The 144,179-nt window shown below is 32.0% G+C and overlaps 6 protein-coding genes and 1 long non-coding RNA gene across 11 annotated transcripts; 1 reads left to right on the top strand and 6 right to left on the bottom strand.

Annotated features, from left to right (window-relative positions):
- Positions 1-1,493: 1,493 nt before the first annotated feature.
- Positions 1,494-3,264, bottom strand: LOC143081130 (uncharacterized). The gene is made up of 3 exons (XM_076257339.1): positions 3,187-3,264; positions 2,403-2,519; positions 1,494-1,674 (listed from the first exon to the last, which is right to left on the bottom strand). The coding sequence occupies exons 1-3, from the start codon at positions 3,212-3,214 to the stop codon at positions 1,601-1,603; spliced, it is 219 nt and encodes a 72-aa protein (XP_076113454.1). The 5' UTR covers positions 3,215-3,264; the 3' UTR covers positions 1,494-1,600.
- Positions 3,265-6,715: 3,451 nt separating this feature from the next.
- Positions 6,716-9,652, bottom strand: LOC143081146 (uncharacterized). The gene is made up of 3 exons (XM_076257340.1): positions 9,381-9,652; positions 8,624-8,740; positions 6,716-6,961 (listed from the first exon to the last, which is right to left on the bottom strand). The coding sequence occupies exons 1-3, from the start codon at positions 9,406-9,408 to the stop codon at positions 6,888-6,890; spliced, it is 219 nt and encodes a 72-aa protein (XP_076113455.1). The 5' UTR covers positions 9,409-9,652; the 3' UTR covers positions 6,716-6,887.
- Positions 9,653-20,434: 10,782 nt separating this feature from the next.
- LOC143081113 (metallothionein 10-IV) lies at positions 20,435-21,846 on the bottom strand. The gene is made up of 3 exons (XM_076257338.1): positions 21,688-21,846; positions 20,857-20,976; positions 20,435-20,585 (listed from the first exon to the last, which is right to left on the bottom strand). The coding sequence occupies exons 1-3, from the start codon at positions 21,713-21,715 to the stop codon at positions 20,512-20,514; spliced, it is 222 nt and encodes a 73-aa protein (XP_076113453.1). The 5' UTR covers positions 21,716-21,846; the 3' UTR covers positions 20,435-20,511.
- Positions 21,847-27,786: 5,940 nt separating this feature from the next.
- Positions 27,787-40,655, bottom strand: LOC143081093 (uncharacterized). Of its 2 annotated transcripts, none has more exons than XM_076257337.1 (6): positions 40,519-40,655; positions 38,716-39,190; positions 36,060-37,029; positions 35,449-35,602; positions 34,339-34,426; positions 27,787-28,267 (listed from the first exon to the last, which is right to left on the bottom strand). In XM_076257337.1, the coding sequence occupies exons 2-6, from the start codon at positions 39,173-39,175 to the stop codon at positions 27,921-27,923; spliced, it is 2,019 nt and encodes a 672-aa protein (XP_076113452.1). In that variant the 5' UTR covers positions 39,176-39,190; positions 40,519-40,655; the 3' UTR covers positions 27,787-27,920. The 2 variants fall into 2 exon arrangements, with proteins under 2 accessions (XP_076113452.1, XP_076113446.1); XM_076257331.1 differs by lacking the exon at positions 40,519-40,655 and adding an exon at positions 40,295-40,395.
- An 828-nt stretch (positions 40,656-41,483) lies between these two features.
- LOC143081069 (uncharacterized) lies at positions 41,484-51,565 on the bottom strand. 3 transcript variants are annotated; one of them, XM_076257313.1, is made up of 7 exons: positions 51,451-51,565; positions 49,968-50,448; positions 46,981-47,950; positions 46,413-46,541; positions 45,881-45,947; positions 44,036-44,540; positions 41,484-43,758 (listed from the first exon to the last, which is right to left on the bottom strand). In XM_076257313.1, the coding sequence occupies exons 2-4, from the start codon at positions 50,431-50,433 to the stop codon at positions 46,475-46,477; spliced, it is 1,503 nt and encodes a 500-aa protein (XP_076113428.1). In that variant the 5' UTR covers positions 50,434-50,448; positions 51,451-51,565; the 3' UTR covers positions 41,484-43,758; positions 44,036-44,540; positions 45,881-45,947; positions 46,413-46,474. The 3 variants fall into 3 exon arrangements, with proteins under 3 accessions (XP_076113428.1, XP_076113436.1, XP_076113422.1); XM_076257307.1 differs by having other exon boundaries at positions 41,490-44,540; XM_076257321.1 differs by lacking the exon at positions 45,881-45,947 and having other exon boundaries at positions 41,489-44,540.
- Positions 51,566-86,059: 34,494 nt separating this feature from the next.
- On the bottom strand, positions 86,060-93,531 carry LOC143081061 (uncharacterized). The gene is made up of 3 exons (XR_012979839.1): positions 92,929-93,531; positions 91,404-91,492; positions 86,060-86,195 (listed from the first exon to the last, which is right to left on the bottom strand). It is a non-coding gene; the product is annotated as an uncharacterized LOC143081061 (long non-coding RNA).
- Positions 86,159-141,984, top strand: LOC143081044 (potassium voltage-gated channel protein Shaw-like). 2 transcript variants are annotated; one of them, XM_076257283.1, is made up of 4 exons: positions 86,159-86,711; positions 127,866-127,886; positions 129,144-129,409; positions 134,451-141,984. In XM_076257283.1, the coding sequence occupies exons 1-4, from the start codon at positions 86,435-86,437 to the stop codon at positions 135,597-135,599; spliced, it is 1,713 nt and encodes a 570-aa protein (XP_076113398.1). In that variant the 5' UTR covers positions 86,159-86,434; the 3' UTR covers positions 135,600-141,984. The 2 variants fall into 2 exon arrangements, with proteins under 2 accessions (XP_076113398.1, XP_076113406.1); XM_076257291.1 differs by lacking the exon at positions 127,866-127,886.
- The last annotated feature ends 2,195 nt before the right edge of the window (positions 141,985-144,179 follow it).

Below are 144,179 nucleotides of genomic sequence, written 5' to 3'. Positions count from 1 at the left end.
TCAAGATATTAGCCATTGAAATGTTTGCGGGTAAATGTTCTCTCTTGATTTTTCATAGCTTTATCATTGACAAGTTTATGTTCTCAAAAACTATTAACAAATAACAAAGATTTTATAAGACTTTTACAGATTGCTTATTATATACATGTAAAACATTTATAAAAAAGAAAAATGGGGGTCAATGGACAAATTATTTTAAGGTATTCGAATGGATAAAGCCAGAGGATTCATAAAACCTGACAAAAATCCCAAAACATGGCAAGCGAACATCCTTAACATCTTTAGACTTTATAGTTTTGTACCTTTTTCAACAAGACCAACTCCTCATTTTAACTTCAAATGCACGAGTCAAATTGCAATCAAAACCCAAGTTCGCTTTACAAGTGATGAAAAAAATGTAATAATTAATCCTCTTTACATGTACCACTTCAATGTAATTTCCGCCACTTACTACTATGTGTTAGCAGAAATGGGGTTACTTTTATAAATTGTTATTTGGAGTTGTCTCATTGGCACTCACACCATATCTTCCTATATCTATGTAATTGAGAAGTTTAGAATGAGACATCAAAGTGTCCACAAGTTTCAGAACATGTAATATCACGCATTAAATTATTCATTGGCAACACGTTCGAAGCTTCCATTGAGACCTAAAAAAGCAACAATACATCTGTTTTCCCAAGGTGCAACATTTACAAAATTAAAAACAACAAACACAAAGACGGGAAAACTAGAGTTAAAGGAATAATTATTCTTTTATGAAGAGGCAACATTCTTTGTGGGGAGACATGCCTGGTCTAGTCCTGAAAGTAATAAGAACTAATTGCACACACACAAATTACAATAACTGAATCCAAAGGTCTACTTCGGCTGAGGAATCAAAATCAAAATACCTTCCTGTGAGTGGTGTATTATTGATTGATTGCTATCTTCTGAACGTCAAAGGCTAATAATGCATAAAATTCAGTATATTTTGCCTGAATGGTGCGTTTTTAGCACAAAATACCAATTTTCAAGTCTTTTGTTTAAACTAGGGATCAGAACAATGCTTGAACTAATCTGGGATTGACACAAGGACCACATGCATTCACGAAGAGCTCACTACTAGAAACAATCGAAGCAGTTTGATTATTTGAGGACAATAAAATTAAAAAAACACAGATTCAGTGTCTACGCGTTGTTGTTCTAAGTGTGGATATACACCCTGTACTTCAATCAGAAAGGTTTGATGAACGAGTTTAAATGTAATGTTAAGATTTAATAAGTATAGCAAGTATACGAAATTTGTGGGTTTTTTTACAGTCTGGATGACATTCCTGGATTGTTTACCTCAATTATGTGATTTCTACAAATATTTGTACATATTTGGGATAACCAGATTATCCTGTACTGAGAAATGATAGCTTTAAAAACGACAATCATTTATTAAAATTGACATTTATGGACGTAAAACATTTTAAATACAAAATAAATATTTTTCAACAAAAACAAAATAAAAGTTTGAGTTTTTCATATTAATTAATAACAACAATTAATTATGAATGATATAAGTTACAAGTATGAATAGATTATGCACGTTAATGTTGTGGCTGTCTTTGTTTCACTTGCAGGAGCACCCAGATTCACATTTGCAGTTTGCCGGACCAGTACAATCACATCCACACACACAAGTACCTGAAAAATGATTAATACTTTTTGGTTTACCCCCTTGAATCACGCTGTTTATTGTATTGTACATAAATCATGCCGTAAGTTTTTTGGTTTGAATTCTTTTTTATTTGTCATTTATACATGTTTACATGAACACAGCAAATTTTTGTTGTTTAACTTCTCTTTTGAAACTAAATTTTTAAGTTCAGGAAATTAATAACAACTCCCCTCCCCTACCTTTTTAATCAAAGCCTTAGAAAAAGAACTAAAACATATTTTATATCAGAACGATTCCGAAACAATATCATAGGTAAAAAAAACCAAGCAAACAAATAAAATTGTAATACGGTCAAATATTTCATCCTATAATACATTTATGTTTTACCTCCTAATTATGCAATTTAAGGCAGTTACTGAAAAGGGAAAAAACTGAAACTTCTATTTTTTATTTTTTTTTTTGCAAAATTGCAAAATGATAAATCATGAGTTGCTATATATGTACAATTAATTATAAGTAGATAATCGTACATCATATCGATACTCTTTGCTTATATGATGGCATTGAACAAGGTCATGCCTCTTCCAAATTGTTTATTACGTCTTGAACTCTAAATCAGTTGAACGTGTACTCATTTATACTTTAGTCTAGAAGAACAAGTCATACTAAATATTCCTATTATATTTTTGTTAAAATTCAAATTATGTAAATAAAATGGATATCTACAAAAACAAAGCTGTAAATATGAACAAACCTGAACATCTGCAAACAACAGTACATCCGGAACATCCACAGCCACTCGCACATTTGCAGGCATCTCCACATTGGCAACATTTCCCGCTGCATCCTGTACCACAGATACACACGTTTGCTACACATAAAGTAAAACAACAATATTAGTGATTTCAGGGACTCACAATCATTCTTTAAACTTTCACTTGAATTACATAAATAGCAAACATTCGATTATCTTTAGCAGTACCTTAACATTCAAGATTATGATAATTGCATGCAAATAATCAACAAAATCCAGGTAAGTTGAACGATCATTTGATTTTCGGAAGGAGCCAGGAGCATTTTGAAAATGAATATTCTACCCTTCGACGACAAAGGGAAACACTTAATGTGGATAGCAACATATGAAATGGATATTCAGTCCTTAATGACCCGTCTGCTTTACCCATGGTTAATGAATAGTTGTCCTTTGTGAGGCAGGCATGTAACAGGGGATGGAACGGAGGACAACATAAATAGAAGAGTGTACAACTTATGAATAATACTTATCTCACATTTCATATTGATAACATTTTTTTCTCAATCCTGGATTATAAAACAAAACATCAATCAATATCTATACCCGGCAGTAATTATAGCACCAATTTTGAATAAAATCTTAGATTTTTCAATAATAACCTAAATTAACTGGTTAACATTTTGTTAGACACAAGATACATAGTATCTGTTTGTTTTAATTATCACCAAATAGTATATGTCTCGTAAAATTTCTATTAAATATTTTATATATGGAAACTACTTACTTGCAATGCAGTTACAAGGTCCAGCCATTTTATTCGTGGAAGTTGGTCTGCTTAATATGATATAAAATAGAATGGTTTTATTCTGATAGTATGCCTTTTTTATATAACAATCTGAGAAAACTTCGTGTGCAAAACTATGTCATCTGAGGTTCAACATAGTGAGAAAATTTCGTGTGCAAAACTATGTCATCTGAAGTTCAACATAGTGCATACTACAATGTATGTCGTATGTCATTATCATCATTTTTTGTCTAGCTTAACTTAACAGAAACTAGGCTTAAATTAGTGAAAAACATATGATCGACTAACATCATTCTATATTTTTTTTGTACTTTTTTTTTTCTTCAGGCATATTTACATTTAATAACCACAATATATGTTGAACAACATATAAACCTTTCCCGAGAGCCTCATTTCAATATCCATATGTTACTGCGTCATAACATAGTAATTACATTGATCCAGAATTTTGCACACGATTTATGTCACGTGATGTTTTGCCTCTATGCCGATATCTATATAATCATATGAAAACATTTCGTGTGCAAAAACTGTGTTATCTGAGGGCCGACATAGTCTATACTACGTCATATGTCATACTCAATATTTCTGTATAGTTGATCTTAACAACGACTTGGTTTAAATTAGTATAAAAAATATTGTCGAATTACATCATTTAACATTTTATTTGTACTCAATTTTTAATGTATTTTTACATTTTATAAACACAATGTATGTCGAACAACATATAAACCCTTCTCGAGAGCCTCATGTCAAAATCCATATTCTACTGCGTCATGACATAGTAATTAGATTGAACCGGAATTTTGCACACGGTTTGTGTCAGATGATGTTTTGCAAACAGCAAAATATTTATATTTTTATACTTTCTGGCACGTTGCCATATGAATATTTATGAATTAGCTATGTTACATTATGTCAGAGTGACATTTGATACTAGGAATGATTAAAAGATCGGTCCTACAATGACATATGTACGAGTCGCCATCTGTTCGTTAATGATATAAGTCATGAGAATAATAGTTGAATATAAAATGGTTGAATCAGTTGAAGATCTGATTTTGATACCTAACATTAGATTATTCGGGAGTATTTCTAATTAAGCTTAGTATCAAAAACCTCTATGATATCTATTGCATCCGTTTAAGTGTTTGAATGGAAAAATCCTGCCCATAAATATGACTTTAAAAAAAAAGATTAACTTCATCACTCGCGCGAATAACTCACCCATATACATGTATACCAATAGTTCCAAACCCCAAGGGAATTTAGAGAACGAGTTTTTATTGGTTCTTTGTTTAATTTTCGAGTGATGACTTTGAATAAGGCGCAGTTAATAAGTTTAACTACAAAATAGACACGCTTTTCTCTTTTCTCTTCCATTTTTGTTCTTCTTTTGTGTTTAAATGTCCTCTATGATATCTATCGCATCTGTTTAAGTGTTTGAATGGAAAAGTCCTGCCAATAAATACTATACCTATATTAATTGTAGATTAATACTTTCTGGCAAGTTTCCATATATACTTATGAATGATATATGTAAAACTATGTCACAATGACATTTCATAGTAAGAAAGATTAATTTCAATCTTACACTAATATAACAGACAAACATTAATTTCAAGTACACGTTGTTATCTCTTTTCGGTATTGACATTAGCCTTGTGACTAACTGTTTTAATTCAAATGTTTAAATTAGTCGACAATTTCAATTGTTGACATCAAATTATAAAAGAATATTTCTAATTTCAGTATCAAAGACTTCAATGTGACTGCACATGCGCATGGTCCTCCCTATTTCTATATGTGTGGATTTTTGTTGTGCTGTTATTTTTTTTTTTATAATTGTATAACTTAATTTCATGCATTAAACGTGTTCTTGCTTTTAATAATACTATGTTTCAATAACGGTAGTTTATATGTGCCGGTTTGTGCTAATTGGGCATACATTCTTTTTTAATCTGATTATTAGTCTGGTACGCCACAAACATAACAACCAAGCTACATCGAACCGATGAATATGAGGGGACAAGTTTAAGCATACAGTTGAGAATTGAAGAAAAAATGTTCTTTGTAGTTGCACATTCATCTTCACGATTTTAAACACTCCACAAGCGTCGCCTTAAATGTACATGTCTGGTTATACACTCGTAGTCATCACTACAATACAGTTTGATTGGGGTACTAGTACAAACAAATGTATTTATTAATGTTACTTAAATATGCTATAACAAACTAGGGTATGATAATTTTTGAAGTACCTATAACACATTTTTAATTGATGAATACCTGTATTTGACAGGGGGATGAAAAAGCTAAAATAACAAATCCTCTTTACATGTACCACTTGAATGTAATTTCTGCCACTTACTACTATGTGTCAGCAGAAATGGCGTTCCTCAAACATGTCATTGAGAAGTTCAGAATGAGGACAACTTACAATATTTCATTAAATTATTCAGTTGCAACACGATCGAAGCTTCCATTGAGACCTAAAAAGAAGATCAGTGAGACATCTGTTTTCCCCAGGTGCAACATTTACAAATAAAAAACACAAACAATAATAAGAGACGGAAAAACTAGAGCAAAAGGAATTATTATACTTTAATGAAGAGGCAATATTCTTTGTGGTGATACACGACTGGTCTAGTCCTGACAGTAATCAGAACTAATCGCGCGCACACACACACACACACACACACACACACACACACATATTGCAATTCCTTGATCCAGAGAACTACTTCGATTGAGGAATGAAAATCCCTTCGTGTGAGTGGTGTAATTTTGATTGATTGATATCAGCTGGACGTCAAAGAGCTAATATTGGATGATATTCAGCTGGGCATTGACATAATACTAGTAATTGAATAGGAGTATGTGTACTAATGAATGGTGCGTGCTTGGTGTGACCAACAAATATCAATTTTCAAGTATTTTGTTTGAATTGGGGATCAGAGCAATGCCTGGGGTTGAAACAATGACCACATGCATCTACGAAGAGCTTACTACTACTAAATAACATAAGTGCCACATGTGGATAAGGATCTGATTACCCTTCCGGAGCACATGAGATCTACCCCGGTTGTTGGTGGGGTTCGTGTTGCTTAGTCTTTAATATTCTATGGTGTGTCTTGTGTACTTCTATTTGTCTTTTTGTCTTTTTTATTCGTTAGCCATGGCGTTGTCAGTCTATTTTCAATCTATGAGTTTGGCTGTTTCAATGGTATTTTTCGCCCTTCTTCTACTAGAAACAATCGAAGCAGTTTGACTATTTGACTATCTGATCGTGGACGTACATTCTGTACTTCAATCAAAAATGTAATGTTAAGGTTTAATGTGTATAGCAAGCAGATGAATTTTTTTCTTCTATGTCTGGAGAACATTCCTGCGGTGTTTACCTCAATTATATGATTACTACAAATATGTTGTACATGTTTGTGAATACCAAATAATCCTGTACAGAGAAACGATCGCTGCAAAACGACAAATATTAAATTGACATATATGGACTCAAAACATTTTTAATACAAAATAAATATTTTCAACAAAAAAGATTAATAAAAGTTGTGTTTTTGATATTAGTGAATATAACCAATTAGAATGTACGTATGAATGAAAGGAATGACTAGACTAAGAATTAATGGATTATGCACGTTAACGTTGTGGCTGTCTTTGTTTCAATTGCAGGAGCACCCAGATTCACATTTGCAGTTTGTCGGACCAGTACAGCCACATCCACACGCACAGGTACCTAAAATATAATATGTATCAATATGAATATAGACATTCAAAATGATATCTCCAAAAGTGTATATATATAAAACTAAATATCGCACGAACTTACTTAACGCAATCATCTCATTTGTGTACCACCGCGAATCATGCTGTTTATTGTGCTGTGCATAAATCAGGCCGTTAGTTTTCTAGTCTGAATTTTTTTTTCAATTGTGATTTCAAGGTCTTTTATACCTTGGCTGCTTTACGGTATTGGTTTTGCTCATTGTTGACCTAGCTTCCATGTCATTTATTCGCTGTATGAGTTTTATGTTATTGGTCATACGGCAACACGTTATGTTGATAAGTAGGTCAAAACTGTTAAATTCTAACACGGTACTTCTATGCACAAACTATAGATAGTGGCCTCTCCTGGTACCTCTCATGTTTTACATCACTGTATAGGCAGTGATGCCTGTGGCTATAGGAGAGGGCTGATGCAATCATAAACCTTATCAGCATATTCAGGTATTCTAATCCAGAGTGATAAAGGATGTGTATGATCCAGTAGAAAATTTAGAACAATTAGCATAACTAACTTTTTAATTTTAGACTGTTATTGAAAAATTTAATATCATTATATGTATTATGAATTAATTATATAATTATGTATCACAATATATACTTGGTGTATTTTCAGATGAAATAAAAATAAATTACAAAAAACTATAGAAAGCAAATCTTCTTCGGATCTTTCTGCTGAATGTTTTTTTTATGTGAAATCGGTTTAATTTTTAATTTAGTGTATAAGGACAGTTTAATGTACATAATAAAGTCTTAAGCACCGATAGTTCATATTTTTTGGGGGCTATTGTAATTTTTTTTCTCGAATAAATGAACATATGTTTTGATTTTAATTAAGAAAAAAATAAAGAAGCTAAACAAATTTGAAAAATACATACAGCAAATTATGTCTTTAACTTCCATTCTGAAACAATTTTTTAGTTCAGGAAATTCAGAATATACTTTTTTTCTGTAACACATCAACCCCACCACACGCCCCCATCTCCAACCTTTCCAACACTTTTTCATTAATAAGGACATTTGCAAAAGTAATCAATAAAATTAAGAATGGAAATAGGGAATGTGTCAAAGAGACAACAACCCGACCATAGAACAGACAACTGCAGAAGGTCACCAACATAGTTTTTATCAGGACATTTTCGAAACAATATCATAGGTACAAAAGATGCAAACAAATCAAAATTATAATACGGTCAAATACTTCAACCATTCGGATTTTTTAACAAATATGTATGCAATTTAAAGCAGTTTTTGTAAAGGGAAAAAACTAAAACTACTATAGTTTTTGTAAAATATCACCATGATAAATTATAAGTTGCTATATACATGTATGTACAATTATATATTGTCCCTTTGGTATCTTTCGTCCCTCTTTTATGGGTACATAATCCTACATCATATCTTTACGTTTTGCTTATATGATGGCATTCGACAAGGTCGTGCCTTTTACAAATTGTTTATGGCGTCTTAACACTGAATCAGTTGGGTGTGTATTTATTGATACTTTAATCTATAAGAAAAAGACATACCCAATCTTCTTATTATATTTGTATGTTAAAATTCAAATATGTGAATAAAATGAATATCTACAAAAAAGCTGTAACTATGAACAAACCTGAACATCTGCAAACAACTTTACATCCGGAACATCCGCAGCCACTTTCACATTTGCAGGCATCTCCACATTGGCAACATTTCTCGCTGCATCCTGTACCACAGATACACACGTTTGCTACACATAAAGTAAAAACAGCCATATTAGTGATTTCAGAAACTCGCAATCATTCTTTAAACTTTCACTTGTATTACATAAATGGCAAACATTTAATTATCTTTAGCAGTACCTTCATATCTAAAATTATGATTATTGCATGCAAATAATCATCAAAACCCAGGTAAGTTGAACGATCTATTGTTTTCGGAAGGGGTCAGGAGAATTTTAAAAATGAATATTTTACCCTGCAAAGACAAAGGCAAACACTTTGTGTGGATAGAAACATATCCAATGAATGTTCAGTCCATAATAACCCTTATGCCTCACCGTGAATAATTAATAGTGGGAAACGGAGGACAACATAAATAGAAGAGTGTACAACTCCTTATGCATAATACTTATCTCACATTTCATATTGATAACAAACAAAATTCTTAATCCTGGATTTAAAAAATATATATATATCAATATCCCCTCTACCCGGCAGTAAATATAGCACCAATTTTGAATAAAATCTTTGATTTTTCAATAATAACCTAAATTAACTGGTTAACATTTTGTTAGACACGATATACATAGTATCTGTTTTCAATTATCACAAAATATTATATGTCACGTAAAATTTCTATAAAATATTTTATATATGTAAACTACTTACTTGCAATGCAGTTACAAGGTCCAGCCATTTTATTTGTTGAAGTTGGTCTGCTTAATATGATATCAAAAATAATGGGTTTTTTTCTGGTATAATGCCCATTTTTATATAACAATCTGAGAAAATTTCGTGTGCAAAACTATGTCATCTGAGGTTCGACATAGTGCATACAATGTCGTATGTCATTATCATCATTTTTAGTCTAGCTTAACTTAACAGAGACTAGGCTTAAATTAGCGAAAAACATATGATCGACTAACATCATTCTATATTTTATTTGTACTTTTTTTCTCAAGGTATATTTACATTTTATAATCACAATGTATGTCGAACAACATATAAACCCTTCTCGAGAGCCTCATGTCAATATCCATATTTTACTGCGTCATAACATAGTAATTAGATTGATCCAGAATTTTGCACACGGTTTATGTCACGTGATGTTTTGCCTTGTAGTATGCCGATATATATATAATCATCTGAGAAAATTTCGTGGTCAAAAACCTATGTTATCTGAGGTCCCACATAGTATATACTATGTCATATGTCATAATCAACATTTCTGTCTAGCGTAACTTAACAAAGACTTCAAGTTGGTTTAAATTAGTATACTAGTAAAACATATAACCGAATTACATCTTTCTACATTTTATTTTTACTCAATTCTTAATGTATTTTTACATTTTATAAACACAATTAATGTATGTCGAACAACATTTAAACGAGAAGAGCCTCATGTCAAAATCCATAGTTTACTGCGTCATAACAGTAATTAGATACCGGGATTTTGCACACGGTTTATGTCACGTGATGTTTTGAACACATCAAAATATTTTTATTTTTATACTTTCTGGCACGTTGCTATACATATTTATGAATCAGCTATGTTAGATTATGTCAAAGTGATATTTAATACGATTAAGATATCCATCCTACACTGACATAATAGGCATGTTATAATGTTATATGTACAAGCCGCTATCTGTTTACAGTTATAATATTGACCATGAGAATAAGAGTTAAATATAAAATGGTTGAATCAGTTGCAATCATCTTACATAAATCTATATTAAGAGCATATCTGAGTTAAGTATCAAAAACCTAAATATGACTACAGGCGCTATGGACATCCCTTTTATATATTTTGGGTATTTTTGTGTTTTTTTTTAAATTTTTTTAGTTAATATTTTTTTAATAATCAATTTCACTCATTGTAGCTTTTAGCAATACCATGTTGCAATGTCAGTAGTTTATATATGCCGTGTTGTGCTGGTGTGGCATATAACCCTTACTACAGCTGCATGATAAGTGGTGTGTTAAACCCAACTGCACAAGACATCTATATCGAACCAATGTAGTTTCCTTTGATTTTGACAGTTTTTATTCTTTTTCATTATATAATAGAAGAGGGACGAAAGATACCAAAGGGACATTCCAACTCAAAAATCATAAAAAATGCAACTTCAAGGAAAATTATTTTAATGTCTGCCCTTAATATCAGTGTACACATATTTTCGTAATAAAATATCTCTTTAAGAAGTGTAAAATGTTATTTTCACACGGCACTGGTTTAGTTTTTAAAAAATTACGGTCTTATAATGAAAATTTTTTTTTTTACAAATTTACCCTCTCCGAAAAAAAAATTTGCTCAGAAGTATATTCCACAGTGTGGGAACGGAACTGTACGGTTTTCTACTAATTTGGTCATTCGGGAGACTGTCAAGCGGTGCTCCGACATTTGCAAAACAACAAGTTGCTTGGTGGAAACTTTGACGAACTCTTATGTTCCTATATAACGTTTCTGCTTCAAGTTTTGATAGCTAAAACATTCTTTATATAAATATGAACCAATAAAATAATAAGAAAGGTATATGCATCCAAACGTTTTCCTTAGAATGGTGGAGCTCCGTGTAAAATGATCAAAACTGTCACACAACAGCGATAAAAAATGTCAAATAAAAATCGAAAAATCAATGTTTGCTACCTGAATTTTCACATGTACCTTTTCTGATATATAGTCTTACCTGTCTGAAAGTTTCAAAGCCATTGTCCCAGTAGAAATCTAAATATATTCATTTTCTCCAAGTCGGATATTTTTATTGACTGTACAATCGCTTGCAAGTTTACTGTAATATCACTCGGAGCCTTCCTGTACAATCGCTTGGAGCTTTTCTTTTCATCGTTTGGCCAACTAGACTACTCCGAAAGGAGGGTAACATACTTTCCCTTGTTATGACTTCACGGTCCAGCTAGCAAGCAAGCTAGTCAAAGGTATTACTTTTTCCTACACACTTATTGCATTTTGCTGTAATAGTTTCTAGTGGCATATGACTAATTATAACTCTTAAGTAAATAATGCTTACTACTATTTCTTCTGCCACATTCATGATCAGTTTATGTTTTTCATGATAGTCTTGTCATATAAATATTTATTAAAACTACTGCAATCCAATACAATATATGTCTGGCATGATTTTTCTCTCTTTTTTCTGTTACGATTTAATAACAGTTACTTACTTGGTATTGCCATCATTTTTTTAAACCTAAATTACACACTCAAAAGTGTTAATGATGTTTGAAGCTTTTTTTGAATGGATGCAGTCTGCATTAGCGGATCCGGTATGCGGGTAGAGGAAGTGTTGGTGGTTGAGAACCCATTTTTTCCGATTTTTTTTAATTTTGTGGACGTTTCAGGGTGTTCCGTGGTTTGGATCCCCCTTTTGCAGAACCCCACCTGGTCTGATATCGTCAATGATAGTAAGATGATCCGATCATTCATCTGATTTTTTAGATTTTGGTCTTGTGCTGTGCTAGGTTTGAGGAGAAATGAGCGCACACAGACTTTTTTTTAACCCTGCCAAATTCTTTATGTACCTGTTTCAAGTCAAGAGCTCGTAGTTCAGTGGTTGTCGTTGGTTCATGTCTGTCATATATGTTATTCGTAAAATTATGAATTAGGCCGTCAGTTAAATTCGAAATGCATTGATTCTTATTTTTCATATCGGGACCTTTTATAGCCGACTATAATTGCTTAAATCTATTTATTTTTTGAACTTTGACAATCATATCACATCTCCTTATTTTTATATTGAAGATATAAATGTGGTTTGATAAACATGTTGTTCTCACTAAAAAAAAAAAGAAAAAAAAACAACTGTTTCGTTCGTTTGTCGGATGCTATAGTTGGGAATATTGAAAAGTTCCTGAATCGTGACATTGATATAAAAAAAATCATGTTGACGGATTTTGTGTTTTCTCTGTCTTTCAGATAACAAGTCCTCCTCTCCCATCCTTGATGAAATATAATTTTACTGGAGTTGTTTTCTACTAGTAGCTATAGCTTGTAATAAACAGACATCTCATTTGAAATTATACCATATCTTCTTATTTTAATATCATGTTTATTGACATATACGTGTCTTTTCTTGGATCAGTGGTTGGCTACCACCATTCAACATTCGAATTCCTTGTTATAGTTGCCAAATTAAAAAGTGTTGGGTATGTGTAGATACACCATAGGAGGAGCTAAATTTCCCGAGAAAGCAAAGCTTTCAGGTGAAATTTTGTTTATCCTATGGTGTATCTACACATAGCCAATCACTTTTTTATTAGGTAAATGACATGTGTCAAAGTTAACTACTGATATCACAGGAAAGAAAATGTGTTACTTTGTAGTTTCTGGCTAAAAGTGTGAGGTATCTAACATACCATGACCATTTTCAATCTTCTGGTAAACCAATTAGAGCGTCGACATGGAACTGTGGTGTATGTGTCGATACCCTCACACTTTTTCAATGGAAAATCAAACAAACTATGGTACATATCAAGTTACAATATCCCGATCCTGTGATGAAAAATTCTTTTTTGTATTGTTCAAATATGTATTTATTATTATTTTTTAAATTGCTGGTAAATAATATATTAAGTAAAATTCAAAATATGCTAATTACCCTTCCAGAGAGTCTAGTCACCTTTTCGGTATATATAAATATTTATTTTGTACAAGGATCATTTTCATTTTATGTGTTACATATTTGTTTTTCGTTCATTTTTTGTACATAAATAAGCCGTTAGTTTTCTCATTTTACATTGTTATTTCGGGGCATTTTATAGCTGACTATGCGGTATGGGCTTTGTTCTTTGTTGACGACCGTACGGTGACCTATAGTTGGTAATTTCTGTGTCATTTTGGTCCCTTGTGGAGAGTTGTCTCTTTGGCAATTTACCACACCTTCTTTTTTATATCTATTGTACACATTTTGTTTTTGTCTCTGATATAGTCACCTTAAAAGGGTTCCTTGATAGAATCTTAATTGTCAAAATGACTGGTTTTATGCTTATTTTTACTTCAAATACCGTAGATGAATTTGATAGAACAGCAAGAAACAACCAATGCAATGCATATGCAATGTATTTAATAATTTGGCCAAACGATTCTACAGGAAAGCTCCAAGCGATTGTACAGGAAGGCTCCGAGTGATATTACAGTATACTTGCAAGCGATTGTACAGTCAATAAAAATATCCGACATGGAGAAAATGAATATATTTAGATTTCTACTGGGACAATGGCTTTTACGTTGACCTATAGTTGGTAATTTCTGTGTCATTTTGGTTTCTTGTGGAGAGTTGTCTCTTTGGCAATCATACCACACCTTTTTTTTATATCTATTGTACACATTTTGTTTTTGTCTCTGATATAGTCACCTTAAAAAGGTTCCTTGATATAATCTTAATTGTCAAAATGACTGGTTTTATGCTTATTTTCACTTCAAATACCATAGATGAATTTGATAGGACAGCAAGAAACAACCAATGCAATGCATATGCAATGTATTAAATAAATTTGGCAAAGCAATTCTACAGGAAAGCTCCAAGCGATTGTACAGGAAGGCTCCGAGTGATATTACAGTAAACTTGCAAGCGATTTTATAGTCAATAAAAATATCCGACTTGGAGAAAATGAATATATTTAGATTTCTACTGGGATAATGGCTTTGAAACTTTCAGACAGGTAAGACTATATATCAGAAAAGCTACATGTGAAAATTCGGGTAGCAAACATTGATTTTTCGATTTTTATTTGACATTTTTTATCGCTGTTGTGTGACAGTTTTGATCGTTTCACACGGAGCTCCACCATTCTAAGGAAAACGTTTGGATGCATATACCTTTCTTATTATTTTATTGGTTCATATTTATATAAAGAATGTTTTAGTTATCAAAACTTGAAGCATAAACGTTATATAGGAACATAAGAGTTCGTCAAAGTTTCCACCAAGGAACTTGTTATTTTGCAAATGTCGGAGCACCGCTTGACAGTCTCCCGAATGACCAAATTAGTAGAAAACCGTACAGTTCCGTTCCCACACTGTGTATTCCAATCAATCCAAGCTGCAAAGATGTTTAGGAGCACAGGTCGTAATTTTGATAGGTAAATGAATAACTGACCGTTACTTTATACTAACAATATGATAAATATACTTTTCTGACATATTTATGAACAAGATATGTAAAAATATGTCACTATCTATACTATTAACCGAGAAGACCTCATTTTGGGTGTCGCTTCTCTTCTTTCCACAATAAAGTAATCATCATGCCTCTGTGTCCTATAGGTACAGTGCATAGTCGCATTTGTCATCCATTTTTATGATTATTCAGATTGAGTTATTTTGAGAGAAAAACAAGAAAAAACGCATCCGGATATTGATTCCGTCATTGGGCGAAATTTTAAGTCATATTAGACTTCCGTCTTGCGTTTTTCTGTATTCTTTGAACATACATATACTACGAATAAAGTGTATTTTCTATCTGCTATCTTTTTCAAGTTTACTATCCACGGCGGTCACAGGGTAAACTAAAACTATAATATAGAAATGACCGCCGTGGATCGATTAGTAACCTGAGAATTGAAAGTAAAAAGCAAATACACTTTATTTATAGTAATGAATGTTCATTGTATACAGTTAAGTGCTAAAAGTATGCATGTGTTATTAATGTTAATACAAATAAAAAAAAAATTATATAGCAGGGCTAGGAAAACAATTGTCCTGTCCCAAAGCACCTGACTTTTGATACCTTTTCTGAAATTCTCCATCAATTAAATCTTTTACAAAAATTCATTATAACAAAAAAAAAGAAGGTGTGGTATGATTGCCAATGAGACAACTCTCCACAAGAGACCAAAATGACACAGAAATTTTAAACAACTATAGGTCACCGTACGGCCTTTAACAATGAGCAAAGCCCATACCGCAAAGTCAGCTATAAAAGGCCCCGAAATGCAATGTAAAACAATTCAAACGAGAAAACTAACGGCCTTATTTATGTACAAAAAAAATGAACGAAAAAAAATGTGTAAGGCTTAGACATAAACAAACGACAACCACTGAATCACAGGCTCCTGACTTGAATGTTCTTAATATACTAAATGTATGTGCATATTGAAATTAATAGAAAACAAAAAAATGGGAATTTGGGAAATAAAGGAAGTACCTATGACTTTTGATACTTTTCCTGAAATTCTCCAGTCATTAAATATTTCGCAAAATTTTTCCTACAACACTTTACATACTTTCAACCACGCTCTGATTGCCCGCGATTTCGCGGGTGTGTTCTAGTGACATTTAAAACTAGGACTGTTTATACTAAGTTCATAACGAACATGCTATAGTTTTATGTATCGGGCCGTTATCACTTTTCGGTACAAAGATTGTCGTTCCGACTTATGGTTTATAGTTTAAATGTTTAAATTAGTAAATGATTTTGATATCTAACATAAAAATATAAGGAAGTATTACTTATTGAAGTACCTAGTAAAACTTTTTTTATTTTGTTTTTGTTTCAAAGAAAACATTTCTGAATTTTTTTAACATATTTTCACTCATTAAATGTGTTTTACCTTGCTCTTATTGATACGCTGTTGCAATGACAGTAGTTTATATACATGTATTTTGTTACATGTGCTACATGTATTGGGCACAATACCATCACTACAGCTAAAGTGGTGTGTTACGCCAAAGCAGTACAAAACGGATACATCGATATTCGATAGTAACAGGCAGCATACAGTCGAGTTTGAGAAAAATGATTGTCTTTTAATGGGACATATTCATCAAAAGGAAGATTATCAACGTTCACAAAACGTCACTCTTTTTTTTAAACTGCCTGGCTTTCCGTGATATTACATAACTATTATTGAGAAAAAGACATACACCCCTTCACGTGTGCTGTCCTGCTCTAGGAACAAAGTTCCTCATCGCCTCTTGATTTTTGTGCCACAAAGATACACGTTCGTAGTCAGCACTACAATACAGTTTGTTTATGATAATTGGCACCAAATTGTTAAACAAATATCAAGAAAGTTTTTGTACTTTCTTTAATAAACCTTGCCGGAAAGGCTTTGAGTATGATCCCGTCTATGGGAACGATGCAAAATGCGGAGTACTAGCTCTTTATTCACATGTACAAGTCGGCAGTTCAATACAACAAACATAAACAAATTGGTAAAGTCCAAATTCATTTAATAAAGTCCAAATATAAAATGTGATCAGTGTTGCAAATTAGTTATTTTAAACCAAAAACAATATATATATATGATTGCAATGGAAAATCCGAACGCAATTCAAGTGCTCTCGTTGGCATATCCAAACGAAGTCCCTAACTTTACAATGCTATCCATTTAAATACTGAATAAAGTTGCTATAATAACACAGTTTAATTTGTTGGGGTTATGTTGTAAACAGAAATTATAAAATTAAGTGATATAATATCTTTATTCTCATAACCATCGCAGATACATAGGTACAGAGAGAGTGCAAAATATGTACATGAATGTGCATCTATTCGAAAAAACATACTTAAAATACAGTGGGTTCAAAATAATATACATTTTAGCCAGGAGGACCCACATGTTTATTTATACACTTGATAAGCTTACATAATCTTTTTAACTCTGACTTTTTGTTTAGTTTGCTCATCAGTTTTCCAAATTTTAGTGTATTAACACGAGCCAAATAGTACTTTAATATAAAGGTATAAAAAGTAAAATCACAAAAATACTGAACTCCAAGGAAAATTCAAAAAGGAAAGTCCCAAATGAAATGGCAAAATCAAAAGTTCAAACACATCTAACGAATGGATAACAACTGTCATATTCCTGACTGTCGTTATCGAAGAGAAGTACGATAGGTTTTACTGTGAAAAGATCAATCCATCAATCAACTGAATTTGTGTGTATTTGATATGACCGAATAAAACTTGCATAACGAACTTGTAAAATGTTTACATTAGCTTAGACGTTAAAAGGTTGTTGACCAATATAAATTTATCAGCTTACATGGTTTAGATGTAAACAAATATTTCGGACATTTAAATTCATATATAATTCCGAGATCATTTAATAGTTAATAAATAAAATATGCCTGCTGCATATCAAATGTACACGTTAATAAACTGTAATAGAAATCAACATCAATAGACAGTTTGAAATATAAAACTTAATAATTACATTAGATGTATGTTTCATTATAATACGTTATTCTGATTGGCCAACTGCACATCTCGTGCTATTCCTAAAACAATTGTATTAGACAATAACATTTATCATTCATGATGACACGAGGTCCCACAATAAAGTGCACAGGTAAATTAAATGAAAACTTGATAAAAATCGTGTTTTCATGATTCTAGCTAAAAAAAATGTAATTATAAGTATTGAATGCTTCTTTTTGTAACTTTATAGGGTTGTAAAAGCGTTGACCGTGCGCCGGCGCTTCATACAAAAATGTACTTCGGTCAACGCTTTTACACCCCAATAAATTTACAAAAAGCAGCATTCAATTCTCAAGTACAAAAATAATATATTCCGTCTGGGAAGGGATAAGTATGAAAAGTATATGCACACCTCAACAACTTGAATAAGGACACCCTAAATATTTAGAAACGATTTTTTTTTCAGTAGCGAGACGATCGAAGCTTCCATAGAGATCGAAAAGGAAGATAACCGAGACAATTTTTACCCTCGGGGCAAAATTTACTAAAGCAAAAACAATCAAACAATAAAATGCCTCGCTGAGCGCAGCCTATACGACCACAGAGGTCAAACCCTGAACAGTTGGTACAAATTTAGACACAATATTCTAAGCTTGAAACTGTCTGAATTTTGATTTTTATCAAATTTTGGATATAATATAGGTTTCTGACACCAAAAGAAATTGGTCAAAGATCTCAAAAATTTATTGATATTCGAAAAGTTTTGAAAAAAAAAATTTAAAATCTCTAACAAATAAATTGGGGGAAAATCTCTCCAAAATTGTTGACCCCCTTTTGGAGTAATTACCCCAAAATTCAATACCCTTTTTAGTATGGAACCTTGTGGTACAAAGTTAGAGAGATCCATACAATTACACACAAGTTATTGTCCGGAAACTATAAAAATTCTTGTTTTTGGCCCCCAATTTCCTTAACAGTAATTAACTGTTGATATTTTGCCCCCAAAATAAATCCCGTCCTTTCTTTTGTTGTACAATATATAACACTTCCATGGTTGTACTGAACCTTCTGGTAAAATTTCATAGAGATCCACTCACTTAAACTTAAGTTGTTGTCCGGAAACCAAATGTGTCTTCTGACGACGGCGACGACATCATAGCATCATACGAACCCATACATATCATATTCAGACACAGTATTCTTACTTTTTTAAACTGCATGCCTGCTAATAGCTGCCTATACCAGTTCTACAGCCTTTGGTTTGACCTACCCGGTGATCAAACGTATACACGACATATTCGGGGATAAAACCAAAAACATCATACATTCGGGGAATGTACATTCCAGATACTATATACATGTAGGCAGTTCCTGCTATTTCATGAACAAGTTGGAATGTAATGTAATATGTCTTTTTGCAAGTAGATGAAATTGGGTTTTTTTATTGTTTGATGTGAATTCGTGCATTAAGTGATATCTTGTAGATGTTTAGAACTACATAATAACCTAAATACTATATGTATAGCCTCTAGTAAACTTATAAAATGTATACTGTATTCGAATATCAAAATACCAAACGAAATAAATTGTAGTGAGTATCCAACATTTACCACAAAAAGGAAAGTGCCATTGACGATTAACAAATGCAACAAATGATAGACGGGAGATGACCAACGGGATATACAAATATAAAACAACACGTTTAATAATTTATTGCGTCCGAAGCGCTTTTCTGGATTTACCTTCATCAGGAACGCTCAAAGCCAAACATTTGAAATCCGAAGATGTATAAGTACCGAAAAACGTTGAAGAGCTATATGTTAAAAAATACCTAAAATAAATAGCCAAATTCATCTAAAGCCAACTTTGCCTGAGGGAGTTGAAACCTTAGTTTCATAATAATTTCAAAATTTATAAACGGACAATTTTAGTAAAGTTTGTTTAATCATGTCAGTACCGAAGCACTGACTACTGAGCTGATGATACCCTCGGGGACTGATAGTCCACCAGCAGAGGTATCGACCAATATAGTAAGTCGACAACAAACTGACATGTTTAACCCCGCCACATTCTCTATGCATGTGTCTGTCCCAAGTCAGAGGCCTGTAAATCATTTGTTGTCGTTTGTTTATGCGTTACATATTTGTTTTTAGTTCTTTTTAGTACATAAATTAGGCCGTTATTTTTCTCGTTTGAATTGTTTTGCATTGTCATTATTTCGGGGCCTTTAATATCTGATTATGCGGTATGGTCTTAGCTCATTTTATAAGGCCGTTCGATGACCTATAGTTGTTAATTTCGGTGTCACTTTGGTCTCTTGTGGAGATTTGTCTCATTGGCAAACATACATCTTTTTTTTAATATTGACAACGCCATAACACAACAAAAGACAAATCATCAGCAACTATCTGGTAATCTTTATAGTGCTCTACATCTGACACCAGTCGTTTTGGTCATGTTGGTACAGATTTAATAATAAATATAATTTGGCAGGTCACATTCGAGGAAAAGAGCAGCACAATACTCTAAGCTGGCTTGGAATACTGATCAATAAGCTAGTAATTAGCTGAACATGAAATTTTAATACATAATGGATGATTTGATCCATGGAATTAGTTCGAGTATATTGTCTTTTTGATTCACTTGCAGGAACAGCCAGGTGCACATTTACACGTTGAAGGTCCTGTACATCCTCCTTCACACGCACAGCTACCTGAAAATAAGAAAAACAGTTTTCATTAATATGACAGTTTTTTTTCTATTCTATGATATCATTTTTCTAAACACTTCAACAACAGTGAAATTTATTTTCTTTTCTATCCCTTTATATACAATATCAGTTAATGCAAGATAACCTTTTGCTGTTATAAACACTGTATAATAACAATAATAATAGTTTAAGAGGAAGAGTTTTAATTGTTCGTAATTTTACTATTGTTTGAACAAATTTCTGTAAATTAAACTATATGCGTCTACAAACATACCTGAACACTTGCAAACTACTTTGCAACCGGAACATTTACAGTCGGCACCCGAGCACTTGCAGGCGTCACCACAGCGACAACCTTCACCGCTGCACCCAGTGTCACAGATACACACATTTGCTAAAATAAAAAATAGTTATATAAATACAGTACATTTTGATACCTTTAATAAACATGAAAACAACACTTTCAACCAATTTAGTATTTGTTATAATACACGATAAACGGTATCAGCTGCATAGACCAAGGCATAATTGATCTGTTATTTGGGGTTCCGTCATAATTCACAGTATTTCTTGTTTTCCATTGTCGGTATAAATCAATATTAAAAGTCATTTAACATCCGTTAAATTACGTCATTTTAAAGCATACGTGTCAAAAAGTACATACTCGTTGAGCTATGCATCATAATCTTGCCTCGCTATAGATAAAATTTAGGTAATATAAGTCATGATCAGTATTGTTATGTTCAATGGAGATTTAACTATTATTTAAATCAATTAGTTGTCAAAAAGAACATTATCGTTGAGCTATGTATAGACACTGCCTAGTTATAAATAAATAAATAAAATTTATGGAATAGAAGTAATACTATGTTCAGAAAAGATTTCACAATTATTTAAATCAATAATAGTAATTTAAACATTTAATACACCAGTAAAGTGTAATTTGACATTCTGCTCGAGTTTAAAATACAGTAAAACATTTTTCTCGTATTTATCATGTTAATGTTATCTCACTAGAAAATGAACACTAAGTATAGTAAATCGTTAAATGATACATATATAAACTAATCAGCATAAAATATACAGTATATAAACATGTACTTACTTTCGATACAGTTACAAGGTGCAGGCATGTTTAATTCGTAGTGGTCTCAGTGGTCGCAGTATTCAAATAAGTATAATAATATTATTTGACGCTCGGCTTTCTGATTTATATGTCGATTTACAATAATGTGATCCGTGTGCAAAACATATGTTTGTTGATATGTTCGTGTGAAAATTCGATCGAGTGAAAATCCGATCGTGTGCAAATCTGAGGTTCGCCATAATATGTTGCGCCATAGCATCTCCCTGAAAATGCGATCGTGTGAAAATCCGATCGTGTGCAAATCTGCGCTCCGACATAATATTTTCGTCATAACATCATCTATACGACTATCCCTGTGTTTTCATCTTTTGGTTTAATAATTCGGTCAAGGCATTTAATTGTGTTTATGAAATGTATACATGTATTGATATAAAATATAAACACTGTTTGGTAATTAATGATTTCTCGTTATACCATACAACGTACAGGTACATTGTATGTCGAGTAACATATTGACCCTTTCGAAAACCTCATCATTGGTATCAACATGACTTTTGTTCCCGGGTTTAAACCGGATTATGTCAAATGATACGAAATGTTACGTCGAAAAGTATTTATAATTTCTGACAGGAAATACTGATAAAATTATGTAAGTTTAAAACTATGTCAACAAGAAATAAGTGTGATATCTAGAGTGTGATTTATATTGTACCCATAAACATGAATGATAAACATTTGACCTTAAGACGTAAACAATCCTGTTCAAACGATATGATGGTATGCGTCTATACGATAGGAACTCAGCAAAAACACAAATTTTAAATATAACATTTTTATATATCAAAGCTACAGGTTGACTTTATAACTTATAAAAATCACAGTACTAAAAGATGAAATATATATATGGGTCAAGTGAAATACCTATCTAATGAATCACAAAAACAGAGTAGGTGTGTTCGAATAGCTATTCTTTTACTAAAAGTGCTTGACGACAATCTTTCAAGTTGGATGATGAAAATGCATATATCTTCAAAAAATTATAATTTTTTGTGTGTGATAACTAGGGTTTATAGTCTTCAACCACTAAAAAAATCTAGTCTGCCCTTCCACGAAATATTTTATTTTAATTAGAATTTTTTTAAATGTTTATGAATTTTCGAAAATTCCACCTGACAACCGATCAGACAATAGTTTTAAGTTGAATCAATGCAGACAAGATCATTAACTGATGCTCATTAGCGAGTTGATACATTTCTCTTATAAAATGCAACTGACATATAAGGATCTTACTGGTGCAATGTTGATAAATTTATCGGTTTCCAAGAGCAAAATTGGTAGCGCGTCATCCCTACAATGGCTTCCATTTCTACGATTGTGAAAATGAACTGGCGTAATGTGGAGATAATTTTGACGAAGTAGGATCCTGACTGGGTAGGTATTATATTGTGTCAGATAATAATATTCGACGTAAATTCTGACATGATACATGTAGATGACGTTACAATTATTAATTAAAGGAGAAGGTCCGATAAGGACTCATTTTGGCCTCAAATTTCAGTTTCATCTGACGAAAGATTTTGACCACTTTTTAAACACTTAAGTGTCTATTTCACTTGATCCAATTAGTGTATGTGAAAGATTTTAACTGATTTAGTCATTAAAAACGATCCGATTCCAGCTCAAATATGAAAAATCTACCAAATATGCTGAAAAATGTCACTTTACAGATGGTTTTTGTCAAAAATGAAAGTGGCCGCATCCGTGTTCATCCACAACCTTTATATATGTTATGTATTATCATAAAATACAACTTACATTTCAATATTAAGGATGAACACGAATGCGGCCACTTTCGTTTTACACGGAAACCGTCTAAAATTTAACTAAAATGCTAAAAATTATGAAGATTTCAGTAATTTAGCATGACTGAATGGCGCTACAACCCGATATATATGCATTGTATAGTCAAAAACAGCCCATATGTATGTGGCAGAAGCATTCAACTGTCCAATAAATAACTAAAAGTTTACATTTTAACAATTTTGTAAAACTGTTATATTTTGGGGCCAAAAAGGGGTCTTACCGGACCTACTCCTTTTATATTAGTAAGAAAGGTTATTTAAATGATTTTGTTTATCACTACATGTATCATGTATACCGTGGGTTAATGCAAACAGCTATCCAGTCATTTCAAATGTTATTTATTGTCGCCACTGTCAAAGTGACCTCTCTATTAAATATTTTTGTTGGTATGTTCGTGTGAAAATCTGTGTGCAAATATCAACAAACATTTATAATAGAGAGGTCACTTATACAACATTTTGACCTTATTTCGGACAATAACCATATTTGGTAATTTGACAAAGAAAGCGATATGTGCATACTATCAAATAAATAAATGCATACATATTAATTAAGTAGAAATTCTGCTTTGAGACGTCAATTCGAGTTTTGAAATTAAAGGCAATTCAAGTCATGATTTGAAATTATTAAGATTTAATGTAAAATATTTTTAAACAAGTTAAACTAAAATAAATTAAGATAATTAAAAGTTTCCATAAATGAAGTTTTATCAAAATATTTATTGTTATCTATTTATATGGAAAAAATCAAAAAAAAAATCTTTGTTTTACTGTTGTTTGCTACTTTTTGTATTCTTTTTGTTTTTATTAATTTTATTAAAAGTTGGAATTTTTAAATTATAGTCGTCGCTATCGCTCAGGGTAGGATATTTGTCATAAAGGGACAACCCGTCATAAAATCACGATATATTCAAGCCCCCATGAATTATTTCTTAAATTATTAATTAAATTTTATGTTAATAAGAAAGGTAATGATTTTATTTATGTATGTATACTGTGGGTAAATGCAAACAGTTATCCGGTCATTTAAATTCATTTCTTAACTTTATTGGGATGTAAAGGCGTTGACCGAAGTACATTTTGTATGAAGCGCGGAAGCGCTTCATTCTAAAAATGTGCGCACGGTCAACGCTTTTACAACCCAATAAAGTTAAGAAATGAATTTACAACCCTAAGAAATTACAAAAAGAAGCACTCAATGTGTGTTACTTTTTAGCCAAAATCTGCTATGATGTATTATTAAAAAGAAAAGGTATTTTATATAATTGTAGATAATTATAATGTGTTTTGTAGAAATTTTATAGTCTCTCATAACTCTTTTTAGAGTGGCTCATGTTGTTTTAAATATTACTGTAATTTTATAAATGTATAAATGTATGTCAATTTTGAGGTGAGACTCTAATAAAGTATTTGTCTTGTCTTGTCTTGTCTCAATACTTATAATTATTGGACACTAATTGCTTAATCTGTAGTTACATGTATTTCTTAATTATTCTTTTGTAACGTCACGCACGCTGTTCCTACAACCCCTATGATTTAAAACAGAATCTTCCTAATTTTCTCCGCAAAACAAAATAAAATGTTAACAAAATTTAACACTAACCACTATAAAAACTAATTCAGTATTATGTTTTCCTTTATGTTTTAATAGCTCTTGGTCATATTCTTAGTAATATCTAGTATATTTGAGGATTAAAACAACAAAACTATGTGAAAAAAACGGAAGTCCAACGTTACATTTTTGAACAACTGTTTTATCTTTTATGCATAGTGATCCTATTTCTTATTCTCTGAACTTCCCGAAATTTGGCAGAAGCAACGAAGTGGAACAGTTTTTGGTTAAATTAAAGCCGTTCTTTGTCGAATTTTGTTTGACTCGGTGGCTGCATATTAAGCTGGAATAAGAAAAATGTCCAATGACATTTTTTGTTGATTTAACGTCTGAAAGGTAGTTTTATGAGTAGACATAGCTAAAAATGTCTAAAAAATGTGAGATAGTTATAACATCTACCGAAAGAACAAATATTTGCCTCTTTGTTCGTGAGTTCAAAAATTGTAGATTCTATAAAACCATCTCTAAACATTCGTTTTTCAAGCGGTAGCCATTTCGTCCAAGTGATATTTCATTTGTCCAAGCAATTAATGCGGTTTTTTTTACCTGATATTTCATTAAGTAATTTATAATTTACCAAAACAAAGTTAGATACACGAAAAGAACATAAAGTCTAGATTCTTTTTTTATTAACTGTCTGCATGTTTGGGTCTTACAGGAATAAAATGCTACGAAACATTACAAAACGGTAGCCATTTTGTCCAAACGTCGAAAAACGTCGAAAATCCAAACAAACGCTTTTTTTTCGACGTTACATGTGCAAAATTTGTTCCAATGTATATACCTGATACTTGAAACGAATCGCGTGGTGAAATAATAAAAAAAAAACCTGGTTGTCGAAAAAAAAAAAAACACGGTGCATGTTGTGCATGAAACGGAGGTAAATGAAATTTAAGACTTATCGGAAACAGCGACAAAAACAGTTTCATTAAATTAATGCAACACCGTATTATACGGACGATTCAGGAGAAGATTAGTACATTTTAAAAGCAAGCAATTTCAAATGACTGGGAAAATAATTTTCAAGATCGGGTTATAATAATTTTATTTATAATGGTTGTAGAATCATATTCAAAACAGTGTGGCTGTGGCCATTGATTGACGACCTAAATTATCCCATTGACTGGGGCAGATTATGTGAACGTTTGTCTGTAACGACCACTGTTTACTATGTACTTGTTAAAGACACTTAAACTGTGGGGTCACCAAAGGTTCTCAACACCTAAATAAAGTAATTCGAAAAATTAATCAGGAATAAAACTATGTTTTGATTTACATCAATACTATAAATCAAAACATAAAGGTTATTCCTGATTAGTTTTTCGATTTATTTTATTATTAAAGGCGTTAAGAACCTTTGGTGACCCCACAGTTTAAATTCTATAATAAGTAAGTAGTGAGCAGTGGTCGTTACAGACAAACATTCACATAATCTGTCCCAGTCAATGGGATAATTTAGGTCGTCAATCAATGGCCACAGCCACACTGTTTTGAATATGATTCTATTTATGTGTCAAGCAATTTTTTAATACAATTCAATTCAAATTAATCAAGGGTAAATATGGTTTTATTTACTTGCAGAATGTCGGATATATTTGTATTAGGGTTGAATCAAGATATGAAAAATTTACAATGACAGATGATATGCACCATGTAATTTAAGCAGCCTGCGATTAAAGTTTTGTTATAATTCATTTTATTGAAAACCGTATACTTCTGTCCCATTTTTCCTTGCTTCAAGTTCATTACTTACAACAATACAACATTTTAAGTGAGTTAAGGGTAAACATTATTTAATCGATTTCCACAACTTAAGGTAAATAAATTCATGGTAAATAGAAATCACAAAATTAATAGAGACAGAGGCGGCTTTAGGCCTCAAAACTGAGGAAAACCGTTGTGAGTTTTAACCCAGTTCGGGGAACCCTTGCTGCTTACTGTTCTTTTGGAAACTATGCTGTTATTCAAGTTATTTGAAATATCTTGTAAATAGCTATGGTACCTTATAGTTATACTACTTCGTAATAAAACAATCTCTCGAAGGTTTTTATAAACAAATAATGATTTACAGCCGATTGCATTGAGTGTGTAAGGAAAAGAAGAATCCTTGGTTAGCTTGCTTGTTAGCTTAACCGCGAAGTCATTATTAGGTAAGGTACACTACCCTTCTTTAAGAGTAGACTAGTCCGACAGATAATCAATCTATCTGTCTGTAAGACTAGACTACTTTGAAAGGAGGTTAGTATACCATTACTTAATAATGACTGCTAGTCTATAAAGATGTTGTGTCACACATATTCCGAAGGAAAAATGAATATTCCCAAACTTCTGCCCCTACCAAACGTTACCTTGGATTTTCACTGTGTCCGTTGAGTTTTTTTTTTTGTTGTCTTTTTTTGTCTGATGCGTAAAAACTTTATTAGTATTTTAATTGCAAAAACCATAAACTCGACTATCAAGCGGAATATTATCCGTGAAAAAAAAAATGCGCACATAATTAAAAGCATCTCTTTTTTATTAATCACCATTTTCTTCATTTTTAATTGCCATCATAGCCAGGAAACTGAATATAACTCGCCCATAAGATGATACAATTCTTTAATTTTGTCACATAGTTATTAGTCCCCTGCCGACGAAGTAGGTTTTCACTCCGTCCATCTGTCTGTCTGTCTGTCTTTCCATCCGTCAGTCCGGCAAATCAGCTTTCCACACTTTTTTCATTTTGCCATTCAATACTCTCAGAATGCTTGTTTTTTCTTAATACTGACTGGAAATCGTCACGAATAAAAGTCCCTCTGACGATGGAAATGTTTGAAGTCGGAATCAAAGGCTTTGTGTATTTCCAAATCTTTCACGCTGTAAGAACTTGCTGCTGACAAAATGCCGGTAAAAGTTTTCCTTGACTTTGCACAATGACTCCCTCCAATAAGTTCGGAGCTTTCGAAGTCTTCCTTGTGTTCATTTACGGTAACTGGGATATCGCGCATGCTCATAATGGCTGCTACATACGCTTCCATACTCTCTGGTCCGCCATCATCTGAGCTGTCACTTTTATGTCTGGAATACCGTTTATCTGAATCTGTTCGTTTTCCATTAGAATGACGTTTGTACAATATCGTCTCACCTTAGATAAATAAATGAAATAAAAGTTATGAACCCCTAGGTTTTTGTTTATTTCGTTGAATTGCATTTTTGTTACTTTTTAGCCCACTTTTCGTTTTATTAGCTAGTATATTAATATTGTTAGCAACTCAACAGTAAATGTGTAACGAAAATCGGTAATAGTTTATTTATTTCGATGTGAAATACCAGTTGTCTTTTCCTGTTAATTGTGTTTCTATATGTTTATAAGTTTCTCCATAGTTGGAGCACCGTCTATTTGTTAAAACACCCCTACAATTGGTATAATCTTGATTTTCACCCCTTCAAGTATAATGGACCGTTCCCTATGGTAGTATATAAGCCAGCTCAAGACAGAGAAACTTTGTCAGTTATATGTGGACCGTTGAAGTGATAACATCAGGGATTATTTTCCAACTGGTAAGTAGAGTGAATTAAGTGATTCCAAAGGATATATAAATAGTGTTCGGATTTATATGTGAATATTGCAATAGTGATTGTGATACAATGTATAAAGTGAATATGATATATATAAGTGGTTATTGTATTAATGAGAATACAAGGTGTATACTTGCTGGTGTTGCAAGTTGTACTATGTGGAAGTGTGAATACTTCATAGATTTGTATTAGTGAGAATACAAGGTGTTTACTTGCTGGTGTTGCAAGTTGTTATGTTGTGGAAGTGTATTAGTGAAAGTGCACTGTGTTAAACCTTACCAGTTGGATAATATTCATTGTGTGGGAACTCAAAGGGATAGTTAGTGCGTGAGTTCAGCTGTGTTATATATATATTCTTTGTGAATTGAAACATTGTGCAAGTGTAATTGTGTCACTGTGTTATTGTGGTTTATTGAACATTCAAAAGGTGATACTACATATTGGTGGACGTTGTAAATAGAAGTTGTATATTATGTGATTTTGTGTTCATACATTTTGTGTAACACTTACTTGATGCATGTTGCAAGGTAATCTGTTGGTGACATGGTGTAATAAAGGGCCGTATGCATGTTGCATAATAATGTGTTAGTGACATTGTGAATAAATCGGTCTGATACATGTTGCATAGTGATTGCAAAGTGACATTGTGTGTATATATTCTGTAATAAGGCAGTGTGTTTATGCATTGTGAATGATTTACTTCACCTTGCATTTTGATTCATGTGCATTGTGCTGTGTATATAGTTTTTGTTGTGAATCAATTTAAGGATGTGTTAATTGTTTTGAATAGGACAACTGGTTGTGGGGAAAAATTGAGATGAACACTTGAAATCCTGATTTATTCAGATACGGATCCATTGATCGCCCGGTTACACGTTACAAATGCAAATAAGGAAATACAATTTATTAAGTACATGAAATTATGAAAACTGTTTATTCAGTCGAATACGGTAATATGTATATGGTGATAAATGCCTAAGTTTCGATTAGAGAAAAGTAAAATCACAAAAATACTGAACTCGGAGAAACATTCAAAGCGGAAATTCTTATAATCAATTAGCAAAACCAAAAGCTCAAATATATCAAACAAATGGATTTAACAACTGTCATATTCCTGACTTGGTACAGGCATTTTCTTATGTAGACAATGGTGGACTGATCCTGGTTTTATAGCTAACGGGCGCACTAGTACGTTTGCGCGCATTTGGGGATTAAAATGTGTTACGTTTGCGCGCAGCTTTTGATTACATTTGCGCGCATTCATTTTACAGGTAATCTCAGGTAAAAATATAAATAAAAATTATTTTAAATTATTAATGACTATATTTTTTTTTTTGGATTTTTTATAACGGATATGACTATCAATTATTAATTATTAATTTTGAAAATAGTTTGTTAATTCAAGTTATGTATTGTTCATATTGAATTCTAAAACCAAGTAAAAACTCCGTTATAACTTAAGATCAAGTTACAATAAATTGGCTATGTCAAAAAAAATACTGATTGAATTCTTACTAAATAGGTGCCTTAGGAGACTTAGACTTACGGAAGGGGTACTGATACTTGTAAATAATTGAACAAATTAATAAATGAATAAGTATTATTACCTGTATTTTACCTGAGTTTACCTGTCAAAAAAAAAATGCGCGCTTCATACAAAATGTACTTCGGTCAACGCTTTTACACCCCAATGAAGTTACAAAAAGAAGCATTCAATTCTTAAATATCAATTTTCTCTATCCCTTATAAATTTGGTCTGTTATTCACTATTCTTTATATCTAAGCACCCCCTTATTTTCCGTTCAATATTTTTTGGGGGCACATTTTTCTCTATTCTATACAGTCCGCCAAAAGTTAAGCACCACCGAAATATAACTGGCAATATTTTTTTAACTATTGCAAAAAAAATATTAATGTTTGGTGTTATGAATTACCTTTAACATACACTAATGCCCGCGTCACACTGTCCCGATTTTTACGCGGATGGCAACACGATTATGGAAATTTTCAAAATCGGGACTGATCGTATCCAGATCGGACTATTCGTAGTGCCATCTTTAACCATCGTAGAACCATCGGTCACTTTTCTATCCTTAGGGGACAACTTCGGGAAGGGTTCTAAATTTTTTAACATGTTAAAAAATCCCCGAAGGTGCGTCCGATGTTGAGGGTTCGTATTGAGTTCGTATCACCATCCTCACCATCGTAATGTCACCGGGAATGCATCTTTGAACATCGTATTGCATTCGTGTTTCCATCGTTTCCATCGGGCAGTTTTGCCATTACGATGTCTACACGAATGAATCACGAAGCTACCCGAATGTCTTACGATGGCAACACGACTTCGTGAAGACCTCGTTATTCCGTCGTGTTGCCATCGAATAAAAGTACGAAGGCGACAAGATGTAACTTCGACGGCAATAAATCAAGCTAAATGTAAGTTAATTTTCGCGCTAAAATACATTTAAAGTGCCATGCGCGATATGCACTGGTCAGTCTAATACGACAGTTAAAAAAGACGTTCACAAAACATGGAGCTTATATCATATGATTCTATGAGAACAAGAAAGGCGACAGCGTTGTTTCTATTAATTCAAATGGAACAAAAAGAGCAGCTATTACAGGCTCAGGATTTACTTTTACAAGTAAAATATTATTGTTTGTCAATTTTTCATATCAAGTAACATAATGAAAATCATAAACGCGCCTCGTACACCAACACTGCAGGTACACGTATATAGGGAAACCAACTTTTTTTTCATTATTCTGATTTTTTATGTATCGTCTGAGTTGTTGTCACACGAATGTTTACTACATAACCATTTTGTTTTCTATATGTCATATTTTGCCGCATTTGTTGCTTTCCCCACATTCTTCCTTTTGTCTATAGTATTATGATATTCTCCTGGAAAGAGCTGTTTTTGAATAAAAGGGATCAACGAACCCATTACCTTACCTTTAAGATAGATCAGTAAACATGGGCATAATTATGGGTGATTATTCAGACTAGTGCACACATTTAACAGTTCAAACAAGGCAATGCCGAGCGTGGCATCCCCTCGTATGTAACATATTGGGGACAAATATAGGCACTATATTTGTATATGACACATGCAGAAAATGTTAAATTGAATATGCATATTTGATACATAAACTATTTTTTTAGAAATCAACCAAAACTTTCAGTAACTGGAAATACCTTTAGAACCAGCAGGTAAAAAAATGAGCAACCAATTTCCTGTGTATTATGCTATTTCAAGGAGAAAAAACAAGTCCATCTGCATGACATTGACCTTTGGCCTTGAACGTAAAAAATGTCAGATCATTACAAGGAGGAACAATATACCAAATGTGGTTAAAATCTTTTGAAGCATATTGGTTTTAGAGTGTCCACAAGGGTGATATTGCCTTGTATTTATACAACTGCCACTGTGACCTTGACCTTTGAACTTTAAAGTCAATAACGCTTAAGATATTCTTAACGAGTAACACCATACCAAGTTTTGAGCATTTTGGTTCTAGAGTGTCCATAACAATTTTATCTACACGCAACTTACATGTAGTAGGCGAGGGGATAATAAACTAAGTTTTATAAGAATTAGACAAAAAGATCGATTTCCCGCCATGCATGGCAGACTTGTACAGACTCATACCCCTCCCTCTTCCTCTTCCTCTCCCTGATTTTGGTGGCATTATATGCAGAGAATCAAAGTCAAGTTTTACCCTTCAAGCCCACTGTATTCCGTTTTATGATTAAACCAGAAATTAAATGTACAATATAATATATATTCAACATTGATCAAACAATCAAAAAAGCGTGATGCCTTCGGCATATAATTTAAATGCATCGTAAGCTGTACACGACGTCTTTTAGACATCGTATGGCCATCGCGACATCATCGTAATCCATCGTGTAGCCTTCGTAATCCATCGTGTAGCCTTCGTGATCCATCGTGTAGGCTTCGGCTAAGATATGAAGCTTAAATGCCCGTCTTCGGTTAACCTTCGTATGTCCATCTTTTGCTATCGTATATAATTTCGGCACCATCGTATAGACTTCGTTATTCATCGTACCTGCTTCGGTCACTTTTTGGTATTTTAACGAGATCGGGACCAACTTCGTACGAACTTACAGTTTTCGCATTCGGGTGTCAATCGTATATAAAAATCGGGACAGTGTGACGCGGGCATAAAAAAATTCATTACGACCAAAAAGATTGCACTCCGATAAAGCAGTCAACCAACCTTTTATCAAAGGTCATATGTGCGTTTATAAATACACTGTTTCTCCAGGTGGTCGTGTAAGTGTTCGTACATTGGTCCGTCGACTTTATAGAGGCAAACGAAGAGCACGTCGTGGTGTATAGAGACCTGTACCTTCAAGCAGGCACTCTACCGTCAGGTTTAAATGGGATAATGAACATCTATGCTTGAACATAAGAACCTGACAAAACACTCATTGGTCAGATGGGAGTCAGTTTCCTTTACTGCCAGAAGACGCCATAATACGAATTTCGCAGGGGAAAAAAACGGCCTATGACCAAAAACAACATTTGCACAAGGACTGCATGCATTGCTGGTTGTGTTCCAGTACGGGGTTGCTTCTTATACCGTTATAAGCTGGGTATGCATATTCTGCAGGGTAACATAAACGGACAGACATACAGAGATTTGGTGCCTTAACATATTGTAGTCCGTCATTTTAGTAATCCCCCACTTGCGTCAACATTGTCAAGACACTTGTACCTGAATGACAACGCTATACCACGCAGGGCAAGAATTTTAACCGAGTCCAAAGAGCAACCAGCCATTTACACTAATTTTTGGCCTTCCTTGACTCCATGCATGAACCCTATCAAACATGTCTGAGATGCCATTGTCGGAAATCTCAATCGCAGAGATTCACCTTTACAAAAGTTTGTCGATTTAAAAGTGGCATTTGTTGTTTAATGCAACAGATTTCCTCAACTAAAGTTTTGAAGGCTTGTACCGAGAAAGATAGGTCGTGTTATGAAACTGTACCGGAAATGAGGTTGTTACACATGCTACTGACTCAAATATTGACATTAAATTTGCCAAACATACCAAAGATTATGTGTAGAAAATTTTAATGGTATTGGGTGATTAATTGTTGTAAAAAAATAAAATCACAGTGAAACTTAAATTCCATTTCTTAATTGTGTAATTTACACTATTTCTATGAACGAAAAACCTATATGCATAGAACCTTCATAAGTGACCAAAATTATATTTGTGGTTTGTTTATGGTATACATTAGCAAAATTGCTATATGATTGTTTTCTATTTTTCGAGGAACAATTGATTTTTTAAATTTGAAAAAAAATCGATGCAATAAAAGTAGGTGGTGCTTAACTTTTGGCGGACTGTATATATATGGATGTGCTCTGCACATTTTGTCCATAATCATAATTAATCTATATTCTGTAAACCATATCCAAATGTTGCGTTTTTCTTGGCGAAGCACAAAATGACAATTTTAAAATCTTTAATATGGCAAAACTTTTAATTGAACCGACGAGTTCGTGCACTTATCGATCGTAAAGTAACAAGAGAGGAGACTATCATGTATTTGGTGTTTATTTTCCAACGCACAATCAAAAGCTCAAGAAAACTTACTGTCGATCTGGTTTCTGGTTTCTGAGGTAACATGCGTATTGAAATGTGTAGCTCCTGCAGCGACAATTAAACTGTCAGATCCGCATGTCTGTAAAATAAAAAATAATAAAGGAATGACTGTAATATTTTTTCTGTCTATGAAGAAATAACATAAAAAAATTTGGTGCACACTGAATAACGCGCGTAGCGGGTTATTTAACAGTGTGCACCACATTTTTTATGTTATTTCGAATAGACAGAAAAAAATATTACAGTCAATTCTTATCATGCTTATAATTTAATTCTAAATTCCATTTTAAATCGTAGAAAACCATGAAAAAACGATGATGACGTCACGGTCACATGACTAAATTATGTCTATGTGCGCATAACAAAATAACATCAGCCAATCAGAACACGCGTTACATCCAAAATTAAATTATTTTGTATTGGAAAGTTAGGTTCCAAGTACTGATATGATCGTCTTTATCAGTACATGATGCAAAGTATCTATTATGTTCACCATCATGCACATGAAACAATTCCGAAAGGCATACTCCCGGTAAGACACTTTGGGCTTATAAATCTAGGATTTTTACAAAGTTGATGATAATGTAAATTTTAACAATTTTTTGAAAGTAGATTGCTATTGTAAAATACAATGTAATCCGTATTTGACAACACACTTGTCATGCATATTCAGGTAAAAGTATCATTATGCCATGCAATAATAATGAAATCTTCATAATTTGATCAATTGTGCTAATTTTAGGCGGTTTTTGAAGTTTTTGGAAGTGACCGCAATTATGGTCAGTCTTAATATTGATTTTTGATAGTACATAACATTTTATCTCAACATAACATCACATCAGGTTTTATTTCACGTGACCTTTTTAATGCAGTACGAAAAAAAATTAGTTCAAAGTAAGTTTTTGCTAAAAAAAAATAAAGTATTTTTGCGTTTTTTGCGAAAACAACATATATGGTGAACTGTGAATATAGGATAAAGTAAACTCTTGTCAGTTTTCCCTTGATGATACTACCACTGTACCACACCTAAAATAGTTTGGGGCCTACAACTGATTTACTGCATTTTCACTTTTACTACATTTGTAATAGAAAATGGCTTACTGCAGATGCGTATTGTTGAGAAGTGTGAGCATGTTCCATGCATAACTCTTTGTGGTCTTCTTTTTTGTCATTTCTCACTAATTTATGACACATGTCACAATATGACTGCCAATTCTTCCTTGGACAAGTACGCTCATGAGTTCCCCATGTTGATCTGAAAGACATGTTCGAAAATTATAATAATAAGGCTTTCACAAGATTTGATTGCCTGTGTGCAGATTTGAATGGTTCCTTTTCTATTTTTAGTTTCATAGTCATCCACGAGTTAAAACCTTTTTTGCGCTTCGCACTTCATTCGACGTCAATTTGCTTTGCAATCTTTGACATAGAGCTTGATAAAATAGTATTGTTCTCAATATAAACATTGAACAATAAACAATAAACCAACAATTGACCAGACACAGTTTGCAACAGTTAACCAATAGTCAAACAGTTAATGCTATAAGCTATAAAATTAAAAGTTACAAGATATACCACAGTACTATTAACCCTTCCGAAGCACTAGATATGATATAAAATCGTGTTATTTGTTCTTTAGTTATATGTGTGTATACTTTATATTTCGGCCATTGTCTCGTTTTTTCATATAATTTACATTAAAATATTTTTACCTTGGTACCATCAATCCGCATAAAAGACATTTCTTCATCGTCTGACATCTTTGTATATGGGAATTAAGTTTCTTGAAAGTAAATTTTCTCCCACAAAACTCACACTGTGACATTCGAAATGGACATGATGCTGCATGAATTTGTATATTAATTCGCTTGTCTCTTGTTTTACATCCCCTTCCAGAATTTGCACAACTGATGTTTGCGTGTAAGCATATTGACTTGTGTTGTAAAATTTTGTATCTTGCCATAGTTAATCCACAACCTATGTTGGGACATGCGACGTCCGCCATTAAACAAGCGTCCAAGTGAAAAGGCTCTTCTTCACGAAGCATCGTCTTTTTACAAAGCTTGCATTTTGTTTCAGACTTTACACAAAACTTTTCATGCTCATGTAAGTCTTTTTTCATCATTGCTTTGCCACATTTATTGCAAAGAATTAAAGCAAATGAACAGTTCTCTGAATGTTTGGAAGCGTTCTCTCCTGTAAGTCGTTGGTCACATCCAAAATGGTGGTTTGGGCAAATAATGGAACGATGTTTACATTTTAACAAGTGTTGTTCTATTTGATATCTTATGATTTTCTCTCCACATCCAACTGATGGACAAGTTATCCAGGTGTGAAGACACTCCTCGACATGTTTATCGACACACCATTTCGGGAGGAAGGTCTGGCAAGCTTTGTTTGGACACTTAATTGGTTTATATCTGCATACTTTTGCATGGCTTATAAATCTGGTGAATTCTCTACCACTGCAAGCAAATGAACAATGACCGTACCGGCAGTTCAGAAAGCAATGTTTTAAAACACCAGTTAATCGCCATAGCTGAAATGGATTGATGTTGTGTTTTAACTGATTTGAAGCTTTTTCTTTCAATGCCGATTTCTTTACCTTTTCAACAATATTACGTGTCCACGTAAGTGTTTTTATTCCATTCCACCTTATTCGTCTAAATTTTGGTGGTGGTTCTAAATTAGAATAAAATGATAATTGTAAGAAGCACGAAACGTGATAAAAAAAAGGGTTTAAACTCCTTTACATTCGCAAAACAAAGTTTCCGTTAGTACTTGGTTGCACATTTTAAATAGAAATCTTTTGGTAAGACTTATACCCAAGCTATTACGTAAAACTTTAGAAAAAAACCTACTCATTATGATAAGTCTACCACAGTATTCAATTTTCTTTTGAGAATAATCAAAACTTGAATTCCATATATTGCTTATTGTTCGTAAATTACTAAATGAAGTCTACGAAGGCAAAAGTTGTTTGATTGTTCATACCATTTACTTGGTTTTGATCAGTATTGATAAATGAAACACTGTACTAGTTGTAATAAAAAACGTTGTTATCTTTTCATTGAGTTTTAGTTAGGCGAAGCAACACAGTGTTAAAATACCACACTCAGACTCATGAAATAACTAGCTACAATCTGGTTTTGCATTTGTATTGAACGCAGTCTCTTTCTCAGGTAGTGTTGTTTGTGATAACATGTTGTTTTTAGCCGGGTTGCACTAAGATGGACGAGCTGGTAGAGAAAAATGGGTAACTATTTAGTGGGCCTTCAGTGCAGTTTTACAGTTTTCAATCCAGATCTATGAAACCTCGTCGAAGGGTTGCTTACTTGTTGATGTTCATGACTTGTTGATATAGACTTGTTTGAAGATTTTTTCCCATCCTAAAAGTTTTGAATTCCCTATTTTGTGTAAATAGCTCCCCTTAAAGTTTTCAATCAAGATCCTTAAAACTGCACAGATAGAACAGTGCACCTGCTAATATGTAGTTGTTTGGATGAATTTCCCCAACATTTTACAGGAACATTATAATAAAAAATAAAATATGAATTAAATTTCTTTTTCAACCCATGTCTTTCGAACTTCAAGCATAGATTTACAAACCTATTTCATTTGTCCACCTCTCACTAAGGAGGGTTTTTTCTTAAACCATTTCTTCGTTTTCTATTTCATTTATTTCAAAAAGGTTTTTGTAGGCCATATGAAACTGTGGTTTTTGTTTATTATGTTTCATGTTTACATACATATGTACCCTATAACATTATGTCCTTTTTTGTATGCAATACCTTTTGTAATACTATATGTAGTAATCGATGTGTACAAATATCTCTATGTGAAGTATATACATAAACTGGTTGTGTTTACTTATCATGATACTACAATTACTTCCTTTTCCTTATGTACTTAAATATAATCATCCTTAAAATAAACTGAAGAAAAGAGACAACAACCAACCAAACAAAACAAAAACCAACACCAACACCAACAACATCACCAACATATAAAATAAAATTGAGAATGGAAATGGGGAATGTGCCAAAGAGACAACAACCCGACCATAGAAAAAAAAACACAAAAAAACAACAGCAGAAGGTCACCAACAGGTCTTCAATGTAGAGAGAAATAAGAAATTCCCGCACACGGAGGCGTCCTTCAGCTGGCCCCTAAACAAATATATACTTGTTCAGTGATAATATGTATAGATTCAAGTAAGGTTTTCATTTCAGTGTCACATGTGTTCTAGTTAACAAGTTGATATGATTACAATTTCGATGAAAACTATATGTACCTTATTAAAATTAAAAAAAATAAACATAAATACGAAAATTGTGAATTTCGAACAAAGCTTATCTAAAATATTACCTAGCATTGCTTTCGTTAGTCGAGCAATGGCTTGTTTCTGGTACATCATATTACTTGATCTTGATGTGTATTTCCAGACATGGATACAGTTCAAAACTTTCAGATATCTGGGTATTTTACATGGCTGAAGGATTATTGGTAGCACTCGATGAATTCCTTTTGTTTTCATATACTTCCAAATAGCAAGATTGGCCATAAACATACACAACTCATCAGACAGAAAATTCTTTGTGATAAAAAGCATGGTAATCTTGGACTGTTCCATTCCTTGTTCGATAAGACCGCGCATGATTGGTTGACCTGGTAATCCATCTCGATCAGGGTTGTAGAACAAACAATTGTTATTCTCGAAGGGCTGTAACAAGCCGTTCACTAATTGACTATCATCTTCACTATAACTGGCAAAGACATGGTATTCTTTGTCTTGAAGGTTAAGAAAGCTTTTCCATTTACTTTTCATGGTGGCTGTGTTTATCTAAAATTGTCATATAAAATTCAAACAAACAAGGAAATACAGAAATATAAGTGTACTTTTAAAAGTCAATTCAGGAAGAAATTGTATACTCTTAAAGTTGTTAAAACTTTTTTAAATAAATATACGAGTAAAGTGGGTTTTTGTTTTGTTAAAAAAAATCAGGAATTTTTAAGATGACAATGTTTTAAATTGTTTGTCTAATTTAAAATCTTAAAAATAGATACTTGATTTTGATTTTTGACAACGTTTGATTATTGTGTTGTGATCTTTAAGAAATAACTTACTAGTCGTTCATTATGTTCTGTTTTATAAGTGTTCAAGAAATATCCTGAATTGAGCCCTGTTTATATGTATTTTTAGATTTCTATCAGAAAATCATTATGCATTATTTTTTAGGAAGAGGTATATGCATTATTTGAGGTGATTTACAGAACGCATTGTTTTGAAAATTTCAGATTTAAAAGCTAAGAAAAGGCAGTTTGCATGTTCATTCATCGTTCCAGTAGATATTCGATGCCGAGCAAATTGGTAGTAGTAATCAGATGCATTACAATAATGTTTAAATGTTAAAGTGCACGTTATTTTTTTTTTTTTTTTTTTTTTTTTTACAGTTCCAGTTTAGCCTATACTCAATAATAATGATGGCGTGCCTACAGTAGGAACATTTTGTTTTACAGATAACATATTTCAGACGACAGCCTAAAAAATTATTAATCGAAATTCCAAAACAAAAAGGTGACCATATTTCGTTGCACTCAAATGTATGCTCAATGATCCCCAAAATATCATAAAATAATTAAAAATCGAAAACACATAAAACTATTGGACTCGAAAGTAATTATAAATTTTAATATAACTGTTTTGTTGTGTAAAGGACGCATGATATTAGATCGTTACATTTCATTTTCTGCAGTTTAATCAGATAAACATCAAACGCCTCAGTAAATCAATACACACACAAAAGATAAATATTTCTTACCTGTATATTTATCAACATCCGATATACATGTATTATTTCTAACCGATTTTTTTTTATCCCATACTTATTTTACAAATATTTAACTTAAAAATATTTCTAAAAAGAAAATGTATTAACAAACTTACATCACTAGTTTCATCCGAGGTCGTTTTTGATCAAAATGAAAGATTAAAGTAATGAAAACGTGAATTACCCAACCACCAAATGGGTTATCCTTAACACTTCCTAGTTGTTAAAATAGTATAGAGTTATCCTTCCTGATACACTGAGCAGACGAGAAAGTTATCATTTTGTAGTATTTGATATAAATGTATAAATGAGAGTCATTATACATATATGACATATATACCTTCGTTTTCCCTCAATCCACTTATGTCTTTTAAAAGATCGGTATACTACAGTTGCCTGTTTTGTCTATCTTTTTATGATTTCGTCAATAGTTTATAATTGTGTTTTAACATTCTTTTTCCTTGTTTTCAACTATACGATGTCCTTTGGTTCGCCGTAAACTCAAGTAGTACTGTAAATAGGTGGAGCTAATATGCGTCACAAATAATACATCTCCTATTATGTGATATAAGAACAGCAGAGGTAATGATTTGTCCGTGTTAAAAATCAAATGTTGAGGAAGTGAAATTCTTGAGGAAATTCTCTTTTTTTTTGTTTCTCTATAAACTATTTTTGTTAATAGCATTTCAAATGAAGATTCCACACAATAAAGTTCACATACATTTACTATAACTATTACGTTTAAGTATGACCTTACAAGCCGAGGGTGGCTAGCTTCGGAGAGTCAGGATACAGTTCTACACCCTGATTCTTTAAATCTGTAGTAAATAATTAAGTGATGGTGCAATAACAATCTGATGAAGAGGTCATAGCTAATGGAGATGGGACATGGTATTTGATATCTCTATATTTGTAGCAGGACAAAACCATCTTTATAGTGATGACAATGACATGACACACCCTTTCGGGTAGGAGCCATTATGTGGTGCTGTGAACGCATTTACCGATAATGGTTTACAATTAAAATTGAATATTGCATATGCATAATTATCATCTGACCATATTATAAACTCTGTAAGTGCCTGGCTCATCAAACAGTGTGATTTTTTTATTCAAAGCTACAGATGTTCAACATGTATAATTAAAATTTAAGGTCTTTTTTTGTACATGTTGTACTTTCCCAAGCATTGAACAAACCATGTACTTGTTGATTTGTCACATTTCAATTTAATCCATATATTCAATGTACACATGGTGGAAGACGTCGGAGTGACCAGAAGAAACAACCAACATTCAGCATGAAACCTGGCATTCCAAGTCAAATAATATCGGAGTTCGATCTTGTCATGAACTAGGTTCAAACTAACAACCTCAGTGTTGACAGTCTATAAATAAAGTAGATGAACTGTTTGTATGAATTAATGAATACTTTATTGCAGAAAGCATTATATATGCTATAGCAACGAACACAATTTTTCAATAAGACAAATGATAAACAGCATTAATTGCCGGGGAAATACATACAATACATAAAAAGAAAACAAGCAACATTATGTAACAATATTTTATCTCATTGACTATGCATATTACATGTACATACACAAAAAGTGAAACAGGCGAAAATTCAGAGCAATGTCTTATATACGGAATGATCAGCTGACAATTTAGCCATGTTGACTGAATTGCCGATCTTAGCTTGTTGATGATTTTTGTCGAGCCTGCAACTTTTGTTGCCGAACGCATGACATAGGGATAGTGATCCGGCGGCTACGGCGGCGGCGGCGTTAGCTAACTTCCTTCAAGCTTTATTTTTAAGAAAGTGAAAGACCTGGATGCTTCATACTTTGTATATGGATGCCTCATGTTACGAAGTTTCTGTCAGTCACATGTCCAATGTCCTTGACCTCATTTTCATGGTTCAGTGACTACTTGGAAAAAAAGTTCAGATTTTTTGTAATGTTAAATTCTCTCTAATTATAAGTAATAGGATTACTATATTTGGTATGTGCGTATCTTGCAAGGTCCTCATGCATTTCAGACAGTTTTCACTTGACCTCGACCTCATTTTAATGGATCAGTGAACAAGGTTAAGTTTTGGTGGGCAAGTCCATATCTCATATACTATAAGCAATAGGTTTAGAATATTCGGTGTACATGTCCAACTGGCAGATGTTATCTGACCTTGACCTCATTTTCATGGTTCAGTGGTTATAGTTAAGTTGATGTATTTTGGTCTATTTTTCTTATATTGTATGCAATAGGTCTACTATATTTGGTGTATGGAATGATTGAGATGTGTACATGTCTAACTAGCAGGTGTCATCTGACCTTGACCTCATTTTCATGGTTCAGTTGTCAAAGTTAAGTTTTTGAGTTTTGTTCTTTTTTTCAAATACTAATTGCAATAGGTCAGCTATATTTGGTGTATGGAAATATTTTATGATCTACATATTAGTCGTATTTCTTTTTTTTTTTTTTTTTAATTTTATCGTTTTATTTGACCTTGACCTCATTTTCACGGTTCTTTGCTCAGTGTTAAGTTTTTGTGTTTTGGTCTGTTTTTCTTAAACTATAAGCAATAGGTCAACTATATTTGTATGGAAGAACTGTTAGCTGTACATGTCTGTCTGGCATGATTCATATGACCTTGACCTCATTTTCATGGTTCATTGGTCCATGTTTAGTTTTCTTGGTTAAGTTTTTATGATAGTTGTAATAAAGCTTTATATTTAGGACTATTAACATAATATCAATGATTAATTAAGAAGGCGAGACATTTCAGTGTGTGCACTCTTGTTTCTATATTTACCAATCAATTAAGAATTTTACTCCAAAATTGACGAAAATCGACATTCAAGAGCTTTAACTCCTGTATGAAGTATTATTTGCCTTGAAAGTATTTTTTGCTGATTGCTTAATCTATTACAGATCACATGATCGGAACAAACAAGACAGCAAAACATTGGTAAAAAGGTCTTTAATTAACAATAACTCGTAGATTAGTTCAGTTTAACCATCTTTCATTTGCTTAAATATGCAAAAGGGATGAGACATAAGTTAATCAAATTTATACAGAACTTTAATAACACGTACACTGAAATCCTTAGTCATTATAAGAATTAGAAGATGTGGCATCAATACCAATGAGTCAACCTTTCACCAGAGACTTAATGACATAGACATTAACATATCCGTACGGCATTCAATAATTTGTAAAACTTATACAGCATAGTCAACTATAAAAGGTATGGAAATGACAAATGTAAAACAATTCAAACGAGAAAAATAACGCCCTTATTTTATGTTCAAAAATGAATAAAAAACAAATATGATATAGAACAAACGACAATTACTGAGTTAGAGGCTCATGACTTGGGCAGAATCAGAATGTTGCGAAGTTAAATTAGTTCTTATGAGCGTCAACATTTCTCCTATCCTGGGACAGTGATGTAACAGTACAAATGAGAACACACTTTAAATAGTTGAAAGGTATTAAACGCAATTAGATCGATACAAAACAGATATACATTTTAAAAAACAGAGTGTACTTGGCAGGGTACATTTACATATTTATCCTGCGCTTAAGGTGGTACCCAACACTTTCACTAAAATTAATTTGGCTCGTTTAATATTCATTAAATTTTGACAAAGTATTTACTTTGACCCTTTAACAAAAATATAAAAAATTCAAAAAAATTGAACCAAGCGTTTTATCAGAAAAATTACACTGGTTATATAGCAGTTTGACAAACACTAATTTTGATCATTGAGAAGCTTTATATTGCCTTCACAACGCAACGTAATTAAAACGTTTAGCTGATATTTCAGAGTTATCTCCCTGTAGTGTTAGGTACCACCTTAACTGGCCAATATTTTGGTAGTTTTCTTTGTTTATGGGTTTCGAAACTTTATAATTATGCATATGATTACAAATATTGCTCCCAAACGTTCACGATGTATGTTTCACAAGACATTATTGACTTGTGTACGATATACGGTTAAATTTGAATCACTATTTTTTCAGTTCAGTTCACTTAACATTACAAAAGATAAACTCAAGGACAGTTAATACAAATTGTTTCATTGCGTTGGCATGATGAATTCTTGCGTCTACGACCTGTCTTAAAAACTTCACAAAGAAGAGTGTTCTTGTAGATGTAAATGTTTAATGTTGGAATCCAACTTTTCGTTTCTTTTCGACGAACGAATTCAAATTAATATTCGTGCGGAGAATTTCTTTTAGAAAATCTTCCAAGGTCTGAGGTCCACCAATTTCTGAACAGCCACGACTTGTTCTTGTTCGCCATGGAATTGAAACTGTACTTTTTCCATAAGTAGAATGATGATTGTCTTTAGGATCACCTAAAATAATTTAATTGCAATCTAGTCGTATAAAAATCATGATGGTGATATTTACCTTGGGGTTTTGTGATTTTGCGTAGCTGAAGTTATGCCTACACCTCGTTTAAATATCATGTATATAAATCGGATTTTCAATTTAAATAAAATAATTATGTAGGAAGAATATGAAGATCTAAAATGGTGTGGAAGATGTGGATACACTTTACGTTCAGATCCCTTATAGATTAATTTGTATGAACACTTTTCATACAAATTATTAAAACATGTATTTGAGTCACAATTTGTACGATAAATTCCCCTCGAACTTACTGAACTGACGAGTGAATCTGTTATGAAAGTAAAAATATTAAATGGGCATAAGCTAATGTTGAGAAAACAATTATAGTACGATTCCTTTTAGTTTCAAATAATTATTAGCTACATACTCTAAAGAGCCTGTGTTGCGCAACTAGATCTTCAAGATGTTAACATGTTAATGAATTTTGTCCTGCAAGTGATTGTTGATTTTTAAAAATTTATGCTTTTAAATTATCAAAAAAGGTTTAAAAAAACTGTCATTGAAGGGCAATTACTTCAATGTGGAGTCGTCTTGTTATTATGGCCATGTTTAGTTTTTATGAAGATCTTGTCTTTGTGATTCTTCATCCCAATTAAATTATTTCTGTCTTAATTATATTTTGATATACACAAATATATAATGAATGGTAAAATGTAACCTTCAAGGATGATAACTCCTATAAAACGTCGTCTGACAGTTTAGACGTTAGTGACTAGCAGGTAGATATCAACATTCTGAATCTTTCAGTCCTTTTTTTCCTTCTATTTATAGCAGTTTTCAAGATAATTAACTGAACTTGCATTTTGAATCTTTGTTCCATTTTAAGCCATGTCGACTATGTCGGTTGGCAGGAGGGTTCGTTGACCACATTTTGAAAACTAATGGTAAAATTTTACCAGTAATTTTAGAGATTTTTGTTGAAGTTACCGACGACGACAAACAATGGACGCCAACTGATGAGAACCAGTTAATTGTCAATACATTGTGTAGTTCTTAATCGCACACAATTCTTAAATATAAAAAAAAACAAACAGGAACTATCAGATTTTGGTTAAAAACATATTATTTAGATGATATTATAACAAAAGACGACCATTTGAGAAGTTCCAAACTTAGAACAGGCATTTACTATTGCTCAATTTCCTATGGGAAAGAGGGAAGTCACAAGACGCTTCAAATTTGTGGTGGACATGAAAATCATTTTCATTTTAAAAGTTTAAATTGCTGTTTCTATTCATAACAAAATAGAAGATGACTGTAAAATAATTTAAACTGTTCTTACTTTTTGGTGGCTGTTCATGTTGAGAAGAATATGCTGGACCATCAGGTAAATATGAACCAGGTTGCTCCTGCAAATTAAAAACATAAAGAAAGAACACCCGATGTCTCACATGCATCGTTAATCTTCTTGTATTCAAGTCAATAATTCCTGGAATATTTCAAAATTTAATCAGTTGATAGTCATCAATATAAAAAGTAGTCAATTTTGAACGAAAAAATGAAGTAAATACCTATGTATTTAGTGGTCGGCAAGTCGGCAGGTCGACGCTTTAAAATAGGAATATTTTCAAATGATGGCATGTTGACACTTTTAAAGACAGTTTATTTACATGTAAATATATTATTAAAACATTTGTTTTTAATGTTCGGCTAAACTAATAGCGATAAATAAAATTCCTACTCAACTTTAGGTAGACTCCTGTCATTTCACATAGCACACCCGAAATTAAAAAAAGGTTTGTTCACTTTGGTATAAAGTTATGACCGCTTCTATTCTTTTTCACTTTCACAAATGGATTATACAGAAGACTTACTACTGTAGGAGTGTAATCATGCTCCGTACATAACTTTTTGTTGTCTTCCAATGTGTCAGTTCTCACAGGATAAACGCCAGCACATTGACGCCTGTTATACCTTTGACACGTACGCTTTCCCAAGTTGACCTACAAAGAAATTCCAAAAGTACAAATTAATTCATTATTATTGAAAGTTCTAGAAATGGACAATGACACCGCAAAGAGCAGAGGGGATACAACATTGACCCATAACCTCGAGATGTAAATCTTATGTTTAATTTTGATTAAATTGAACACATATCCTTATTTAGACCGGACATGATTGTAAACAGGGACAATAAGTCTTTTACATGTTATTTAAAATAGTATTTAAGTTAGATATACAATCCTTATTAACAATACATTTTTCAGCAGTGGTCAACAATTTAACACATTAAACCCTTTAGAACAGGAACAGTTTACCCTTCCAAATACATGATACGATTTGTATCGTTTAATTTCTGTGTATACTTTTTATTTCGGTCGTGGTCTTATTTGTTCATTTTAACGATTTGCCTTTTCGTAGCCTGCATTAAAATATCTTTACCTAGGAAAGGACGATCCGCATAATGGACATGTCTTCTTCGTCTGACAGTTTTTAATGTGGAAATTAAGTTTCTTGAAAATCAATTTTCTCCCACAAAACTCACACTCTGAGAGTCGAAATGGACACCATGCAGTATGATTTTGTATACTTATTCTTTTATCTCTGGCGTTACATCCTCTTTCAGAATTTGAACAACAGATATTTGTGAGTAAGCATTTTGACTTGTGTTGTGAAATTTTGTGCCTGGCAATTGTTATTCCACAACCTATGTTTGGACAAGAGACTACCACCATTTCGCAAACGTCCAAGTGAAAAAGCTCTTCTTCACGAATCATCGTCTTTTTACAAAGCTTGCATTTTGTTTCAGACTTTATACAATACTTTTCATGTTCATGTATGTCTTTTTTCATTATTATTTGACCACATTTATTGCAAAGAAATGAAGCAAACAAACAGGTCTCAGAATGTTTGAAGGCGTCCTTTTGTGTAAGTCGTTGGTCACATCCGTAATGGTGGTTCGGACACAAAATAGTGCGATGTTGACATTTAAACAAGTGTTGTTCTATTTGACATCTTTTGATTTCCTCTCCACATCCAACTGATGGACACGTTAGCCTGGTTAGTGGACAGTCTTCCACATGTTTATCGACACACCACTTCGGAAGGAAAGTCTGGCAAGCTTTGTTTGGACACTTGATTGGTCTATATCTGCATCTTTCTGCATGGCTTATAAATCTGGTGAATTCTCTTCCACTGCAAGCAAATGAACAATGGCCGTACCGGCAGTTTAGAAAGCAATGTTTTAATACACCTATTAATCGCCATAGTTGAAATAGATTGATGTTGTGTATTGACTGATTTGAAGCCTTTTCTTTCAAAGCCGATTTCTTTATTTTTTCCACAATATTACGTGTCCACGTCAGTGTTTTTATTCCATTCCATCTTATTCGTCTAAATTTTGGTGGTGGTTCTATAGTAGAATAAAATAATAATTGGTAGTAACACGAAACGAGATACAAAAGTATTCAAACTCCTTGACATTCGTAATACATAGTTTCCGTTAGTACTTGCTTGAAAGTTTCGGATGGCAAGACTAACGCAAGCCATCACTAAACAATTTAAAAAAAAAACATTCTTAAAATGACTATTCCATCATTCAACAAAATATTCAACATGATTGCCGTCCATTTCGCTAAGATTGATTAAACCATGTCCATGAAGCTTCACAAAAGGGTTGTGCACTTGTGGATGATCATTATTTGCTTATTTGCTTATATATGTTTTGATGATTTTTAACAAAAGAAATTCCTTATTTTGTGTAATCAACTCCTCTTTAAGTTTTAAACCCAGATCCTTTATACGTCACAGATAGAACTATGCACCTGCTACTATGTAGTTGTTCGTTGGAATATCCCCCATTTTCAGGATCTTCCAACATTTTGTAGGAACATTAAAAAAAACGTGTATTAAATTTAGTTTTTTATCCGAAGTCTTTCAAACTTCAAACAAAGTTTACAACCCTATTCAATATGTTCAACTTCCGCATTCTCAATTTTCATTTATTTTACAAAGTCTTTTTAAAAGCCATGCTTTGTTCTATGAAGCTTGGCTATTTGAAACTTAAGTACTTTGATTTTGATATAAAATATTTACCTGTTTCATTATATCATGTGGTTGATTTATATATTATGCAGTTGTCTTGTTATATTGTATGGATTCATTTTCATGGCCCATGATGTGTTTTCATAATTATGAACTTCGGTTTCTTGATTAAGTTTCGTGTTTCAGTATTTACTCTATCACGTTATGTCCTATTTTGTGTACAGTATAGTTATCAAAGGTACCAGGATTATAATTCAATACACAAGACGCGCATTTCGTCTACATAATACTCATCAGTGGCGCTCAGATAAAAAAAGTTTACAGACAAACAAATACAAAGTTGAAGAGCATTGAAGATCTATACCTTTTGCACTGTTATCAAGTAATCGATAGTATTAAAATTTGGTACACTATCTCTATGCGAAGTAGATACTTAGTTATACAAAAGTACATATTTTATCATGTTACTTCAATTACTTCCCTTTTCCGGTGTACTTAACCCTAATAATCCTTAAACCAAAATGAATAAAAGATGATTCGTACATGTCAAAGAGACAGAAAACAAACAAGACAAAAAAATATATTTAGAATCAAGTTATAAATTTATATCAGTGTCATATTTTAAAAAATACATTAGAATTAAAACTTACAATGAAAAATAACGATATGAATTTGAATATTTCAACTGTTCATCATAATTTAAACGAAATTACGAATCCCGCTTATAGTTTTTATTTAAGTTTGATTAAACAAACACAGAAACTGATTATTCCCCTGATTATATTATTGGTTTTCATCGCCAGTCTATGCAAAAGGCTTATCGATATAAGCATTTCTTTTATGTAGTAGCAATATATTTTGATATGAAATTTAACAAAAAAAAGGTGTGTACTCCCATAACAAGATCGTTTTTATAATAAGATATTCTCTCGACTTCGATAGAAAACTAAAATATATCTGAATCAATCTCAGCAAAATAGACTAATAAGTCTTTTGAAATATTCAGTAATACACAAGAATCTGTGCCCATAAATCTCCATCCTCAGCCACCCTATCACATTTATTTGTTCTTTAGGATTCTTGTAAACGCTTTGAACCGCGAAATCTGGGTTCAACCCCAAGTTATCATATATCTTTTTTGTAAATCATATTATTATGTACATGTACTGTATGTTACAAGTTGATGTAATTACAATTCCTATGAAAACCACCTTACAAAAAAAAACATAATTTCCGATTAAACCAGACTATTGACATTGTCAGGGACATATATGTAAAGACTAACGACCAGAAAATATAGCGCGCACTCACTATGAAAGACAAGGCATACAAGTATAAATACAAATATTATGATATTTTCAAACAGAGTGTATAAAAAATATTACCTAGAATGGCTTTTGTTAATCGAGTAATGGCTTGCGTCTGGTACATCATATTATTACTTGATCTAGTAGATGCGTATTTCCAGACATGGATACAGTTTAAAACTTTCAGATATCTGGGTATTTTACATGGCTGAAGGATGATTGGTAAAACACGATGAATTCCTTTCGTTTTCATGTACTTCCAAATAGCAAGATTGGCCATAAACATACACAACTCATCAGACAAAAAATTCTTTGTGATAAAAAGCATGGTAATCTTGGACTGTTCCATTCCTTTTTCGATAAGACCGCGCATGATTGGTTGACCTGGTAACCCATCTCTATCAGGGTTGTAGAACAAACAATTGCTATTTTCGAAGGGCTGTAGCAACCCGTTTACCAATTCGCCATCATCGTCACTATAATTGGCAAAAACATGGTATTCTTTGTTTTGAAGGTTAAGAAAGTTTTTCCATTTACTTTTCATTATGTCTGTGTTTATCTAAAATTGTCATTTAAATGTCAACAGGCGGGAAACTACAGAAAAAATAAGTGTACTATAAAAAGCAATTATGGAAGATGCTTTGTACTCTCAAAATGTCTTAAATTTGTTGTTTTTTTTTTTAACAAAACTACATGTTTCTTGGGTTATTCAAAGTCCTTTTAATAAATAAAAGTTTAAAATTGATTGTCTTAATCTGATATTATTATTCAATTCATATTTTGAAACCTTTTAGTATGGTTTTGCTATTTTTGTTAGAAAGATCTTACTAGCAATTATGAAAATTACTGTTCTGTTAAAAGTATATTCCAGAAATATACTAAACAGAGCCATTTGTATATATATTCTTAGAGCTCTATCAGAAGAAATCATTATGCATTCATTTTGGTATCAAAAAAGTATACGCAGAGGCAAATGTTAACAGTAAGCAGATGTAGGACAATAATGTTTATATTATTACGTATCTTAAATAGTTTTTATCAAACCATTCCAGGTAAAAGCTATAGTTTAAAAACTAATGGTGTTCCTACATTGAAAAAACGTTTATATAAAAGATTACAAAATCAAACGACAGCATGAAAAGTCATGCATCGACAAAATGTAACCATACAAGTATTTTGTTGCACTCAAATGTATGCTCCTCCACGCAATGTTTTTAAAGCACATATAACAATTCTATTCTAAATTTAAAACCGAAACCAGAGAAAATAATTCAACTGGGCAGTCAATGTTAATTTTTATTTGAGCTGTTCATTTGTGTTAATAACACGAGATTCTAAATTATGCAATTTTTCATATTACGAATCTAAATCAGATAAAAATCAAACGCAACAGATTTTAACAACGTAACAACACAAAACTAAAGACATCTACGTCGTCCCTATGTAACAATCGAATTCTAACCGAAAATAAATTATTCTATAATTATTTATAATGCGACCAATATTACAAATATTTAATAAAAAATATTTAAACAAAAAGATAATATATTGATATACTTACATAAAACGTTTAATTTGCGGTAGTTTAAGGTAAACATGAGAGTTTAAAGTAATGAAATTATGGATAAACCTACTACCTAATTGCGTGATACACAATACGTCCTTATTATAAAAACAAAATGCAAAATAGGGTTATCCTTCCTGATACATTGTACTGACAAGAAACTTTTATTCCGTAGTATTTGATAAGCTGACACGCTGTTTATTTATAAATACATGTCATCGCGGTAAAACATTCCTGTTCCTTTTTCTTTGTTTAATGCTGTAAAATGCCCTTAAGTTTGCAGTGAACCGATGCAGTGAATAGATTGGGCTTATCAACATCATAAATATTCATCACCAATAATGTGGCATAGGTATATTTTGTGGTCCTTGTTAGATATAAAATATTGAGGAAATGATTTCAATTTTAAGGTATAATTTGTATTAAATTACGGATTAGTGACTTTCTGTTTTAAGTATGACATTAAAAACAGAGAGTGACTAATTTGGAAAGCAAAGATAAAACTACCACGCTTCTTTTTTTCTTCAATAGTCAATATTTTCCAGATAAACGAGGGATATATACAAATTGAGATTGAATATGATATTTTATATATCTACATGATTTAGCAGAGCAAAATCTAAATAACAGTGAAATATCATGTTTTCGGGGAGAAATCGTGGATCAATGCTTTGAACACGGATAGTGATGATGGCTAACGTTTGCAATTTGTATGTTACATACACATACACATGATCTGATCATATTTGAAATAATCTACTTTGATGTTGTATAGGTTGCCTACCCCATCAAACCCTGTGAATTTATGATTCTATGCTACAGATGTTGAACGTATTAATGTTATACCTTGTGTAATGTTCGCAACAATTAACGAACCAACTTAATGATATTGCACATTTAAAATTTATTCCAAATATTCAGACTCAGACTTTAAAACCAACTAAATATTTCAAATTTTATTGACAAAAAACATTGAGTAGGACTTCACAGAACAGGTTAACATAGAGCCACCAACAACAATCAAAAAAAAAGGCAAAGCATTGGTTCTGATACCCTATCAATCAGACTCTCTTTTGTTCGACTTCTTCCCCTCTCCCTCTTCTTCCATAGTCCGACACTCCACATATACAGTCATGAAAGCAACGTATTGGTTCTGACACCATACGAATCGGAATGTCCGTTTGTCAACCCCTCTTCCTCTTCTTCATTAGTCCGACACTCCATTAGTCTGTCTGTCACGAAAACAAAGTTTCTGTATTTATTATTTTATTTCCAAATGGAAGAAATATTTTAGAATATTACGGTATTTGTTCCTAACAGTATGACGGATATAGAATACATGATCCCCAAAGTGAGGAGAACGATACCAAAAGTACATTCAACGTTGAAAAGAAACTGACAACACCTTCAGATCCTTGGATGTTTTACATGGCGGAATAGTGATTGGAAATACTCAATGAGACCCTTTCGTTTTCAGAGATGCATAAAGGGGGGTATCTGCCCGGAATAACGCGAAATAAAATTGCCATTTCACGATGAACGAACAATTCAAATTTTCATGCACGTTGATCTTTTTACCGATTTCACGAAACACGGCGAATAACGAACCTTTTTCACGTCTGCACGTGAAATAAAAATGACAAAACACTTTGCACGAAAATAACCCTTTACCATCCTCTTTCAGATACTTCAAAATAGTAAGATTGGTCAAAATCATAAAAAAAACTCATCAGACAAATTATACATTGTAATAAAAGGCATGGTAATCTTTGATTATTCCAATTCTTTTTCGACCAGACCGCGCATGAAAGGCTGTACTGGTATTTTTTCACGATTCAGGTTTACGAACAAACAATTGCATATCTCAAAGGGTTTTAACAATTCGGTAATCATATTACTATCATTTCAATATAACTGACAGGAAATTGTATCTTTAGTCTCGAATGTTAAGAAAAATTTTCATTTATTTTTCATAGTGTATGTTGATTTCTAAAATTGTATAATATAATTCAAACAAGGACGTAAACAAATACGTGTCGAATAAAAATGTATCGTTATTGAGAAGAAATTGTTTACCCCTTCTTTAATTATTTCCCTTTCCATTATTTTTGTACATTACAACATTTAGCCGAATGGGTATTTTACTTCGGGGCTTTTTTTAAAACTGACAAGTAATACAGGAAAATCTTAATAGGTTTACAAAATCAAGAATAATGGGCTATTATTATAGAAATATTAGCTCCTAATACAAAGAAAAGGGAAAATTGGAAATGAAATAAAGAATAAAAAACAACGGGTTTTTTGACATGCATGTTTAAAAAATAGAAAATAAGGGAAAAAATTTATAAAGATAAGAAAAAAGAACTTAAACAAATTGAAGAATATAGAACTGACTCATCCCGTTCCTTCACATTTTCGAATTCTTATTTTTAACATCTTTTCATTATTTCGTTATGCTTTGTATAGAAATAAGCATATGGCATTGTTGGATGAAAAATGAAACGGCCCAGAAATTAACAACCATGTGTCACTGTACTGCTTTTGACAAAAGTGCATAGCTCATAACTCATATTCACCTATAAAACACTCGAAAATTATAAATGTAAAACAATTCAATCGAGAAACTAAGGGTCTCATTTATGTTCAAAATATTTCAATACAACATTACTTTTATGTTTAAATATGACCTTAAAGGTTGAGGGATGCTTACTCGGAGAGATATGATATTGATCACCTGGGTTCCCTTTTAATCTTTAGATATTTTTAAGGGATAGTGCAATATTCGGGCGTTAGAAATTTGAAACTAGACATGGTTATGTAATATATCTGGCAGGGCAAAAACAATTTCGAATAACAGTGACAGGACACTTTTTGGAGGGAAGGGGACGAGGGTGAGGGGTCATGTTGTAAACGAAATGACTGATGCTTACAAGCCTTTCAAAATTGCATGTTGTATATTCATATATATGGCCATATTTTGAGTATGCGAATCTGTTGGTGGAGCATTAATTGGTACCGGTGATGTTATTAATACTCCTGGGTCGATATATTTACTGTTGGACTGATAGTCCTTGATGGTATCACCAGCCCTGTAGCCAGAACGTCAATATTTGGATGAAAGTACAGATATTATGTTTTTAGAATTTGTTGTTTAAAAGTTTGAAATTATTCTGATTTCAGGTAAAATATCAACCTCATGAAAAGCTCAGATTCCTTGCGCGACTCAGCTGTTCTTTTTGTCCTTTTATGTGTATAAGATCTTTATTGTTTTTAATGCGTTTTATATTTTCAAATATGTTGCCCTGAAGCATCACAGAAGAGACTTATAATGTCGAAATGCGCATTTAGTACATTAAAATTGGTACCGTTATTGTTATTAAATTATGTACTGTGATGTTGTACAAGTTGTTTGCCTCAATAACGAGTGTGATTCTTAATAGCAACATAATTTTGTTCCATTTGTACTTAGTCTGTTATTTTCTGAGTCAAGCGCACCTGCCTCGACAGTGGTTGTAACTCACAACCTCATAGTTGATAGGCTAGTGATTGAACTACTAAGATCACTCGACTTCCGATACTCTTAATAAATTGAAGATATGTAAAACTGTAACATTGACAATATATATAATAATTTATTTGTGACAGGATTTCACAAAATTACTTACGACTAAAATTGATTGTAAGTCATGAACAATTCAATATACTTACGATCTATCTTAGTCGTAATATTTTCGGTGAAATAGTTATCAAAGGTACCAGGATTATAATTTAGTACGCCAGACGCGCGTTTTATATACATAAGACTCATCAGTGACGCTCATATCAAAATTTTTATAAAGCCAAACAAGTACAAAGTTGAAGAGCATTGAGGATCCAAAATTCCAAAAAGTTGTGCCAAATACTGCTAAGGTAATCTATGCCTGGGATAAGAAAATCCTTAGTTTTCAAAAATTCCAAGTTTTGTAAACAGGAAATTTATATAAAAAAACCGACTCCAGGAGGCTAAATGTCGATTTGGTTACCCGAAAATGCAAAGGTTCTGCATTGCGTTAATCAAACATCTCAAGTGTCCAATACCCTTATAGTTCGTGCTCAATCACTCTGACTCTCATATCATAAAAGTTCCTTAATTTTACACGTGCTTCAAATCTTGAATATAAGAATACCATTTAAGAATTGAATGCTTCTTTTTGTAAATTTATTGCGGTGTAAAAGCGTTGACCGAAGTACATTTTGTATGAAGCGCGGAAGCGCTTCATTCTAAAAATGTACGCACGGTCAACGCTTTTACAACCCTATAAAGTTACAAAAAGAAGCATTCAATACTTATAATTACATTTTTAGCTATGATTATGAAAACACGAATTTTATATATTTTATTATTTAATTCACCTGTGCACTTTATTGTTGGAGCACGTGTTATCATGAATGAAAAGTTGAGCAATACAACTGCTTACAGAATAACACGTGATGTGCAGTTAGCCAATCAGAATAAAATATTATAATGAAACATACATCTAATGTTATTATTACCCTATACATATGATGCAATTGATTTATTCATCCAAACTTGAATTTGTTTTCACCGTTCTACAACATGAAACAACGAAAGACTTTCATGAATTGATACTAGATGTTTAACAAACAAATTCAATATATTATGTAAGAATAACTGGAGATGTACTCTAACATCCACGGTTCTGATTAGTTATTACATATTAATACCGATAACACATCAAACTCTTTTAAGGTCAGTTGTAAATGTCATTCGTTTTCTTTGTAGCCTTACATTATGCAATCAATGTTTTTTGTATGTCGTCTTTACCAATAATAGATTTTCAATCGGATGGTTAAATGAACCAAATCTCATATAAATCTATTGATCATAAGCATACGTTTTGGGACAGGAAAGCTACAGGAGCAGGACAATATTCACCTGTGATTTATTTTTCTTAACTGGAAAACTAACAAACTGTAATCTTTTTAATAGATATTTTTAAACAAATGTTGACAACAAATGTTCTAAGTCACAGTTGATTGATTCATTTTCTGCTTAGAAAACGAATACACAGCTTACAAACCTATCCTGTATGGTGTAATATATATATATATAACTTTTTCGTTTTCTATTTCTCGAAAGAGGTCTATGCTCGTCAACTTAAAATAATATGTGCTTGTGCAAGTTGACCATTTAGACAGAGTTATTCAGAAGGAATATCGTTACGATGTTGTTGTCAAGTAAATGAAGATGGCTTTTTGGAATAAATATCTTTTCAATTTTAGGGTTTTTGCATCGGAAATGAACATATGTATTCTTAAAATAGTTGTTGGCATGATAATGGTTATGGTCTTCTGGAATGATTTATGATGGCAAAAAACTAAACCCCTAACAAGAGGGATTGTAATTGATTTTTATATGACGAAGACATAATCTTTCTGTCTTTAATAATCTTGGTGTGTTTCCCTCGGTTTTATTTTGTATCCCAGAATTGTTTTCTCTCAATTAATTTATGACTTTTGAACAGACGTTTACTGCTGTTGCCTTTTTTGTCGATCAGTTTAATAGTGGTGTGGAGCTTGCTACTGCTAGAAGTCTCTTAATAATTTATGTTGATCATTGTCATGATTGTCATGTTGCGTATAGTTTCCTCAGGTTTCTATCCAAATATCGAACTCCAGCTTCTTAACTGAGTTTTACTGTATTTATTTCTTTCACATTAGCTACAGGTAAAAGGGGGGGTTAAGAAACATGTTAAACCCCGCTGCATCTTTACGTCTGTCCCAATTCAGGAACCATTTTTGGTCTTGTTTGAATTTTAATTTTGGTTCATTTATATGTATCGGAGTTTAATGTGGAGTCACTTTTGCTGAAAAGGTAAACATTATTTATTAGACTTCGGGTGTGGAATTTGCATTGAAGAGCTATTTAGTTGCTGTCTTCTCCTCTGTGGTCGGATTATTGACTTATTGGCAACGCATTCCACAATCCCATCAGCAGTTGTTATCAAATAGTCCGTTTTTATGTATGTTAACGTTTGTTATTGTATATAGCTGTTCAGGGTTTCTGTTGTTCCTTTGTTTTCCTCTTTAGTTGATGTGTTCTCCTTGGTTTTGATTGTGACTCGGACTTGTTTCCGCTTAATCGATTTTTGAATATTGAGCGACGGTATTTTGTTGTTGCCTTGATCCATTCCCAATTCCAACAGCAAATAGTGTATTCCTATCTATTCAGAACGTTGATGTAAGTATATCACTATGACAAAACCCTGCCTTGTTACAACTTACACGTTGTTTCGAATGTTGTACGTGTTGCCTACAAGGATACTGACCATTTGAACTCGTGGACGTTGATTAAATTATTCGTCTTTGCTCTAACAATTTAATTTCTTTTATCACACCGTGGGTAAAATATCACGTTGTGATTGGTTTAACGCCGTCACGTGGTGACCCCCTATGAGACCGTATGGGGTTAGTAGATTTCATAGGGGGTTCATGACGCGTTAATGGTGACGTCATCTATCGATGTTGTTTCATTGTTTGTTTTTCAACATAACGCAGCAGAAAAAGTCCAGCGTGCGATAAATTCGTTATACGGTTAACTACTGACCCCCTACGGACCATAGAGGGAGAATAAAATCCATAGGGGATTCGGCCTCCGGCCTCACCCCCTATGAATTTTACTAACCCTCTATGGATCCGTATGGGGTCAGTAGCGAACCATATAACTTATAGTAGTAATTTGTGTCCTTTGAATTGATTTATTTGTTTAAACATATAAAAATAACTGTTGTCTTTAATTTAAGGAAATATAGTCAATTGTCTAGATATTCGGGTGTTGGGCTATTTTGTTGTTGACCTAATGGACTGTCGGGATGACGGTTTATCGTATTATATACTTGAATTGGTATTTGATTTATATGCACTTCAAGTCTATTTTGAAATATTCCGATATAAAACTGGCAAAATATATCAAACTTTCATGTTGAAAAAAGAAACTAATCATTATTGATATGTTTAAATGTATAAATGGGTTTCGCTACATGTCTAGAAAAAAACCTGTTTGTTCATTCTTAATTTTGTAAATAAATCATTCCAAAAAAAAATCTCTTACAGTATTAATGCCAAATCAAAAAATAGTCCTGCGTGTATTGAAACTATTTTCGAGCTAAGTTTATAACTAGATTAATTTTGCTGTTTACCAAAAAAATATATGTATTACGCAGAAGAATAACAATAATTTATTAACACCTTTCGCTTTGCTTTTTAGATTTACAGCATTGAAACTAATTGTACAATCAATGAACGAATACATTTTGTTAATTTTTATCAAGGTTTATTCAGAACACTTGTCAATTTGTCACATTCATTCCTTATATTTTTTAATTTGTTCTCTCTTTAATGTAAATTTTACAGCAGGATGGTAATTTAAACATCGGAATTTCCCTTTTTTTAAACCACCTTCTGATTTTGGTATTGTTTATTATCTGTATTGGCGGTTTATTTACACAAATCTTTTTAATGGCTCACCAATTTGCAGCAATTGTATAAATTCGCACGGAGCAGTCAAATAAATAAAAGAAGGAAATTACTGGGAAATTTGCAATTGAGATAAATTACCTTTTCCGTAATCGAATTTTCTCACAATATTCTCCGGTTTTGCAGTATTTCTACTTTCTTTCAAATAGTATTTAATCTACTTAATTTCAACTACGGCGGAGGAAATTGCAAAATATCTGTTGACAAATATAACAAAATGTTTCCGCTTAGAAATTTCAAAAGGTATCTTTCGGATTTCATTTGTCTCGATTTTGTAACGTAATCCATTCGGATAATTGTCCTACTCATCCATGTAAGAGTTTTGTTAGAAAGTACCTTTGGTGTCCAAATATCTTTATTTTACCATGAGGTTGTCGGTGTATATGTGTTCGATTTTATTGCCTGTTTTAGTAAATATGTTATCAACATATCTCTGGATCCATGTTTTATATAAACAAAATCAAGTTTAGAGTCCCTCACAAAAGTCTAATTAAGCGGCTTACGCATTGAGGAGACAATAAAATTGAATTTGAGAACGGAAAATCAAAATAGCTAGCAAAACTTGAGGATCACATGAACAACAAAAAGCGCGAGACTGTTTGAGACGACAGGATAAAAGAGAAGCGACAGATAACAAAGGGACAATTAAACTCACAAGTCGAAATATGCTGACAACGTCATTGCTAAACAAAGAAATCTACCAACAGACAAGTTTTAGTTTCTTTTAAATATTTCGGAGTTTAGTGTGACGCCCGTTGTCAGTGAACTTGTATATATTTTTGTTTTACTTTTCTGGCATAACAAAAATAGCGTCAGTGCAATCAAAATGTTTGTGGCCAATGATAATTAGTATTGACCCTGATCATGCCATGACCATGCTGACCTTGACTGCTTGTAATCAAAAAGTTGCATAGTTCCTAGACAAAGAACCTATACAAATTGAAACAGTAGCCTATATAGCTTAAAATTAGTGTTTTCAAATTTATTGCCAAAATATTTTTATAACCATAAAACTGATTAGTCTTGAGATCTAATTCATTTGATATGACAAAATACATGAAACAGTATTGTATACAATATTTGTGATACAACAGTTATCAACCAATCAAACATTTGCCATACCTATCAAAGATTTATTAATACCAGTATTGAAAAAGTATTAATATTTGTTACAAAATTCAATTACTTAATAAGAGTTTCGGATTTTTTATATAATGCTCCAAGGATATTTATATTCAGTTATCCACGATGGATTGATTGCCACTTTGTAATAATCTCAGAATTATGACAGCTACTCCTTCATAAATATAGTTATCTTGATAAAGAATGATGACTTACTAAAACGAATAACCCTCACATCGTTTCTCTTCTTTAGTTTAAATATGAACACAACACTTTATGACTTTCATGCGTTCTAAGAGTGTTTCTTTTCTGAATTTATTTGCAACTGGACCGCTAAACCGAATTTTATACAACCAAGGAGTCACAAGAACCGAAACAGTTGAAGATCTAGAACTATATGTTCAGAAAGGACATATAAAATTATTAGCATAATCCACCGAAGGTTTACTTTGCCAGGGAGGGTTAAAACCTTATAGAATCTGTTTCATTTATAAATTTATAAACTGACAATTTTAGGAAAGTTTGGTATAAATCATGTTAGTATTTGCTACTGACTAGATAATAAACTGGTAATTCACCAGCAGCGGTATCGACCTACTATTGCAAGAAATAAAAACAACACTTTATTAATGTCATACGTCCGACGCTCTTTTTTTCTATACTTAGACTGAGTACTAAAGATGCAATCAGGAAAAGGATCCGGCAAAAGATTTTTCTGTATGGCAATCAAATTGTAGATATTTCTATATATATTTTTTACCGTTTAAAGAATTTCTACTGTTATAAACTCACGCAAGTTTAAATACAACTCAAGAAAAAGCAAAAGAGTGGTTTCATATAAGACAGGTGATCTTTTGATACAGGTTCAATCTATAAATTTACTACATGCAGTTAAATAAATGTTCTTATAACGCAGATTATTTCTTAAAACAAGTGGTCTTTAAAGCAGATTTTGTAATGAACAGCACACGATACTCCTACATATTCTTTAAAATCATTTACAAAAGATGAAATTTTACAAGGTCACAAATCTGTCCTTCTTTCATTTTAACATTCATGAATTGGTTGGTCTATACTATGTGTCTGTGTCTAAACTATCTAATGACATGTTGGATTGTGGTTTAACATCTATGACATCTGTCTGCTGCATTTATTTGTAAGTACCGAATTCGAACGTAACCTATTCCCGAAGTTGAATGTTTTTTCGATTGTAAATTTGCATTGCTATACGGCGTGTCTATGTATATATTAATACATCCAACATTCATGTTAAAAGTTATGAGGTTTCTTTAGTGGATTTTGTTGGATATTATGTTATGTGTTATCGTTTGTAATTTCAGTTCTGTATTTTCGTTACATTTCACATATTTCTTATTGTCAGTATATTCGAGTGAATTTCCATTTCCATGGATAAAATACTGCGTTAGTCCAAATAAGTATGCGTCGTCACAGAATTTATTTAGAATAGCCTTTAATATCGTCATAATCATGATAATTGTTTGGACTAGTATTGTGAAGATAATTGTATGAATTTCAGGATTATATATACGTCACTATTTGTTTTATCCTGTGCTGTCATTAATGGAAGATATTCGTTGTTGTTCTGCGATTTACATGTTTGAACGACTATTATGCTATTGATATGTGCGTGTCTCTGTGTTCTTGCATTTGTGTGTGCTGTAGTCCTATCGCAACGTCCTGTCATGCGAGCGATTTTTATCAACATTGCCATATAAGCGGGAGGTTTGGCTAGCCATAAACAAGGTTCAGACCACCATTGTTTTTTAAAATGTCCTGTACCAAGTCAATACAGCAATTCTGTTCAAATAGTAAGTTTCTTTGTACACAATGATGTAGGTTGGCGTTTGTTTTCTGTTGTTCTGTTGTTTTCCTCATATAGTTTATGTGTTTCCCTCAGTGTTAGCTTGTAACCCGGTTTGTTTTCTCTCAATCGATTTATGACTTTTAAACAGTTATGCTACTGTTGCTTTTATTTTCCTGTATTCATTTTATGTTCACATATTCTAAATACAATTGTCTTTGAGATATAAAGTAAGATTTTACTAATAAATAAAAGTATTAATTAACTATTCTGTATGGTCGCTCGTTTTTAAGGCATGTTCGTCATTGATTGCATATTTCTTAGGAGCTACAATTTGAGTGTCCCATTTTTAGTTTCAAAAACAAACTTTTGGCCCATTAAGACATTCAATCTTTTAGGCCCGAGAACACAGTTATTTCGTAGTGCATTTCTTTTAGACAATAAATTCAAATGAAAAAAATCACACCTGCTCTTTCTTAAAAAGATTTTTACTGTGTAGTGTACTACCAGTGAGACAAATAATATCAAAATTATAGAAACATCTACCAGCTCGAACTCAAAATATTGACAATTCTGTGTTAAGGGGGTGTAAAATTCAGTTTGACAGCTTCAGACGTAATTTGACCTTTTTACACTGGACCAAATCACTACTTAACATAAAGATTCAGCACCCATTTTTTTTTCACATGTAATTACATCCCCCTACTTAATATTTCGTGCATTTAATATCAAGAAATAAGTTGGGAAAGTGTATCAAAAAAAAACATACAAGTAATACACTGTTTACAATAGGGACTAATTTCGTAGACAATGAAAACCAAAGGACGACAACTGTGTCCTTGGACCTTATAAGACAGAAAGACTTGACCAATCTTTATAAAACTTTGCATAACCTACGCTTATGCAATTATGAGATAGTTTGCCAAGTTTCATGGCCATATAACATATTTTACATACATCAATTAGGCCGTTTAACCAGGGGCATGAATACAAAATATGCTGCACTTTTTTTCTGTGATAATCTACTTTTCTCTTTATTCAGAGTTCACAAATGGTTAATTAAATTTGATTTAAGCATAGAAACACAAATATCAGGAACAAAAAATCTGTCAGACAGAAAGTCAGCATGCCTCTTATACATAAAATGTAAACTGCATTAAAATGCTTATTATAGCCGTAGAATGCCAAAATGGCACATTTTAACAGAATTTCTGTAAACCAAAGATGTAAATCCTTTACTTTGATTGAGTTTGACAAATTGAAACCAGCAAATCATTCAGGAAAATTGCCAAAGTACAGAATCTAGATTTCAGGAATCCATCTCTTAGGACAGAAAGACTTGACCAATCTTTATAAAACTTTGCATAACCTAAGCTTATGCAATTATGAGATAGCTTGCCAAGTTTCATGGCCATATGACATATATTAGAGAAACTAGGGTAATTTTAGTATTGACATTTGGATGTTTATTTTGATTTTGACCTAAAAATTTGAAATTTTGCAAAAATTTGCTTTTTAAATGCTTTTGAATATTTTATATTACATATCAAAAGCATCTGAACACTCATTTTATTTATCAGATGTATTGTAATTATTCTAAAGTCAAATTTATATGAGCCTATGTCTGAAAATAGAGATTTTCCAATTCAGGGAAGCCTTATATAAATATGCATTTTTCTCAGCCAATTTGAAGTTTTTGAATTTTTTTAAGCCTAAATTATTCTTTCATATATTTTAAATGTACTTTAAATGTATAGTAAAGTTACAAAAAGCATACCACATGAGTATAAAATTGTCTTGGGCCATGTAGTACTGAGAATTATTTAGAGTCGATTTAGGCGGTAGCCCATATTGACACAAAAAATGCACACAGAAGCTATCAGAAATGAAAATGTGTTACTTTTTGCTCATTTCTATTCTAAGGTGTTAAGATACAAGAAGTCTAATTGCAAACAGAAGCTTGCATTTAAATTTTTTGAAAGACAATATGGTCTGATGGCCAGTTTTTTTCATTTTTCAATGGAAAGCATTTAGTTTTAGTCTCTATAGGAATAAATTTGGACCACTTACTATCATACAGAAAAAAATATATGGTAGCCTATGAAAGAAGTAAGGTGTACTGACTATAGTAAAGTGCTTTTTTTTACAGATTTAGTGAAATACTTGTGATGGACTACAGATTTGATGTACAAAGCTCTTCACATTTTACATACATCAATTAGGCCGTTTAACCAGGACCAGAAAAAAAATATCAGTGTAAAAAGACTTAAATGTATTGGAAGGTACCTTGTTCCTCATGTTTACTTTTGATGATTTTTTTTAATTTTGCTCTCTTTTGGACAAGGGCATGATAACTATAGGAAATAAATATCTGCATCCTGAATGTTTTCCTCGTAGTTTCAAGACGATATTCATTAATGAGATATTTGATATATTATGTTTGCAATGGTTTAATATGCTAAGGATGTTCCTATAATACTTTTAATTTGTGTTCACTCTACAGATAGAACGAATCATTTTAAATAGTATTTAGAAAACAGTTACATATTAATTAAGTTAATATAACTGGAAATTTCGTCGTGAAAACGCAAACATATGCCTTATAACTTGTGAAAAGTAAAATCACAAAAATACTGAACTCAGAGGAAAATCAATTCGGAAAGTCCATAATCACATGGCAAAATCAAATAACAAAACGCATCAAAAACGAATGGACAAGAACTGTCATATTCCTGACTTGGTACAGGCATTTTCAAATGCAGAAAATGGTGGATTAAACCTGGTTTTATAGCGCTAACCCTTTCACTTTGATGATAGTCTCATCAAATTCCGTTATATTTACATTGATGCGTTAACTAAACAGACACAATTAATAAAATAGTCAGAATATGGGTACATCAGTTATCATCGTATAACAATTTTAAAGGAACAATGTAACAGAACACAAAAAAATTTTATCTACAAACACATTCATTGATTTGAGTGTCTGACGTCAAAAAATTGTGTACGTCACATAAATTTGTCGTTCAATGTGCATGCAAACAATTTTAAAATTTACATAGGCAATGTTAGCATATAGGGTTGAAAAATCAAAAGTATGTAAGAATAAATTTCAGAAATAGACCGAGATTGAAAATAGTCCAAAAGTTATATATAGAATTTATAAGAATCCACAAATAGTTAATTCCACTATCAGTCATCATCGTATAACAATTTTAAAAGGAACAATTTAACAGAAGACAAAATCATCTATCTACAAACACACTCATTGATTTGTGTGTCTGACGTCAGAAAATGTTATACGTCACATAAATTTGTCGTTCAATGTGCAGCAGCATACAAACAATTTAAAAATTAACATAGGCAATGATAGCATATAGGGTTAAAAAATCAAAAGTATGTAAGAATAAATTTCAGAAATAGACCGAGATTGAAAATAGTCCAAAAGTTATATATAGAATTTATAAGAATCAACAAATAGTTAATTCCACTACGCGATTGAATGATTTTGACGTTTATGGTTCAACGTATTTTGTAATTTATAATAGAAATATATCATAATGACATAAACTAGAACAATAACATACTGACGGGATCTTTTAAAGTACAGAGTCACGTTATAAGAACCAAAGAAATACAAAAAGTCGCATATACAAAGCACGCCACCAAAAATTGAAAGACAATACAAACACATTGACAAGATGTACAAGTACCGAGCCACGTCAAACGGATATCACATAAAAACCATTCAACAGTAAAAGTAATATTAATAATAGAACAAAGACAAATGAAAGAACTATAAAACACGTTGTTAAGATGATAAACAACATCAGTACGCAGAATCTATACATCAAGACTATCGTGTATTATTTGTGAAGTTGATACGGAATATTTATCAACAAGGTCTTGGTACCTTCCGATGAACTTTTTTAGAAAAGGGACGAGACGTTCTTTGACATACCCCTGGACGAGACGTTCTTTGACATACCCCTGGTTCATCAACTTTCTACTCGGACACTGATGACGTTTTACAAAGTCTGAGTAGGAAATGCAAATTCTTGAATATCGAATAAGCTGGGAAATACATATCCCATATGCAGGTGAAGTTGGTATATTGCTCCTAAGGTGGGGGAAATTTATAATTTCAAAATTAAAATCGTCTCATTTGTCATAGATTATGGTACTGAGATGACTGTGTAAGTCAAATTCGAGATATAAGTCTAAAAATGAGGCGGAGGAAGCCGTGTCTATTGTTTCTTTAATCTCTAGTTCTGGGGATATATTAATGGAACCCAATCAGAAAAGTTCGGATTGTTTATGGAAAGAACATCATCAATATATCTAAAAGTGAAATTAAATAATCTGGCTTCTTTGATCCTCTTGTTTTTGACAAGTGTCTGGAGGAACTCCGATTCATAAGAAAATAAGAAGAGGTCGGCAAGAAGAGGCGCACAGTTTGTTCCCATAGGAATGCCGACAATTTGTTGGAAAAGTCTACCTCCAAACTCAACAAATATATTGTCGATAAGAAACTCCAGCATGTACTGACCACTTGTTCTTCTGTGTAGCATGTTTTGCCTTTTTGTTTGTCACTATTAACGAAATATGCCTTATGAAATCCCAAAGTAATAAATTTATAGCGTATGCTACCATTTTTATATTGAAAGGCATTGTGGATTATTTCTTGAAGGCGATTTTTCAATTTCACATGGGGAATGGTGGTTGAAAAATCAAAAGTGTTGATAGAACTAATTTCAGAAAAAAACCGAGATTTAAAATTGTCTAGAAGTTCTTTAGAATTTTTAAGAATCCACATATGGTTAATACCACTACGTGAGTAAACAGTTTCACAGTATTTCTGAAGACCCTCTTTCACTGCGGACAGAATTTTAGTCAATCTAATGGACAATTCTTTAGTGGAACATGAAGAGGAGTCAGCAATATATCGTTGTTTGTACGGAATTTTATGAAGCTTTGGTATCCAATACAAACAAGGTAAGTCCTCCGATTTGGTGTTCAATGTAATGTTTATTGAAGCCATGAAGGACTTATGATTTGCTAAAATCTCATCCTTGTCAAGTGATATGTCTTTGTATGTGGAATTACCCGATTGCTCCTTTATACCCAATTTTTTTACTAGACATTCGTAGTAATACGATTAACATGCAAAGACAATATTATTTGAAGCTTTGTCCGCAGGAACAACAACATACTTATCATGCAGAGATGATAGACATTCCATGGCCTCTTTGTCTCTGAAAACAGACTTTGGTCGATCGTTCACATAGTTTTTCAACTTGTGAATGCGACGTTTTATCAGAGACCTGATAGTTTTAACCCATTCTGACAAAGTGTCCAGTTCAACTTCTTCTCGCTTAGCCCATGCTCTGGCGTAGTCCTCAATGGAATCCATAATTATTTTGAAGTTATGGTTCCAATTGATGTGTTGGGGTTCTCTTAACTTAGGACCATGAGAAATCACCTTTCGGAGATTTTCATGTTGAATTATGTTTAGATCTCCAGTTATAACATGACCAGAGGGGTTGTAATTCTAAGACGAGTGGGAACAGTCACATGTTGGAGGGTTTTTTATGTATTGTTCTAAGTCAAGGTCCTGCCATGCTTGTTTATAGTTAAATATTTTAGATGCAATGGTTTTGGTGTAACTGTAGGATACAATAGGAACAGACTGATTTTGAAAATAAATAGGAATTTTAAATGTTACCTCCTTGTGATGTAGAACGTTGCAGATATTGATTGCATCAATTTCTCTATTGGCAAAAGCAACAGGAAGGAATTTCCTCTTTTCCTCATGTAAAGGTTCCGATCTTACTGGTTTGAAAAGACGGAAAAGAGCTACATCACAAATAATACTGACTAGTATGTATATTGCAGAAAATGTATTGGTGCCTCCTTTGTCAAGTGCATAATCTCTCAAACGTTTTAGAAAATTAACTGGCAGTGAAAAGAGAATAGTTCTTATGTAATATAACCCTAGTGGATGATGAAGATGTGAAAGAAGGTCATCAAAGCTCCCAGAGGGTGATCTAGATTTGGAAGACAGCTTCATGCTAGGATCAGACTTCATAACAATAAACAGTCTTACGAAAATATCGGTTGAAAGTAGTTTTTCTTACAGGACACTATAAGGTCAAAGAATAACGAGGATAACGAGAAGAGAGAGGAACATCAACAAACCTTTAAAATAAGGTGTCTATGAGCAGGTCTGTGTCCACGTGATCGCAGTTTAACTTCATTTGAATAAATTATACATTTGATAAAAGATGGTAAAAAAATAAAGACGAGCGTTAGAAGATAGAATAATGTCCTCTGACTGCCAATTATTATCACTGATATGAACATCAACTTCTTTGGAGAACACAGACCTGTACATTTGATGTTTTTATCAACATCACTGTTTACGATTGCAAAAACCTCCAGTCAGTGTCTGTAGGGTACATAATCGGTATGTTAAACTTTTGGTTCTTGTACTTTCCATCGATTATCACTTGTTCTCCTTCGATACAACTACTCTTTCTTCCGTGTTGTCTTTCCCAAAATAGTTTGTGCTTGATAATACATCTTCACCAAATTGTCTTATTGATTTATTTACTATTTGTTGAGCGTCCAGTTGCAAAAAAATAACAAATACTACAATAGCTAGGTTTAAATTCTGCGAAGTTGGTCAACTCTTGTAGTATTACCGTCTTGAATGTACTCCAGTACATATTTGATTAGTCATTTAAATTTCTCCAAAAGTGCTTTGATTCTTTTGCCGTCAGATAAATATGGCCATACGTTTTATTTTTAAGTATCATTATATAATAGAACGAAGATAAATTTTCTTTAGATATCCATTAGCTTTGTGCAAAGTGAGACAGATGGAATATTTAACTTAAACCGATTCATCACGTGACAAATTTGACGGCTTTTAGATGATAACAAATATGGAAGAATTCCAATGTTACGTAATCACAGACATCTAGAATTTCTTGTGTAATGGAATTCTTTAGATCTTCGCTTCTAATATATTTAAGCGTGGCTTATTTCAATTCCGTTTCCCTATAATGTTTAAAAGGTAAATCAACGCTTCTATGTAAAACGTCGAATAAGACATTTTATCGCTGCGATTCGACCAATTAAACCTTTTGTTACAGGAAACCATTCGGAATTCAAATTTTTTTTATAAGAGAGCAGACAATTTGAAAAGGAATATAATAAAAGTCTCCATCGTAACACCAGTTTTGTCGTTTTACTGTGATCCATTATATGGAGACGTGGTATATAAATAACAATAAAGAAATTAAGCCATTTGTGCTGTTCTTACCAAATATGTTAGAACGTCAATATATGAATACATAGCTGAATTAAAACCGTAAATGATGCATATGTATTGTTTTCTTTCGGAGATCAGCATGGTAGACAGCACCAATGGTTTTGAAATGCTTTTGGAATTCCCTACCAAAAATACAATAAATATTTCTGCAGCAAGTGTCTGAAAAGATCACCATTACCGGGTTAGAAAGGAGAACGGTCATGACTCAATACCAAACTCAAGTGTTCACAAACATAATAAGCAGGATCTGCGTACCATTCTAGACTACCTGGGATCACCCCAAGTTGTTTGGTGATTTTGTTTTGCTGAGACTTTAGTTTTTTTTTTGTTGTGTGTTGTGTACTATTTTTTGTCTGTATGTCTTTTTCTTTTTATCCCTTTTCGTAATTTCAGCTGAACGTCAGACGAAAATTTTGAAGATAGAATCTGACATAGTAAATTGTGATTAACGTAGACTCACGTAATGACGTAGACACTGTGAAACCACTTGTTCAGATGAAGATGAGCGTTTCCATTTTCACAAATTATGCAATTAAAAAAACATAAAATTGTGTATAAATTTGATTGGATGTTGTTTTCCTTAGTTGAAGTCTATTATATACTCAATAGTGACGTTTGAATCAAAATTTATCAAGCGATTCATAGTGTAAGTTAAAGTGCATCAAAGACTCAAACGGTTTGTCAAATACATCTACGATAACTTATGAGTAGAAAGAAATATAAGACAGCTCAAAGTAGAAAATCAAAAATATGAAAGTAATATAAAACTTTTAGAAGAAATATAGTTACAAAGCTAAAAAATACATTTGATCAATTAAATTTAAAAATACAACCATACATTCTGCTATTTATTATTCTAGATCGCTTGGTACTTTGATGAAATACCGATACTGTGAACAATAGAAGTATATAATAGGCACAGTGAACAATCATAGTTGTGTTTCCTTGTAACTGAATTAAATCATTATTTCACACTTGTTTTCTAAGGGGAGACAGGCAACAAGAAGCAGCATGGCTTTTAGAATACAAGATACCAATTTCTGTATTCAAAATTATACTTAAAACAGTGTTTTTTTAACAAATTTATATTGGTATTTCATATATATAACTTTCCGAAAACTCCATAACCATGATAACCATTATGATTGAATTGTTGTTTTTTGATAGTCTGACAGATAGAAGGATCAACATGTATTCCCTATGCTCAGTAAGAAATTTTAAAAATATTGTGTTTTTATGAAATCACCTGTATGTTGAATATAGATCTGATACTTGACAGAAATAAATTGTTAAGAAGTTGACAAATTCTTTGCCTGTGAATAGAGCACTAGTCTTATTTTTACGACTCTAGAAAATTTACAGACGCCTTCATGTGCTGGTTGACCGATATTCTAGAGCTTGCATTTTCGTTTACGGTAGATTTCTTGGTAGATGCTGCTGCTGACAAGAAAGCTGATGAAGTCATCCCATCGAAAATTTTACGGACGCCAAAACTAGTTGGTTGACCTTTATGGCATAATTGTGTCACAGATGACCACGAATATCTTTTAGGTGCTTTCTATTGTTACATCACCGAATGAGACTTATTACAGAACGCATACTTGCAGATGAACCTTGTATAATAAAAATTACTATTCTATTTGAGTATCCCAATTGTGAATTTTCCATTCCTATGTAGCACAATTCCAGCAGCACCTACATACGTACCATTTTTGATTGGATTCGTGTTGCCCAGTCTTTAGCTTCTATGTAGTGTTTTGTGTATTGCTGTTTGTCTTATGGTCTTTTTCTTTCTTAGCCGTGACATTGTCAGTGTATTGTCGAATAATATAATTTTGGATGCAACGCGTTTTCTGATTGGCTGACGTTATTTTGTTATGAGCCCATAGACATAATTTAGTCATGTGACCGTGACGCCATCAACGTTTTTTTCAAGGTTTTCTGCGGTTTAAAATGGAATTTAGAATTAAATTATAAGAAATGACTGTAATATTTTTTCTGTCTATTCGAAATAACATAAAAAATGTGGTGCACTGTAAAATAACCCGTTACGCGCGTTATTCAGTGTGCACCAAATTTTTTATGTTATTTCTTCATAGACAGAAAAAATATTACAGTCATTCCTTAATTGAGTTTGAATGTTTCTTGTTATCGTTTGCCTCTCCTATAAAATAAATAAAAAAAATTTATGAATTATTTAGTGAGAGAAATTTATCATTATAGCGGAGTTAAGTTCAACGATATTGCTAACTCATTTTCTTCCCATGAAGTATCTGTATGAAGTCAGCTCATATTAGTAAAAAAAAACCAATTCCGCACTTGATTCCTATTAGAATGCTGATTGTTTGATAATATATACGTCGTCCATACGTAGCAAACATATTGTCATTCACGAAATCAAGCATATCAATAATAGGCGAGTGATATGAGAGCCAAGTTTACATTTTTAATGCACCTACCTAACATACGGCTAAATTATATATCATTTGAATGCTGAGAGTATGTACTTTCTAAATATTTCGGTCGTCAAAAGAAATTATGATGCAATTTTTTTAAATCGGGGTGAAAGGTTATGGGTGCAATTTCAATTCATGGATACCTCCAGTAGAAAAATCGAGTCAAAACAAATGCAAAAACGATACAATACTATAGGAATACTGTATTGCTGTTGGGAAAATATATTTCTGTCATAGTATTAATTTATTTTGGTCGATTTTAACGGTAACGTATGTTACGTAACGTTTTCTCTCGGATTCTTTGAAAATCAACCATTAAGTCACACAAATGTATCTGTAGTCGCCCTTGCACTATTTAAATCTTATAAGACCTCCGTATCAAATGATTGTACGTATTTACAAACATATATCTGCAAATTTGATATAAATAATTCGAAACAAAATATTTGAAGCAAGGGGAAAATATAACATATGTCGTATTTTTAATTTCATAGAAAAGTCCCATGATGAACTGTACATTAAAATAGAGGAAATGTAGGGTCTCCTGTTAGTTTGAAAACCTGCCAACTTTGTCAACTTCAGACAACCATAGGACAGATTTTTTTTATTATTGTAGTGCAAAATGTTGAGTCTGGATATACCGCAATATCGTTTACATCACTATATCACTAACGTTACTAAAATGAGTAAAGTGCTACTAGTATATTTATATCAACAAATAGACAATTTTGATATAAAACATCACAAGGAAAATATGATCACTCATTGTTCGTCAAACTGTGTTTGATTTTACTTTGGTCGGCCGCCGTGTATCTTGAGATATCTAATTAACCAAACAACACTTTACAAAGTGCTTTGTATATACTTTTCCTTACGCTGGTGATGACGTTCGGCTACTTTGGCACTTATATACTTACTTTTTATAACTTGTTTCACCGCTTCAAACGAAGGACAAGGTTATCCTAATATTGAACATTTTATTTGGCTTTTTTATGTTAATATTCCGTTATCATAATTATAAATAAATAATCGAAACGTCGGACCAATGGGATGTCAGACCATTTAGGTGTCGTAATATTGCGATATCGGAATATCACAGCTTCATTTTCACTTGTAATTCCATCATTCGTATCGGTCAACATATTCATACAAAGACCACTTCCTTGACATGGGCATATATATATCAGTACAGCAAAGGTTTTGCTCAAAGCGGACACAATCAAGATCTACTACAGATTGATTTTAAAATTGAGAATGGACATGAGGAATGTGTCATAGAGACAACAACCCGATCAAAAAGCAGACAACGGCCGAAGACCACCAATGGGTCATCAATGCAGCGAAAAACTCCCACATCCGGAGGTCTTCTTCAGCTGGCCCCTAAACAAAATGTAGACTGGAATGAAGTGATAATGGACGTCATACTAAACTCCGAAATATACACAAGAAATTAAAATAAAAAATCACACAAGACTAACAAAGGCGTGAGGCTCCTGACTTGGGACAGGCGCAAAAATGCAGCAGGGTTAAACATGTTTTTGTGATATCTCAACCCTCCCCTATACCTATACCTTCACGTGAACAGATCAAATCTTGTAGAAAGTCGGATATCATCATACCAGTAAATATAATTGGCATCGGACCGATGTTGCCTTTTAGCCAACCAAAGTCATACGGAGCACTTTTATTGTTTCTGTAGTTAGGACTACGTTGTCTTGGATAAGGTTTTACCCCCAGAAAAAGGAATAATACCATGTAGAACGTATGCCCCATCTTCAATTTTTCTAATCTCATGATCAGTCAAACTTGTTAATGATTATCAAAGGTGTGTCCATATATACGGTGCATTTGTGATGATAAACCCAAATGAAAGATGAAAGGAGTAAACAAAATGTCTTTTTATAGATAATATACACTCTGCTAAAGCCATACATCTAAGAACTTTGTCGATAGGTATATCGTACTCTTTATTAACTGCCGCGTATACGCCATCAGCCAAAAGACAATACAGAATTCTTTTTAAAGCAGGTGGCATAATTTCATTGAATGATCCAATTATTCTTTCATTTCTATAGTCTTTAACTAGAAGTCTTTTTCAAATATTTCACTCGACTATAATGTCGATATTTTCTTATCTCATTTAACATTTTCATGTCAGGCCTCTTACAGCCGACCATAAGGTATGTTTTTTTTTCATTGTTGAAGGTTGTACAGTGATCATTACTGCTTACATGTAATTTATTTGAACACTAGTAGTTAGTTGTCTCATTGGCCTTCTACTTCATAGGAAACCCATAATGAAATTGTTCATAGGAACTTGCCATCTCATTATATTTATATTGCTAATACATATTTTTAAACTTAAAATTTCACTCAAATTTATAATACTAGAAATAACAAACAGCAATTGAAAATTATAAGTTCTATTTAAACGAACAAAACAATGACAATAAAATGAAAACGAAAAAACGCAATAGATGAATATTACACAGACAACTTAATATTGAGCAATGCGAACTCCATTATATAAAATTTCACTCAAATTTATAATTCTAGAAATAACAAAGAGCAATTGAAAATTATAAGTTCCATTTAAACGGACAAAACAATGACAATAACATGAAAACGAAAGAACGAAAAACAGTAATAGAGGAATATTACACGGCCGACACTCGGCTAACCGAGAGATAGGTCGGTTAATCTATATTGAGTATGCGGCTATATCGGCGGTTGGTCTGTTAATCGGGTTGGTTATACGTCTGTTAAGAGTAAAACGCACAATTTTAATATTAAAATCTATTTAATATACAGATTTTAGGTACATTATAAGAATCAAATCAAAAAAAGAAAAGTGTCTGACAAAATGATATATATCATAGAACATTTTCCAACTGTAAAAACATTTCATAGTCTGCGCAGTTTTCAGTAAAACTAAAAGGCGTCGCGCAAGTATGTAGTATTTATGCTTATACGCATAGCAATTTTTGTAATGAAAGGCGAAAAAAACAATTTTAGATATCATTTAAAGGACACAAAATCGTACTTTGGTTCTAAAATATAAATTGAAATTAGTAAATATTTCATAATTGTAATATAACGTGAGTAATACCACGTTTTAGTGAACATTATGGGAATAAAATCTGTTAATGGGTTGGACAATTGAAATTGTGTCAGTTAAGAGTTATTTAGCCACGACAATAGTTGTGCTACCTTTATATTTTCCCTTTGAAAAAGTTAAGAATGAGATGCTCTTGAGTAAAAAAAATGACAATACGCTGCAACAGTATCCTTCTAGTAAGAACATTTTTATTTTGACTTCCTTTGCATTTTATTAAGGGGTGTGTCACTTCAATATATGAATATGGATTGCCTGCTGGAATATGCATGAATCTATTATTAACGTTTTCTTCAGCCTTAATGTTTGTGTCTGTTTAAAGTAGCACGTTCTCAAATCCGTCCGAAAGTGTCTTTCTAATACAACACAGGGTACATATAACGTGTTGTCGTTCTCATATGCACATGATATTTGTCACTGGACGTTAAACTCTAAATCGTCAACATCATCCGATTGGTTCTTTTCTTCTATTACTGAATCATCTGTTGTTTACAAATCAGTCTAAAGAAGTAAATGGAAAGGAGTGAATGCAGCTACATTTGGTTATCTTAAGTTTTAATTCATTTATTCCGTTTAGTTCCTTTCTACATAAGTGCAGAGGAGAACTGCAGTTGTCCGCATGTAAACTTTTAGCATTTATTACCAATATGAGTACATAGCAATCCGTATTATTAATGCATCACTTCCTACTGTCCTTATCTATTATTCTATATATTCTGTGTTTCCATCCAGATTCTCGTGTATACAATGAGGGTCCGGATTGGGGGTGTTGTTTATTTCTATATTCTTTAAATTGTCTGTTACTTTTCTCTACATTTTATTTTATCTTACTCATTATTATTTCTTTATTCTTTATATATTCTAGCATCCCAATATATTTTACTTACTGATGTTTAGTTACATTACGACGTTTATCTCTGATTTATATACTGGTTAATACCAATTTAGATACAAATTAGTGTCATTCATGACAACCTAAACAGAATTCACATGATATATGCGACCATTCTTGGATGAAATCAATATGTATAGATTATAACATGCCCTTTTCTACATTAGCCCTGGTTTCATCCCGAGACTCCCATATCGTCCTCGAGGCTTTAGCCGAGGGCCGATATTGGTCGAGGAATGATACCAGGGCAAATATGGAAAAACATGTTATAATCTTTAAGCTATTTATCACATATTTAAGTGTTGCAGAAAAGAGGGAAAAAAAGTTCAATTATAACAATTTAATGAAACATAACAGGTAAATCTTAAAAATTTATCCGTATCCGTAACAAATATGTGATAAGATATAAATAACACATAGCTGAGAGGGTAATAGAGCAGATTGGGTCCCGAGAAAACATTGTCAACCCGCGGCGAAGCCAAGGTTGACAATGTTTTTTCGAGGGATACCGATCTACTCTATCACCCTCTCAGCTATGTGATATTTGATTTATTATAATGAATGTCCTATCATCATTTTCTTTAACAGATGAGTTTTATTATAAAGTATTTTCTATGTAGTCACGTACTTGACAGCGTAACGGGTATTTGAAAAATCATCAGAAGTGAAGTAAATAGACAATAGTAGTGCATTGACTTGACATATAAACGATACAAGGATTAGGCCCGAAACGGGAAAAAAGCTCTGCTATCAAGAAAAAAAATATTTTCAATTGTTGTTATTTTGTTATTGTTATTTATTTTATTTAAATTTTGGGTAAATACCCTTTCAAAAGGCCGCATATCTGGCGGAGAAATATACATCACAATGAACATGATGAAATGTACATCACCAGTTGAAACCCATCGATGGTGAACGAATGCGTTTAATATCAACAATAAGCATAACACACAATGATTTATAGGTTTTAAAGTAAAAATATTAACAAGTGAAATACGTTTTTCCAACAATTGTAAAAGAAATAAGTTTGAGTCGTTCCACGCTACGTTGTATAGTAAATTAGAACTTTAAGCATTGTCTATAAAATAACTTGATGTAGATTCAATTCATTGTCGTTTAAACTGCCGATTTTTGATTGGTCTAGCAGAGAGGGTGACATTCCAAAAAATTGTCACCCGCTCAGCCATGTGATTGAGTAAATTAACACCTTCGTAATAGGCAATCAAAATATGGCATTTTAACATGATGTATAATAATACTTTAATATTACACTTTTTTTTTATATCAGTTTTCAATATTCATGGCCTAAATTCATTGTTCATGTCAGTGTTTCCGTATATATTATGTTTCATTGCTCATGTGTTGTTTCCGTATATTTTAGCCACTCGTCTTGAGCCTACCCATTTGATCCGATAACACCCCATACAGCAATAAAATTATACTTTTATTGCCATTCATAACTCTTAACAGACCAATTAACAGACCGGGTTTTATACATCCGACCCATTAACAGACCAGGTTTTAAATAAAGATTGATTTATGTCACCAAAATACAGATTTTTGTGTAGATTTTTCACACAATGATATCAATTTGGTTGACAAACATAATGCCTGTCTTTGTTCGATGTTCAAAATATCGCATGCAAGTAAATTCAACCAAAGTGTCTTTTTGTGTACATTTTGTGTGTGTAAAATGTGTATAAATTTATTGATGAGTAACACGCCTTTTCATTTTATAGATCGTACATCGAAGCTAGAAAAATAATAATTACACCACTGGATTCAGTACATTGAATTGTTTTGTTAGACATGAATAATTTTTATGATAAACATATATTTAAAAAGTTATACAATGAAACATGCAGAATTTCCAATGATTTCCTCGATAACACCTGATTAACAGACTTTAGCCAACCCGATTAACAGACCCACCGCCGATATAGCCACATACTCAATATAGATTAACCGACCAATCTCTCGGTTAGCCGAGTGTCGGCCGTGTATTACACAGACAACTTAATATTGAGCAATGCGAACTCCACTATATACCTAGGTTGAACAAAGGAGTTTCAGATTCAGAAGGGTAATAAGTTCCTGTTTCATACGTTGCACCCATGTGCTGCTCGTGCAAGTATAAATACGTGCTGCTCGTGCAAGTATAAATCCAGTGATAAATTACAATCGTGTCACAATCATCATTTCAATTTATTTTTTCCAACATACAAGCACTGTCTAATTGGTGGATGATGTTTGTATAATGTATCCTAGTGAATCGTAGATAAATTTATTGAAATAAAAACAGCAATGTATGAACTTCATGCGTCTGAAATTACTGTGCGTTTTTTATTTACCTCCATTAAGCCTCGGTCACACCTTACCGGATAAGACGAACGGACGCCTAACGGATGAAAATAAAAGTTGTCCGTTGACAAAATTGTTATCCGTTGGGCGTCCGTTGATGTACTGACCAACTAAAACGGACGCCTAACGAATGCATAACGGACATGCAACGGATATGCAACGGACGAGAAACGGAGACGTAACGGACAGAACGGATGTCGAACGTACATCCAACGGACGAGTACCGCATAAAACGGACACCTAACGGAAGCGTACCGGATAAAACGGATAAACAAGATATACGAAAAAATTAAAGGCGACAATAATAATACATGTCAATCGCATTAATATTGAAAATGTTCTAGTTAAGTAATTAAGTAAGTTGATTTTATTTCGAGTCGGCATATATATACATAATAACAGACAAAACATGAGCTCTGATGAACTTTTTAACCGACTATCACATAAAAAAATCATGCAAATCCTACCAAACAAAACTGAAAAAACATGCAATATAATGAAAGCAAATCTATTTGTCAAAGTTCTGTGTAACTGGTTTTTGTTTGTTCTTCAAAATGCCGCTAAAGGGTAGTGTCTGACCTGAATATTAAAGTTTAACAGCTGATTGATTGTGAAGATGTGCCCTTACTCTAAGATCGATTATGAATAATAAGAATTCATGAACCTTAAGAAATATTTTTGGCATTTCTGACGAGAAATTTTCAATTGGCATCAATTTTATCCGTTTCAGATCCGTTCATCATCCGTTATGTCCGTTATACGTCCGTTAGAAGTCCGTTTCTCATCCGTTTTATCCGTTAGACGTCCGTTAGAAGTCCGTTGGTGAATTTATCTGCCAGACCTCCAACGGATGTATAACGGACACGTAACGGATACAAAACGGAAACGAAACGGACGAGTACCGTACAAAACGGACGCCTAACGGACGTCTAACGGACGTTCAACGGACATTTTATCCGTTAGACGTCCGTTCAAAGTTTTGAACATGCTCAAAATTTTCCACCGGACAGAACGGACGTCGACGGATAAAACGGACGCTTAACGGACATGCAACGGATAAAACGGACGCTTAACGGACATGCAACGGATATGGACGGACGTCTAACGGATTGAAAAAAAGTTATCCGTTAGGCGTCCGTTCGAGCTATCCGGTAAGGTGTGACCGAGGCTTTAGGAACGTTCAAAGTCGAATATTTGAAAGCCAATTGATGAATTATAACACGAGGGAGTTGAAACCTTAGTTTCTTACTGATATATAAATTTATAAACAATGCGGTGTAGTATGGGTTTTGCTCAAATAGGATTTTCACATAAGTTTCAATTTTGAGTCTGAACTGATAATTTGGCTTGAAAACAGTCGTTAATGAAGTAAAATACGGTTTTTTTTTTTTGTAGTTACCTTCTGAGCAATTGGAGCCGCAAAAAAAAATCAACGAGAAAGTATTATTAATTGTGATACTATTAGGCAGCAACCATTTGATTTTCGGGGGGGGGGGGGGGGGGCTATGGTTTTTTTTTTTGGAAAAAAAGTTTGTTTCCAGTTTTTGGAGAAAAAAATAATTTGTTTTTGATTCTGAGAAAAAAAAATTGTTTGTTTCACCCTCAGCTGCCACTATATGTAATGCTAAAATTGAAAGAAAAAAATTTGTCCAGAAAAAAAAAACCATAGCCCCCCCCCCCCCCCCCCCCCCCCAGAAAATCAAATGGTTGCTGCCTTAAATCAGCAGACTCCGAAACAGTAGATACGTTCTCCTTTCTAAGTTAGTTAAGCAAAGCATGTTCAACACTGTTTCATTGTTTCCAAATCAGACAACTCTTAACCATTGAATGACAGAGCATCGAGATCTACGATAAACTTAATGTTGAAAATTAATCGGGATCGGGTAGATAAATTGGAATACAAAGACTGAGTTTTAAAGTTATTAATCGGCTAAAGTATTGTCACTGATATGAGCATTTCATCTATTTAAAAGATCATAGAATTAAAGCAAAATTTTAGATCAAAGAGTTTTATAGTAAAATCTTACAATAAAAAGTTCATTGATGCTCAATGATTGATTAGGAATAAAATATATCTTCGCCTGATAAAAAATAGAAGTGGAAATATTAAGAGGAAAGCTGGTAAACAAATCATTTAACACGCAATTGTAAAATTAAAGGAATAATAATTTGTTTTTAAAATCTCTGACGATGTGCATCAGAAAATAAAGTACAAAATAATAATAAACTAACAACATTGCGCACAAAATGCCGCAAAAAAAAAAACAAATATGGCAGATAGACTGAAAAATATAATGCGCCATTTTTGACAGTTCTGTGTATACGAGACATTCAAATGGAGTACAAATGTATGATTCAATCCGTTACTGTTCGGTATGTTTGATGAAATAGAAAACAATTTTCCCATAATGCAATTTGCTGTTCTATACTGGCATGATTTAGATAAAACATTCATGCAGCTAAACTTATATTTCGCAAATTATGTATTCGTATTCAAATTAAGGTTCCAAATCTCTCAATCATATTAGATTTTTGGAAACATTTCTCTATCTACTTTTGTGCCTTTTTTGTGCTCTGAAATGAATGCCTGATATATATCATATATCTCTTACTTTCTTTCTTTTTAGTGGAAATATGTTACGCAGCTTGATTCCCTTTACTTAAAGTGTGTGATTAAACTAAGTTTAAATAAGTTAACTACATATATACCTTAGGAATCACTCCATAAGTTAATAAAATCATGAAAAATCCACCTTGATATAAACAATTTCTCTTTTTTAAAAAGCAAGTAATTTTGATTTTAAAATATCATTTAATATCTATTGACACAATATAAATGATAAAAGGGGGAAATGTACAACCCTTTGAATGTAGCACATAAATAATTCCAAACTATAAAAAAAAGACATAACTAAAAAACTTGTGTCTCATTCGTGTGTTTAGTTTCTGAATAATAAAAAATGTTTAAACTATTGATGAAATAAAACGGAAATAACGCTTTCTCAATAACATTTTCTGATCTCTGGATCTTTTATTGTACTTATAAACGTAGTTATATATACACTGAACGATAAAAAAAAAAAAGAGGAAACACAACAAATAAATTTATTTCTCAAATATATTACAAGGAATAAGAGTGGTATAATGAAGATTTGTACACAATGTTTCAAATATCTTCTACTTTTCCAATCTCAAATAGATCTTAATGAAAGACTGGATAGTTTAAAAAACTTAAGACACGCTTTCAACGAAAAGTTTGCTAGTTGTTGTTTTCACTTTTCTAGACTGAATTTTGTATTTCTTTTCAACAACAATCGAAAACAGGGTTGAAAATGACTATAAAGATAATTTTCTTAAGATTTTGTTTTCAATTTTTAACCTATTTCCCCCAAAAATATCTTTATCGACAACTTGAAGCAGAAAGAAAAACGCTCTGACAAGAGTTGGTGTGTGTCTTAGGTTGATGAGGATATCATAAGATGAAGATATCTTGCTGTGTTTGAAGGCTACAAAGAATCCAGCATCAGCTTCTGTGAAAGTAATATTGATGTTGTTTAATAACATTTTGACTAATGATGTTTTCATACAAAATTTTTCGATTACAAACAAAAATATATAACCTTCAATCAAAATCATTTTTTTATTTTGACCATCGAATTAATAAATCAATTCATCGTTTTTAGGGAATGGCGATAAATTATCTGATGAAATGATAATCGACGAAACGTTAATTTTCGATTACAGTAATTTGTCATCGATTCATATAACTGTTAATGATGTAAATATCGGATTGCTCAGTTTTTTAAATTGAGAATATTTTCAAAATTAACTCGATGCACTTACCAGAATCAATGTATAACTCGCATATAATAGTCTTAATTTATACATTAATACTGAATCGCTGAAAACACGAAAATAAAAAGAGACATCACCCGTATAATTCGCAGATTCAGAAGCTAATGCGATATGGGTAATATTTTCAAAGGCGTACACCAAAACGTTGTAATTGGTTTAAAACGTTCTTAACAATGGAAATTGAACCAATGACGCAACGTTATTTTTATCTTGGTGTACGAACAATGCGATTGCCCATAGTCCTCTAGATTCTGCAAAAGGCAGAAAAGGCATGATATTACTGGCCATGCAGGGGAAACCCCAACCAATATCAAGGAAATTCTAAACAGATATATCATGTTAAGGAGGGGTATTTGCGAAAAATACCAGTCGAGAGAATGTTAAATTTCGCGAGACGTAAGGCGAGGGAAATTCATTCTCAAGACTGGTATTTTTCGCAAATACCCCTCAAGAACATGCTATATCTGTTTAATTACACCGAATGTTAATGTTCAAAAACGCATTGGTGATCGTGACGTTAGTCGGATAGAGTATTTTTTGGCAAATATCACGACAGAGAGGGTAAAAAAAGTCTTTCCTTTTGGCAAATATTCCGGTGGCGTTAACAAATGAACGATATTCATTTGATAACAGTAAATTGGTGAAAAATACACTGGCTATCAACCAATCAAAATCCAGGATTCTTACATAAGGTGTAATTATATTAGAGAATCAACTGTTAGTAGTTTACACTAGTGAAAATAGTATATTATTCCATCTTATATGTTCAACTTTGAAATAAAGGAATGAGAGCTTTGCATCTTGAGACCGTGCAGGGCCTATGCGTTAACTGACTACTGGCATTGTTGTGATGGGTCACAATGTGGTTTTTTATGTATCATGACACAAAAAGAAGGCGTTAAAAACAGTAGAAAAACATGAATATATACTATGATCTGTTTATTAATCATTATGATTAATTTGTAAATTCATTTACAGCTCAAAGATAAGTCATTCTGAAATTGTTGAACCTATTTTATATTAATATAAAAGCTTGTATGACTTTGGTTTCAATTCAATTAATGGTGTATAATGATAAATTATTCATCGAGCATTCGATTTTAATAATACCATTGTATAGTTCTGTCGATAAACATGCAATACGTTACTATCAATTATTAATACACCATATTGAAGAAATAATCCTTTTAACAGAATGAGTTTAACGGGTTTTGTGTCGTCATATACCAAATACATTGCTGCTTTAGTGTGGTAGTATTTCGTTTTAACACAATGGGTACGAAATATATCATTTTGTCACTATTTCACGTTTAATATTTAATTAACGAATTGTTCAACTTGGGGATCATCTTTCAAATTCATCGAAAGTAGGTGATAGGTCATACCGTGGAAGTATTATATTGACACATGGTCACACCAAATTTTTATTACTTGATTGGATTCGCTTGTATAACTGTGTGCAAAGAAACATATAAAATCTCGCGGCAATTCGAAACGTCATACTGGAATATTTTGACACTTTAACTGTTTTAAAATCGCTTGGGACATCGGTGGCTGAGTGGTCTAAGTGGTCAAACTACTGTATCACTAGCCTGCCATCACTGAGGTTGTGATTTCGAAAACCACAAGTGACAGGTACGCTCCGCTCCAATATCAATTGGTTCTCTCCGGGCACAAACATCTTCTCAAAGAAGCGAAGTTTAAAGAAAAACGCATGTGTGAGTCACTGTATGGTAAGAAGGGGTTGAAGAGGTCTACATTAAACACACATTGATAGACCAATTGAATTCAACAAGTCTGATAATTAAGTTGACCGATACGTAATGTCTGTATTTCAACTCGCTAGGTACATCTTTAGATACCAGAATACTTTGTCATGTTCCCGATTGTGTGATATTTTCACTGAATGTTGATTCACATGGCGGGTGATGCGTGCATAGCCGGAGACGATTACGCACTCGGTAACGCTCTTTTAAGGACTAAATGACACGCGACATATCAGAAAACGGGAGCGATGAGAGAACGGCTTTTAATTTTAATTAGGTTGAGATTTATAGAGATGTAGACCATTTCAATTTAATCTTCAATATATATCAATCTCCATTTGAATTAAAAGTGGACACATAATATTGTAACAGTATAAGATGCATACGACTTTATATTTAATGATATATCTGAGAATTGTACTGTATCGGTCCATTAACCTTTGCAGAAGTCTACGCCTTTTTTTCGTTCAGAGAAAAGAGCAAAAAAATGGCGATAAGACTATTCAGGAATATGACAGTTGTTATCCATTCGTTTGATGTGTTTGAACTTTTGATTTTGCCATTTGATTGAGGACTTTCCTTTTTGAATTTTCCTTGGAGTTCAGTACTTTTTGTGATTTAACTTTTTTCCTATATTAAATTTTAAACATTCCAAGATGCCGTGTCAGAACTATCATTAAATAATCTATGGCTTTGTCAATAAAAAACAGAAAAAGTCTGAAGTTATTTGTTCCCATATTATAAGAGAAGAAGGTCATGTTAAAACTTTTAATTATACGATGTGAATGTTTCAACGGTAGATATTTTTATCATTTTGAGCTCTAATTCACTTGCACATGAACGTACAAAACAATTTAAGGATAGTTTTCTAATGAAGATTTTCAGTAACCCAACATGCAATTTAAGCATTAGCTCAGGACTACCGAACATCATTTTGTCACTATAAAGAAATATTAGAATTGTGAATTGGTCGCTTGACTCATCCAACAATATTTGATAACGCATAAAAATATTCAGTAATAAATTTCAATTATTTCTATGAATGTTGGGTTGGGGAAAATTCCAGACAATTATTGTATCAATGAAACAAATATAATTTGTAAACAAAACAAAATTATCAATGTTAATACGGATTCCTAAACAAATCAAATATCAACGCCGTCTGCCAAAAGAACACAATTATTTTGCTTTTTCTTTGATAAGGATGTTTATGAAGAGAAATTATAAATGAAATAACTGACGGTTCGCATAGTCTAATAATATCAAAATATTGATTGTGCTTAAAGATAAGATGTTTCGAAACTAGAATTATATGTTTTGTTAGATTTCTCTACTAATAAATTTCTAACAGACATTTCCTTTGGAAGTCAGCGTAAAGAATTATATTGTATATAAGATTGCATATTTATAGATTTTTCATCGGCATGTGAAATGAATATTTCTTGTAAGGGAAAAAGCTACTTTTGATGTCAATTTTGCAATTGTGAGAATTACACTGATGAAGTCTGCTCTAGACAATCGTATGAATCGATACGGGACAATCAATGATCAAAAACATGATCTAAAAACATTTACATCATTTTGAAAAACGCATGGCATTCTGTTTTATGGAAATACCTAGAGAGAAACGAATTTAATTAGTTTCGGATGACTCCACACGGGAAAATATCATTGCATCAAGTTTACTGTTTATGACGAACTGCAATAAAATTTTACGGATTACAATTCTAGGATCAATATAATTAGTTTGGCATTGTCTGCTTGGTCGCAGTATCCTAATAACTATCATTATATGACAATCATGCATTATATATAGGGTGGATAAGCTAATCGAAAATAAAAGGACAATGGATTACGAAGAAAATAGATTAACAAAAGAGGATACACAAAAACAATGAACCGATACGTCTGACACAAATATCTATATACTTTGCACTCGAACGACACTTCCGATAAATTCCAGGATTATAACCATGTACTATTCTCCTTTTTTACTCTTTAACTAGAGAAAACATGGAATTTCCACAAGAATGAATGCAAGAGTTTGAAATATTTCCGCACTTTAATGAACCAATAATTTTTATCAGTGCTGCTGAATTATACATTATATGACAATAAATAATAAATTGATGTGTTTAAAACAATCCACGAAAGTCCCAATGGTGTCTAGCTTCTACATAGCAATGAACGTTCGATCGACATCATTATTCCATGATTACAAGATAATAATTTAGACAGAGTTCGATAAACAGAGTGCAGGATACTGCACCGGCAAATTACCAGTTATTCCCTGGATGTATTCTTCCGATGTTTTACTATTATAATGTTTCATTAAAGTAAATTCGAAGACGATGACTAGGTTTGATGGCGCTCCGATATTCTGTTCATTCTCTTTAAGATAGGGGGCGGTATATCATTCCATAACATAAGGGAAACAACTTCGGTGTTGAGGAAAACACGTGACTAGAATTATACTATTTTCTGCAAATAAATAAAAGAGTCAAATAATCTAGTGCTGATCTGTGATGAAACTAAATATGGAAACAATTAATTGGATGTTACTTTTCATATATGGATATTTCACCGAGGACTCAAGAGGACTATATAGAATCAAATATGATTTTATATTTCTTAAATAATTTGTTTATTACATTTGTAACACCTAGTAATTGATGTAGAGTTGTTTAACAAGGAATATATATTCAAATGTCTGATCGGATATGCAGGATGAGGAGAAAGCGTCAAATTTTCTGGACGATGTAGGTGCAACTCCTATTAGAAAAAATGGATACCAGAAGCAAACGGGCGACGATGAACGAATTTTGCTCAATGTTGGTGGTGTTAGACACGAGACCCACGTTTCGACACTCCGGACTATACCGAACACAAGACTAGCGCGTCTTGCTGAATACCACGTTCTTTCAGATAAAAAAGATGAATATTTTTTTGACCGTCATCCTGCTGTTTTCAATTCGGTAATTGATTTTTACAGAACGGGTATGTACAATTTATATTTCATTTTTTTAAACATATATCCTGGTCATTATGCGTCCAACTGAACAAATGAAAATTATTTATTAATGAAAAAAGTATATTTTTTATCATTTTTGGAAAGACTTGGGAGTTCAAGTTTTCATTTGTTTTAATCAAACACATTTGCAATCTGTTAATGCCAAAATGGGTTAATGCAAACATTTGTCAATGCAAAAATCTGTTAATGTCAATTTTTTTTAATCATACAACATTAAACCATCTGTATAAACATGTAAATGTGTTGCTTGACCCCTGAGGAATTAATATACAATCGATAGATACATATTTTCAGTGCATATCCGATTGTTCATACATATATATATTGAAAGCTAGGACAATTTTAGCTTCATAAATAATATAGACCCAGAGTCCCTTTATACTTATATTCACCGTTCCCCTCTTTTATATCTCGTATTGCTCAATTTTATTTGAAACTGTATTACATGTATACGATCGGGTTTATTTAATATCATTTGAAGGCTGTGAAAATTTCCTGTAATATGACTGAATAAGTCTCCGATCCTTGTTTGGAACATTATACAGTCATCTTTAATTTTGATATGAAATTTATTGATCGGATCTGTAATACGCAATTTGCTTTCGGCTTAACAGTGACATATTCCATGTTTCACATTCTATAATTAGTAAATGTTAATGCAGATCAGTTAATTAGTGAAAATGTGGTTACATGTAATACCCTAAATGCAGAATAATTGTTCTTCTGTGTGTTAACATAATGAAAATATAGTAGACCTCTGAATGGCAATATTTCTATGTTCACCAAGAGAATAGTATAGCTGCGTCATATATATGTTACAGAAAGGCTTGTTGGTGCCATACTTGGATTTGTTTGAACTATCAATTCACGTGTCATACATGTACCATGGCGCTACGCAATTATAATATCATTTTATTATGTTAGCAATTTTTTAAATCTTAGATTTCTTTATTGACTAGATCTGTTTTGTGACGAAAATTTATAGGTAGTAAAGGATTTGTCTGTACTATTTAAAAATGTGGACTAATTTTTCGAGGATAATTTTTCGCGTTTAGTTCTTTCTCAACTACTATGTGGAGATTTATTTTCACAACTTTCTAAATATTAAGATTTAAGCAGAAGGGAAGATCCTTGTTTCAGATATTCGCCTTAGTTTAACTTTGCGTTCTTTTTTTGGTTTCTTGCAAAAGGCGCGATAATATATTGCTTTCGAAAATTCTTTGATTTAAAGTTTTTGCTTTACCATCTTTTTAACTCAATTCTATTAATCAGTATTCTCAAAACTTTTCTGGGATTGTTATTGATCGATATTCATATCTATATTAAATAGGAAGATGTGTTAAGATTTTAAATGAGAGGAATATTCACCATAGTCAAGATGCATAAACACTTATGGGTCGCCAGAAGGCTTTCGACATAGAGTAAAACCCAAATCGATAGTGTTCGCTATGTAAGGCTCACTTTGATGAAGTTGATCCACATTTCCATACAATTTACTTTGGTAGAATACATTCAAATCATTTTCTTATTTATAGTTTCTTAAAACTTTCACAACTTAATTATTTGTTCAAACCATTCTATTTGTTTTAACAAATAAAAAGTAAAATCACAAAAATACTGAACTCCAAGGAAAATTCAAAAAGGAAAATCCCCAATCAAATGGCAAAATCAAAAGTTCAAACACATCAAACGGATGGATAACAACTGTCATATTCCTGACGTGGTACAGGCATTTTCTTATGTAGAAAATGGTGGATTGAACCTGGTTTTATAGGTAGCTAAACCTCTCACTTGTATGACAGTCGCATCAAATTCCATTATATTGTCATATAATTTATAGTAGCAAATGTAATAAAACTTTTAAATCAAGTTTAGGCAATTTCCCTTGTATTGATTTAACTTTGTAGGATAATTTTTAAAAACACCCTAAAATCTTGACTCAAACTCTTTGAGAATTGAAAACTTTATATATTATTTAACAGTTGATCAAATTGCAAATGCTTAACAGACTTAGGAAAAGTTTTCGTAGTTTATGTGATATTTCCCTTAAAAAAACTAATACTTTATGGAGTTACGCTATGATTTGCTTCTTCTGTTGGATGTTGGTTCTAATCCTTCAATTAACAATTTTATAATTCGAATGCTCTGTGGGCTCTTAACTATCCTTCCACCAGGTTTAATAAGTGTTCCGAAATAGCTTAACGAAAATAATTTGAATTAAGTGACCTTATCTCCTTTTTTATTTGACAGCGATAATATTTGGTGGCCACGTTTCACTTAGCTTATTGTCGCGTGTTATTTTGATACTGTAACGAAGAAATATGAGTACAGTTATCAACATTGATGCATTTCCCTCAAAGGACAACAATATTGACAGGACAAATATTGATTTAGACGTTTGTACTTTGGAATGCGGTACAATTCCTATAAATGACATTAGAATTAGCATTTTTCTTTTCCATTGTTTTATTTACAAACACTACCTGGAAATGGAGAATATATAGTTTCCAGGATAGCGTAAAGTTGTTGTTCATTGATGTTTATGATATAATAGTTTCGAGTCACTTTAAAACATTTTTGTTCAATCTCACGAATAACTAAGATCATATCAAGTTGCATAAATAATCTGACGTTCTTAGTTTAGATTAATTGAATGAACATCCAGAGACAAATATTTCATCCATTTTCCTAAGAACAATTGAACAATGTATTCAGTAGGTAGTATGCGCTAAATGATTTGACCTGGATGAACGCAGAGAAATTAAAATTTCAAATCGATAAAGACTGTACATGTAGGTTAGATAAGGGTAAACAATTTGTCTTGCAGCAGGACAACGTATGTTTCTTGCAAAGTTTTGTTATCATGTTGAGAACCTTGCACTCATCTATACCAGATCAAACTCCCCGGCAGTTCCAGTTCCGATCCGCATACGGGCCCGAATACTACTTGATGGAGTAAGGGAAAACAGTTCCGGAACGGAAACGATCACTGTCCGGAGTTTGATACCAGATGTAAATGTTCCCATATCGAACGGATTTGTCTTTGTGGTTATACATCCCGCACATTCAAAAAGGTTGAAGAATAGGTTTTACTCCTGAATGGGAGTAGTTCAAGAAATTACAAATTCAATAAAGATGCCAGATATAGAATAATAAAAACAAAACAATCATCAAATATACCAGGTTTATAGAACAATGTGTTGTGTGGCCGTTTCATCCACATCTCAGTCCTAGAAGAGGCTCTTAAATTTACTACAGTGACTTTAACTCCAACTATTGGGGATAAAGAGGAATGAATAACTGCCCCCATTGACATCTGTTCCCACGGTGTTTAACAATAGAGTACAAAATGCAACTGATGCAATGTTTTTAGAAACACTGATAAATAACAAAAAACTCTAGTTGAGCATCTCAGTTGGAAAAGAGATTACATTGCCCGTATATCAATAAATGATATACGTTAACATAGCACTTTTACATACATGTGGACAAATCTTTTTTGTACGTTTCAACTAATTGTGTGAAGCGTTTATGTAAATATTCTATCTGACACCTAAATTTCTGCTTTAAACTTTTCCTAACTCAACGTGTCATACATGACATGATTAATATTTCTGCTTTATTGCATATTGATATTGCATTGTAACAAACAAATTGAAATGCAGAATGGTAATTTCAGTGCGTTCTCCATCAAGGCAAAGTGAACTCTCAAAGTGGTTGGTTAATTTGAGAAACTCAATCAGTTTATAATCACCGTGTCCAGCTTAACAAATCGAAATTGCAAGCCTTCAGAACTTAATAAAAGACTTAAGGGTGAACTCGATTTAACAACTATAATACAACTCTCCGTAACTGCTGTATTCAAAACTTAATAAGCCATGAGAGTATCTAAACTGTTCACTGTAGATAGCTATACGTTCTTTTATAAAACAACTAAAGGCGTATATGTTTTCGTCAAATTTTCTTTAGGCCTTGCTTGAAATTGTGATACATAACAAAAAGTAATGTGTATGTACTATTTTGATTAAATGGATTTCGACGCTACTTATGATATGTTTGCTTCAATGTAAATCAAACTTGATTATAAATATTTAATACTTGTATATTACAGAAATGAGTTATTGTGTTTACTTTTAATTGTTTTATGCATTGCAGCGAACCTCATAATTCTCCAAAGCAATGGGAATTATGTCAACTATCACGTTTACTGCAATCGATTTTTATGTGTTTATTTTGATTGATTTAATACCGTTGCTGATAGGTTGAGACAAACTTGACTTGAAATAAGGTTGCATTTTCCTTATGTAACCATTGTTGTCGTTAGAACATTATGGATGTTTTGTTGAAATAAAATAGGGAGATGTGGCATGGTTGTCAATGAGACAACTATCAAACGAAGTCCAAATGAAGACATACAGCAAACAAAAACTACTGAATAAAAGGCTCTTGACTTGGGACAGGTACAAACAGAATGTAGCAGGGTTAAAGATGTGCTTGGTCCTTGTGTCTTCCTTCAACCTCGGACATTGGTATGAAAGCGCAACATAGTAATAACTTTTGTTAGAAATTACTTGATTCGCCAGATAGGCACGAAGCACGAAACAACTAACACAAGGACAAAGACAAGAGACAGAAAGTGTCGAACGTAAAGTACTCACAGTACTGAAAGCTAAGGAACGAAAAATCGTCTCTTTTGTCGTCATATTTTTGTTTTGATTTTCTGGTGTGAAGATGAAATATCTAAAATCTAAAAAAAGACAATTTAGGTGTTAATATTATAATTATATAAAGGAACTTACAATATAACTAAATAAGAAAAGTGTTCTGTAAAGAGTCGAAAGGTCATAATTGACAATCGATTTTAAAGGATCATCAAGAACCCGTAACTCACCATAATTTGTTATGACATGAGCAACACGACGGGTGCCACATGTGGAGCAGGATCTGCTTACCCTTCTGGAGCACCTGAGATCACCTCTAGTTTTTGGTGGGGTTCGTGTTGCTTATTCTTTAGTTTTCTATGTTGTGTCATATGTACTATTATTTGTCTGTTTGTCTTTTTCATTTTTAGCCATGGCGTTGTCAGTTTATTTTCGATTTATGAGCTTGGTATCTTTCGTCCCTCTCTTAAACAACCATAATAGTTTTGTTTTGCACTCCACTGTTTTCATATGCCTTATTGCATAAGTGTTCGTAACCAGTTCTATTATTTCAGCCAGGGAACTAGTGAAAATCACGGAAATATTATTAGTGGACACATACTTGGAGTTGAGATGAAACGATATTTGAAGGTTAGGTAACTAAACATAGTAAGGATATTCAAATGTCCGGAGGAGGCATATATCTGAGATTCTTTTTTTAAAATAATTATTAACTATTTGACTCCCTGTGGGACACACAGCCTTCAATATAGAACAATTTATAACCAGGTTTGAAGAACTTCCATGTTGTATTAACGTATGTTTGGCTTCGAGAATAACTAATGAAGGTCAGTCTAAAACTTGTGCACTCACTGGAGTCGTAATTAAAATAACGCTTTATGAATATGGTGTATCCGAAAGCATATGATTTATAAGTACTTGACCACGCGAGGCTTTATATTTATATTAGTATGAGAAGAGGCGATATATTTATATTAGTATGAGAAGAGGCGCTATATTTATATTAGTATGAGAAGAGGCGCTATATTCATATTTGTATGAGAAGAGGCGATATATTTATATTAGTATGAGAAGAGGCGCTATATTTATATTAGTATGAGAAGAGGCGCTATTTATTCATATTTGTATGAGAAGAGGCGCTATATTTATATTTGTATGAGAAGAGGCGCTATATTTATATTAGTATGAGAAAAAGGATCGGAAAAAAAAGAATAGCTTATAATATCAATTTGGCTTAAGAAGGTTGGAATCTTTAGTTGATTTATGTTATACATCATGTCACCATCCAAGTTCTTACTAAGAATCTGATAATACTGTGACAAATCTGGACTTATTATTGTTATTATTTAACGTATTATTTATTGTATATGACATATATTTATTTGAATATTGCCGGATGGTCAACTTCTCGAGAGTGCACAAACACTGATAAATGCATTGACTTTCATACTCATGATTTAAACTATTTGTACTTTGCAAGCGATAAGGGTCAGTTTTATATGTATATCTTGGTAATGTTTACCTATGAAATACTTTGATTATCCCGTCATATTTTGACAAATATCGTCGTGAGATTCAACATGTTTACATCTGCCATGACACCGTTTTGTACTTTCACTTTACGATCTCATATTATTATTTGTTTAAGTTAACACTTTATCAATGCAGATAAATTGCGTATTTATTATGTTTGTGCCTCCCTTTTCATTAACATTGTCTTTATTTATGATAGAACAGGGTTTTCATTGATCTCATTTAAGCATTATATCTAATGCGTAAGGTTATGTAAATTACACCCAAGTTCATACGCCGTATCGAGAAAGGAATTTACTGTCCGTTTAAAAATAGCATTATGTAGAAATGTCCTTTTAGTTTCATACGCTTTTAAACATAATTCGGACAAGAAGGACAAAGTGAGGACAACTTAATATTGTTTCTTTATTTAAGAATAACGAAATCTGATTGTCTTCTTGAACGTTTCAAGCCAAAAGACGTAAGAAACGTTGCTTTTGATTGGATGATTTGATGTTTACTCTAACGTCATAGTAAGTGCCAAAAGACATAAATAGGAGCCTGTAGACAAACATGTCATTCTGAATCAATCTCTTGAACCGTCAACTACCTTTTATATTGACCACCCGATTTATTGCTTTATCTGTTGACTGATGAATGTGTATTTGATGTTTATTATATTGAAAGAAGAAGTCAAAATACTGTTGAAATAAATATCATTGTTATATTTATTACAAATCTGTTTCTTTACACTGCCGTCAATTCCACTCCTCCTGAATGATGGTTAAACAGTTTATGACAACCCTAGGTTTGTTACAATACCCTCGGTCACAAGCAGTCCACCATCAACGGTATCAACCCGATGTGTTTTCCACGTTTTATTAAATACAAGTCTGTATCAAAAATATAAATAGATTATAAATTACTACAATGAAAATGGACACACGAGCTATTACACTAATACACAAACGCCTTACATTTAAATTGCCCCAAATTGAGTTGCACCTGGGGAATTACACTGCCACTGCTCAACAGGAGTGATTCAAAGCAGATATTTGGTCAAGGTCCAAGATAGACACAGTTAAGACATGATAAACATTAAACAAACCACAAAGACATACCAACATAATAATAACCGAAATTGTCTAATTAGCAAATGAAACATAGGAACAGTGGTAATGCAATACGCATGGGCTTAATTTGAAAGTAGAGGATCGAATAATATTGATTACGTCTGTCTCGGTTTATACATCTTTGAATTCTTATTAAGCTTTTTATTAGAACTTAGAATCCTTCGACCACCTTCTTGGCGCCATGAAAAGTTATCATCCGAAAGTAAGCTTTCTCCTGGTGTGCTAGATTTACATTCAAAAGATGGAGGATAACCGAACGTCAGATCATCTAATCAAGTATTCCTTTTGTTATCTTGTCTATATTGTTCATTTAAGGATATTTTCCCGCTGATTATCCCTTCATAAGATTATTTCCTAAACTCTTTTGCGTGTGAAATGTAAGACCTCGCCATGACATAAGTCGATGAAATTATTCAATGGAATGACAGGAGGTCATTCGGAGGAGAAATATCGAATCTATGGAATGCAATTATAACATTATGATGTATATTAAATGGAATTTGACTTTCATGATTAAAAAGCATGTCTGTTGTGTAACCAGGCATTGTAAACACAACCGATCTTCCGTATATTCATACATATTATATTCTCTTTTGTATTTATGATTAAGGCATATCTAAATACATGTCGAAAGATTCTCAGTCATTCTTCAAATAATTGTCTACCAAATCGATGATAATCATATTAATCATAGAGAAAAGTTCGATTTTTATGGCTGAGCGGAGGAAGATTTTGGCAGACGATAAGATTCGGTTGTGTAATTTCTGTCATTTTTACCGAGTGGAAGATTTAATTCATTACCCAATATAGTTATCAAATCAATATATACTGGTAAATTAGAATGTTTCCATGATCTCATGCTTAATTTTGTACAATTGGTCTGATGAATGTTTTGCGGCAATTGTATAAAAAATACTTTCCGCTGTTTGAAATCGAAGAGAAATTCTCCATAGCAGTAATTAACAAACAAGAGGCACCACATGCCATTGCCTATTTTTAAGTGTGAGTTGCTAAACTTTATTTATGGCATTATCATTCTGTCTGTGTTTTCTATGTTAAAGAAGGGAACTTATATTGATTTTAATTTGAAATGTTGAAACAGTCCCTTTTAGTATGTTTTTTCGAAATGTGCAGATAATATTCTTTGACATATGTCATCGCAACATCGACATATACATCTTTTATGAATGTTACAATTGTCATAACCACAATCCCGTCCTCATTCCTCGGGTGTGGCCTACCGCATAAGACACATCAACGAGTTTGTATTGACACGCACAACATGGCGGATGTAGAGCAGGATCTACTTACCCTTCTGAAGTACATAAAATCGCTGTCGGTTTATGTTAGGGTTCGTTTTTATTACCAGTCTAGTTTTTTTTAATTATATTTGCTATACTATTGTTTTTGTCTTCTGATTATTTTTCACTATTAGCCATGTCATTGTCTGTTTGCTTTCTACTTCTGAGTTTATATGTCCCTTTAGTAACTTTTTCCTCTATTTCATGTATACAATTTAAAATGATCTCTTGTTTGTCTTTGTCGGTTTCGAAATCGTGAGAAGCTCATCGGAATTAATTGAACACTATTCTAAGCTAAGTAACCTTGATGTGCCATGTGGTTGTCCAAACGTTTGTATTTTATTTTGTGTATTTCACAATCATATCACTAACTGTTAAATAATGACCGAGTTTATTACATTTCTTTCTCCGTTTTATTCAGTACTTTTTTGGTTACGCTGCTTCTGTATGTTTTAATGCAATTTTCTTCATTAGCCATCGACTTTGTGCTGCTCCCACAACTTACATAGGAATTTCAAGTTAAAACAATGTTAGTTTTGTGGGCGGTGAACATTTTTGCATACGGAAGAACAAACAAGTAACCTTGCGAAAGAAGCTTGATATACATGAATTTGTGAATGGGTAAAGGGTGTTATGGTGGCTTTTTTCTTTTTCTTTTTCCTTCCTTAATTTGAAAACTGAATGGAGATTTTTTTATATCTTACTTCTACGAACTTAAGGTTTCAACTCCCAAATGCTAAACTGCGCAGACTTGGGGCCAATTACATTGGAATGTAATTAATTAAATCACACATTACATTGCAAAAATGATCAATTACACTAATTACACATTACACAGTTTTTGAAATGTAATTAATTAAATAACAATTACATTACTAAAATAATTAATTAAATTACACATTACATTTCATCATGATATTTTTTAACAATATATATATCATACATATAATGCATGTGTAAAATATTCATGTAAGCATAGTTAAAGCGTTGCATTTGATAATCATTAGTTATTTTAATGCTATGTCATTTAGTCTGAATCTCTCTGGTCTGAACACTTTTATAGCAATTGTGAATTGCTTTCTAGCTAATGTGGCAGATGTTGCTTGATCAGAACATAGAAGTTCCATGATCAAAAGTTCATCATATTGATAGGAGAGGGAATTGGTTCCTATTAACTTGTCAATACATCAAGGGGTATTTTGACATGTCAGAAATGAAGTCATTTAAAGTAAGCATAATATAAAGAAAGAAATTATAAATAAATTAAAAATATTTTTTTTACTTTAAAAATATTAACAAGTGTGCTTGTCACAATATTGAAAATAATTTTTAGTACAAACAATGTATATTATGTCTAAATATTAGCAATATTTTGCTAATTAGATAAAATACATGTAATAGTGACATTGCCCCTGGACATTTTAATCTGATTAATTGCTGTTTGTTTTTACAGCTGTTAATTTTTATTTCTATAATCCTTTGGTGTATACTAATTTAACAAAATTATTTTGTGTGCAGTGATTTTAAATTCTAAATGAACTGTCTAAGAAAGATTTTTCACAATGACACATTTTTTTGTTTATGTTTAAAGGTGATTAATTACTTATCAATCTATTTACTTAAAAGGTTTCTTTCTTAAAACCTGAACAACCCTAATATATGATTCTCACATTTTTTTAAATTATAAGACTATTAAAAAAAATCTGTAGGTCAAATAAATAATATAAAAACTTAAGAATAAATTACAAAATTTATAAAAATTAAAAAAAATTATGTGATATCAATATTTGAAAAATAAATATAATTTTACAATTTATATTATAAAATACAAATCCTTATCTTTTTACAACACCATAGAAGTACATGTAATTGAAATGTAATTCAAAAGTAATTGAGCATTACATGCCTTTTTCAATGTAATTAATTAAATTACCATTACATGTAATTCAAAAAATGCTCAATTACACATTACATTCAATTACATGGAAAATTGTAATGCATTACACTTAATTACCATTACATTTTCAATTACCCCATCCCTGGCGCTTAGAATAATTTGATTTTCATTTTATGTCTGTTTTGGTAATATTGCTGTTTAAGTGTTAGGTTCTTACAAAAGAGAGGTATAGCTAGCTATAGAATTTGGTTCAATCATAAGAAAATGCATGTATCAAGTAAGGAATATTACAATTATTATCCATTCGTTTGATGTGTTTGAGCTTTTGATTTTGACATTTGATTAAGTACTTTCCGTTTTGGATTTTCCTCGGAGTCCGGTATTTTTGTGATTTACTTTATACATCATTGAATTTCCTATTGTTATGGTTTAGAACGCTTTTAATGAAGGTAAATACCAAAAAGTGTTTTGTTTCAGACGCATTGAATTTATTAAGGATTATTCTTTTTTCAACATGCTAGAACCAAAAAATATATCGGAGAAATGTTTTCTTCGGAGCTTTAGATATTTTGGGCATATTTCTAATATAATAAGAGTATCAGATTTAATTTTTTTTTAGACAATAAGGTAAAGAACAATAAAGGATCTCTAACGCATTGCACATTCGTCTTCGTATAGCTTTTGTGTCATTATGACGTAAAGGAAATATTTATCGGTCTTATGTTATGATAAGATAAACTTGTTTTTGAATAAATAAAATCCTGGATTAAACAATTTCCCAGTAATATACATTTGACATTATTTGCCTTAAAAAAAGAAAACAAAAATATGCAATCATCTTAAAAAAGATTTTCTGTTCCTAAGAAAAATAGGGAATTTCATCAAAATAGTTATCAAAAGTACCAGGATTATAATTTAATACGCCAGACGCTCATTTCAAAACAGTCAAAAAGCCAAACAAGTACAAAGTTGAAGAGCATTGAGGACCCAAAATTCCAAAAAGTTACGCCAAATACGGCTAAGGTAATCTACTCCTGGGATAAAAAAAAATCCTTAGTTTTTCGAAAAAATCAAAGTTTTGTAAACAGGAAATTTGTAAAAATGACCATATAATTGATATTCATGTCAACACCGAAGTGCTGACTACTGGGCTGGTGATACCCTCGAGGACGAAACGTCCACCAGCAGTGGCTTCGACCCAGTATTGATAAATATTTATCAAAGATACAAGGTGTATACTTTAGAAAAATTGGTACCGTTAATGTTATTAGTACACTAGACGTAAGTCTCATCTGCTTAGCACTTTTGTGAGGTAATGATAAATTCAGAACTGTTGCTGTCTTAAACTCGTTTTTCCTAAATGTTTTACAATTAGATTCCATGGTGACTTATTGGCAAGTTAAATTTTCTGATAAGGCAAAGACATTTGTTTGAATCCAATATTGTCCTGAACAAACATAAACAGAGCCATTTGTCAGCGGTTGTATTCTAGTATCAGTTGTTTATTACGACTCTCTTTTCTTAATGAGCGTAAATATGTAAAGTGAAAAGAACCGTTGTGAAGTAGATGTAGAAACTATTAAATTACGTGTATTTCTTTGATAAAATTTAGATACCAATTGAAAGGCTTTAATCGAGTTCTTTTTTCTATAATTTTTTAAATTGCAATGACTGCAATGACACAGAATATTCAGAAGAACACTTTAGACGCATCAAATTCATAAGGTACGACTTTCTGTTACACAAGCTTCGACTTGAAAAAAGGACATTACTCTTTGAATATTCGATATATGCTACCTGTGAAATCAAAAGGACGTTCTGACCGATTGATCATATAAAACTGAAATGGTGATTACGCATAAGATACAAATACATACATCATATCTTCTTATATCTATGTAACAGACTAAATTGATAGGTTCTTGTCCTTAAACAGCTTTCAGACAAACATAAGATAAAGTGGCATTCCTTCATACATCTTTATTTACATAATTGTCTCTGTCTTTACATCAGGCATGTGACTCGTAGGTCAAGGTGAGATGATGCAGGCAAAATCCTTTCTTGTACTTCTACGTAACTACATCAATTAAATTCGTTTACTTCCATTTTTCTGCGTCTTACGATCTTCGTCTAACCAATTTCGAAAGATTAGTTTCTTCGACTTGATGAAAAAAACCTTTGAAATTCACCTTAAATGGATTTGCTATTATTTATAGCTTTTGTTTCTTCATATATAGCAGTTTGAATTTTTCGGTTCTTATACATACTTGGTTTTCAAATATTTGATTTTCAACGTTCCTGTTGAAGGGAAATGTAGAAAAAAATGCTTCGCACGCATAACATTTATAAGCTTACATCTTTTATCTCCTTAGACAAACTGTTCGTTATAGTTTTTCTGTTCATATTTGAGTAGAGTAAGGGTTTTCTTTCTTCTTTTTTTTTTTTTTTTGTTGTTGCATAGAACTATTTTTTTTTCTTTCTCATTCATTGATTATTACTTGTGCAATGAAGCATTAATGGGTAATATGTCATAAATGTGCAATATTACAAACTAATGGAATTTTCCTGCATTGAAATTTCCTGCTTTTATGGTATTACATAAGCGTGTTTTGCAATCATCAATATAGCATATTGTTGCTATCAAATGACATCCCCGTCAATGTTCAGTTGCTAAAGAATTAATGTTTTGAAAATAAATATCCACATATTAATACTACAACACATCGAATCAAATTATTGACTTAAGCGACCAGATTTTCCAATAAAGATCAGCTGTATATTGAATGCAATACTAAAATGCCATATGAAGCATCATTCAGGATAAATGTTGGGGTAATCTGTAGTGTACTTAGTCTGACCTTTTACTAATATCATATTATACTGAATCATTTATTGCCAATAAATGTCAGTTTGTCTTACAAGGAAGATGCTATATTAAAAATTTATCTTGTATTCATTAAAAATCCCAAGGCAAAATTTTAATACCACAAATACATTGAAAAGTGGATGACTTTTTAGATCAGCATAAGTCACTCAGACCATGGAAGTATTATATTGTCAATATAATACTTCTATGCTCAGACATATCAAGAATCTTTTATGCGTCGTCCATAATGGTCTCCGGCGAAACACCATGCTCCCTATTGCCTGTTTCACTCTAACCCAGCTTTAGAATTACTGTATAATATTGATTTCTAGAAAGGCTCGGCATTTTTGAAAGAAGAATTATCTTTAACTCAATTTATTTCACTAAAATTTGCGAAAAGCAATGTAAAATCATCGTCACTTTAAAACAACATATTTCGTCATTCATTATAGAAACCAAACTTAATACAATTTTAAGTGCCCAATGAAGGTCGACATGATTATAGGTGGTATATAAAAAAAAACCGTTGTTTTGTTTAACAATTTACTACTTGTTTATCTGATCTTGTCTCTCTTTTTGTGCGCATGTCAGTTGTTGGTGTTCGATTTAGAATACATGTAGTTTCAAATTACTGATATCCAAAGGCCTTTTATAGAATACTATATCATTTAGGTTTGCTAACTGCTAAAGTCAATCGAGCCATGATTGTATCTTTTCCCTTCTCTACTTAAGAGTATGATGACACATATTCTCACAGCATTGAGTGAAACATTGCTCTGTATTATATAAGAACATAAAAGGTTATAAAAATGCGTAGTGCTTAAACGACATTTTCATGTTTTGAATATACTAGTTATCGATTTTCAACATATGTTTCAGATTTTATTATGTAGCTGCACTTCTAGTTCCATCCTTTGACTTGTCGTTAAAATGAAAAGAAGTATTGATATTTCCTTTACTACTGTCTTGCTTTTATGAAGATCTTATAGATAGATATAAGAAGATGTGATATGAGTGCCAATGAGACAACTCTCCATTTAAGTCGCAATTTGTAGAAACGTAAACCATTATGTCAAAGTACGGTCTTCAACACAAAGACTGGGCTCACACCTAACAGCAAGCTATAAAAGTCCCCAAATATGACTAGTGTATATTAACCATTTTAACAGGAAACTCAAAGGTCTAATAAACATGAAAACCAGAAACGAGAAACACTAATGAACCACATCAACAAACGGTAGCCATTAACATTAGGTTCCTTTTAGACACCATTCATCTATACTATTAAACGAGAAGACCTCATTTTGGGTGTCGCTTCTCCTCCTTCCACAATAAATTAATCATCATGCCTCTGTGTCCTATAGGTAACATGTATAGTCGCATTTGTCATCCATTCTTATGATCATTCAGTTTGGGTTATTTTGGGATAAAAACGAAAAAGAATGCGTCCGGATATTTTCCCGTCATTGGACAAAACTTTAAGTCAGATTACACTTCCGGTTTGTGTTTTTCTGTACTTTGAACATACAAAGACTATGAATAAAGTATATGAATTTGCTTTCTGCTGTCATTTTGAGTTCTAGCATGTATCATCATTGCTTAACGTGTTTCAGTTTGGGTTATTTTGGGAGGAAAACGAAAATGAATAATATTTACGAAAATGAATAATATTTGCTATTTACTATCAATTAGTTTACAGTGGCGGGTCCAGAACTTTTCATATAAAGGGAGGGGGCACTGACTGACCTAAAAGGGAGGGAGGTTCCTCTCATGCTTCAGTGATTCCCCATATAATCAACAATTTTTTTCAACGAAATGGGGGACAGGGCCCCCAGCCCCCCCTCCTGGGATCCGCCTATGGTTTATAATCAACGGCGGTCACTGCGGATATATTTCTGTACATACTTGCATACATTTACTATGAATAACTGTATTTGTTATAATTAACTATAAATTTCTTTTCTGTACCTTGAACATACAAAGCCGGTTTGTGTTTTTCTGTACTTTGAACATACAAAGACTATGAATAAAGTATATGAATTTGCTTTCTGCTATCATTTTGAGTTCTAGCATGTATCATCCTTGCTTAACGTGTTTCAGTTTGGGTTATTTTGGGAGGAAAACGAAGATGAATAATATTTGTTATTTACTATCATTTAGTTCACAGGCTCTTTACTATTCATGACGTTCACTGATGTGTATATATATATATATATATGTAAGTACCTTTGACTTTTGATACCTCTACTGAAATTCTCTGTATAGTAATTAAAGTATATATGCATGTTCATAGAGTACAGAAAAACAGAAGGTATAAAAATCGGTATTTGGAAAATAGGGGGAGGGCAAAAAAATGTGCCCAGTCCCTAAGTACCTTTGACTTTTGATATCTCTCCTGAAATTCTCCAGTCAGTATATTTTTTTTTTACAGTTTACATAAGCTCTATTTCCCCGCGATTTCGCGGGTGTGTTCTAGTAATAACTGAAGAAAGCATTTTAACAGTTGACAACGGTCTTACATTATCTATGAATTATACCGTACATGTATATAAGCTTTTTATTGTATAAAATTACCTTATAGTTGATCATTCATCGCAACATATTGTTATACGGTATGTCCACTCTGTAGGCCTCATAAAAAGTTTTGTATAAATCAGTTAACTATTTGTAGCTCTGTAAACAAAATGATAGCATAATAAGATATTTGACAATAAAAAAGACCACAATAACTAAGTATGTCCTATTTTTTGTTCTTTATTATAAATTATAGGACAAAGTTCATGATCAAAGGAAGAAAAAACACTCTTCATATTAAAGATAAAAGCAAGTAGTCAGACATTCAAAAAAATCTTAGCCTTGACATCACATTTATGCCTGAACATTAAAAGCATATTTGAATTCCGATGTAAAATTTGCATTTTTCGTCCATTTATTCACTTATCGATGTCAATATCATGGAATTACAAATTCTTTATTTGATCATCCTTCCGAAAACCATTTAGATAACTAATTATACTGATTGTACAGCAAAAATCCGTCATACGAAATTGATGAAGATGTTATTTATAATCATACTAGCATCAGGATATTATATTGATCAATGATGAAGTTTATAACTAGATATACGTCAAATTTGTAACTCTAAATTTTCTTTTTTTGTAGAAATATTTCACTATGTGCATGGATTAGACTGATTCTAAAATTTTAGGATAGGTTATGTATCTGAGGTATTAATGACATTAAGAGACGGGGGAAAACAAAATTATCTTAATAAAATTAAAGATAGAAAAAGTTCTGTCACGAAATGGTTTTGAAAATTTTTGTTTTCAATCAACGATTTCTTAACCATAGTGTTGGTTATAGTCCATTATAATTATTATAGTTGGTGAGATCGTTTAAATAGAAATTATCTTAAGGTTCCACTAAAGTCAAAATATAGGACACTGCAGAAATATCTAAACTTTGCCTGTGTTTTTCTACCTATAATGAATAAAGTCCTAAACTATGGGAACAAATGTTCATTTAAACATAATTAACATATACACACTGTCAAAATAGTAAATAAACTTGAATGGTTAATGTTGTGGCCAAACCGGTTTTGAGGATGAACACTAAATTTTCCAAAAAATCTGGAGGCCTGTGAGATGACTTAATTTGTATAAAATTGGTATAGGCGAATACTATTACATGCATTGCAGTACAAGCTAGTGTTTATTTGTCAAATGAATTAGTTGCAATGACATTTTTGTCCAATTTCTGTATTGTATCTTTGATATTCGTTCATTTAGATACATGGATTTAGCTGAAACTCGTAAATCAATACATTTTCTTAAAAAATCAACATTAGCTTGTACTGCATTGTATGTTACAGTATTCATTCATACCAATTTTTAACGAATTTAGACATCTCTCAAGCCTCCAGATTTTTTGGAAAATTAAGTGTTCACCCTCAAAACCGGTTTGGCCACAACATAAAAAATTCAAGTTTATTTACAATTTTGACAGTGTGTATATGTTAAGTATGTTTACATGAACATATGTTCCCATAGTTTAGAACTTTATTCATTATAGGTTGAATATTACAGGCAAAGTTTAGATGTTTATGAAGTGTCCTATATTTTGACTTTAGTGGAACCTTAAGAAACACCAAAACGGACGACCTTTTATTCCATAGCCATTAGCAAGTGCTCTTCAATATAAAGATATTCATGGTCACTTAGAGTTCTATGGCACTCCTATTTATCAATTGTTCAATAGAAGTACTATGAAATGTCGGCTGCTGCTGATAGCAACAACTGTACTGAAAAAACTTGTTAATGAACGCAGTTGACCTTATCCCATGTTATTTAATTGCAGAGTATAGTTGATTTTGTATTCCGATGATGCGGATATCTAATTTGATTAACACTTTGTAACCTCCTAGTGGCGTGTTTTTCTAACATTGGACACAAGACATCGATAAACCGAACCCCGTCTGACTGCTATCGACATAATGCCAGTAGGTGAAATATACATGAAACGATACGGTGCGTTTTGATGGCTGTGTTAGACATCACGGAAACTCGTCTATTTTGATTTTGTTAATTAAATATTGATTTTACTTGTAACAGCTGGAAACGGGTGTTCATTTTTTGTGGATTCAGAATCAGAAAGATGCAATATATATTGTTTCATTTTGCTCATCGTCCAAACTTTAAGGCTTCAATAACCATTTCAATACCATATAAGATGCTCATAGAATTTGTATGAACGTATTGTGGGTGGTTTTTTTTTCTCAGAACGGTGGCATCAAATAAATATTAACACGTTGGATGTTTTCGCTCTTCATACAAAATGTACTTCGGTCAAGGATTTTCGTCCCAATAAAATTATGAAAGAAGCATTCAATTCTTAAGTTGATGAAAGCGCGTGTGGCGTACAAATTATAATTTTTTATTTTTTATCACTATTTTAAAATATTGTTGGTTTGTTCTTTTTTCATAATTGTTAGTTGTATAATCTCAGATTCTCCACCTAATTGACCGTTGTCTACACCTTATTTTGTTCCAATGTCTGACAGGTTGCGTTTGTCGTAAATTTCACGAGCTACGGTCGGAACTATTGAAAACACATTATACGATTGCACATGATATTTCAAGGAAAATTCAGGTTTTTCAGTTTGAATTTTTATAATTATTCCATCGGGGTAGTAATTGACAAAGCTTTAAAAGATTTGTAACTGATAATTTGGGATACGACGTTTTGATTCGCCAGTCAAACTGCATTTGCGGTCGTCAAACTTCTAAATAACGGTGGCAATTCTTCAAACATAGTACTAATATTCCTTTAATCATATTATATGTAATCATTCATCATTTGATGAGCGTCTTGTTCTCGTTCGCCATCGTCGCACTTTTTTGCCTACTGTCGATCATTTCTACGTTCCTCTGATATAAGATTTTCTATATAACAGTCAGTAAATGTCGTTTCTTACAGATCAATGAAGCCGATTGCAAACATCCACTAAAATATACTTTTGCTTAAGACAGTTAATTATATTTGTGAGGAGCTTGAATATACATTGAAACACATTGGTCCCACTGTGGCGACGTTTTGTGATATTTTAAATGCTTCATTAGTAGAATTCAGAAGCGAATTTGACTTATCTTCAGATTTCATGAATATTCTATGCAATAGTCTATCAGTATGGTTCTTTTATGGATAGTTCGTATCATCTTTAGAAGTTGTCTTTCAATAATGTTGCTAATGCATGGGAAGATACAAGAAAATGAATTGTGATGGATTTGGTTTGACACGTACAAAGAGATATTTGCATTAAGTGTTATATGAGCATCGTGATATATTATGTTGGAACGTTTTAAAAGTGCACAGAATGTCTGCCAGCGTTTTAGCATTTATCCAGTCTGCATTGAATTTGCATTTAAAAGTGACACGAACTTATACATATCAATAAGTAATATTGGTGGTTGGTTGAGCAACGGTTCTTCAAATGTCACTTTAAGAAGAAAATCGTACCTAGAAAACCGTCTGTCATACTCTAGACGGAGTATACAAATGAGTATGCGCAAATGTTGTTTTGGGTGTTTTACGGCATCAAGACTCCCAACTACTGTTTATGTGACAGCATAGTGTACATCTTAATTAAATTTCAATGATTGTAAGACACCGAAAGTTACAATAATCCTGTCTCTGTCTTGAGCTACTCTGTTGGTAAACAGTAAATGAATTCACTGCACGTCTGAAAATATATCATTAGTTTAATCGCTAAAGCAAGTGATACATAATAATATAAGGTCTATACAACATGAACACCTGAATTTGTTTACCAACATAGTTTGCGTAGGTCGTCTTTGATCGTTTTTTTTTTTTTTTAATTTTCTATGTACTTTTTTCAATATCTATATTTGTCTCATTTTCCCTGTTACTGTGTCTTTCAACGACTTGTAATTGTTCATGTCTGTGGTATATTCTTTGCAACTTATCTTGGGAAATCCACATCTGTTCTGTCGGAAATTATCTCAGGAAATTATATACCAACTTCTTATCACCTGTAAACAATTCATAATTCTCATTAAGCACACGTTATTTATTATTTTCATTTAACCCTAGTCCATTACAGTTTTAAGTCGTTATGTAATGTCATTTGCCCTGTTGCGTGCCATTGATAACAAAAACAATCGCCTGATCAAAAGTAAAACTATTGAATTGTGCAAATATTATGGAATGATTCCGTTGTCGTCTGCTGTGATGTAATTAAAGGTACTCAGACGATTTTAATACAGAAGTTTTCGAAATTACCACAATCTGAAATCGATGAACACTACATAATATAGTATGATTCAAGCAAACACCATGTCAGACAGTTTTTTAGTACGTAAATTGAAATATAACTTTTAAATGGTATCTAATATTTACTTCTAAATATCTTATAATGTTTCTTATATGATAATCAAATTGTATTAGACTCGCCATCAATCTTGGTAACGATAGACAACAAATTATAAGTGTATCACTAAACACAAACCTATGCTGGGCTGCAGAATGAATTTGACTTTAATCAAGAGCTTCTCAAATGACCATATATTAGAATACGAAAGAATGCATGAGGCTTAACAGACGGCTGCTATGAATTGTAAATATTTCCGGTTAGATATTGGACTCAACCGTTTACACTCATTGTGAGATTGAAAGAAAGATAAATCTGTTTCTTAAACACAATGCATTTGTTTCGTGCCTATAAACTTGTTTTGCAAAATACGCGCGTGATACCTTGATTACTTATTATACCACAAACAACCAATGTTTAGGTGTTCTTTATACATGTATTTCCGGACCAAGGTCATCGTATTGCACATTGCTGGTGTCTATGATATGTACGTTCGAATAGTGGTGAATTAAACACACTAGGATTTAAATTGTGTACGCCTGAGGCGCATTTTGTCTTCAAATAGTTTATGGTCAAGTTGTGGAAAAAAGAGAAATATTCACTGTCCCGTTTCTGGTTAACATCAGTCTACTTCAGAACATGCGTGCTAAAAGTAAAACGTTTTATAGAAATAAAATCTCGAGAACGGTGAAAAAGCAATAATAGTCATAAGTTAAGTTATATAGCAAGTAATGTTCTGAAAAAGTGAATTTAACCTTCTAGGAATATAATAGCAGGTGAATGTTACTATCAATTTAGATTGTGTTTACATGTTCATCAACGGAATAAGAAAAGCGGAAGTGAACGTGAACCAGGACACAATTTTGTGAGATCAAACACAGTAATAAAAGCCAACTTAAAGTGAACAGAGGAATTTGATTACTGTTGAGTTGATTTCCTTGGTTTCAGCATGAAAAACAAATAAGATAAAACGAAGTTAAGGTCAATCAATTCTGATTATTAAGTTTTAGATATGTCAATTTGATCTTTTATATACACAATTTAAAAAAAATATATGTGGTTTGATTACACATCTGACAACTTTCCACTTGAGAACGATTATATAAAACAAAACCCATACTTAAAGGCAAGCTTTTTAAAGTCCATGATATACTGCATTTTAACTCTGTTGACTTTTTATTGTTGTACAAGCGTTAACCATAATATCTTACCTAATCTGCTGCATTATATACAGCAGTCCCTTCATACATATTATGATAAAGAGTGACGTAGAATATGTCAATTTGCGGCAGTAAAACTACCGATAGACTTCCGCAAAACTTCAAATACTGTAAGTAAGTAAACTCTCAGATAGGATGTCGTGTAATTCGTCTATGAAATTACAACCATAATAAAAACAAATAACCCAAAGGTTAACGTATATTCTATGTGTAGCAGATTCTTAGTATACTAAGTAATAATTAACAAATATTTTAGATATCAATAGAATTACTTCCTGTTTCCAATAATATTTTGAATTTATTATGTTGTGAATTTATGGAAAAAAATGAAATTTAACTAACTATAAACAGCTTGCTTTTGTAAAAGATTAAACAATATGGCATAACGATATATTATGTATAAAGACAAACAAAAACAACAACAAAAATACATAAACAAAATATATGTCAGTTTAAGAAAATATTGAAATATAGCAGAACAACCCTGTAATTAAAAAATATTTTCGTTCCTAATATTGACTATTTCTAGAATATCTTCATATAATATTTTGTATCCAAGTTTTAAAATGTATCAGTTTCAATTCCCATTAGTTGTCTAGAAGTTATGCTGATTTGTGATAAGGCTCAACTAAGAGGGTATATCAGGATTTAGGAAAATTGCTCTCTGCATCATGAATGCGTTTTAAATAGACAGTTTTGTCGATCTATTTTAAGCACTGGTGTGAAACAAAATTTCAACAGTTTGTTTGTTTTGTGCACACATCATCGTCAATATGTTATTTAATGTAATCTATGCAACTGTCAAACAAGTAAAAGGTATGGCTATCTATAAAACAAGATAATATCCACCATTTTCTACATAAGAAAATACCTGTACCAAGTCAACAATATGACAGTTGTTATCTATTCGTTTGATGTGTTTGGGATTTTCATTTGGCCATTTGATTACGAACTTTTCGTTTTGGTTTTTCCTTATGAGATCGGAATTATAGTTGTTTTACTTCTTACCTACCTAGGAGCTTAGAATATATTTATAAGGGTTGACTCAAATACTCCTCTGATTATCAATGAGAGTTATTAACGTTCACCAAGGTTCACTTTCTCAAATTAACATAAAGAATTAATATATCACTCTAGAAAAAGGGATATGACAAGAAAACTAAAGCCATTTAATATGTAAATAGATGTAGTTCATTTCGACAAAAATAAACAGAATCATTTTCATAACAGACAAATGAACAACAAAATGTTTACTTCATAAGGAAGGGATGTATGTTCGTATATGCAAAACTCAAATTTGACACCGAGAGTCTTTTACAAAAATCAAAATATTCGAAGATGGACTTTCCAAATAGTTGTTAAGATGTTTTGTTCATGTACGTGTATTTTTTCCTTATACCTAAGATAAATGCATGCCTGTTTTGTGTTCACCAATGTCTATCCAACATTACCTTTCTACTTATGTATACATCTCTACCAAATTGTGAATGTCATTTGATTATTCTAGTTTGTCGATAATAGTAGCGTGTTTTTAGCTATATACATTTTTTAAAAATAAAAATTTATCATTTTTTTATTTTAAAGTTATGTTCTTTCTCACAAATTTGAAAATATCCGGATTAAAATGTAACTATTTCCCTTTGACCGATATCTAAAACAGGCTGATTACGTAATAGAATTTTGAAATGCCTCTCAAAAGCAATTTTTATGTCTTTTCAGAAATGAAAAATCTTTTTCGTATTCATTAATCGTGTAAACTAATACTAGGTACTTATTGATTTTACCGTGTAAAATCTCAGAAAAATTTAAAATTTTAATTACTTTGTTCAATAAATGTCGAAATGGTAGTTCTCAAGGAATATTACGTGTATTTTATTTTTACAAATTCATTAAAGTGTCAAACACAAAATGTCAAGCAGTTTTAATGCTCATTGCAAAAGAGATGATTAAATATTGCGATATTACTAAAATTTCTAGTTTGTTGAATTGATGTGAAAAATTCTATTTCACGGTCTGATTCTCAGAATAAAAGGTTTCCAGTCCTGGATAAATGATAACATCAACTCATTTGACTGACTTTTGCAATCCAATTTCATCGGAAATTAAACAAAATATTTGATAATGTCTTGTTTGTAATATGATGCAAAAACAATCCATAAAACATGATTGTAATTTTTCAAAGTTCTGCAACCTCTTTTGTCAACAATTATTCGAAAGTGAAACATTTAAGACTTGATGTCAGTATCCTAATGTTTTTAATGGGAGATTGGACGAATAATTTTTTTATAAAAACCGAATGAATATAAAATGGTTGCTTTCCTGTAAATTTGAGTACATTCGAAATACTTATTACTGTCGATTCATCTAATTTCGTGTAAACCCATTTTCGTGGATTGCAGAAAACTTGCATTTTCGTTGATATTTGATTTACTGTGGATTCGTTTATTTTCGTGGGTATCAATTTTCGTGAATTGCAGAAAACTTTCATATTCGTGGATATTTGATCTCGTGGTTTTGCCAATCTATTTATATAAAGCCTATTGAAAATATGTTATTCGTTGAACATTTGAATTCATTGTTCACCTGTTTCCACGAAACCCACAAAAATTGGCATCCAACGAATAATAATGAATCCACAGTATGTGATTTTGACAAACTCTATATATATATTCCTATTAAAAATTCTTAATTCGTTAAACATTCCAATTCGTGGTTCCCCTATACCCTCAAAATCCAAAAAATTGCTATCCAACGAATTATAATGAGTCCACAGTAGTTTTATTTTCTTGAAAAATAAACATTGTATAAATTTGGTGTGTCCGAAGGCTGCATTAAAACCTTCATAAGGAATGTTCATACCAAAAACTTGGAATCCAAGTATGTATAAATATATGAATACGTGAAGAGTATTATTCCCAAATTCACTCATTCACAACAATAAACATGACAAAAATAAGGAGGTATTTTGTTTTTAAATCAGTCCTACGTGTGTAAAAGGCAATATTACATTATAAGTTCTCTTACCACATGTAGAGCAGGATCTGCTTACCCTTCCGAAACACCTGAGATAAACTCCAGTTTTTTATGTAGTTCGTGTGGCTTAAGCCATTCGGTTGATGTGTTTTGTCATTTGATTTTGCCATTTGATTAGGGACTTTACGATTTAATTTTCCTCGGAATTCAGTATTTTGGGGAATTAAATTTTTAGTCTTTAGTTTTCTATGTTATGTTTTGTGTACTATTGTTGGTATATTTGTCTTTTCCTTGTTTAGAAATGGTTTTGTCAGTTTATTTTCGATTTATGAGTTTGTTTGAATGTCTTTCTGGTATCTTCGCCACTCCATATTTGCGTCAAAATGGATGACACGAACGTACCAGCGATTTTTAAATGTAATTTGTCTCACAATCGGTCTAGTTAATAAAATTCTAATTTAGTAGTTGTATCTTAGTAGACTATCAATTTAAATGGTCTGTACATTGTTTGTCTGAGTTTGGATTTAATTTAGTATCTATAAAGTGTGTCAGAATGTGTTCTAAAAACGTTTCTCGCTGCTAGCTTTTTTCATTCAGGTGTTGCGACAACATTTTATGCTGTATTTGAGTATTCATTATCACTTATACTGATCTATTGAAATGCTCTATTTACACCAGATTTATGTTGTCCTGACACAGTACTTTTAACAAAGTATCAGATAAAACAATCGACCCATTTGATAGCGTTTTTACAATTTAAAAAGCATAGTTCAGATCTTTATTGAATTATTCTATTTGATCTTCAACTTTTATTCAAATCTTTTTCCAAGATTTTTTAATGTTACGGAATTATTGAGTGTATTACTTAGAAAAATCACGAAATGCTTTCAGTACTTACAATGTTAGTTTAAATATTAAAGATGGAGTAGTACTTTTAATCTGCATGTAGCAAGGTTAGAGTCGTATGCACATATGGTTTTTCAATTACGTGTTCAGTCATCAAAAATGGTGTTGATATCTATTTAGAACAGAAATGGAAACAAATCTTCATTCACTACACTTATTTTTCAGTAATAAATCACAAAATTCCCAGAAACAAAGGATGATGAATGATAAAGGCTTGCATGTGACACACGTGTAAATAAAAAATCACACATTCATTTGTACTTGGAAGCAAAGCATTCAAAAAAACCTCGTTAAAGTGACAAGGACAACTTTTGGAAGATTTCTGACTTCGGGCATGCGCATATTACGGGTGCCACATGTGGAGCAGAATCTGCGTTCTCTTCCGGAGCACCCCCAGTTTTTTTGGTGGGATTCGTGTTGCTTAGTCTTTTGTTTTCTATGCTGTGTCTTCTGGACTATCATTTGTTTGTTCGTCTTTTTATTTTTAGCCATGGCGTTGTTAGTGTATTTATTTTCAATCTAGGAGTTTGACTGTACCTCTAGTATCTTTCGTCCTTCTTTTATATTTGTAACTACACTATTTGGTTGCAGTTGTTGTTTAAATCTAAATTTCAGCATATTGAATGATTTTTCCTTTAATGTTATCGCTGCCTTTAAACAACATTTATTTCTAAAGTGGAATATCCTTTTCAGAAATTTTCAACTCGTTGTAATTTTTTAATCATATACTTATTATCATGTTAAACATCTACTTTAGAGCATAGACCACTGCTTTTTCAATGTTATTTAAATGCGTTTATTTGTCTGATAATTGTCTTCATATACATGGCACTTAGGAGATTGTTAATAAATATACAAGATTTTTCAATTAAATATATATATCATGTAGATCAGAAAACACACCAGATACATTCTTAACTTTGAAAAAGAATAATCAATAATTTGTAAACATGGACTATGACCTAACCTTGATAAATATTGAATTTGCTGGGTTTATGAAAAAATGATACGTGCTATGCTTTATCTCTTTATGATTCCTATATGACTCATTTTTCTTATGAATAATTGAAGAGCTGATTGTTCAGAGAATTAAGAAAATATGATATGACGAATGTCAAATTGTTTTTATTCGAAAGACTTGTTCAGACATTTAAAAACTTTCTTATTATTCACTGCGGGTATCGTATTATCATATTCATATTGTGCAATACTAAATTATCTAAATATAATTTTTAATATTTTTATCCTTGTTTCTAGCAAGAAGGGTGATAGTTTCGACTCCAATTTGCGGTATCCTGTTATGCATTGTTCATATGACTTTTCGAAAGTATTTCAGTGTCTGGTAAATGCTCATTGCGCAGCTTTCTTAAATTCCTCATTGTCCTATTATGGGTCATTTCTCACGCAGTGTCTAATGGCACCGCAAAGTTTGGACCTATTCAAGATGTAATTCATTCGAAATCATTTGTGTGTCTTTTTTCTCAGTTAAGGTGTATTTTATGTTTCGATATCAAACTGATGTCGCAATATTGCTTTTGAGACAACTCTGATCAACACGAATAAACAGAAAAGAAAAAAACGGGCCGTAAACAGGTCTTGAAGTCATAAATCTTTTGAGTCCGTTTTTTGTACTTATACCCCAAAATCAACAAATAAAAATGCTGGATTTCTATGTTTCGAGCATATTTATTGTGCTCTGAGCACAAGACTGAGGTTAAAGCAACTTTTGGATCTAAATAGCGGATATGCTCAAATTTAAATTAAGTAGGAGTTCAGAAGTGATTACAACCTCATTATTTTTTCATGTAAACAGTTAAACCCAAAAGTAATCTCTAAGGAATCAGTCTTGCATGACTTCACTTTGTATTAGAGCAAACCTGTAGAAAATGTAGATTAAATGGTTGATGAGCATGCAAGATTACTGCCACGGGACGAAAAAACGTCGTTAAAGGAACGTTCTGTTACAGTAATTAATTTTCATCACTCCAATCTTATGCATTATGTCTGTCTTCCATGCACATACATGCACCTAATTCAGAAATTATGTCTGAGCCTAAGTCTGATTGATATCACATAGTATAAGTGTCCTTATATTGATCTACAGATGCATAACATGTCTACGTTACTAACATAGAGAAGTCAGTCACATGATTTGTCGTTGAAATGAATTTGTAAATCAGTGTTTCAGCATGATTACAATATTACATTTCCTTTATTCCCATCTATGTTATTTGGACAGTAATTGGGAACGGAATTGGTAAATACTGTACTCTATATATCTCTAGGCTATTAGGTCATTATTTCATTAAGACGTAGGAGGTTTTTATTATGCATTTCTCTGTCTACACGAATGGTATGTCTTCAATCACAAGGTGTCTTCCGAATTTTGACTTTTACGTGTGACCTTTGTTATGAAGCGCGTTCTTTATTGTTATAGCTTAAACCTAAACCTAAATTGATATGAAGTTATCGTGTTTAGAGTGAATGACAAATACAAAGACTCAGCTTATTATTATCTTAGTATCTTTAATCTTTTTGTTATACCCTTAGCCAAATCGACACAGCTTTATGAAATTGTTTGTTTTGAATTATCTTTAACGTCGTTATTGTGGCCATCAGTCTAGAGGTAGCGCAAATCTGGTTTACAAATTGTAAGTTATATATATACTTTTTATTCTGAAACTTGAAGAATACCTGATAATACATTAAAATTGTGGTCCTTTTTTAAGTTCTGATTGTTTATTGATGTTTGTCTATGCATTCTACAAACTAGCTCTTAAATACCTTGTGATATATAATTTAAGCGTTTAAAATACATTCTGTAGAAGTTGCAAATGGAGATAAGATCAATATGTAATAATTATGATATAACCCAATTGTAAATTGTAAATTGCATTTCCCTTAAGATCAAAATTCGTTGACAACAGATCATTCCCTTTCTTGATTTCTTCGAGTGATATCAACGTATCTAAATTCATCTTCCATATCTAGTTTTCTATTTTCGATCCGATCATTGTTATGTAATATTTAAATTATCTGTTTGCTAGATGACATTAATAACAATACATGGTGTGATCGTACTGGAAACAGGGAAAAACTGTAATTCTAAATCAAACATTGTTTCTGTGGACTGTAAATGTATTCCCTGGTAATCTGTCCTGGTAATATTCATTTGTTTTAAATATTTTAATGGCTACCCGCTATCTTTTAAATCATATTTTTTAATAATTTAATTTTGGATGTAACGCGTCTTCTGATTGGCTGACGTTATTTTGTTATGAGCCCATAGACATAATTTAGTCATGTGACCGTGACGTCATCAACGTTTTTTTATGGTTTTCTACGATTTAAAATGGAATTTAGAATTAAATTATAAGAAATGATTGTAATATTTTTTTTCTGTCTATTCGAAATAACATAAAAAAATGTGGTGCACACTGTTTAATAACCCGCTACCCTCGTTATTCAGTGTGCACCAAATTTTTTATGTTATTTCTTCATAGACAGAAAAATATTACAGTCATTCCTTAAATGTTTTCATTATTTTTAATGCATGCTCATAAATGATATCAATTTTCACACCGAAACTGGCTTTTCATTTCTTTTAAATGATACTGACTTTGACCTTCTTGTGATACGCAGACCGCCGCATGCCCGTTTGTAGTAGTTTATTTAGATTTTATATCGTGTTTTTATGTTTCATTTGTAATAAGTGTTACGAAAATGTACCTTTGGTGTAGTTTTTAATCATTGTTTGGTAAAATCATGCATTGATTTTTCCGCGTTTGCAATGTTAAGCGTCTTGACAAGCGCTTTGGTACTATTTGTGTCTGGTATCTTCTCTGTAAAGATAACCTATTTTTAATATTAGAAAGCCATGTCTGTGCCTTATAGTATAAATGCTGTATCCGTGTAGAATTGCGTAAATGCTATAGTTTAAGGATGATATTGTACTAATGAGGGACTGATGTATGTGTATATTTATCGATATTGTATATATAAACACTTCCCATATTACTGCATCTCAGTAATTTATAAGAAATAGCAAAAACATGTCAAAGGGTAAAAGTGTTTTTAGCGAGTGTGTCACTGAGTTTTTCTTACCACAAGGTATATTCTATTGTAGTGTAGGTTCCGTTTCCAAAGGGTATCACCAGTCCAGTAGTCAAATCTTTTGCGTTAAAATGAATATATGATGATTTTATATACTATTAAACTTACTTTCTATATAAGATGTTAAATTATATTCTTGTCTTTGGCGTATTAGTAACAGTAAGGTACTTTCTGGTTTTTAAATCTCCATTTAAAGGTCCAATATGACCACTAAATATATTCTAAACCTGTTTAAGAATTGTCAGCAGTCTTCCATCTTTCAAATTAGCTTTGATTTTTTGTTCTCGAGTATTACTGAAGAAATATTTATTGTCGAATGCGCATCTGGTGCAATCAAATTGGTAACGTCAATATTACTTTACCCTTTGTAGAATATAGTAGCACTAAACAAACTTATAACTTTTTTAATAAGTCTCCCAATATAGTGCCTCAAGCAAAAGTGGCATCTCTTATATTAGTATCGAATTACGTAATGCAACGGTTCTGAGTTATATTTTATTATCATGCTGTCCCAATTGAATTCGAAAGTGAGTAGAATACAAACACTTAATGGTTATTTGCAGGAATTCTGAAGATATAACTTATCAATTACAATGTGATGCCATTATCCAATCGCAGAATGACAGTCTTATGTGTCAGGCATTTGCTAACCAATATTATTATCAATACAAAACATGTGTAACATGTACTCTGTATAATTATAGACGAAGCTTGTACAAAATCAATTAATGTCTTTAATCGAAAAGAATATATCTTGCTCGAGTATCATCAAGTCCTGTGCTTGACGCCCACTCTATAAAGCTAAATATACAGTCATGGTCAATGACTAAATATGGGAACGTATAAATAGCGCAATTATTACTAATTTATACTAATTGATAGGATACCTTTGAGACATTGAAAAATAACATTTATTTCGATATCAATGTAACATCTGTCATTTATAGTGCTAACATAAATTCCCTCTTTGACGTTTGGACACATGGAATGCTATACATCAAGTATATTGTTAAACTGTACGTTTTGCAATAAAGGAATTTTAAGAGTGTTAAAGGCAAGTTTGGAAACACCGGGTCTCTTTTCGGTACATGGTTATATCAAAGATCGAGCATAGACGATAGTCTAATAGCATTCGGTTGGCAACTGCTTAATAATTCATAGTTTAGTTGTTCGGTCAATTATTCAATGTTTCAAATAACATATATGCATATACCCTTAATCATTTAACGTGTATTTTGTAATCAAGGTCATGTTACTTTATATTCAAAGACCCTTGTTAAAGATTGTTCTATTTGGTTGTCTGGGGTTTTTACAGTTGATTCTTCCATATTTATTTTTGCGTCAAGACATCTTCCTCTTTTTCGTCTTCATATATTGATTCGGTTTAATTCAAGAAACTAACAGCATATTATTTCTTAGTTTTATTGATATTAATTCATTTAAAATTCAATCTTCGAAGTTTTGCGACTTCTAATTTTTAATGACTTCCTTTTGTACCAGGAAGAGAATCGTCTTCGAAGTTAATTCTGCTATTAGCAATTATAAGATCAATCTAATTGTAAAATCATAGTAGTTAAATGTGAGTTGCTTATATATTTTGTACAAAAATCAACATTTTAATTTTACTGCTGAGTCTTTTTACCCATAATCCTGTATTTTTCAAAGTCTCAAAAGTATCCTATCAATTACTGTTGAACGTTTGTGATTCGATAACATTATTAGGTAAATCTTAAACGTGAAGAATGTTTTGTACGTTTTTACGACTAGAGTGTATGCAGCTGTAATATTATGTATAAGTTTTTATGTTTTGCATTAAATTCAAATTCTTTATTACCTTGAACTTTACAGTTCATCGGTGTCAATATAAATTTTCATAGTAAACAAGTAAACAGACAGAGAATGTTCATGTAATATTGTCTCTGATTTTAAATGCAGTAAAAATGTATTTTTCTAAATTGGTTAACTGTTTGATGTTCTTTAAACTTAAAAGTTCAATAAATTTAAACACACTTGGTCTAGACCAGTAACATTTCTTTATGAATTTTACTCTAAGTTCCTTATATTTCGCGCACACTAAGATGAAATGGAATTCGTCTTCAATACACTGACGGCAAATTGTACATATACGACGTGACAACTCAATGCTTTGGTAGCGTCCAGTTTCAACTGCTAAATTCATTGTACTCTAATTATATGTTCATAAACCTTTCCTGTTCTATTTTAACCAGTCACTATGAGTTCACTAGCGTCTGGCAATGACTCTAACAGCAATAATTATATTATGTTATAATGAACACACTTGAACACATAGCCTTATAAGTCAGACACATTTGTATTTGATTAGCAAAACGTTGCCTAGTAGTGGAATGAACTACTCAGAACGAGTACGTATTCATTTTATCGAAAATGATACCATAATTGTCCATATATGTACATCTTGGTGGTTGGTTGGATCAAATTTAATGTCCAAACTTTGGTAAATTATGTCAGTTTTTATGAATATGTGTTTTGACAAAACCTAACTAGTTAAATAAAATATGTTAAATACAAAAAGGGTATTAGTTTAATCAGACCATTCTGTGTTTGCAATTTTAACATACTTAAATGTTTGTGTCTCTGATGTATAGTTTTGTTGTTCAAAACTTCATTTATTCTTATGATCTTCTTAATATTTGTCGACCATTTGATTCTCTCCCGGTAATATTTTCTGTTGACTTTTACATTCCTGTAAACTATGTCGTCATATGAGTATATGTGTGTATTGACCTTCCCTGTTTCCGTTAACCTGCCACGTGAGTTCACTATCCTTTATACTATCAATTACTATAATAACAATAATGGAAATGATGAATCTGAATACAAATAAAGTATTGACTTTGAAGTCAGTGGCACCAATATTTTATTTCATAGCATGAACAAATCGCGAATGTTTCTGTTCGTATACGTACTAATATATAAAATACTTATATTTTCTGATAAAATGTTTCACATACTTTTTGGAAGAGTCAAATGATCTGATTTTTATAAATGATTTCTGTTATTATTTGTTATTCTTATGCAAGAAAAGAGTATCAAACAGACATATGTAAAAGTTCTAAGGACTTCAAAACAGACATATGTAAAAGTTCTAAGAACTTCAAAACTTTTATGTTTACCATGGTAGCATTAAAAGTATGTTGTTTTGTTCCATTTACGTTTACCTGCAACTCCTTTCTTTATTTTTATCCTCTTCTTTTCGTCGACCGTTAGTTTTTGTACTGTCTACTTTTTGTTAAGCGTGTTTTATGTTTCTGTTTTATGTATACTATGTCCAATACTTATAGGCTATTTATTTTACCTTTTAAACACATTGTAAAACAATACAGTACGAGTCCGGTAAAGTATAAAACATATGTATTCCAGACCTTTCAAGGTTTTATGTTTTTCAAAACTTCTAAAGTTTTCAATATGAGCATTTTTTATTTATTGTTTTCCTGTTTGGGTGCTTGTATATTGACACTCATCCCACAATCTCTTTTATATTCATTGCCCAGATAAAAACTTATCTTTTTAGAAAACAAATTTATTGACATTATGTTTAAAAACTTTGTTGTGAATATAATAATAAAGCACGCGTTTGTTTAACAAAACGAATGCATTTTTATCGCGTGTCATACTCTATTTGGTTTTGACGACATTATCTAATTACCACATCCGTGTTGTTAAGTTCGTATCATCCGATCGAAAATTTTATGGACGCCATCATGCGTTAATTGACCGTTATAGAATATCTGTTTCACAGATGCCGCTGGATATGTTCCAATTGTTATAACCGCTACCTCGTCCTCTATTTCTCGAATGTGCAGTGAGCAACACGTCAGACACCACATGTTGAGTTGGATCTGTTAACCTCACCTCAGAGCACTGAGAATTCCGCAGTATTCGGAGAGATCTGTGTTGCTTAGTCTTTACTTTTAATATGTCATGTTTTGTATACTCTTTAGTACATCGATGGACGAGTGATCTTAAACGTCAAACTACTGTATCAAAAACCTGTCAACACTGAGGTTGTGTGTTCGAATCATGCTCGGGGTAAATGCACACGACTCCAATCTTAATTGACAAACCAAAACCGAGGGAAACATATCAACTATAAGAGGTAAACAAAGGAACAACAGGAACACCGAAATGCAACAAAAACAAACACCAACACACATAGAAACGAACTATTTGATAACAACTGCCATATTTCTGGTTTGGTATTAAAATTTTAAGAAAAAAAATGGCGGGGGGGGGGGGGGGGTTGAACCTGGTTTAATGACACTCCAAACCTATGAAATGATAATAAACACCAAGCAATCAATTGTGTGAAATGATAATAAACACCAGGCAATCAATTGTGTACTGTTGTTTGTCTTTTCATTGTTTTTTGTGTTTTGTCTTGACCTTGTCGGTTTGTTTTCGACTATGTGTTTGAATATCCCTTTGTATCTTTTCCCTCACTTCTAACTATCCATACAACAACAATAGTCAGTTTTGTTCAACAATGTACATTATTATCTAGATTTGTACAAAAATCTTTTGCTCGAATGTAGAACTGCACTTCATGAATGACCTTTTATTAACAAAACAATATTGTCATAACTTAATAATATAGTATTATAAATTATTGATTACAACAAGAAACCGATACACACCATTGTCTTTCAACTAGTACTGAAGTAATTTGGTTAATTAAAACAAATCGCAGTGGTATGATAGATGATTGTCCTTTGTCTTTGACACAAATTGTCAACATCGAAATAATATGTCACTTAATCGCAACAAGGTCGTTAGATTTATTGGTTTTGATCTATAATATTTCATTAATTATAGTAAGTAAATATTGAGAGCTATAGTATTGTCTATATCATGCCTTCCTCATATGACACTTTATAGATGGGGACATATGTTGTTGTTTTTCTAAAGCTAATGAATTAGGCATGTCCCAACTCTGTAGTTGTCTTTTAAGTCAAATATGTTATGTGTGCATACACGTATCTTGTAGTGAATTTGTGATCGATGGCAGATCTTCGAAGTATTTGATTTAATAAAAGAAGTATCTCTGGAATCCATGCGATTTATCACACGAAATTCTGTTTTTGTAGGTTTTTTATTGATAAAGAATATATATGGACCCTAAGATGCCTTTTTGTATTGGTTTTCCTATTTATAAATACATAATTTAATTTTAGATGTAACGCGTCTTCTGATTGACTGACGTTATTTTGTTATGAGCCCATAGACATAATTTAGTCATGTGACCGTGACGTCATCAACGTTTTTTCATGGTTTTCTACAATTTAAAATGGAATTTAGAATTAAATTATAAGAAATGAATGTAATATTTTTTCTGTCTATTCGAAATAACATAAAAAAAAAAATGTGGTGCACACTGTTAGATAACCCGCTACGCGCGTTATTCAGTGTGCACCAAATTTTTTATGTTATTTCTTCATAGACAGAAAATATATTACAGTCATTCCTTAATTAATATTGTTTCTTTGGGTAATATTTTCTGTGTGTAACATAGCCATTTGTTTGAAAATACATTAAATGATAAGTCAACCATATTTATAGATTAATGTTTGAAATAAACGTCAACATACACAGAAACGGACTATTAGATAACAACTGCCATATTCCTGACTTTGTATTTTACCATAACTGGTTTAATGCTGATACATCTGAGAAAATGTGATGTAGAGGTATCATTTAATATGGATCTTTCTTAAAGAATCCCGTGACGTTCTTATTTTTTATAAATAAATTCAGTTAATTTTGCAGATCATTGAACTTAAATAAGTGAAGTTAAGAAACCTACTGGAAGTTAATCTAATACTGTATATCTCTATATTGTGTAAACAATGGCTTGGCTTCATTTTGTGTTCTATTGCTTGGTATTATTACTGCCCGGAGACGAATGTCTAACCTGGACAAAAAGTAGTAAGGTATTCTATCTTCAGCATGATATCTGCAATCGATTGAGCTTTTTTTTAAATTTATTATGATAGACATTACTGTGCAATAAAATTGACATACAAGGATAAAAAAATATGAAAACAACACTTGATAAGTCAAATGCGTCCGACACACTTTTCTGGATATACGTATATTAGGAACGCTAATAGCCGTTATATAAACCCAAGAAAGAATTACATGTACCAAAAAACGAAAAGAACTTTATGATTAAATACAGATTAAAATTGGTTCATCTAGCGTTGTAATAAATAAAGAACATTGTATAATATTAGAACCATTAAGAAAAACACTTTTTTTCAATACAGAAAATACAAGCTATGTTAATAAACCGCCAAACATTATACGATTGTTGAAACTGTATCCATTATCACCTAGTTTCCTGTAAATGGATTCTTTACGATATTCGATACTTTCAACAACTGAAATAAAACAGATACTGTGTTGTTTCGGCAATATCCAGGCAATATAACACGTTCGCTCTATCGAAAATGCGGTTCTGTTTGCATTTATAACAATCTAGAAGAGCGGTGTGAAAATATTGATAAATATTTAATGTTTGGTCGAGTGCACCAATGTAACGTGGATATATATTTTCTCCAGATTTGACAGTGCCAACAAGATGTATGGATAAGGCTGGCAAAAGTTACAAAATTAAAGTGACGTTGAGAAACATTTTAAAATGTGATATACAGGATATAAATATGAACGCCATTATACTTTTTCTAAGTATTGATTATCTGACAGACTTACTCCAAGAAATTATGCAACTTGCAGAAGGAATTGATGAGATCGTTAATTTATATTCCAGGAAAATCCACCGTAGATTTAAAATTGATGTTAACTTTATAGCATTAATATTTCCTATGTAAGAGGTCAATTATTATCTTGTTTGTAGTTACAATAGTTAATTTGCATATCATACGCAATGCATTATTTGATTTTTTTTCAAACGAATAACATAAAATATAAAGAGTAAATTATAGTCACAGATAGCATGCAAAATTGCTAGTTCTAATTTAATCACTTCCATTTTGTGCAGCAATCCAATACTAGTATATAAGTGTCGAACAACCACAAATAAAATATTTATTAATCGTTATCAAACTTGTAGATTATGCATCCGTTCGGATGATAACAAGTTATAAGACAACTTTCAAAATCCTATGTTATCAAGGTATATAGGCAATGTTGTTATTGAACCTTAATTACGCGTCCACTGTACATAAATTTCTGTTTGGAAGGTTTTGCCGACAATGCAAAAATGCGTAGACAAACTTCTCAAAACATGATTGTTGGAAATATATTGTACTAGAAAATGTATATCAAAAACAAAAATATCGAACTTAAAGGGAAATTAATAACGGAATGTTCCTTAACAAATGGTTAAATAAAAAGCTCAATCACATTAAACAAAAGAAAAACAACTGTCATATTCTTGAAATTAGTGTACGAAAAGTTCTTTACGCCTTAAATATAGGAAAATACAAAAAGGAGAAGTAAGTATGCAGCAAAGATTTACGGGTTGGTTTTTTTAATGAGTAGCTATATTCTTGTGTAATTCGTTTGATAACTAGTGAAAATAAGAAAAGTTCATAGTTTTAAAGGGTTGATTGATGTATTAAAATTACCGACGCTAACAAATTGATCTTGTCATTTATATGAAATACACGAGTTTCTTCTTTTATCCCACTAAAGAAGTTTTGACACTGATTTTTCATCTCAAACAAAGGTTGTTTTAAAAATACTCATTTTTTTTATTGAAAAGTGAACCATTTATTTTGTGTCCTTAAATGGCTTTTCAATTTTATCAAAGTTTTTTCACACAAAAAAGCTGGCGCAAGAATGTTTCCTTTTGCATTACGTAAAATTTTAAAACAAAATGAAATACATCATTTCAAAACATTAATCACCATATAGACTGAAGATTAATCGCAAAACAAAAATGTCTAAAAGGGTATTTAGGATGTCGTAATGTTGCTGATGCCAATAAGTCATACGGGACTCTTATAATTGAATTATATGAACATAAATTATTATTAATTGCGGTATGTACTTTCCATTGTAAAATACAGCTTACTTCGATATATAACTTGACAGACGTACTTCCATATATGATAACTAAAGACAGACACAGGGAACGGTATAAGATTAAACAAAGTAGATATTATAAGGCGAAACACCGACATGGAATGTAGTACCTCTGCTCCATTTTACTGTTCCTGTTTTTGTGACCCAGATAACGTAATTTGTTTCCGTCTGATACTTTGCATTTGAATAAACGATAAAGAATAATCTTTGGTAAAGGAGATGATAAGATGCTATAAATGTATGAAATACTTAAAACGTGTTTATTGTTCTTAGCTAACTAATATTAAACATTAGCTGTTCTATATATACATCGTATATGTGACCAGAACAGCAGGCCGATAAGTCCCTTCCCTTTCGATAAGGATATAGTTATGTGAAACCATGAATATTTACAGAAAACACTTCGACAATTGTCTCGGTTAAATAGCTTAACTAAGAAGTAAAATCACAAAAATACTGAACTCAGAGGAAAATCAATTCGGAAAGTCCATAATCACATGGCAAAATCAAAAAAACAAAACGCATCAAAAACGAATGGACAAGAACTGTCATATTCCTGACTTGGTACAGGCATTTTCAAATGTAGAAAATGGTGGATTGAACCTGGTTTTATAGCTAGTTAAACCTCTCACTTGTATGACAGTCGCATCATATATACCAGGAAATTAAATTTTACGCGAGACGCGCGATTCGTCTACAGAATCAAAACCTTTGGCGTTTGAATCAATAAATTACTACAATGATAATATATTTAAAGAATACATATATATAAACAAACTCATGCTATTCCATAATAGAAACACAGCTCGTATTTAGTGTTGTGTGAGGTTTGGTGATTGGTGAGTCTTTTGTAGATGAAACTCGCGTCTGGTGTACATTTATATTAGCCTGGATTCGTTCATGAGTTCATTGAAAATAGTATTGATACATAATTATGACTTTAACTTAAAACTATATTTGTGCTGTTTTCTGCTCTTTGATCTGGTTGTCGTCGCTTGACACATTCCTCCATTTCAATTCTCAACTTTATTGGAAGCGCGGTTAAATGAAACCCTGCTGATTTTGTTTGATAATTTTAACAATTGAATATAATATACCCATTACTCGTGCCATAACCGATGTCTTTCTGAAATAATTACAATCAAGTTGAGACCGCTGAACTTTTTGAATCCCCATCATCCCGAGTGCTTTACAGTCTACCGCGAAAAACATAAAATGTTTGAAATATTGAATGGAGCAATACAGAATAAATAAAACCAGTTTGATTTCATAATTGATAAACATTATTCGATTCTGTCTTCAACAAGTTTTAAAGTGCAATAACACGAGGGAAACATATGAATTAGAAATATGATATTGTATCATAACTCAGGCTTTTCTAACCTCAGGAATAGATAACCTTAGCCGTATTTGGCAAAACTGTAAGGAATTTTTGGTCCTCAATGCTCTTCAACTTCGTACTCTATTTGGCCTTTTAAACATTTTTTTTTATTCAAGCGTCACTGATTAGTCTTTTGTAGACGAAACGTGCGTCTGGCGTAATTATAAAATTTTAATCCTGGTATCTATGATGAGTTTATACTTAAGCAGAAATATTATATTGTATCATATACTGAAGCAGAAATATCATATTCACAGTAATGATATATATTATTTCATTGTTTTTAAGAGAAAGTTTTGACTTTGTGACATCTTCTGACAAGATTCAAATAGAAGGCTATAGCGATTTTTGTGTCAACATTTTTAGCAGTAGTCAGCACTTCGGTGTTGACATGAATATCAATTATATGGTCATTTTTATAAATTTACTGTTTACAAATCTTTTAAATTTCGTTAAAATAAGGATTTTCTTATCCCAGGAAAAGATTACCTTAGCCGTCTATAGCACAACTTTTTTGAATTTTAGGTCCTCAACGCTCTTCAACTTTGAACTTGTTTGACTTTATAACTATTTTGATCTGACCGTCACTAATGAGTCTTATGTACACGAAACGCAAGTCTGGCGTATTAAATTATAATCCTGGTACCTTTGATAACTTTCTAATGTCTCTTACTTGTTCATGTTGTGCTACCATTTGTTTTGGCGAAAAATACTTGTCTGTCAATCTTCTTGTAATCAAGACATTATTGCACTTCTATTCGTCTTATAGATAGAAGTTTATATCTAATTTCGCTTCGTATGCATATTTTAAAACTATGAAAAAAATTGAAGATCTTCAAATGCAACAAAGAAGAACTTTGATCTATCTGTCACATAGATACCTGTAATTGCAAAACGTCTCGTATAAAATACCATAAATAGTTGATGATACAATCTTTATCACCAAAATTCTTTGATTTTCTTGTTAGCCATAAATGTAGACCAGAAATATACGAATGGAAGTTGTGTGCTTTAAAATATTATATAAAACGGTCAAAATAACAACATAAAAAATGACGATATCTGAATTGATCTGTTATATGTCTACCAGCTTTTTATCGTTTTTATCAATTTGCTTCCCATGTTGAAAACTCGTCAAAGATACCAGGGATATAATTCATGTACGTCAAATAGACGTTTCATCTATATAAAAGATATAGGAAGATGTAGTTTAAGTGCCAATGATACAACTCTCCATCCAAGTAACAATTTGTAAACGAAAAATCATTATAGGTAAAAGAATGGCCTTCAACGCGACACCTTAGCTCACACCGAACAGCAAGCTATAAAGCAGCAAGCTATAAAGGGCCCCAAAAATTACTAGTGTAAGACCATTCAAACGGAAAAACCAACAGCCTAATCTTTATAAAAACGAGAAACGAGAAATAGTTATGAACTACATAAACCGACGACAACCACTTAACATCAGATTCCTTAGTGATACTAAAATAAAATAAGCATAAATACCAATATGTATTCCTCAAAAGGATTTTGGTTTCATGTCCATCTCATACTATTTGATTTTTTTGGGGAATTATAATCAAAATTTCCGAAAATTGATAACCTTGCATTTGTGATGCTTCTTTTTATAATTTGGTCATCTGTTAATAGGTTCGCCATTGTATGATATATTGATGGAACCTCATATAACTCACATTCAATTGTGATAATGTTAACACAGGTAAAATTTTAAAGACTTTAAAAAAAGTTTCTATTTGAAAACCAATTCAGGTCAAAGCGATGAGAGCGTGACATAGCTCGAACTAATTCCCTAAATGTTAATTGTATCTTTTGAATTTAAATGAATTATATCCAAGTAAAAGAACAATAGCATAAAGCAATTTTTTATTTATAACATGTTTTATAACTGTTAGCATGATTAAACAGAATAATATCAATTTAATTGTCATCGTATGATCTTTGGCTCTGCAATATGCTATCTTAAGTTAGTAAATTATAAAATGATCTTGATACACAGTCTGTGACAGGATGTCATGAAAAAGGCATTATTTGGTTATCGTTAATACCATGGGACTAGTTTATCAACAATATAAGTATTTATCTTTGTTGCTCTTCTTCACAAGTGAATGGTCCATTTGATGCTTATTAACTCTTTTTAATAATTGTTTGGATCTTTCAAACAGAAGAAAGATCGAAGGAGAACGGTAAGTGTATGTTCTTCTGAGCATGTTCTGCTTCTATACTTGTTATTTTCACAGTGCCTCACTATCAGAAATTATATCTCACAGTTTAAATGTGTAATTTCTTCACTCTTTTTAGATTTTAAATCGATTTCAGTTAAATATTAAAATGTATATTGAAGCTGAAAGATAAGAAAGTTGGTTTGCTGGAAGATGAGATGAAAATTTGTGTATTCACATTTAGAATTAACTTACTAATACCTTCGCACAATATCACCGTTCCATTAGTGAATGATATTAGACCTTTTATGAATCCTTACCTTAGAAATTCACATTGTGTTACTTAACGAATTTAAACTATTCATTGTCAATAGTTTCAGTCATATTTTGTAAATATTTCGAATCGTACCTTATTAGGAAAACATTTATGTTCAAACGAACAAAGTCATTGTTTATAAAGAGTTTAAACGATATTTTCTTCTTGCAACGTTTTTCTATATTATATACCCTTTGTTAATTTTTCTATGCTGTAATTTTATTTTCAAAATTTCACATGTCAACATGCATGGAAACTGCTTTTGAAAATTTTTTAAGATCCATTTTTCAAACTGTCTTGTTGTTATGCATGTTTCATTACAACTGGTTCATTTCATTTTTAATTTGAAGATCTTAATGTTATAAACTTGTTATTCTTTATTAAAATTATACAAATCTTTATAAACAATGATTTCAATCGTAACATTGCTATGTTTTTGAATTTTTAATATTGCTAAGGAGAAATTGAGAATTCCCGAGTTTGGCATTGTTGATTTGATAAAATAATGGACAAGGCCACTAATAAAAACTTTTATTAGAATGTGGTATCTGGTATCAACACTTTTTTCTGTCAATTTGTTATTCGGACAATCGAAGCGAACTATTCGTACTAGTAGTACGAGTGTAGTTCATAATATTGATAGTATGTAGGGTGGAATAAAACCTGATTACCCTCGAGAATATGTGGGTTGCATTTACCATGTTTATCATTCTCATGAGAAGAGATTCGGGTGAACAGATCGAAACTTAACCACAATCATTTGAATTCTACTCATATTTAAGAAGGTTCTTTGAGCCTGTGAATGGATTGGGTTATAGTCAAATGCAAAAAATATAGTTGTTGTTACATGAAAATCGGGTAGTAAATTTGCAAAATATATAGAATGTAGTAAATGCGTTTCTATATATTTTCCCCTATACGCAATATTTTAAAATAAACATTCATTTATAATCAATTTTTTTCAGGTGAGCTACATGTTCCGCTGGAAGTATGTGGAGCAGTGGTAAAGAGAGAGTTAGATTTCTGGCAAATAAGTGAACTGCATATCAAATCATGCTGCTGGCGGCATTACAGATCATACATAGAAAACAAACGAATCCTGGACTCTTTTAACAAGAGCTTAAAGAAAGAGCAAATATATATAAATCTGGATGATTACGAAGGATGGAGAAGATTTCAAATGAAAGTCTGGTTAATTTTAGAACATCCAAGGACGTCACGAAAGGCAATGGTATGTTAACAATGTCCAATTTAGTCTTATTTTATCTGTTCCACTGTAGGTTATATTCTTTATCTTAAAGTAAGCTGTCTTTTTTGCCTTTCGTATGGAAGAAATGGAAGATTGGATTCTGAAGACTGAGAGCCGTTAAAATAAAGGCAACAGTAGTATACCGCTGTTCAAAACTGATAAATCTATGGACAAAAAACAAAATCGGGGTAACTAACTAAAACTGAGGGAAACACATTAAATATTAGAGGAGAACAACGACACAACATTAAAATGTAACACACACAGCAACGGACTAAGCATAAGACAAAATCCGATGAGAATAACCAATATAACATCAAAACCAAATACATGAATTTGGGATAGAAAAGTACCGTGACACGTCTTATAGTAATGTGAATTCACCCTCAAATATAGGAGAAAACAAACAACACAACGGAAACACAACGTAAAAATGTTACACACACAGAAACGAACTATGATATAACAATGGCCATTTTCCTGACTTGGTACAGGACATTTTTAAAGAAAAAAATGGTGGGTTGAACCTGGTTTTGTGGCATGCCAAACTTCGCACTTTAATGGCATTGTTAAATATAACATTAAAATGATAACATAATAATACAGGACTACAATACAAATAAATAGGAGAACGTATTAGGCAAAGAAACACATGAATTATAGATAACAAAAGGCATCAGGTTTAAAATTCATTACGCCAAAAACGCGTCTCGTCCACACAAGACTTACCAGTGACGCCCAGATATAAAAGTTCGAAAGTCAAAAAAAAAAAAAAAAAAAAAAAAGGGGGTACAAAGTTGTACAGCTCTGAGGATCAAAAGTTGAAAAAGGTTGTGCCAAATACGGCTAGGGTTTTCTGCTTGTGATAAGAACCTCCTTATTATATAGAACAATTTATGCTATTGCAAACAGTAAATTTTATCAAATGAATATAAAAGATTTACATGATAAAACTGACGTCTTAACTAATTACAGAAAACAAAACCCGAATACATAATACATTGAAGACCAACACAGAAAATAGACACACCCGACTCAGTCCAGGCCTGAACGCAAAAAGTCATAACAATGACATCACATACGAAGTGGTGAAAAGGCACAATATTACGTCACGCAGACATTTGAATTTCTGAAACAGCACAAAAATGACGTCATATTTAAAAAATTATATCTAAAAAATAAGATAGAAATAGGATTGATTTAAGATTATTATAGAACTAAATACTGATATTACATTTAAACACAATGCACATTGCAATACTAATTAATAGCAATTAACTATATTATATATATGTCCGGTTTGTTTTTAATCCAACTTCAAACATAAAAATCGTACAGATTACACATAAAAAAACATATGACTTTTAAACACCATTTGCTATTAACACGTTCTAAATTGGATATTCTTCGTTTCCTAAGAAGTATGTCTTTATCAGAATAGTAAGCACAGATAGCTGGATGATTGGTAATTCGCGAAAAGAATAATGTTTGAAAAGACGCACAGTAATTTCATTAACACATACACACACTAAAAATTGCTGATTGCAATTTTTTTTATAAAATCAATGTTTACATCCATATCAAGCAAAACATATTTATAAAAATACATAAAACGTGTCCATTTTTTATAAAACTATTCATTTATCAAAAGAAAATCATTTAGAAAGGCTAGATGAATTTTATTTATTTTTTCATCTTGCAGCGCCAAATAATGGTTGTTGACATATCTCTTCAATAAGAGATATACTACCAAGCTCTTTTAAAGCTTAAATTCTAGAACTCCTGCTTTACATATATTACATCTCTATGTCCATTATCTCTCTGACAAATTCCCCATTTCAATTCTCAATTTAACATTATGTCGTACAAACATAAACTTATATGGTTTCAACATTCATACCAAGCAAAATCATATATCAGAAAATACAGAAACGTGTCCATTCCTTATCAAACTATTTTCATTTATCTAAACAAAATCATTTAGAAAGGCTAGAAGAACTTGTTTTTCAATTTGCAGCGCCAAATAAAGGTTATGTAATAAATTCACTAAGCTCTTTTAAGGCTTAAAGCTTAGAAATTCCTGTTTAACATACCTAACATCTCTATGTCCATAAAATTGAGAATGGAAATGGGGAATGTGCCAAAGAGACAACAACCCGACCATAGCAAAAACACAACAGCAGAAGGTCACCAACAGGTCTTCAATGTAGCGAGAAATTCCCGCACCCGGAGGCGTCCTTCAGCTGGCCCCTAAACAAATATATACTAGTTCAGTGATAATGAACGCCATACTAATTTCCAAATTGTACACAAGAAACTAAAATTAAAATAATACAAGACTAACAAAGGCCAGAGGCTCCTGACTTGGGACAGGCGCAAAAATGCGGCGGGGTTAAACATGTTTGTGAGATCTCAACCCTCCCCCTATACCTCTAGCCAATGTAGAAAAGTAAACGCATAACAATACGCACATTAAAATTCAGTCCAAGAGAAGTCCGAGTCTGATGTCAGAAGATGTAACCAAAGAAAATAAACAAAATGACAATAATACATAAATAACAACAGACTACTAGCAGTTAACTGACATGCCAGCTCCAGACTTCAAATAAACTGACTGAAAGATTATGATTTCATCATATGCACATCAGGCACAATCCTTCCCGTTAGGGGTTTAGTATCATACCATCATAACATATATGAGAAGAACATAACCCGTGTCATGCCAACAACTGGTTTTTGAATAAATGTGTTTAGTTCCGATGCAAAGACCCTATAAGGGAATCAATATTAACGTCAAAATATGCAATCTTTAATGACCTGACAACAGTATCGTAACTATATCCCTTCTTAATAAGTCTATTCAAAGGTTTTGTTAGTTTTTGAGGTGAATACTGACACCTTTGTGCTTTATAAAGAATATTTCCATAAAAAAATTGGATGTGAAATACCTGAACGTATAAGAAGTCTGCATGTTGAGCTATATTTACGAATGATGTCCTTATACCGATGATAAAATTTAGTAAATGTTTTGACTAGTTTGTGATATCGAAAACCCTGGTGTAATAATTTTTCAGTAATACATAGATTTCTCTCGTTAAAATCTAAAAATTTGTTACATACACGAGCGAATCGTACAAGTTGAGATATATAAACACCGTAAGATGGTGACAAGGGAACGTCACCATCTAAAAATGGATAATTAACGATAGGAAATGAAAAATCATCTCTTTTATCATAAATTTTAGTATTCAGCTTTCCGTTAGTGATATAGATATCAAGATCGAGGAAAGGACAGTGGTCATTGTTAGTATTAGCTTTATTTAAAGTAAGTTCAGCAGGATAAATTTCTTTAATATACATACTACAGTCGTCATTATTGAGAGCCAAAATATCATCCAAATATCTAAAAGTATTATTAAATTTGTTTATCAGATGTTGTTTTGATGGGTCTTTGCTTACTTTTGTCATAAATTGTAACTCATAGCAATACAAAAACAGGTCCGCAATAAGTGGTGCACAGTTAGTCCCCATTGGAATTCCGATAATCTGACGATATACTGAATTCCCAAATCGGACAAAAATGTTATCCAGTAAAAATTCAAGGGCATATATAGTATCAAAGCATGTCCAATTGACATAGTTTTTTTGTTTATTGCTACTAAAAAATGACCTAAAAGAGTTTGAACATATATATTCACATTCTGACTTTTTAAATGCCCATTTAATTAGGTGTGTGATTTTTTTCTTAATGAGAATGTGAGGCAATGTGGTATATAGGGTAGAAAAATCAAAACTTTGAACAGATTCAAAATCACCAATATAAGCTTGCAATTTATCAAGTACTTCCAACGAGTTCTTGACACTCCAAAAGTAATTAATTCCACTATTTTCGAAGGCCTTATTTGAACAATTTATTATCAGATTTTTAATTGTACCAAGTGTGCTGGTAAGAAGAATAGACAATTTAGTAGTGGAACAATGGCTTGAAGACGAAATAAATCTATATTTGTAAGGTGTTTTGTGTAGCTTCGGAAGCCAGTACATAGTTGGGACTTTCATTGTATTTGGCTCTGCTTGTAAAGCGGTAGCTAAAAGTTTATGTTTGTTACAGATGTCGTTTTCTGAAAATGGAGTCAGTTGGAATGTTGGTGATTTCTTTTTTCAGAACCTCAATGTAAAATTTACGTCAAACAATAATAATGTTATTAGCAGCTTTATCGGCCGGGACAAAAACAAATTTCATGGCTAGTTCTTTTAGTTTATGTTTGATACGAGAAATAGGTTTTTTGTGGTTATTGTTAATAGTAAAATGTTCTTTAAAATGTTGAATACGTATATCAACTATCTTCATTACTGAATTAAAAAAAGAATCCAAAGATTTTTTGTCAGCTTTTTCCCGTTTTATCCATTTCATACAGTAAGTATGGAGTGAGTCGTGGATGATATTACGACACTCATTCCAATTAATAATTGACTGGGGACGATATTTAGGTCCTTTACTGAGGAATGATTTTAACTCTCGGTCTTGAACGATGTTAAGATCTCCTGTTAATGCCATGGTCTCTTTGACATATTCCCCATTTCCATTCTCAATTCTATATTGAGTTGTACAAACATTAACTCATATCGATAAACGTGCTATAAACGCTAAAAGATGCAAAAACGAGATAAAAACTCGATTGGAATCGATTGGTTGTGTGGGTATATGACCGAGTCAACCCGTCTCTACTCGGCATTTTAGTGTTTAAGACAATGCCTGCATTAATCTTTGCCGATACGATGTTTTTAATGTTCTTCCTGAACACTATGTATGATGTTCGTGCTCCTAATAGGACATATATATATATATATATGTATATATATATATATATAGATATATAGATAATAGGACTTCAGAACAATAAATTCAAATATTTATTTTGATTCATCTTCTTCTTTCCACGCGAGAGTTCAAAATCAATGAACTATCTTTACTTCTAATTTGTAAACTGTTCAGTTAATCTTTTTTATTTTGATCTTTCAGATATATGGAGTTATATCATTACTCTTTGTAGTCACCTCGATCTTAGGGTTTACCTTAGAGACTTTACCACAACTACAGCCAACAAAAAACCACACGAAAACAAACCAAACCATCGACTGCAATGGGGAGAAAAAACAACTTGTTCAAATTATGACGCAACATCCAGCATTAGAAAAACTAGATTTAATCTGTACCGTTTTCTTCACAATAGAGTTGATAGTACGATTTATATTTGCTCCGAATAAATTAAGTTTTGTTCGTTCGATGATGAACATAATTGACTTATTAGCACTTGTTCCGTTGTATATGCAACTGATTTTCAGCACATCTGAAATGCGTTCGTGCTATATGAATGAACAATTTATCATTCAGATCATGTTCATACTACGTATTGCCAGAATGTTCAGGATTTTTCATCTTGTAAAGCATTATCAAGCACTGAAAATATTAATATATGCTTTGAAAGCTAGCGTACAGGAATTATTCATGCTTGCCATTTTCTTACTAATTGGAATGCTAGTCTTTGCATCGATCATTTACTATGCAGAGCTACAAGATTTAACGACACCTGGTGAAAAATTTACTACGATTCCCATGGGATTTTGGTGGGCACTGATTACCATGACGACGGTCGGATATGGCGATGTCTATCCGGTTACAGTATATGGTTACGTAGTTGGTGCGTGTTGTGCTGTGTCTGGTGTTTTGATGATAGCGTTAACTATTCCCGTAATCTCAAACAATTTCACCTTGTTTTATACTCATGTCCGGTCACGTGGCTCGGATTCAGACGGAAGTCAAAATTCTGGATCACAAGACACATTGTCGCTTCCAAGTTACGCAGAAGGAGGTTGTGATCATACTATTGAAGATAGAAAACCGTCAAATGGGTCTCTTGTTTTAGAAACGTATATGAATGGAACTTCAGTCCTCAGAAAAATTTCTTACAAGAAAAAACAGCTTAAATATTCACCCATGGGTTTCATTGCAGAATCGAATTCTATGTCAAATTTACCTTCTCAAAGAGAGGAAAATGATTTCGAAATGACAAGAACAAATAGTAATAAAGCCAGGTCCGATGATGGTGTAACATATGATAGAGGCTCTATAGACGATATATGTGAGATGAACTCTTATAACAAGTCTTGATAATGTATGATGTTGCTCAAATAGACATTCTTTATTTAAAATGACTTTGCACTTTTCAATAAAGTCAAACTTCATTTGCTGCCGCCTGTAGGTCTTTCAAACACTTTTAAACATTTGTTTATATGCACCGAGTACATGCTTGACATTTATACTCCATCATTGATTGTTCTCTAGATGGCATTTTTAATTTGCTTTCTAATTCATCATTACAAATATTTTTTTCGAAAATACATAATTTTAGACAAACAGATGAGTAAAAGTGATGTTAAATCTAATTTCTTAAACATATGTATATAAATAATATGAGTTTAGTAAAATCAATGTATTTGAATACTTATCACAATTGGCTTCCATTTTGCTCAATCGATTTATGTACTACATGTAAAACTACTTTGACATTGTTGCTGGTTATAGCTTAGGACTGGACTCCTTCCTCTTCATTTTCCCCATTTTCTTTGCATTCTATATCTTAAACATGGTACTAATTAATTCCATAAAAAAATATATTTTGCAGATTTGTTACATTTAAAAGTCATTGGATATAAGGAAATCTAAATGATGCATGATTTATATATATCTTCGTTTGCAGCTCTCCACACATGAAACTCATGTTTCAAACTCTTTTGTTGGCATATTGCTGCCCTTTTATTGCTGCTAAATCACTCAATGAAATACAAAATTTTAAATACAGTACGATTGATCTTTTTTATTTGTGAAAAGGTTGGAGTCCTGTCTTAAGACTAGGCTAATGATTAGTTTGTGTTGCTGTATTTCCTAATAAAAATATGATATGTAGTGTGTATTGGAACACGAAGCGTTTATCAACATTTGTGTTGCCATTTTTTTTTTTTTTATTTTCGTACAATACATACTATGCATTTCAGCTGTTTACTTTTTGAAATAGTTCTAATTGGTTCACTTTTTTTTATTATACAGTATTAAACTATATTGTTATTTAATTTGAAAAAAAAAGGAAACTTAACATCCATGATCCTCAGTTGCATTATACATTTTTGTTATGTTTTCTTTATAATTATAAATTATATTTTTTGTACACACATTCTATCTTGATATGTTTATGCAATTTTTCAAGTGTCTTATAGTTAGAATAATTTCCTTATTCTTTAGATAAGACACCCTGTATAGCTGGTTTTAAATTTTCTAGGTTCTAGAATGAACAAAATCTTCAAATCATCCTATCGATTTGTCCTTAATGTATTCAACGAATAAAATTAAAGAATCTTCGATTTTTTAGAAATAATTTACACCATTTAAAGTTTAAGGAGTCATCCATAATTGTTAACCATTTTCCAAAGTGTACAAAACGTACACTTGGGGGAGGGAGTTAGAAAATAAACTTTTTTACCGTACGCTTTTTAAAAAAAAATAAAAATAAAACAGTCAGACATGTTTCAGGTTATTTTCAATGCAAATTTCTATATTAAACTAAACTATAATAGACAAGATCTTTTTTTTTAATGAAGAATGATTGATTCTAGTCTGGAAATCTGATATGGTTGATGTACACTTTTTGAAGGAGGGTAGGAGGTCTGAAAAAAGTGTATGTTTTGTACATTTTGGAAAATGGTTGACAATTATGGATGGACTCCTAAAAACATGCGATAATGTTCACATTTCAACACATATTACTAATTTAGAAATGACAAAGAAAAATTCAAATGATGAAGCTATATTTCAGTTTTCAACAAATTCTGAGTTTTAAGACTACAAGGAAAAACGACAGAAATTCCTAAACAAAACGTAAAGAAATCTAACGGAAGCATAATTAACGTTTTTCATTTAAATAAAAGCAAATGCAAGTAAATTTTTTAAATTCTTAAATGGAAATGTGAACATGTGATGTAAATATTATAATATTGTAACTGCTGAATAAGAATATATGATAAAACTAAACGATTTTACCCATTTCCTGAATTTTAACCTGTAAGTGAAACAGTTACAGGTGAAATGGGTCATACTTTATCAACAATGTAAAGGATGTTTGACTTCAGTAATTTTGTTGTTTAAGCATTTGTCATGTGGAATGCACATGAATAGCAAAAACTGATTTTTTTTATATACTTCATCAATTCATGTCAAAATCACTTTTTCTGTTGTAATTGATTCAGTCATTCCAAAGTATATATTCGTTGTTGTCGTCCATATATGTATATGTATATGTCATTTCCTTAATTTCAGTTTTATAGTTGAGTAATTTTTTCTAAGTCACTGAGTAAAGAACTTTATTGCACCCATCATCACGCGGCTATACATACCATTTACAAGTATTTCACCTGTCTTTCATGATTTATGACAGGATCGAACGAAGTGATTTTTAAAATAAGTATCTTTCTCTATTTTCGTTTCTTAATAATATCATTATTATTGTTATTTCTTTTTATTCGTTTATTAGTTTGCTTTATCAAAAGTTATGGAACTAACTAAAAAAAGTGTCGAATATATATGCATTTTATTCAGAAAATTGGGGTGTCATTTGTACGTTTTTGGTAGATTATTTGGTCTTGGTTAGTACTTGTTAGTTTATATGTCTTCCGTTATCAATATATATTCAAGATCCAAAGATAATCATTTTTTTTCCTGTTACTAGAATTGATAGAGTTAACATTATACGGGTGTCACATGTGGATTAGAATATGTTTACCTTTCCGGAGCACCTGAGATCATCCTCAGTTTTTGGTGGGGTTCGTGTTGTTTATTCTTTAGTTTTCTATGTTGTGTCATGTGTACTATTGTTTGTCTGTTTGTCCTTTTCATTTTTAGCCATGGCGTTGTCAGTTGATTTTCGATTTATGAGTTTAACTCTGATATCTTTCGTCCCTCTTTTATTTCTCTATGAAAAGAACCATTCGTTATTGACTTCTGATCATTAATTGGATGAATATTGAAAATACAGATAATGATACATGGTAAAGCAGTGTCTTATAGATGGGTGCAATAAAAGTTAGCCAATGTATTGTTTCACTCAACTGTTATACATTTGAACAATCACTGCTTGCTTCACTCTACTTTCTTTTTTCCTTATTTCACGCTACGAAAAAAAAGCTGCTGTATTGAAACCCACTTGGCTATCTCATTTGAAACAAATAGTTTCATGGGCATTGGTAAATATCAAAAAGTCAGTCATATGTGTTCTTCTGATAATTCGTTCACATCTAGATATCATGAACAAACATAAAACTTCATGAAGCATTCCATTTGTTGACAGCAACTGTCTGCAAAATAAATCTGAAATTGTCATTGACCTAGAGATTTAAGAGATTCATTAATTATAACGTTCAGAAAAATGCTTTGGTCCTTATAAATTAAAGTTTGCTAAAGTCGGCTAAGGGTAGATAATTCAAAAGATCTACTAGCTTGGACATTAAAAGACATCACAGGTCGTCCATATCCAGACTAAGTTACTCAGGAAAGAAATGTTATGTCTTTATGACCAAATAGTTATCGTTATTACACACCATAAAATTTATACCGTACCTGGCGATAGTTTAATTTATTATGTCACGCCTTTTACAATGACTACAGACAGTACAGATGCAGGCAAGGAAAATACCATCAGTTGTGCCAAACGAGGCATACTATATACAAAGTAATTTTTATATATGCTTTTGTTAATATTCGATAACATTTCATATTATAATATACCCGAAACTACGTCTCTCATTTTCCTCAACTTCAATATATCATATAATATGCTGTTATAAATAAGATCTTAAGAGCAAATAACTATTGCCTTTAATAGGTACCAGAACTTGAATTCTTTAACACACATATGATCTGCTATAATATGTGGTTTTTTTTTTTTTAATATTTTGAGATTGATTTTATACGGCATTTCAGAATCATGTGTAATAGATTCTACCAACTTGTTAGATTACTGTTTGATACATAGTTGTTTTATAATCAATAGTAATAGCTAGGAATGTGCACATGTACTTTACACATCGGACATTTGTCCTTCAAATTGCAAGAATTTCAAAATAGCACTTATCATATCAATTATTTGCTGTAATAAGTAAAATTGAGAATGGAAATGGGGAATGTGTCAAAGAGCCAAAAACCCGACCATGGTACAAACAAAAGCCGAAAGCCACCAATGGGTACTTGGAAATAACTCCAATCTGTAATATGTAAAACAGTTATTTTCACGAAAGTGTAATTAAAACAAAAAGAAGTCTAAAAGTAGATAGCAATCATTTGGCAAACATATATTTCGAATGAAGAAGCTGTTTTTTTTAATTGAATGTATATCCCTTAATGTTTTTTCAAATACAAATGGTAAAAGACAATCCCTTACATTAACGCATAATCGTACTGTGGGACAGGAGTGAAGTATGTACTCTGTCCACCGTACCATGCATAGTTCGTTCGCCTAACAATCACTTTATTCTGATGGTTTGGACTTTAAATCACAAAAGAATGCATTTAAGGATGTTTGCTCCTCTACTTTTTGAATTTTTGTCAGATTTTCGGGATCCTCTGGTTTCATCCATGTATTAACATAAAAAAAAATTGCCCACTAACCCCCACTTTTCTTTTCACATTTTTATTACATACAATTTATAAAGCCATATTTCAAAATCTTATGAAATCCTTGTTATTTTTTCATAGTTTTTTAAACAAAAAAGGTGTTAATGTTAAATGTAAGAAAAATCTAGAGAGAATTATTTCCCGCCAAATTTTCAATGGCTTATATCTCGAAAACAAGCACACGGACCCACCATTTTTTTCTGCTTTTATAGTTTCTTTATTTATATACTATCAATTTATAACAGTCTTTTAAAAAGCTTGTTATTTTGAAACAGAGTAGCGAACATCCTTAATGATAAAAAATCGAGAATTATCACACACTATTGTACTTGATATGTATTGTTGCATCTTTTAATATAAAACATTCTACCACACTATGTTATTTGCCAAATGTCAGATACTTTTTTTACATTTGTGTATGTTTGTTTTTCAATTTTTGTCTGTGATTGGAAAGAATGTAAATAATCATGCACAAACGGTATACTATGCAACCTGTAAAAAAATATGTTTTGCTTGTTGACACTGTTGCTTTGAGGAAGCCATTTTTATAGTGTCGCCCATTTTTACACACGATTGTTTCGAAAATCTTTGTGTCTGTCATTTGACTCAGTTTAATGTTTTTTGGTCGTTTTCAATACAAAGGAAATTAGAGGAACTTCTTCTTTATATTAACACGTAATTATAAGCATTGGTTCATGAATTGAATTCTAAATGATTTATTAGGTTTTAAGTATGAGTGTTATTAACCTTGGGTTTCAACATCTATTTTGGGACTGCATTCTTTTTTCCTTAATCTTAATCCTTTTTGTTAACTAATTTATATTGTGTATTAAAATGGGCGTATCGATGTTACATACAATGTTTTGTACTAAGTTCATTTTATCTTTATAAAGGTCCTGTGGGGAGTTTTTTTCCCCTGGTATTTAAAAAGTCTTACTAGGATTGATGCGAGCTAGAACGGAAATTTTCATTGAAAACATCAAAGTTTATATCATTCCTTATCACCTTTATATGAGCTGCGTTAAACAGAAATCGATCTTATGCAAATTAATATAAATACATCTTTTAACCTATTTCGGATTGAAAAAACTCTACAAAAAGTCTAAAGGTTGCACTTTGTAAATACAGCTGTTTCTCAAACCACGCCTCTTTTGGTGAGATTTATAATATTCATAGATATGTTAATTTGTTCACGTACTGGTTTCCATATATGATATCTGGTTAACATTTTTCGTATATATGAACGTATATACATGCTATTGCATAACGTCGATGTCAATCCAACCCAGCTCATATGTTGAATTGTAAGTGAGCAGCTATACTATGGCACTTTGATGCCCATTGTATTCTGAATTATAAATCAAGCAAATACCATACTTCAATTCCTGTTCAGACATAAGTCGGTAACATATAACTATGCATTTTTTTTAACTTCGAATAAATATTTGCATTAAGGCCTGATACTTCCTGAAACTATTCCAAACTGCAAACACTGTCTCACTTTGTGATTTAAATTTGTGATTCATATAACGGTATCTAAAATGACAGAACTTAAATATTTGTCTTGCTACGAGATGTTTTGTTTCAAGATAGTAATTGCGGTAAAAGAGTGGCGAAAGCTTGCAGGGGTACATTCCTGATTACATGATCGAATCAACATTTTAAAATAGTTTATCTTGGGATTTTAAATGGCAGGTTCTTTTAAACAAGATAAAATGAACTTAGATATTTTTAAAAGTATTTTCCTTATCAGTTCATTTTTTGCCGCAAGTGTGATATTATCTTTTCACCAGATGCTGGTTAAACACATTTTGTTAATAAATTTTACAATATGGTATTTTGTATTTATTTTTTATATTTATAAATCATTTAATAATGTAGGTACCAATATTGAATTTCGTGGATTGAGGAACATTTCTATTTTGGTGTTGATATCTCATTGCGTGGTTTAACAAACGTCTGCAAATTACTCTGTAGATAGTTTTATTCTACATTGAACATTAAAATTCATGATTTACTTATACATGTATCCACAAAACCTATGAAAACTACTATCCCACGAATAAAAAGACAACAACACATTTATTTTTGTAAACTAAGAGGACAGATTATACACTTTCTGCACTATCGAAGCAAGATTTTTATTTTCATTAAAGAAAGGGACTGATTATTCATTTTCACAACTATATTTTTGATATTCGAAAACATACAATTTTTAATTGATTTGTTTATTATAAATAATACATATAGTATAGTCAAGTCATTATGTACCATTTAATTTGATTAATCCTCCCCCTCTGCAGAAATGATTTTTTTAAATTCCCAACTGCATAAACATGTATTGCATACATACATAGTATTAAAGTTTTGTTATAAGTAGACACTTATGTATTGGCAAACATACCATGCCGAGCGGAACGAGGCAAAATATTTTTTGAAGGGTTTTGAGCCACTGTAGGCTCTCAAGAAGCTATATAACAAATGATGCAAAATCATGCTTTCTGGGAGTTCCGAAGACCCTTTCATAATCTGAAAATGAAGTTTTGTTTTAATAATTTTTTGACAATATTTATTTTGGTCTCAAAGTAAAATGTATAAATTCAGTGTAAGACTGAAGTTTCTAGGGACAACATCAAAAGACCAATGCGCATGATAAAGCAAAAATGGAATTCGCACAGTTAAGTCTGTGGCTGCTGTTTTTTTTAACTCATGATCAGGTTCATAACAAAATTACTAGATTACAAAAGGAATGCAACACTAACAGAATACAGAAGGGCAATCAATGAACAAAAGACAAATAAAAAAGAAACATTGATCCCGAAAAATCAGGGCTATAAGTCTGAGGGAAAACAGAACTTTCTTCTTGCAAGGCGGTGAACACGATTTGATATGGAGACAAGCGTTTGGTTTTGAAATTTCCTACATGTAGTTACGGTCCTGTTAAAATAGAAGTGAGGTAAGGTTTCCTGAGACAATATACCTCAAGTTAAATGAGACCAATTTTCAGACATTTCAAGTATATTTAAATAATATTTATACTTTTGTTATCAAAAAATTTGGGAATTGTTTCCCGATTTTTTTAGGGGGAAAAGTTGAATTTATGAAGAATCTGGTGCCATCTCATACTTTAGATTAGACCTGCTGAGTTATTTATTTTCAATACATTGCAAGTCAGGTAATTTATTTTCAAACTACCGCAGATCAAATCATTTATTTTTGTGATTATCAAGGCTGAGTTATTTATTTTCAAAATCCTCCTCCCCCCCCAGAATATCAAATGGTCGTCCCCTAAATTTGGCTTTAAGCTCTCCAATGCAGCTGCAAGTTAATGTGCATATCAATGCACTAAACTCAACAAACTTGCTGTCGATAAAAACATCAGCGTTTTGATGATATCACCTTCGATGCATTTGTTGTTGAAATTATTATTGTTCTTCATAAAATAAGATTATTTACATGTATCATGACCGGAAACAAAAACGCGCGTCTGGCGTATTAAATTATAAGCCTGGTACCTTTGATTACTATTTGTATACGGAGTATTTAATTATAAAATATATTATCCTTATTGAAAATATTACAATATTTGACGTTTTCATCCTATACATAAATACATATAAATGTTTTATATAGACTAGGACGACGCAAGGGAAATCCTACAAAAGGGACATTCAGACTGAAAAATAAATTGACAACGCCATGGCAAAAAAGGAGTAAAAGACAACACACAATACAGTTTACAAAACAGTTTAAAAATAGAGAATGAAAACACGAACTTAACAAAACACTAGAGGATCTCATGCACTCAAGTAGGGTAAGCAGATTACTCATATAAGTACAAACCTAGGTAATAACTCTAATATAGACAAAATATACTTTTTTGGAACATTCTGATTAAGAATAAAGTTGTCTTTAACCTTCCAGAACTGTCGTCTAACATGTACATTTATTGAGTGTGTTCCATTCCCGATTACATCATTTTGACTGACATTGGATTTGCATGTTAGGTGCTACATACATAGCAGCTGACGC

This window comes from Mytilus galloprovincialis, chromosome 1 (assembly GCF_965363235.1).
Source record: "Mytilus galloprovincialis chromosome 1, xbMytGall1.hap1.1, whole genome shotgun sequence".
Classification (NCBI taxonomy): Eukaryota; Metazoa; Mollusca; class Bivalvia; order Mytilida; family Mytilidae; genus Mytilus; species Mytilus galloprovincialis.
The sequence above is the reverse complement of the archived record's forward strand: the minus strand, read 5'-3'. Positions and strand labels throughout refer to the sequence as shown.

Excerpts from the sequence above, each read along its gene's own strand:
- LOC143081113 (XM_076257338.1), bottom strand. The coding sequence starts at position 21,715 with ATGCCTGCACCTTGTAACTGTATCGAAA. Across the intron at positions 20,977-21,687 it reads ACCTTGTAACTGTATCGAAA|CAAATGTGTGTATCTGTGAC; the intron begins GTAAGTACATGT and ends TTTTTATTTTAG. Across the intron at positions 20,586-20,856 it reads AGTAGTTTGCAAGTGTTCAG|GTAGCTGTGCGTGTGAAGGA; the intron begins GTATGTTTGTAG and ends TCTTATTTTCAG.
- LOC143081044 (XM_076257283.1), top strand. The coding sequence starts at position 86,435 with ATGCAGGATGAGGAGAAAGCGTCAAATTTTCTGGACGATGTAGGTGCA. Across the intron at positions 127,887-129,143 it reads AGAAAGATCGAAGGAGAACG|GTGAGCTACATGTTCCGCTG; the intron begins GTAAGTGTATGT and ends AATTTTTTTCAG. Across the intron at positions 129,410-134,450 it reads GGACGTCACGAAAGGCAATG|ATATATGGAGTTATATCATT; the intron begins GTATGTTAACAA and ends TTGATCTTTCAG.
- LOC143081093 (XM_076257337.1), bottom strand. The coding sequence starts at position 39,175 with ATGAAAAGTAAATGGAAAAGCTTTCTTAACCTTCAAGACAAAGAATAC. Across the intron at positions 37,030-38,715 it reads ACTAACGAAAGCAATGCTAG|AACCACCACCAAAATTTAGA; the intron begins GTAATATTTTAG and ends ATTCTAATTTAG. Across the intron at positions 35,603-36,059 it reads TGCGGATTGATGGTACCAAG|ATCAACATGGGGAACTCATG; the intron begins GTAAAAATATTT and ends CATGTCTTTCAG.
- LOC143081130 (XM_076257339.1), bottom strand. The coding sequence starts at position 3,214 with ATGGCTGGACCTTGTAACTGCATTGCAA. Across the intron at positions 2,520-3,186 it reads ACCTTGTAACTGCATTGCAA|CAAACGTGTGTATCTGTGGT; the intron begins GTAAGTAGTTTC and ends CTTTATGTGTAG. Across the intron at positions 1,675-2,402 it reads TGTTGTTTGCAGATGTTCAG|GTACTTGTGTGTGTGGATGT; the intron begins GTTTGTTCATAT and ends ATCATTTTTCAG.
- LOC143081146 (XM_076257340.1), bottom strand. The coding sequence starts at position 9,408 with ATGGCTGGACCTTGTAACTGCATTGCAA. Across the intron at positions 8,741-9,380 it reads ACCTTGTAACTGCATTGCAA|CAAACGTGTGTATCTGTGGT; the intron begins GTAAGTAGTTTA and ends CTTTATGTGTAG. Across the intron at positions 6,962-8,623 it reads AGTTGTTTGCAGATGTTCAG|GTACCTGTGCGTGTGGATGT; the intron begins GTTTGTTCATAG and ends ATTATATTTTAG.
- LOC143081069 (XM_076257313.1), bottom strand. The coding sequence starts at position 50,433 with ATGAAAAGTAAATGGAAAAACTTTCTTAACCTTCAAAACAAAGAATAC. Across the intron at positions 47,951-49,967 it reads ATTAACAAAAGCCATTCTAG|AACCACCACCAAAATTTAGA; the intron begins GTAATATTTTTT and ends ATTCTACTATAG. Across the intron at positions 46,542-46,980 it reads TGCGGATCGTCCTTTCCTAG|GTCAACTTGGGAAAGCGTAC; the intron begins GTAAAGATATTT and ends ATTTCTTTGTAG.